The sequence below is a fragment of the Hyalella azteca genome, unplaced genomic scaffold (genome assembly GCF_000764305.2).
Source record: "Hyalella azteca isolate HAZT.00-mixed unplaced genomic scaffold, Hazt_2.0.2 contig10517, whole genome shotgun sequence".
In the NCBI taxonomy this organism is placed as follows: domain Eukaryota; kingdom Metazoa; phylum Arthropoda; class Malacostraca; order Amphipoda; family Hyalellidae; genus Hyalella; species Hyalella azteca.
This window is the reverse complement of record NW_025940552.1, coordinates 191,677-335,855: the sequence shown is the minus strand read 5'-3', so window position 1 is coordinate 335,855 and position 144,179 is coordinate 191,677. Positions and strand designations below refer to the sequence as shown.

General features: G+C 38.8%; 2 protein-coding genes across 4 annotated transcripts; both read right to left on the bottom strand.

Annotated features, from left to right (window-relative positions):
* Window positions 1–51,855: 51,855 nt before the first annotated feature.
* On the bottom strand, window positions 51,856–61,278 carry LOC108671360. 3 transcript variants are annotated; one of them, XM_047882474.1, is made up of 4 exons: window positions 60,892–61,278; window positions 57,585–58,733; window positions 57,109–57,461; window positions 51,856–52,834 (listed from the first exon to the last, which is right to left on the bottom strand). In XM_047882474.1, exons 3-4 carry the CDS (start codon window positions 57,188–57,190, stop codon window positions 52,131–52,133), a joined length of 786 nt encoding a protein of 261 aa, XP_047738430.1. In that variant the 5' UTR covers window positions 57,191–57,461; window positions 57,585–58,733; window positions 60,892–61,278; the 3' UTR covers window positions 51,856–52,130. The 3 variants fall into 3 exon arrangements, with proteins under 3 accessions (XP_047738430.1, XP_047738429.1, XP_047738428.1); XM_047882473.1 differs by having other exon boundaries at window positions 57,109–58,733; XM_047882472.1 differs by lacking the exons at window positions 57,109–57,461; window positions 57,585–58,733; window positions 60,892–61,278 and adding an exon at window positions 54,896–57,102.
* A 6,241-nt stretch (window positions 61,279–67,519) lies between these two features.
* On the bottom strand, window positions 67,520–135,701 carry LOC108671367 (high mobility group protein 20A). The gene is made up of 7 exons (XM_018158898.2): window positions 135,662–135,701; window positions 133,046–133,148; window positions 131,297–131,351; window positions 107,157–107,213; window positions 73,005–73,123; window positions 70,035–71,251; window positions 67,520–68,422 (listed from the first exon to the last, which is right to left on the bottom strand). Exons 5-7 carry the CDS (start codon window positions 73,022–73,024, stop codon window positions 68,385–68,387), a joined length of 1,275 nt encoding a protein of 424 aa, XP_018014387.1. The 5' UTR covers window positions 73,025–73,123; window positions 107,157–107,213; window positions 131,297–131,351; window positions 133,046–133,148; window positions 135,662–135,701; the 3' UTR covers window positions 67,520–68,384.
* Window positions 135,702–144,179: the final 8,478 nt, after the last annotated feature.

Sequence of the window (144,179 nt, the reverse complement as noted above, 5' to 3'; positions counted from 1 at the left end):
TGGGGAAGTGCCAAAGAGAAAAGTGGGGTCTGGGAGACCCAAAAAGACTTCAGAAATGACTGACAAGCTTTTAAAGCATGAAGTTACCATTAATCCAAAAATTACTGCAGTCCATCTGAAAAAAAATCATCCAATGTTGCTTCAGCAGATTTCTGTCCGTACTGTACAGCATCGCCTGCAAAAAGACCTAGGCCTACCTTGCAGGGGAGAGGCACAAAAACCCCTTCTCAATGCCCATGGCAGCAAAGTAAACACTGAAGGTAAGGAAAATGCAATGTGCCATACTAATCAACTGTTATTCTTCAAAGAAGGTACTGAGGTTATGTCAATTTATTTTATTAAATTTTCATCTATAGTGATTTCTTTGGAGTTTCAATACAAGATTTGATAACTATGTAGGTATGTTAATTTGTTACCTCATGAGTCTCACTCATCTGAGTGATATCAACTTTTTTCTAAGGCTCAAATGACTCATTAATTTGATGAGCATTACATTTACCATGAGATATCTTGCTCATCAACCAATTACTGCCAGTATATCAATATGCCTACCTATATATTTTACAGCCTTTGGAAAGGTTGACCCTCCACCAGTCCTTGAAGTTCCTGCCATCTACATCAAGGAGGAGCCTGATGATGAAACTGAGGAAATATCTATCAAAGAGGAACCATTCGTAAATGAAAACGAGGTAGGTGGAGTTGATATGCAAAAAAATTACATCAAAACTATGAGAGGCAGGAGCCAGCAATTTATGGTGAGTAAAGCTAGAGTATAGACCTGTATTTTGCATTTTTCAATTTAAGTTTAACTTATCTAGTAAAAAATGGCATTGTTTCAAAATAAAATAGTGGTCAAAGTTACCCCATTTTACGGTACCTCATGAGTCTCACTCATCTGAGTGTTATCAACTTTTTTCAAAGGCTCAAATGACTCATTAATTTGATGAGCATTACATTTACCATGAGATATCTTGCTCATCAACCAATTACTACCAGTATATCAATATACCTATATATTTTACAGCCTTTGGAAAGGTTGACCCTCCACCAGTCCTTGAAGTTCCTGCTATCTTCATCAAGGAGGAGCCTGATGATGAAACTGAGGAAATATCTATCAAAGAGGAACCATTTGTAAATGAAAACGAGGTAGGTGGAGTTGATATGCAAATATAAATGTTTAGCAGAGCATTTAAAATTCTTGCAGAATGCTATTTCCAATGCAGAATGCCATTTCCATGCTCAAATCTTCAAGTTAGCATGAGGAGACAAATCTTAACCCAGTATTACGTCTGAAATATTGAGCAGTAATTATTGTAGGTACAAAGCAGCCACATCTTCATTCAATAATTGGTTAGAAGTTGCGGAAATTTAATTCCTAATTACTTGCATTAGGTTTGCTATTCTAAATCCCCATCCACCATTTTCCCCCATATTTGTTTATAGTGAAATCAAAATGAAATGTGATGACCCAAATTGACAGGAATCCTGAAAAATTTCCAAATTTACTTGTTCTAATGCTACTTCCTTGTTTGTCAATGAATAAATAAGAATAGAGCAGAGAATTGCAAGGAATAGTACTGAGAACATTCCTGTCAATGGAAACACATTTTTAACCCAAGTGATGCAACGTCAATACATTACAGATAAAGAAATGACTAATACATTTATGATGCCAATTTTATTGAACAAAAACATGCTAAAAGTGTGCCTTTCTTCCTGAAATTGACTCTTATGTCTATGTATCTATAGGAATTTGAAAAAAGCCAATAAAATATTTGCAGTGTGAAGCATTGATATGAGAAGACATTTTATAACCAGAGATTTGTGATGCCAGCACATTCATATGCTGCTGTGAAACTAGAAACTTGCAGAGAATTCTATGAGAGTTCCTATATTATATCATTCCTCATAAAATGCACACATCACTACAGCCACATTAACATTGTCCTCCACTTTTCTCTAGAAAGTCACAAGAGTCATATACTGTAAATATATATGACTAGAAGATATGACTGTGGACAGCTGGGTCTCACCAAACGATGTTATTGTTGATTCTATTTTAACAACGGTTTAATGGAATGCAGTGACCAGTATCTTGTAAAATGCACACATCACTGCCAGTCACACCAACATTGTCATTCATATCTCCCCAGGCTTGTTCAACTGCACATCTCAGCCCTGCACCTGCACTCTCCTCTTGTGTGCCGTGCAAGATGGAAGCTCAAGTTGAGGCTTGCAATGTGCACCAAAACTCCTCACAGAACATTTCTGCTCTGTTGTCAGATCAGGTAGGTATTTTGAATAATTTCACCTTTCTCTAATTTACACTGAACAATAAATTTTTGAGAGATTTTCACAAATCTTTTAAATTGCCATTGTTTCATTTTATTATTGGCAGTTAAGTATAAAATAGGCGGCTTTACAAGTACTGGTAGTGATACTGGGAACACATGTCATTTTACCACTACATTTAATCCTGCAAGTGAAATCTAATTATTTTTATCTTTAGAAATAGATGTCAATAACTTTGATTCCCCATGTGAAAAGATCAAATCCTTTACAATACATCTAGTTAATGTAGTGTATGAAGATGAGGTAATGCGCTTGAAACAGTTGTATTCAAAGTAACATCCTCACCCTTTTCTCATGTATCTGGGATCACCTTCAAGAAAGGATGGGATTGTTAATATTACCACACAGCATGGGACAAAAATGGATTGCTTGGGTTCCCATCAGTAGCTTTTTTATCTTGAGGCTGTCCATGACCTGCTTGGGTGAATATAATATCCATACATATAGCAGAGCTGGCCCAACTTACTGGCATCTCTGACCCAGCCTAGGCTGCAACCAATACGCGGTCACAGCTGGGTCTCTCCAAATGATATTATTGTTGATTCTCTTTTAATAACGGTTTAATGGAATGCATTGACCAGTAAAAAATTGCGCCAGGGCCCATCTTGTTGATCTGTGGAGTGATAGTTCAGATTTGTCTATATTTGGTAGTAGAAGAGTCCCGCAGTTGAGTAGTTCTGGTGAGTGATATGAGTCAATGGCTTCAGTGTGGAGGTTGTTACTGGCTTTTTTAAAGGGTAGCACTGGTGGCATTGGTGGTACTGGTTGAATTACACGGGTGTTACATTGCTGGTAGCAGTCAGTTAAGCTGCTGATCTAGACTGGCGTACTAGTTCCTCTCTCATAGGATTTTAACTCCAATGCCAGGGTGAGTTGTTACATGCGATTGTGTTGAAATTCTAATGCATTGTGAAATGCCGTGATGTTGGTGACCATAAAATAGATTTGTCACTTAAGTATTTATTCTCTGTTTTCTGTTTTTAGGATCAGTTGCTTAATCTCAATACTCCTAGCTCAAGCTCTCTCTTTTTGCATTAGATTTGTCATAGCTCTCTCATGTCCAATTTGCTAATATTTCTTTCAGACTAACCAATTTGTTAATTTGTTTGCTTTCTTATTCCATATTCGTTACCCGTTCTGATTCGTCACTGCAGAAGTCAGCAGTTTACCTTTAATACAATAACTTTACCTTGTCTTTGGCGTTTCAAAATCCCGTTTGTGTGGCAGTAACAATAGTTTGTCACATTTCATAGATAGTTTGTCATATTTCAGATACAACAACATGTGGCAAATTTAAAACCTATGTATCTGGAATGATATGAAATTAATGTGTCTAACTTTACACGAGTAAAAATTTGCATTGCATTTTATTTGTGTTTATATATGCAAAGCCAGAATTTATTGCCTTAATATTATTAAGGCAATATATATTATATTATTTATTGGCAATATTAATTAACTCACTTATTTCTCTGACCAAGTACTGAGGCAGAGGAATCATTGTACGAACCAGAACTGACTAGGCAAAAATTCCCAAACTTTTGTCAATTTTAATAACGGTTTAATGGAATGCATTGACCAGTAAAAAATTGTGCCAGGGCCCATCTTGTTGATCTGTGGAGTGATAGTTCAGATTTGTCTATGTTTGGTAGTGGAGGAGTCCCGCAGTTGAGCAGTTCTGGTGTGTGATATGAGTCAATGGCTTCGGTGTGGAGGTTGTTACTGGCTTTTTTTAAAGGGTAGCACTGGTGGCATTGGTAGTACTGGTTAAATTACACGGGTGTTACATTGCTGGTAGCAGTCAGTTAAGCTGCTGATCTAGACTGGCGTACTAGTTCCTCTCTCATAGGATTTTAACTCCAATGCCAGGGTGAGTTGTTACATGCGATTTTTTTGAAATTCTAATGCATTGTGAAATGCCATGATTTTGGTGACCATAAAATAGATTTGTCACTTAAGTATTTATTCTCTGTTTTCTGTTTTTAGAATCAGTCGCTTAATCTCAAAACTCCTAGCTCAAGCTCTCTCTTTTTGCATTAGCTCTCTCATTTATCATAGCTCTCTCATGTCCAATTTGCTAATATTTCTTTCAGACTAGCCAATTTGTTAATTTGTTTACTTTCTTATTCCATATTCGTTACCTGTTCTGATTTGTCACTGCAGAAGTTAGCAGTTTACCTTTAATACAATAACTTTACCTTGTCTTTGGCGTTTCAAAATCCCATTTGTGTGGCAATAACAATAGTTTGTCACATTTCATAGATAGTTTGTCATATTTCAGATACAACAACATGTGGCAAATTTAAAATCTATGTATCTGGAATGATATGAAATTAATGTGTCTAACTTTACACGAGTAAAAATTTGCATTGCATTTTAATTGTGTTTATATATGCAAAGCCAGAATTTATTGCCTTAAGTTTAGACCAGGCAATATTAATTAACTCGCTTATTTCTCTGACCAAGTACTGAGGCAGAGGAATCATTGTACAAACCAGAACTGACTAGGTAAAAATTCCCACACATTTGTCCAAATTTTCATTTCTTTGGCAACAACTTGAGTTTTTTCCTGAAGACCAAACTTGAAAGTCAACTGTTTAATGTGGCTGTTATTAATACGAGAGATTGTTTACTCTGCTTTTCTTTCATTAGTTTGGCGAAGGTGGGTCAGCACCGGCATCAGGAGATGCTGCTGGTGACGTTGACGACTCTAGGGCGCCCAGCTCCAAGCAACACATGGAAAAATCATTTAGGTTCCCTGACAATGAACAATTAGGCACCACAAGAAAATCAATGCAAGAGCGCATGAACTACAAAAATTTGTGCCAAAGTAAACACCAATGCCAATTCTGTTTTAGTTTGTGTGCCACTGAAGCTGATCTCAAACAACATATTATCTCGCAGCATCCTAAAAGAAATGCACAGAAATACTGTGGAAGTAAATATGCTAATGATTGCAAAGAAGTCTTGCACAAGCGTTGCCTCTCTAAGCGTTCATCAGTGAAGAAGTTTTGTTGCTCTGAGTGAGCATACTTGCCCCACAAACTGGGAGTTTAAAAAACATTTTCTTTGCAAACATTCATCAGAAAAACCTCTTCAGTGTCCTGAGTGTGATTATGCTTGCATCACGAAAGGGCACTTGAAAAGGCATTTCCTTTACAAACATTCAACAGAAAAACCCCTTCAGTGCTCCAAGTGTGATTATGTTTGTATCGAAAAAGGAACTTGAAAACACATTTTCTGTTTAAACATTCAGCTAAAAAGTCCATTAAGTGCTCTGAGTGTGATTATGCTTGCACCAGATAAAGGGACTTGACAATACATTTACTTCGCAGACATTCAACAGAAAAACCTTTTAAGTGTTCCATGTGCAATTATGCTTGCACCAGATAAAGGGACTTGACAATACAGTTACTTCACAGACATTCAACAGAAAAACCTTTTAAGTACTCCATGTGCAATTATGCTTGCACCACAAAAGGGGAGTTGAAAAGTCATTTTATACACAGACATTCAACAGAAAAACTTTTTAAGTGCTCCGACTGTAATTATTCTTGCACCACAAATGGAAACTTGAAAAGACATTGTCTCTACAAGCATTCAACAGAAACACCTTTTCAGTGCACTGAGTGTGATTATGCTTTCGCCACAAAAGGAAACTTGAAAATGCAATTTCTTCAGAAGCATTCTACAGAAAAACCTTTTCAGTGTGCCGAGTGCGATTATGCTTGCACCACAACAGGGGCCTTGAAAAAACATTTTCGTTACAAACATTCAACAGATAAACTTCTTCAGTGCTCCAAGTGTGATTATGTTTGTATCGAAAAAGGGAACTTGAAAAAACATTTTCTTTGCAAGCATTCAACAGAAAAATCCTTCAGTGCTCCGAGTGTGATTATGCCTGTACCAACAAATGGAACTTGAAAATACATTTTCCACACAAACATTCAACTGAAAAACCCCATCGGTGCTCCGAGTGTGATTATGCCTGTGCCATCAAACGGAACTTGAACATACATTTTCTTTGCAAGCATTCAGCTAAAAAATCCATAAAGTGCTCAGAGTGCGATTATGCCTGCACCATAACAAGGGGCTTGAAACGACATTTTCTTCAGAAGCATTCAACAAATAAACCTATTCAGTGCTCAAAGTGTCATTATGCTTGCATCACAAAGTGGGAATTGGAAAGACATTTTCTTCGCAAGCATTCCACTGGAATAGCCCGTGGTGTACTTCAAGTGTGATGACGTGTGTGTCAAAAATGCATGTTTGAGCAGCATCTACTCAGGCTCCATCATAAACTGCTTCAGTTACCTAAGTGTAGAGATTCATGTGGATGTAATGAGCTCGACACAGGAATCAAGTTCGGAACATTTGCACTTACGAGACAACAGGAGCAAGCCTAACCCAAAGCACCTGCTGCCACCAAGGAAGAGGGGCTGAGCGGTTAAATGTTCCTCAGAGGTGGCCGTCGCTTGGAACGGCGTGGATATTGAAGAGAACAACGAAGCCTCTCACTTGTTGGGGATTGAATGCTACTTCATTGGAATATCAGCAACCATTTCTCTTGAAGCCTTTTTTGAGGAGCTGGAAGATATCGCTTAGTGTGACAGTCGGAGTCACGCTCCTAGAGGTAACTGTGTTGCAGTTACCCCCAGGTTTACTGACTGACGGTTACTAACTTTACTGACGGTTTTCTGACAGCAGAATACACTTTTATATTGTTGCACCATAGTTAGTCTCTACCAGTTGTTCAGTGCCCGTGCATAACTTGTGATGGCATCGGTTCATTGAATTCCATATTTTTTATTGGTGTCGACGTTTGTTTTACATTTTTTTGATAGATTTTTCTGAATGCCCGGGCATAATGATGTCATAATTTTAAGATAAGCAATTCTATTTTTACAACACTTCTCTTTAACTTCACTTCTTGTTGTTTCTTTGTTTGTCTGCCAAAAAACTTATAATCGATATCTAATACAATTCTACCTGTCCAATCGATCTGTAATTTTGCACACTTGGGTAAAGTTGGAGACAATGAATGAATCAATTAACAGAATAAATAATTTTGAAAATTTATTTTTTATTCATGAAAATAAAACTTGAAATTCCTTGTACATGTGTAACATCGGAGACTCTCAATCCCTTAGAAGTGCTGTCTTCAAAAAGTAATTCATAAATGCAATTAATGCATATATTTATTTAAGCTGGTTATTTCCAGAGAAAGCCTTGTTCGTAAATATAGGTCACTCTGAGCTTAATTTTGGTGCTATAGGACCGATTTATTTATTTCGGTTGCTAGAAGTTGAAACAAAATATACTCCATACCTAAGACGGCTGTTATTCCACCCCTAAAACTGGGCGGCACCATCGTTGTCAACCACCAGATGGCCAGGAATGAGGTGGCCAACCTCACAACCGAGCGGTTGTCCTCCTGCTGCTCTTGCAACCAACACATTTGTTGCTGTCGGGATGCCTGCTTCTTATACAGGCTCCTCGTTTCTGGATTTCATTTGGTCACATCGTCTTTTAGCTCAGCCAGGCCTTAACACGTTCCCCGCGTATCCAGATTTCCCCAGTATTCCCTTATTGCGGAAGGCTTTCAGTGGTTGCTGCTTCAGTTAGGTGCCATTGGCCGTGACAAAAGAAGGTGTGTGCAGCTCTATGGCATCATAGCTTTGCATAGATGCAATAAAAATGTTGGGACACATGTGGTACATTACGCAAGCAAATAATAACCACATGTTGTTCTTGCGTATTGTACCACCGGTGTACCAAGTATTTATTGAGCCATATATGTAACATAACAGAGTAGAAGGGAATAGAACGGAATAGAAGTAAATAGAAGGGAATAGGAGGGAACAGAAGGAAATAGAAGGGAATAGAAGGGGATAGAATGGAATAGAAGGAAATAGAACTGAATAGAAGGGAATAGAAGGGAACAGAAGGGAACAGAAGGGAACAGAAGGGAATAGAAGGGAATAAAAGAGAATAAAAGGGAATAAAAGGGAATTTATAAAAGCGACGAACAAAACAGGTCCAAGAACGCTTCCTTGCGGTACGCCACTGCGCACAGTTACCCAGTCTGATACGGTTCCGTTAATGCTGACACGTTGTCTTCTGCCTACTAGGAAATTCCTGATCCATTGGAGTACATTTCCCTATATTCCCAAAGAATTCACTTTACGCAACAGTCGCTCATGCGGAACACTATCAAATGCCTTGGCAAAATCGAGGTACAGTACAATGCATCCACTGGCACCCCTTCGTCCAGCAGGCGAGTCCAATTATTCAAGGTAGACTAATGTAGGTAGACCTAATATAAGATATTTTATAATGTGTTATTTGACTTCAAATTTCCATACTAACGCAACGGTCCAGAGAGGAATGCAGCCGCGTGCGCTGCGTACAAATTATCGGACTAAAGTGTATATTATATATATATAGCACGTATATGATATATACAGCGTGTATATGCGATCGGAATAGCGTGTATCATTAAAAAAATTGTTGTATCAGTGACCACGTTGACTACGTATTGGTACATATGCGTACCACGAAATGTATTTCTGCTGGAGGTAGTGGTACATAGTTCAGGGTGCCTAAAATCGGCCAAATCCGAGAACAAAAAAGGACAAAAAGGCCGATAATTCAATGTATACTAGTTTATTTGTAGGTTCCGCTATAAAAATTCATTTTATTTTCTTTTTGCAGTATTTAAAATTTAATTAGGGTGTACCCCTATCATAAATTTTAGCCGGCCAACGCAATTGAGAAAAACTAATTCACGGAATTTGTCCGGAAAAAATGACCGTCTGGCAACCCTGCTTAAAAAATGTACAAAAAATGAAATAATAGTACAAGATGAAGCAAACGTAGTCAACATGTTATACGAGTTGCATCGGACAGGCTCTTCTGGGAGTCGCAGTCTAAATGTTGTGAGATAAATATAGGACCAACAGCCACACTCACAACACAGCTTCCACTGAAAACAACTCTTCCGCACCAGGCGTACGCAAGTCCGGATATTGTAGCGGTTCAAATCATGCTAATGTGGTTTCAACGTTCGTTCTTCCAAGTTTTAAATCCATGTTAACATCTGTCCGAGAAAATATTCTGTGCATGAATTATTCAGAATTATTAGCATTTTATTTTGCATCCATATTTTATTTATTTGATTAAAATTTAATCTATCATGCATTTAGCCAAAAAAAGCTTCGTAAATGGCGTTCTTTCTCATTGAGGTTTCCTTAACCGCCGTAGCTGCTCACTCAGGCCTCCCTGGCCGCCGACACCCAAGCCCTCGTCAGCAGTCATGAAGTTAACCTGACAACCGCACGTCGCGGTCCTGACGAAGGCGCAGAAGGTGCTGATGCTGCGCGTCCTCTGTCGCTGTCCTGCAACTCTCGTCGGGACTTCTGGCCTGCAACACCGCGCTGTCCTGCAACTCTCGTCGGGACTTCTGGCCTGCAACACCTCGCTGTCCTGCAACTCTCGTCAGGACTTCTGGCCTGCAACACCTCGCTGTCCTGCAACTCTCGTCGGGACTTCTTGACTGCAACACCTCGCTGTCCTGCAACTCTCGTCGGGACTTCTGGCCTGTAACACCTCGCTGTCCTGCTACTCTCGTCGGGACTTCTGGCCTGCAACCCCTCGCTGTCCTGTAACTATCGTCATGGATTGTTCTCCTGCTAATCTTCGAACACATTCTAGTTTGAAGATTGTTCTGCGGCTTATCTTTGAATTTACTCAAGTCTGAAAATTAGTAACGGGATTCTGGGGATTTGATGTAGCGGGATTTGGAATAGCCAGATTCTCAAACTCCTGAGAATGTCTATACCAGGTAACGCCAGGTTAACCTGCTACAATTGAAAAATCAAGATTTCAGTGAGAAAGCACAAACAAGAAACGATGACCCTGTATTAGCACAAGGCTTTGGTTACAGCAGGCATCCAGACGGCGAAAAATGTGTTGGTCGTGAGCGCAGCAACCTTGCTTTGGTTGGCAGCAACCTTGTGTTGGTCGTTGTCCTTGCAACCTTGCAGGAGGACAACCTTGAGTTAATATGCTCTTGCATTGTGATGTTGGACACAACCTCGTTCCCGACCATCTGGCGGTTGAGAACGATAGTGGCAACTAGTTTCGCTGGTGGAATAACAGCCGTCATAGGCATGGGATATATTTTTTCAACTCCAAGATAACAAAATCAAGTAATCAGTCTTAAAGCAGCGAAATTCAGCTCAAATTGACCCAGATTTATAAACAAGTCATTTTATGGAAATAGGTAAGCAACTTATAAAAAGAGAAGCACTAATCTCAAAACTTATGATATCATTACATTGGGGTAGCGTTTACTAATCTTATTCAGGAAAGTCTACCAAATAGAACGTAAAATAAATATCGGCACCAAAGAAAGATACGAAATTCAGTGAACCAAAGCCATCGCGAGCTTTGAACCATTACTGAACTACTGATAAAGTAAATCTATACAACGATACGAGTATTCTGTTGTCAGAAAACCGTCAGCAGAGATAGAAACCGCCAGTTAGCAAACCTGGGAATAACTGCAACACTGTTATCCCTAGGAGCATGACTGCCTCTCTCACAACACTGACGCCTGACAGCCCCTCAAGAAGGCTTCAAGATAAATTACTGCTGATATTACAATAAAGTAGCATTCAATAACCAGCGAGCAAAAGGCACTTGCTCTCCATCATCGTTAAAAGTTTGCTTCTTTTATGCAAAACGAAATCCGAGCTCACGCAACAACATTTTGAAACATTTTGTCGTGCGCTGAGATGTCTACAACAACCACTATATCTATTTAAGCTCCTATTTCTATGTACATGGCCTATCTTTTTCAAATATGTTACGACTGCTGTGACTGAGCACCTGCGGTCGGTGTCATCTTGGCTTCGTTGTTCTATTTCATATCCACAATGCAACAAGCGACGGCCAACTTCGGGAGACATTGAACAGCTATGCCGCTCTTCCTTGTTGGCAGTGGGTGCCTTGGGTTAGGTGGTACTCTACATAGCTTGGTCCTGTTGTTTCAAAAGATCAAATGTTCTGCACTGAAGCAGTTTCTGATGGCCTCTGAAGAGCAGATGCTGTTCAAACATGCATTGTCGCCACACACATCATCACACTTAGAGCACAGATGGTTTTTTTGCTGTTGAATGCCTTAGAAAATGTCTTTTCAAGTCACCTTTTCTGGGGCAAGCATAATCACACTCGGCGCACTGAAAAGGTTTTTCTGTTGAATGCTTCTGAAGAAAATGATTTTTCAAGTTTCCTTTTGTGGCGCAAGCATAATCGCAATCGGAGCAGTGAAAAGGTTTTTCTGTTGAATGTTTGAAAAGATAATGACTTTTCAAGGCCCCTTTTGTGGTGCAAGCATGATCACACTCGGCGCACTGAAAAGGTTTTTCTGCTGAATGCTTCTGAAGAAAATGAATTTTCAAATAATCTTTTCTGGTACAAGCATAATCACACTTAGAGCACTGGAAAGGTTCTTCTGTTGAATGTTTGTAAAGAAAATGTTTTTTCAATTGACCTTTTGTGGTGCAAGCATAAACACATTCAGAGCACTGAAAGGATTTTTCTGTTGAATGCTTCCGAAGAAAATGAATTTTCAAGGCTTCTTTTTTGGTGCAAGCATAATCACACTCAGAGCACTGGAAAGGTTTTTCTGTTGAATGCTTGCAGAGAAAATGTTTTTTCAAGTCACATTTTGTGGCGCAAGCATAATCACACTCGTAGCACTGAAAAGGTTTTTCTGTTGAATGTCTGTAAAGAAAATGTCTTTTCAAGAGACTTTTTGCTGTGCATGTATAATTACACATGGAGCACCGAAAAAGTTTTTCTGTTGAATGCATCTGAAGAAAATGTTTTTTCAAGTACAATTTTGCGGTGCAAGCATAATCACATTCAGGACACTGAAAATTTTTTCCTGATGAATGCTTGAAAAGATAATGACTTTTCAAAGCTTGTTTTGTGGTGCAAGCATAGTCACACTCAGAGCAACGAAACTTCTTTATTGATGAACGTTTAGAAAGGCAACGCTTGTGCAAGATTTCTTTGCAGCCTTCAGCACATTTAATTCGAGAGCATTTCTGTGCACTTCTCTGAGGATGACGTAGGAAAATATGTTGTTTGAGATCAGTTTCAGTGGCACACAAATTCGAACAGAACTGGCAACGGTGTTTACTGATGCACAAATTTTTGAAGTTAATATGCTCTTGCATTGATTTTTTTGTGGTACTCGATTGTTCACAGTCAAGGATTTTGAATGATTTTTCTGTGTGTTGCTTGGGGCTGGACGCCCCAGAGACGCCAGCGCTGCCAGTTGCGTCTGCTGATGCCGGTGCTGACCCACCTTCGCCTAACTAATGACAAAAATACAAAGTAAACAATCTCTCTTATTATTAAAAGCCGCAGTAAAGTGTTGACTCTCAAGTTTGATCCTCAGTAAAATGCTTAAAATGTTGCAAAAGTCTGTTCTGGTTCATGCAAAGATTACTCAGCGTTATTAGTTGGCCAGAGCAAATAAGTGAGTTAATATTTCCTGGTCTAAACTTAGGGCAGAGATTCTGACTTGGCAAATCTAAACACAAATAAAAATACAATGCAAGTTACTACTCCCATAATATTAGATACATTAATTTCACGTTATTACATTTACATTCATTTTTTAATTGAAACCTGGATTCTTAACCACCAAATCAACACTCACCCTCACAACACCAGTACCCAACTTATTCTGAAGGAACACAACCCAAAAATCCTTGGCCTAAACTTTGATGTCATGCTTACTTTCACCACCCAACACAAAACCACAACAGTAATATCCTCAAAAGCAAAACGTAATAAAATTCCTCTTGGGGACATCATATGGACAAGACTAAGAAACTTTACTACAAACCTATAAAACCATCTGTAATCCAATAATTGCATACGCCAGTCAGAACTGGACGTTCATTCCTCCAATTTTCCACCACTTACAAACAGTTCAAAATGCGGCACTTTGCACACAATAACAAGTTGCCAAAGCACAACAGCCAATCCCAATCAACATTTTCACTCTGAAGAACACGCTGACCTCCTCAGGTCAGTGTTGGAATCAAGAAATTTTTTCCATAAATTGTCATGGTAAAAGTTGAGGGAAGCTATAATTGTGTAAATTTACCTGATTTAACAACGAAGCAGGAATGTTCTGTGGCGAGTTTGGGAGGGCGTTGTGAGCCTCAACTTGAGCTTCCATCTTGCACGGCACACAAGAGGACAGTGCAGGTGCAGGGCTGAGATGTGCAGTTGAACAAGCCTGGGGAGATATGAATGACAATGTTGATGTGACTGGCAGTGATGTGAGCATACAATGAAAAAGGATATAATATAGGACTCCTCACAGAATTCTCATCAAGTTCCTAATTTCTTAACAGCACTTTAATGTAGTAGTAACACAAATTAATTGTTTTAAAATGTCTTCTCATGTCAATACTAAGTAATGCAAATATTTCACTTGTCAGTTTTCAAAATTAACTGGACATATTAACATAAATGGCAATTTCAGGACCAATTACCCGCTATTAGTAAGTTTTATTGAATCAAATTGGCATTCATAAATGGGTTAAGAACTTCTTTATTTACATTGACATTGCATGGCTTGAGTTAAGAACTTTTATCAATGACATGAACGTCTCCAGTGCTATTCTTTGCAATTGTCTGCTCTTTGCTTATTTTTAAATTGACAAGAAATAAGAAAAAGTAAGATGATAAGAATAAGAGTTTTTTGACAATAAAAAAAAAGTCAAAATAGAAAAAAAAATACTTTTTTTTAATAAGAAAAAGTTGTAGTTTTGCATGGTTGGGTCATCACATTTCATTTTTTACAACAGATAACTACAGTGAAAATGGTGAAATTGGAAATAAAATAGTGATCCATAAGCAAGTACCCTAATTATAGATCAAATCCTCCATAACTTCTAACCAATTATTGAATCAATATGAGGGTACTTCATACCTAATTATAATTGCTCAATATTTCAGACTTGATACTGAGATTTGTTTCCTTATGCTTAACTTGGATATTTGATTATGGAAATAGCATTGTGCCAATTTTTCCATGAAAATATTTGTTGTAATTTCAAATTATTTGCTAAACATTCATTTGCACATCAACTCCACCCACCTCATTTCCATATATGAATGGTTCCTCTTTGATGGATACTTCTTCAGTTTCATCCTCTGGCTCCTCTTTGATGGAAACTTCTTCAGTTTCATCCTCGGGCTCCTCTTTGATGGATACTTCTTCAGTTTCATCCTCAGGTTCCTCCTTGATGAAGATAGCAGGAACTTTGAGGACTGGTGGGAGGTCTACTTTTTCCAAGGCTGGAAAATATGTACATTGGTGTACTGGTACCACTGGGCTATGGAGCAAGATATCTCACAGTAAATACAATGCTCACTAAATTAATGAGTCATGTGAGCTTTAGGCAAAAAATTAACATCACTCAGATGAGTGAGACTCATGAGATGGCATATTATCACACCATGTTATCAAATCTTGTATTGAAACTTCTAAAAAATAAATACAGTTGAAAATGTAATCAAATAAATTGACATAACCTCAATTCTCCCCTGTATAATAGCAGTTAATTAGTATGGCACATGGCATTTTCCTTACCTTCAGACTTTACTTTGCTGCCACCAGGAGACGCTTGAGTGGGGCTCTGCTCAGGAGATCTGCCACTCCTGACTGCAGCATTGGAGAGTTGGTGCAGCGCAACACTGCATTCTTTGGTAATGGGCGCCATAACCAAATGTGATGCTAGTTATAAATCACTGAAGCTGAAGTTTTCAATCTATATGGTTGGCATTGAATGAGGAGATTTGAGTGAGGATTAATAATTGAATGAGGATTTTTACAGTACCCCAAAATATCTTCCTTTTTTGCCATTTGCTATGAATTTCAAATTTTTTCATTCTTTTAAAAAAAGTACATTAACAAAACAGTTTCCAATTTCTGTTTTACTCATGTGTACCAAGTTTCAAAATGATCTGCCCATAAATGAAAGTTTTTAGGCAAATGCTCCCCTTAAAGGAACAAATTCAGCCAACCAATACTAACATAGAAATAAATACATTGCCAAATTGAGGTGCTACATCAAAGGTGTTAAAATATCTGAGCTCTTTTTTTATCTTCATCATTACATTAGTTATTAGAACCTAATCAACTAATCTTCAAGCAACACTTATTGGTCATTTTAGAATAGATATGGTATATTTGCTTAATTGACCATAACACATTAATGTATATTCAATAGTGATAGAATCATCCTTATCTGTATACATTTATGAACATACTAAGACTGTGTCATAACTGAGAAAAGAATGTTGTTATTGCATTGTAGTATAACAACCATAGAGAATATATCAAGTCAATTTATAGTGAATTTTTATTTCTTTAGAATTACAACAATTATATATTATTTGACTGAAATGTTATACTTTGAATTTCAAATTTGATTTTCATCTCAGTGGACATTAAAGGTACCGTAAACTGGGGTAACTTTGACTCCCGGAGTAACTTTGACCACTTTTGGTTTTTTTAACAAAAACCCCAAAAACTCAAAAACTATTTGACATAGAAAAATTTTGTCAATAGGCATTAAAGGCCTAACACTGAGGCTACGTAACACAATAGAAAGATTTAAAAAGTTTGCATATCTAATAGGTTAAAAAATTTCAAATGTGACCCACAAAAAAAAGCTATTATTTAAAGGCTGTCAGAGTACCCCCTCCAATTTTTTTATTTTTTGGCAAAATAACTCCAGGTTTTGATGCACTGTAGTAGAACCCTTCTAGTTACATATGCGAATGAAAAATTTTAGGAAAGTGTCATAGTTTGCAAATGGGGGGTGCCGCCCCCCAATGGGGGAACTTTGACCACCTAATGTCAGCCCTGATGGGGTAACATTGACTGGCTTGATAATTGATTTAAAATGACCATGTATAACATTTTATGTTTGATACACCTATTAATGTATTTTCTTTATGTTTCAGACTCTAATTATTGTTAGATATAGAGTTTAAACTTATTAGTATTGACCTTAGTTCAAGATGCCTAGGACCTACATACATCCGAAGGGGGCTCATACCTACCGGAATTAAAGTGGAGATCTTGTTGATCAAGTAGTGCAGAAGATCAAAGACAAGGAAATAAGTTTGACAAAAGCTGCAAAGCAGTATGGCATCGGCAAGTGTGTTCTTTTCAACAGAGTGCATGGAAAAACTGTGCTTAGTCCTGGACGACAGACTCTTCTCTCACAGGTAGAGGAGGCCCTTATAGTGAAGAGGGCACTTCAGCGCAGTGACTATGGCTTCTCTCTCCAACCAATGGCCTTATGCATCATAGTCAAAAGCTACCTTGATTCACAAGGGCACACCATTCCCATGTTTTCTATGAATTTGCCAGGCCCAGACTGGGCCCAGTCCTTCATTAAGCGGAATAGTGAGATCAGAAAGAGAGTAGCCAAATATACAGGTAATACAGGAACAGTTGGCTATTATGTTTATTTCTTTGAAATATGTTCAAAAAATGAAAATTTTTCTACTAGTTGTGTGTTCATTGCTAAGAAGTTAATATTTTATTCCCTGTACAGGTACACCAGCAGGCACACCATCAAAGGTGCAGAAAGAAATACCCTCTCCTAATTCTGAGACCCCTAAAGCAGGTAATACATCTAACAAAGTAAAACCCACCCCTACCAAGTAACTAAAAGCAACTGCTCCTATCAATGCCACTGATGAAAGATCCTGTACCTTGACAATAACTAAAAGCACTTAAAGTCAGGGTTGGCGATTTTTTTGATTTTTTTTTTTAAATCAAAAAAATCAAAAATCAATGATTTATTTGACTTTTTCAGGATTTTTTTTATTTATTTGATTTTTTTCATTTTTTCAGCTTTTTTGTCTTTTTTGAGGTGTTATTTTTTATGTTGCAATTGGCCTACTAACAATAACAGTATATGGATCATAATGGATGGCTAAAATGGGCACTTATTGCCTTCAATAATGGCCAACAGGCCAAGGTGGTGTTTACCACATGATTACCAAAGTCTATGTCAACAACAGCAGTGACAAACATCAAAAATATTTAGCCACTGTTGATCAGTTTGATGAGACTGAGGTGTCTGTCACATTCCTCCATGCAAGTGAATCCAAGACCGTATTTACAGTGGCTAAAGATGACACAGCCTCAGTGGAGATGAAGGACATTTGTGAGATAATTGACGTACCTTATAAGTTTAATAGTAGAGAGCAGTATGTGTTCCATGCTGCTCTTGATGTAAGTCTGTAGGCATTAGCTTAGGTTAGTGACTCGGTCTTTATTTATGTAAGGAACATTTTTTATGTTTATGAAAAAAGTTATTACATTCATGGAAGGAAGTTATCATGTTTATTAACAAAAGGAAGTTAGTGCATATATTTACAGAAGGAACAGTTAGCTATTATGTTTATTTCTTTGAAATATGTTCAAAAAATGGAAATTTTTTTGCCACTTGTGTGTATTTTGATCAAAAGTTAATATTGTAGGTATTCCCTGTAAGTGAAGATAAATAAAGTGTTTTGTTAAATACTTGCGAAATTATTAACATTGGGGGCAACTTTAACCAAGATGGGATGACTAAGAACACCCAATGGGGTTACTAAGACCACCCAGTCAAAGATACCCCCAGAGCTGGGGGTAAAAAATACCAGCGATTTTTTTTAATTACATCAAAACTATGAGAGGCAGGAGCCAGCAATTTATGGTGAGTGAAGCTAGAGTATAGACCTGTATTTTGCATGTTTCAATTTAAGTTTAACTTATCTAGTTAAAAAATGGCATCATTTTGAAAAAAAGTGGTCAAAGTTACCCCAGTTTACGGTAGTCGCCTCTTCTATTCTTATTGGTGGGACAAAACAGATACCGTCAAACGGGTTAATAAGGGATGGTTTTTAGTGTTTTCTGTAAATAACTTTTACCATGAAACATTTCATAGTCAAGTTTGAGCTCATTTCAAAGCTCTTTGCAAGGGCTATCATATGGCATCTGTGAAAAAGTTTCAAATGCCATTTGTAAGATGCCAGATGCAAAATAAAAGTGCCCAAATTACCCTTGGGAATGGGGTACCTAATCCAGGACACTTGAAATAAAACTTAATTTTAAAACGTTTAAAGCATGCAGAGTGTACTCATCCATTACTAACAGTACTCTGAAGCCCTCCTCTTCCTTTGTAGGCAATGTAGAATAAAGGGCATTTTCTTTTATTTTTACTTTTTTCAACATTCTTGTTCTATGACATTCTAAGCACAATTTTGTGGTGGCTGATGATGAATAAATTTTTCATTAAGTGAATTTTTTTTGATGAGCGAGGTAAATGTAATTAAATTTCTTTGTTGTTCATTAACTTTTTGTTGACTGGAGCCCTTGCTAACAAAGGTTTTACTGTAAATACGCATTTAGGGCTGTCCCTTATTACCCCGGGGGTTGTAACTTATTGCCCATCATGTGGAAATGGCTGCCATTTTTTGGAAAGAGATATGCATATTTGGTCAATCACGTTTTCAAGCCAACACCTGTGTGCAACCGTTATGTATGAAAATTTTTTAATACGGTGAATATTTTTTCTGGTTACCGTACAGACCTTAACAGAGGTACTTTTCAAAATCTACCTTTTCACACTTTTTTCAGGGATTTTCCAGAGGTAGTAAATGTATGATTTCTTAACTTGCTTTATGCTAAATAGATAGAAAAAATGTTGACCTTAACACATAGTTTTAACATAGTTAACACATAGTGTTAACATAGTTTTTTCCAATGTTTTGATCAGTTTAGCTGCTACAACATTTCTACAAAATGTGGGATGACTGTCCTGATTTACCCTGCCCATCCCTTATTACCTGTTTGATGGTAGTGTTTATTAAGGCAACATGACATGGTGGGGTAAATTGGTGCAAGATCTTGTATTGATTTCACCAAACAATAATATATTTCTTAAACATGGCATAAAGTTGATTTGACATAGGCATAGAGTGATTCTTCATTTTATGTTTGGTACAAAAGGACATGACTGTTGTAATCATTGCCTACCCTGGTAGTGGCAACTAGGTAAGGGAGGGGTGATAGGTCAGTTTTTCAGGGTACTAAGATGACATCTAGTTGCATGGCCATAACTTGCAAACCCGCCACAACCATTTTATTGCATTATGCAACACTTTGGACAAATCATCACATGCTCCATTGCCTCTAAAATGAAGAAAAACATTTGTATATCAATTTCTAGGATAAAATGAAAGATTTTGCATAATATATGTGCACTTCGAGTGCACACATATTATGCATCTATCATACTTTGATAGATTTCGAGTTTGTGGCCCAAAATGACTTTTCACAGCCTGAAAAGGCTTGAAATTCCAGGAATTTGTGACTTCAATAATCCACTTGCTACTTGGTAAGATAACCTGGAAAAATGGATAGATTTCAAAAACTTGGTGGCAAAAACAATCATTTCACATGATATTTTTGAAAGCAATGGGCAGAATTTTGATTTTTTATTATTTTACATTGCAGATGTGAAAGGTTCATTATAACAGGTAAAATAGATCACATTCCTGGGCGTTTTTGCCTCATTTACCTCACAGTTGGTTTCAACATCAAAGACTGAGTGGAAATTGGGCAGAAACCATCCATTACCAGTAATTTAAGGAAACTTCTGCCTGATATTTTAAATTAGCATCACAGTATTATATACTAATAAAATGGATAAAAAATTCCACCACATTACACCTTCCACCGCAATGACACTCATGACATAAAGCTAATTAGAAACTGCTGCAGTTCTAACATCACACAATCTCTGGATCAGCGATACCTTACTTGATCAAATTCATTAGTTGCTTATACATAGCTGATCAATTTTTGCAATGAATATGTTCTAAAATAGAAAAGTTATGCCAACGTCTGCAGAAAACTCTCATGATTTTACCAATACCACCTATGGTTTTTGATGAGATAAACTGCAATTCTTTCATAGCACATAGCATAGTGGCAAATCAGTGATTTTTTTATCCATTTTTTTAATGCGTTCTTTTTCAATTTTCTCATTTACTTAAGATTTTAAAGTCATAACTTATGTATGATAATCCTGGTATCCATGCCATTTTGCTGGCCAACTTATAGGACTTAAAATTGAACTTGAAGGAGCCCAGTCAAATGCCAATGTGGGCAATGATGTCAATTAGTGTGGGTTAGTGCAGAACTCAGAAGATCCGACCACTCGATGATTTGGAAGTCGAATTTCACTAAGCAATCTATACAGATGCATGGCAAGCTATCAACTGAGGGTTCATCGTGGCAGATCGAAGTATATGAGTGTAGACAACTTTTCAAAGCAAACCAAAAAAAATCATGTGCAAACTTGTCGGTTGGCTAATCAATCTAATAGAATAATGGCTCGGAAATTGATATACCCTTTAATTTATGATCAAAGGCAATCATGATCGTGTGATGACCACATATTAACTGATTAAATGTCAATTAGATATTATTCGTTATTCACGCAGTTTAAAAAATGAATGGTCCTTCAATCATTCTCTTTCAGTTCACTTTTATAGTTTTATCAAGTTCCCAAAAGTTATATAGCAGTTTGTTATTGCCACTATCCCATTTCAAAATTGCGTTAAAATAATGTTTTTATTAAATAATTCAGGACGATTTATTTATTGGATGAAATATCAGTTCTCTATCATAAACTCAAATCACCTGATTTAAACAAGAAATATATAAACCAATTCGTTTTGGCTTGAGATCGTTTTAGCTTGAGCTTCAGAATGAAAATTACATTCTTGATCTTCTGTGTGGCAATATCTCACTGTTACTAATAACTTGAAATTTGAGCAACTTATCTGCTTGTCCGTCATTAGTTTTTAAGATTAATAATTCAGCCTGCTGCGAAAGTGAATGGTACTAAAATAAATACAATGTAAAATTCGATCGCACCATCAGTTGAAAGGAACTATCCTTATGCCTTGGATAGCATTAGTCATCAAAAGTTGACCAGGTCATTGTCGGTTTTCAGCCATTGGCATCATCGGTTGGCAGCCATGTCTGTTGGTCGGCAGCTATTCGATTTCAATAACAATGGAACTTGGGTAGTTGGGTTCTCAATCATTGCTGTGAATGCGTCGGTTCTTTTGTGTGTGTGTGAAATCACCAACATGTGCCTTAAGTTAGTGATGTTTTGAGTAATTGAAATGATAAAATTGTCAGCTGTCAGTAATAAAATCTATTAGCCTGCCACTCATATAACATTCAAATTGAATCACTGCATGTTACATGCCAAGACAGCCAAGTTAAGAAAAATTTTGTTACATTTTAAAAAGCTTGGAAATGTCCTTGTTCAATTTAATTAAATTTTATTAGTTATAATTCTGACCAGTTTTGTATGGTTATAGTGTATTTTTTAGGAAAATGTTTTACAAGCAGCAGCTTCAGCCTTCACTGGCTTTGTGTGCGGACAGTGTAGGCCACTCAAGGCTGTGTGTGAGGCTCTAGAGTGGAATTCTAACAATGGCAATACTGTAGCGTGTGGACTGTATATGGATGGCGACTCTGCATCACTGTTTAATGTTTGTTTAATGATATAAATTGATAATTATTTTAATAATTGATTTATGTACTGATGTGTAAGAACACCTTTCCAGTTGTTGACAACCAATTTGTTTTCTTATCTAAACGTTGAAGTTCACTTCAGCAGCTAGGCTACAACTAGTATAGCATAGTAGTGTCAGTGCTGGAGAATAGGCCAAGTTTTGACCAAGTCTTGTAATTTTAACTTGTAAGTCACCAAGTCTTGTAATTTTAGAAACTTATTAACAGGAGAATCAAAAACTTTCATCTCTGAGCAGCTCTATTCAAAATTGAATTGAACCTACTGGATTCATGTCAGGTCAGTGATGTGGAATGGACTTCTGGTAACTTATTTTGATTGTCTGACTTTTTTAACTTGAAAATTTAATTTTTATAGCACCAATTGAGTTTAAAAATCTATTAATGCTCTGAAATTGGTAAATGATGTGAAATACTTGTCTCAATAAACATAAATAATTCAAGATGATTAAATTGTTAATTTATTTTTTACTTTAATTAATTTTTGTGGGAGCTAGCATGCAACAGAGTTGAAATGTTAGGATTAGGAAAGGGATTATCATGTTGATATGGTAATAAGCAGAGATTTAAAGTAATTGTTACTTTTAAATCATCTCATAAAAAATTATGCAGCATGTATTGACTCTATTGACTGCCAACATATCACTGCTTTATAGCAACTTGAAATAAATTTGCATGTCATACTGCCACTCATGTGTGCAGGTATGGATAATTTTTGCAGTTCTTATCAAGAACTGTGCATTGAAGATTTGTGTTTAATGCTATTGCTCGCAGTCTAGAATTTAGAGGACTACTATTTGAACACTAACAAATTTCATATTGCAAACTATTGACTGAAACTGAATTTTCACGAACTAGCTGATATTTTTTGATAAACTGAGTGATCCAGCAGGATTGATGTTGAAATAATCATAACTTCACTTCAAGACACTAGGAAGAATTTTTGAGCTGTGAATCATTTTCAGAGATATGAAACTAAATTCTTATCTGCTACTCGGTTTTGTCTTGTAGATATTGTGCCAAACTTGATAATATTACTGTTGCATGGATTTTTCTTCATTACAAGGTAAATTATAGGCTAATATAATATTATTTTTGTTGATCATTGAGCCACATGATTGTTTGATTACTACTGAAATGACTGAAATATTTAAGTCAATGATCGAATTGATATGCCATGTCAATATGAATTCAGTTACAATTTTTGCAGATACATTTCAGATTCAACAATTATCAATACTAACTATTATATATATATTAATATAATGATTCCATAACTTCTTATATGTGGCACCTAATTCCCATATTAATTGAAAAAAAAACTTTTTTGCAGGTTACCAAAAACCTTAAATAGGTGTGAACGGGAATTGACCAACCTTAAATCCTAATCTGGCCTTTAATCTCTAAATATATCTAATCATATCAAGTTTCTTTAGAAGTTGAAACCAATAACCTTATTTTTCTTCATGTAGAAAGTTTACATCATCCCAAGTGCTCATCAAATAGCTATAAGCCTCACGAAGTGTTTCACCACCTGACTTTTCTCATGATTTCATTTACTGTACTCCATTACTGATCTGAATCACATGACTAAAATCCGATTTTTGAGATGTCGTGAAGAATGCATTTTATATTTAGGCAACAACAATAAAATGTTACAATGTTCCTAAGGAACATGAATTGCTTCACAGTAGCTAAATGCATGACAAATACCATAATTCCTCTCAAAAATAGCTTCTGTTCTGGTCTGCTACTTGTTATAACAGCTATTCTTGCGAGTTGCTCCAACCTCGATGCTGACGATGGATTGAGCTGTTCAGCTATTGGTCCTACCTGTCTCGACTTTAACTCCTGTGGGAGCAGCCGGACCAAGGAAATACCTTGACAAGCAGTAAGTTAATTGTGAATTTGATGTACAATGTAATCTGTGCAACACATTATCAATTATTAATTCGCATTTGTCATTACCATTATGTTATCAAAAATATGTCAACCAAAATTCAATGCTCCTTTCAATAATCACCTAGTCATAGCAGCCTTGCTGACATTTGTTAGCAAGGCCTAATTGTCCTTAGGTGAAGCTGCACAACTCCAAGGAGTATATCAGCTATTTCAAAGATGCCGTAAACTGGAGTAACTTTTAGCATAAATTGACATGAGTTCATCTAGCAAAAAGATGGGTTTTGCATCAGTGAGTGAACATTGATCAGCATCGAGTTATGTCTGGCCATGTTGTTGTAATGTTGTTGTAATTGCCCATCCTGGCAGTGGCGACTAGGGAGGGGGGTGATAGGTCAGTTTTTCCGGGCACTTGGTGCCACTGGTAGTTCCACGACCATCACTGGCTCGCTGACCCGCCAGAACCATTTGGTTGCATTACACAACACCCTGGACAAGCCAGGTACTCATTTATCAACCAGAGTTGGATGAATGGCTGAGTTGACCATGAGCTGAGCTTCCCGGTAGAACTTGTCCTCAGTGGGACTCGAACCCGGGAGCTGGGTGCGAGAGACAGAGTCTCTCACCACTGCACCACACAGCCATCGCCAAGACTGGAAAATGGACACGGGAATGATTTTGACTGACATTTGAGTGGCTGTGGTCAACAATGTATGGCATACAAACAAATCCTTGGTCGCCTATGGTGAATGTCTTCTGGCTTGTAACATGAAAGTTTATCAGCACCAACAAAGACAAATTCTTCTATAAGATATTTTGTTCGTCTTGATGAAATAACAGATAATCAGCAAACAACCATGGAACTCTTTCTTCAGTGCCGACACAACTATACAGATACAAATTAGGCGCAGCATTACAAATAGTGATAAGATATCTAATTATTTAGCTATGTGCTCTTAGTAAGATTAGTAAGATCGTACCGTCAACCGGGGCTACTCGGGACAGTTTTGAGCATTTTTTTGTTAATAACTGTTAATAACTTCTTACGATGAAACATTTCATAAACAAAATTAGGCTCATTTTATAGCTCTTTGCAAGGACTATCGAATGGCATTGTCAAAAAAATTCCATATGCTATTCCTAACGTGCCAGAAGCAAAAAAAAGAGTGTCCCAAGTAGCCCAGTCGAATGGGGCTACTCGGGACACTTGCAATAAAACTTCATTTTAAAATATTTGAAGCATGCAGAGTGTACTCATACATTACTAACAGTACTCTGAAGTCCTCCTCTTTCATTGTAGGTGATGTAGAGGTAGAATACATGACATTTTCTGTGATTTCTACTTGTTTTTCCTTTATTGATGATATTACCATAAACATTAATTACTGTCAAGTGGGGTGACTTTGGCCGCGTTTTTGATTTTGTTTTGCAAACAAAAACGGGGTCGTAAACGCCGGGGTCATAAACGCCAGGGTCGTAAACAAGGTCATAAACGCCGGAGTGACTTTGGCCATTGTTTATGACCCCGCTTTTGTTTGCAAAACAAAATAAAAAACGCAGCCGAAGTCACACCAGTTGACGGTACCATATTATTGATGTGATATTACTGTATTATTGATGTGATATTACCATATCCATGAACATGCCATTGAGCATTTCCAACAACCTTGTCCACTGCAAGCTTCATATCAGCAGCCTTATAGCATTTTTTCTGCATCTGCAAGCTCACAGGACGGCTTGTAATTTCACACCATTTTAATTGGGTTGAGTGAATTTACTATAAAAAATATAACTCAGTACTCACTGCAGTGAGTGACAGAGAGCGCATTTTCTCGTCAACGAAAACTTGAGGTCACAGACAAACGGACAGACAGACAGACGGACATGGCAAGCACAATAGTGCTCATTTATGCACCATGCGCTAATTTATGCACCATTTTAATTGGGTTAAGTGAATTTACTATAAAAAAAATATTGTGAAAAACATACCTGAAACAGAAAGGAATGTTTTAGTGACAACCATCATATATTTTGGAGAAATAAATCATAGTTTAGGTCAATTACTTTTCATTCTATGATGCCCGGTGCACAATTATATATAGCATTCTATGTACAATTTTGTGACGACCGATGATGTACTAATTTTTCGATAAGTGAAATTTTTTTGCCGAGCGAGGTAAATGTAATCAATATTCTGTGTTTTTAATCCATTTTATTCTTAACTGGAGCCTTTGCTTACTGAGGTTCTACTGTAAATGCGTTTTTAGAGGTGTCCCAAATAGCCCCGGGGGGGTGTCCCGAGTAGCCCCGCCGTGCGGAAATGCCGCCATTTTTCTTAATGAGATAGGACAATTCTGTCAATTACATTTTCAAGCTGACACCTGGGTGCATATTTTATGTAAGTAAAATTTTTTAATATGGCGAATATTTTTTTGGCTACAGACCTTAACAGAAGTAACTTTTCAAAATAGCATTTTTCACCATTTTTTTTGAGGAATTTTTCAAAGCTAATAAATGTAGTATTTTTCGACTTCCTTTATACTACATAGATAGGAAAAATGTTGATGTTTATGTCACTATATTTAGTTTTGCAATATTCCAATTAGTTTTTCTACTGTAACAGTTTTACGCTGTGTCGGAGGACTGTCCCGAGTAGCCCCGCCCGTCCCGAGTTGCCCCGGTTGACGGTATTGAATTAAATTATCAGAAGTTTACTATGGCTCCATTAATTCATAAAATATTTCATGCAACTGCAACGTTTGCTCATATGTCAATGTATATTATAGATTGAAAAATTTATATATTTTCTGCCATTCTGAAGAACTCCAACAGGCTAAGTGTTGACATAGTAAACTTCATTTCGGCACAAACCATCTCCCTTGTGTGCGAGTAATATAGTAAGGTTCGTTCAATGTTACAATAGAATATTTTCAGATTATGTTGAACAAAGTGGCTACTAAAAAAAGTTGACTCATAATTCACAGCAATCCCAGTAAAGTTTTCAGCTGAAATCCAATCATGCGCCTTACATACAATAGCTTTAATAGTGACCTGTAAAGTGATTTAACCATTTAAAAATATTTTCAGGTGAAGGTGCAACGTTGAAGATGACTGACTGAGGCTTGGCCTGGTATACCTGGTAGCCAGGGTTCATCCTACCGCCCCATTTTCCTCGTATGTCCAGCAGTCAAGTTCCTGGACTCACACGTGGACAACCTCACGATCTTCGTGTCTTCCTCGATTCTTGACACTGCGGAGGCTAACCTTGCTGGGCTTCTTCGGGGCGCATCCAACTGATCTGCCTCCAAGAAACTGGCAGTAGCACCGTGCAAGTCATCCGTCACTGTCATCCCCACAGAAACCCACCAATCCCGCACAACCCCTTCTGCCACTATCTGCAATGGCAGTATCCCTCTAGAGAGTCTAGATAAAACTCCTGAAATTCTAGGCGCACCTCATATACCCACTATACGTTTTCACCACGTCAGAGCCACAGCCACTAGAGCAGTGGGCTCTCTACGTATCCTAAAAGCCCTGAATGGTACCAACGGAGGTTTATCCAAGGAGGACCTCATCGCCACCTACTGGACAATCAAGCGCCAGATCCATGACTGCGCTGCCTCACCACCGATTGCATCAGATGAGGCCTTGCTTCCTCGCCCCCGCCGCACTGCGCTATCCCAGCTCCGCTCGGGATACTACACCTTAATTCAGGGTCGGACGCTCCCTCGGCTGTGCCTGCCCAGAAAGCGGGGACCCACTCCAGTCCATCCAGCATGGCATTACCTGCCCCCTCCTTCCCACGTCCCCCATGGTCTCCTCATTGTGGGACAGTCCCAGAGAGGCGGCGGCGTTCCTGGCCACCATAACTGCCTTTGCCCATCTCCCTCCTCTTCCGGTACCTCTCTCTCAGCCACCGAGGGAGAGGTACCTCCTTCCTCTTCCGCCTCCACCCCTGCTAGCATGACGCTGGTGCCAGAAACAACAACTGGGGCTTGGGAGCTTCGTGAGCTACATTCAAGCCATATCCCATGGTGCGCATGATTTTGGATGGTGGGAGAAAATAGCGGCATGACGCTCCTGCAGCATCTGTTCCCTATACTGGTTCATCTTTCCTTGGTGTGGAAGCTGTGAATTATATAACTGCTACCGCGTTGCAGTCTTCTGTACAGCGGGTGTGATTACCGCCCACCGGTGAGCTCGCTGTACTTGCTACAGCTGGGTCATATAAAGTGTCATGCAGTCCTTCTGTCCTACAATCTGGAAAATGGTTTCTGACATTCAGCGCATTCATTCATGAAGTGGGACTGATCAGTGCGCCAAAAGTGAACCTTGCCAACACAACAATTCATTCTTGATAAACATCAAATGCTTTCAGTGAAGCCTAGAAAATACTAAAAAATGATATTGGTTAATATTTAGAAAACTCTTTTCACTGTTGAGTTTAATTGACAAGTGCCTGGAAAAATATTAAATATCAAGATTATGATGATTGAGGTTAAAATATAATTTAGCCATACGGCCCTAGTTAAATAAGAACTTTATTTTAATAAGTTATACATCATACTCGCTCCTGCTGTGTAAATAAATTTCATATGTTACAAATAACTGTGATTGATTAGTTAGGAAGAAATTTGATATTGAATTGAAGAAAATAAGTTGATCAGAAAGAATTTGACACTTGTCACTATTTTTTAGTGGTCAAGTTTCTTAAATATTTCTGCAATTTTACAGGCATTTCTTCAATAATCGGAATTTTTTTACGCAAACGTAACATTTTTATTTTTTGAGTTTACTGGACATCTCCCTAATGAGTTAATACAGTTTGTGTTGATAAAGTTTGTATACGAGTTTATAAAGTTTGTTGACGAGTTTATGAAGTTTGTTGACGAGTTTATGAAGTTTGTTGACGAGTTGATGAAGTTTGTTGATGAGTTGAGAAAGTTTGTTATTAATTTCATTGTGATACAGTTTGAAACTTGATCCTTCATGCCATACTTTGAAACCTAAATCAAATCAAATTGTATTACAAACACGAGCCACAAGTTTTCACGGTCAGAGTTATTATTGGTGTTAAATTTTTAAGACTGCAAAAACCTATTTTTTGATAAAACCTATTATTATTTTCTATTTGTTTGTCATCTTCATTTCATGTCATAGTTTGCTTCTATGTTTCAACTTTTTAAAGAATAACGCTTGGAGTAACAACCATGATTAACCTGTTGAATTGTATTCAGAAGAATGATACAGGTTAATAATTTGTGAAGTCTTGACAGCGTGTATAGTATGTTTCTTGTGCACATGTGGATTTGATTTCTGCATCATATGTAATGTGAATTTTATAAAAATAAATCAATTTATATTGATCTGATTTTATTTCAACTTTTGTTCAGTTATAGAAAATTTATTATATTCGTACAGTAGGATTTAAAAACTGCTAATATTCAGCAATCGATTTATAGAGATTCAGCATTGATTAATATAGATTCGACATAGATTAATGCAGATTTGGCTTCAGCTACTAGATTCGACATCGTTTGATGCAGATTATTTGACTCAACAAATTATTGGGAGCAGAAACTTTGAAGATCTTCACAGAATCGGCATAGAATGCTCCTCTTTAATCGGTGGTGCGCCCTGCAACATTGCCCCCCTAAAGTCCCCATCCAAATTGGTTTTTGCCTTCGTTGATCAAGCCGGAATCTGCATCAATATTCTTGATCGAACCACATAAATCTTCATCGATCGATCAAGACCTGATTGACTGGGAGGGTCTAAACTCTAAAAAAGTCTCTGTTCTCCCACATGACTGAGCCACGACTGGATTTTTGGAGCCGTGGTTTTATGGATTTGCCAGCTGTGAATTCTATACCTCAGCCATGAAGAGCCATTTATGAGCCTCAAACTTATTTACTAAGTTGAAGCTCTCTAATTTTACCCTAAAAACAGTAAAACAGCAACAATAACATTTGTCTTTACTTTAGTGGCAACTGGCACCTAAACACATGACAATGCAGTCTGACCTCTCTGATGTCACTGCAACTATGCGCCTAAATTTTTGGTTACCTCATTAACATTACGTTCTGCAGGATATTTTGGAGGTGCCTTGAAGTACTGTGGATTGTGGAAGTTGAAAAATTATATGAATTTTTTTCAATCAAACAAAAATATATGGCATTAGAGCCATGCAATTTCATTCCTACTAAAATTACATAATATTAGAGCCACGATATTTCAGAAAAAAAGTAGAGCTTTTTCCGACCTGAACCAACATGCATCAATTATGATCAACAGAGACTCAGGGTTTCTATGTCAGATTTGTGTGAAACTTTCTTAGACAAAAACGGCAGACTATCGTCCATCTCGCTGTCATGGCTTCAACTAAAGTGATTCAAGATATAATGAGTCGCATCAGAAAAATAAAGGCCATTTTGGATGTTGCGGTCTTGTTTAAATTTGTGACCAACGGCCGCGCTAACACCACAACTTCCGGTGAAAACAACTCTTCCGAACCATGCATATGCAAGTCTGAAAATTGTAGTGGATCAAATTGGACTCATTTACCTGAGTTAGTATAGCAGCGCCATGTTTGATTAGATATGCGTGACCCAACACAAATTCCTGCAATTTTCTTGATTTGCTCAGAAGATTTCTTACAACTGATCATTTAATCCAATCTACCCAAGCTTACTATGATGCTATATAGTTTTTTTGATGACTTAAATGTCCTGATGAAATTTGTCTTGAACTCAATTGCAATTATTGTAAAAATCAAGAAAATTGGCAACAAATAAAACTTGAGATGTGAGAATCGACTCTTAAAATAATTCACGTGGAGTAATTGAAGCTCTAAAAACTGTGTTGACAGGTGGTCTAGTGTAAACACTGAGGTGTGTTGCACACGCGTTCTATCGGGCGTGCACATTTTTCCAATCCAATGTTGTGCAAATTTGCCATCAAATTATGTGTAAATTCATCCAATTTACCTCCAATCGATTTACCATCCAATGTTGTGTGAACTGATGCACTTATCGTGGATGGTCGACGTGATGGCTAGGTTGACTTTTTGTTTTTGTGATCTAGGCAAGTACTTTATGAAATGAAAAATATACCGTTTCCAGATGTCAAATTCTGAATCACTTTATCCAGTAGATTTTGATGCTTGTACCTATTCAATCGACATGTGCATCATGATTAGTAAATGTTCTAATGCAAAACTGCTCTAACTTCTTCACGTTTTATTACGATGCATTAAACTCTATGCAATTCAACATATGAAATCGTGACCATATTAGTCATCCCCGTCAAGAATTATTCCTATTGGCTACAGTAAAAAATCCTTTTAGAAATATGGAGAACAAGAATGAAACTTTTAAAAATTTCAAGTCACAATGTGAACACTTAAGAGGGGGGATTCTTTTAATAATTCTATATTAATGGTCTGAAATGTTTTGGCTAAAGCAGGTCAATTTCTGCGGAGCCTGCAACAGCCTTCAGCCCGCAGTCCTGACGAAGGCATCAGCAGTCATGAAGTGAACCAGGCAACCGCACGTCGCGGTCCTGACGACGGCGTCAGCAGTCATTAAGTGAATCTGGCAACCGCACATCGCAGTCCTGACGAAGCGGCACCTCTTTGTCACCAGTCAAGTGGCAACTCTGTCACCTATCAAGCGGCAACTCTCCCTTACCTCTCAAGCGGCAATTCACCATCACCTGTCAAGCAGAAACTCTCCCACGCCTGTCTAGCGGCACCTCTCCGTCACCTGTCAAGCGGCACTTCTTCGTCACCTGGCAAGTGGCACTTCTCCATTGTCAGTGAATGACTTTTTGCTCTGTGTATTTTGTTTTACCATTCCTTTTCTCATACATTTCTCCCTAATCCCTTGCATCTTTTATCATTCCAGAACATCAATTACTATATATAGCCTGTGCACAAACTGTTTGCTAGATTGTACTCTCAATAGTTTGACAGAGCACATTGAATTATGATTCATAATTGGGACTAGCATTGTGTTTTCACCTGTTGTGATGTTTTGTGTAACCCACTGCTCTAACTGTGGTGCTTGAGGACCAGTGATTTCTTGGGCTGCGTTTCCCAGTGGTTCCTTGGTAATCCAGCATGATAAACCTAAGGCTGGAATCATAAGTGATATTTCTGATGGTTCTCAATGTTGCTGATAATTTACATCTTTACCAAGAGCTACCATCGCTAGGGTTTTCTGAGTGTTTCGCCCAAGCAAATGTTCAGTCTCAGTGCCATGTCAGTAATTCACAAGTTACATGAGCCGTGAACTGGTGGAGTCAGATCCCTACCTGTTCTTCAGCCATGAGGACGGACAGGAGACCAAGGAGAGAAGAGTCTTTCACTCAAGGACTGGCCGAGGATCCTGGTAGTCTCAAGAACATGTGAACAATTTTGTGAGTCTTTTGTTTAATAGCCTTTTAACTGTTCCCTTTATAACGTTTTACTGATCATCAATATATTATAGGATTTTAGTGATCTTGAAATTTCTTTATTTATTGTGTTTCATCCATTCTCATTCCAGTGTATGTATCACCCATTAAACTAAACTCCACTTCACCATGTGTACCATTCAATTGTAAATAATATGTGACACCTTGTTTTAGAGTTCATCTGGTTGATTGGTCTCAAGTTTGATTTTTCCTGTTAGGTTGTTTGACTAATTCTCTGAGTGACAAAGCTGATACTATATTGACCATACTGGGTCTTTGGAGCAAGAAGGTTAGGAGTGCCCCTACCAATTCGGATACGTGGTAGCAACTCAGATATGTGGCAGCAACTCGGGAGCACCTGTACCATGAGTAATTGTGTCACAACAACTTGAACACTAGGGATGATACTTGGGAGACTGAAATTAAATCTACTGTTTCAAGCTACTATTAGCTAGTAAAAATGTCCAGCAGTCAGAGAAGGCTGTCCAATTATGCATGCAAAATAAATTTAACAACATTATCTACAATACAAAGCACAGTTATGAAAGCTGTGAAATTTTGAGAGCATTTTTAGACCAAAAATTTATCATCTGGTGTTTAGTAATGCATGAGACTTTCTAGAATAACAATTATTCAGTAGGTTGCCAGTTTACAGCAACAAGAATAGCCATAGTTACAAAAAGAACAGTATGAGCAATATTTTGCATCCGAGTAGTCACCCCTGCCCATTTCAGCTTCATTGTATTCTTTCTTTCCAGTCCAGTTCCATTGATCTGATTAAAAACACCGAATCCCTTCAGCCAAATTTTATTCTCAAACCTAAATTAAAAATGCTTTCAATTGCAAAACTATATTTTTTCAGGAACTTAATGTGAAATTTCAGCTTTATGTCTGCAATCAGATCTTCCCACTCTATGAGTGATACACAGCAAGCACATTTTGTTTTCCAAGAGACAAAGTTCATTTCATTCATTCTCCTGATACTGTCAACCTTTTCCACAACTCTTCAAATTTTTTCCAAATTTTCATATTTTTAATTACATTGCAAATTTACAATAGTACAGGCCATGTGGCCTATTTCTTCAACGCCGACACTTCTATTCTATTCTAATAGTGACCTAGTAGTGAATCTGATTGTTCTTATATATTAATCATAACTTCGGGTCTGTTTACATCAGCAAAGAGACCATTCTTTTTGATGTGAAGAACAGCATGTGAGCAGCATTGACAAAAAAGAGATCTATTAGAGAAAGCAACTATCCTACAAACAGGTAGTGACTGCAGTTTAGGGAGTCCTATTTTCAATCACTCTCTAAGTAAGTGGGAGCTTCTTTTTAAAGGGCCCTGCCAAGCCACCAATTCTTGAAAAGCAACTTGCTTAGGTGAACATGCACTGTTAGATTTGGCAACTAAGTTTAAGACTGTGTAATCAACATTTGGGTATTGAAAGATCACTTGAATATTGAAGAAGTGTATGTCTTAGGCTAATTTTGTAATAAATTAATTTGGTACTTTACCAGACTGGGATGAAGCAGGCAAACTATTGAAGTACGGTAATGAGTTAATAAATTATAGTTAAATTCTACGCCTCAGATCTTACACCAGAATTGGTTCTCTAAGCATAATTACTATCCTTTCCTCTTGTAATTGCTTTCATACTTCAATCAATGAATACACATAAAACAATCCATGAAAAATGTACTAATTGTTTTTGATGGTTGTAGGGGAGGCCAAGAGCATCACTCAGACCAGTGTTTGGAAAACCTTGACTCAACAAACAAGCTCTATTACACAAAGTGGCCATCCATGTTATTATACTGCTAAAAATTTAGACCTACCATAAAATGGGTTAATAAGGTTTGGGAGGGGTAATATGAGACAGTCCTCCAACATTTTGTAGAAATGTTGTAGCAGCTAAACTAATTGAAATATTGCTAAACAAAAACAGCGGTGTAAAGTTCAACATTTTTCCTATTTATGTAGCATAAAGCAAGTTAAGAATTCTCACATTTACTACATCTAAAAAATCCCTGAATGAAAGTGTGAAAAGTGAAATTTTGGAAATTTGCTACAGAGCTGCTAAGGTCTGTAGCAAAAATAATACTTGCCATATTACAAAATTTCACTCACATAAAAGTTGCCTAAAGTGTTGGCTTCAAAATGAGATGGACAGAATTTGCATAACTCATTAAAAAAGGTGGCCATTTCTGCACAACAGGGCAATAAGGGACAGCCCCCATGGTAATATGGGACACCCCTAAAAACGCATTTACAGTAGAACCACAGTTAGCAAAGGCTCCTTTCAACCAAAAAATCAATTAACAACAAACAATTTTGATTACATTTACCTGGCTCAAGAGAAAAAAATTTCACTTAATGAAAAATTAATGCATCATTGGTTATCACAAAATTGTGCATAGATAGAATTGTGCTCTGGGCAACATAGAATGAAAAGTAGTTGATCTAGAGTATGATTTATTTCTCCAAAAAATATGCTTGTTGTCACTAAAATATTCTTTTCTGTTTCAGGTATGTTTTTTACAGTCTTTTCTTGTTATAGTGAATTCATTTGACTCAATTAAAATGGTGCAAAATTACAAGATGTTCTGTAAGCTTACAGACAGAAGAAATGCTATATGGCTGCTGATGTGAAGCTTGCAGTAGACAAGGTCGTTGCCAATGCTCAATGGCATTGTTGCCGGGAGGCATCTACCCATATTTTTCACCCAACCATCTAACTAGATAGAAGGGTTGTTGCCAAATCAAACTCAAAGTAGGTAACACGGTTACCTCACCCGCAACGTGAGACATCCACCCGGCAACAGCATGTTCATGGATACAGTAATGTCACGTCAATGATACAGTAATGTATGGATTTGGTAATATCATACCAATAAAGGAAAAACAAGTAAAAATCACAGAAAATGTTATTTATTCTACATTTACATCATCTATAAAGGAAAAGGAGGACTTTAGAGTACTGTTAGATAGATGAGTACACTCTGCATGCTTGAAATGTTTTAAAATTGTTTTATTTCAAGAGTCCCATAATACCGCGTTCCCAGGGGTAATTTAGGAGGCTTTTATTTTGCATATGGCACCTTACAAATAGCATATGGAATTTTCGGAGATGCCATACAATAGCCCCTGCAAAGACCTTTAAAATGAGCTTTAACTCGTTCATGAAATGTTTCAAGGTAAGAAGTAATAAGTAAAAATAATCAAAACCGTCCCTTATTACCCCGTTTGATGTTATAAATTCACGGTGAATAGCATAGTGTTACATCGCTTCCTATCTCCCCAGAATTTAAATAAATATTCATTATTTGTCTAAGAAATTGAAGAATGATTTGCTGTGAATGTCAATGAAGTAGGATAGGAATGTCATAAGAGGAAATGCAGCCATGAGCCAATAAGTTTCAATATGTAATCGTATAGCCAGTCATTTATAACTTATAACTAGATATTATTACAACTAGATATAACTTCAAATCTTACAACTAGATATAACTTCAAATTTCAATTTACAGTTCCTTCCGGTTTGCTAGGTAAACTGGAAAAATTGTGAAATCTCTTTTTATGTATATCTCCAAACAGTGTCACAATTTGTTGCCTCAGTTGTAACAAATGTGCATTGTTTAGTTTTTTCCACATTTTAATAATTACTGAATATGGATTCATGCAAATAATTCATACTGCAAAATGATTAGCAAAATTTGTCCCGCCACGGCATCCTATGGATCATTTGTTATCCATTTCAGCATCTTCAGCTTTTAAGGGGAGCATCTGGCCAAAATTTTATCTCGGCTATTTACAGACGAATAACTTTGAAACTTGGTGCACATATGTGGAACCAAAAAATAGACAGCTTTTGTTCATGTCAACTTTTACAAAAAAAGAATGAATGAAAATGTGAAATTCTTAGAAAATGGCCAAAAAAGGGGGTACTGTAGAAAACTATTGCCTCCTAGGATTTCCAAGATACAACATTGAGATGCATATCATTCAATGTGTAAAGAGCTTATCTATTGATTCTTTGTAGCTTTTTTTGAAATTCAAATTTTTGTGGCTGGGGAGGGCATTTTTCATAAAATTTTCAAAAATTCCCAATTTTTCCATTTCCCCCCTTTTTTTCAAAATATTTTCAAAACTATAACAAATCAAACCAATTGCTAGATATTTTATTTGCAAACCGAATGGTATATCTTTCATTTCTGTAGCTTCAAAACTGTAGGAGGAGATAGTTTTCCAGTGACAAAAAGTTGACTTTTCCGCAAAGCCCAACTAAGTCGCACCTGCCTTGAAATAGACATTCAAGGGTGCAAGGATGCAAGGCTAGAAGATGCAAGGCTACTGGAGCTCAATCTCTGTCATGGATGGTGTGAATGACGGCACGCAAACCATCCCATACGACTGCAGAAGCACATGGTGTTTGGACCAGCTAGTTAAGTGTGCTACCGGGAATTTCCGCCTATCTTGAATGTGAAAGAACTCAGCCACCCCTAACCCTTTCGGGATCTGTCGTGAACGCATAATTCAACGTACAGAGATGATTTTGTTACCGTTGGATAGGTCAGAATGTCAGCTTTAAGATGAGACTAAAATCCAGAAAAGCCAAAATCCAAAAATTTTGGCCAGACGCTCCCCTCAGGTATTACCCCTAATAAATTGACCATCAACTCTAGCTGCTCCAAAGATATGTAAAAAATTACAACCAAAAATCTTTGGGGTAAATTTGCCAACCAAGAAAAAGCCAGTTGAGTAGATGGATCGATAATAGATTTGGTTTGGGATAATATCAACAACATATTCGAATGTGAATACTAAGAACAGAAATATAAATTACACTGCTATCCCTTTTGTGGACAAGCCTTGAAATGTGCAAAATTTTAACTTTCTCAATCCATTACATACAAGAAAGTATGAATCAGTCTAAAATCCTATTCACTCATATAGATTTTATGAAATTCCACATAATGAAAGAGTAAATTGCAGTTTATGCTATTTGAATTCAAAAATTCAAATCTAGAGAGTAACTCCTTAACTTAGATAAAGTTCAATTTACTACTATTTCATCAAATTACTGTAGTTAATTGAATAGAAATTGCTACTTACATCTTTTGAAAAAACGTGGAGAGCATCAATTTTGCTTTCTAGGTCAGAAATTTCTCTTAAATGTCCATATTTTATTTCTTGAGCATGGTAGGGGATGATGTATGGAACGATGGTGGGACGATGTATGGAACGATGGTGAGATGATTGGTGTCTGGTGATTGATCGTTAGAAGCATAGTAAGGTACTGCGTAGCAGAGAACAAAAACTGCGGGCTGTTGTGGGTCTTTTTAGAAGGAGATTCTAAGTGGCCATCCATAGTAAATTGGTTGCTAAAGGACTAGAGAATGTGATTATAACAGGAGTTTCCACAGTGAAACCAACACACTTTTTCCAGCTCCAGCTATGAGCAAATGCAAAAAAAATTGTTTCATTTTGAGATATGTGGGAGCCTAGGAATACTAGTTCAATGTGTTCCCACAACAGGGTTGTGAGTTCTAGTTGCCACAGTTGCTCTCAATTGGCACTTTACAGGATTCACAGTTACTTGCAATCGGTACAGCTCTTTGCCTAAATGGGGTCTAGTTGGTGCCCATAGTGACAAACATGAGATTTTTAAAAATCAGTTCATTTTAATTTCATCTTTTACTCAAGATTTAATCTAATACCTGATGTATGGTAATGTTGATATCCATTATGTATGTGCACAAACGATGAGCGGACCACATGAAAACAGCTAAAACAACAGGCAGTTTTTGCTTCATTACACGGAAGTATTTGGTTTAGAAAGTCCCATCTCATCGGCAGCTCCATTTGAGTGACTCATTTTTAGAAATGAACAAAAAATTTCAATTATGATTACATCATCATGTTTTTCAAGAAATTTTTGTTGTTTATTTGCTTGGCTGCAATTCTTAATGGGTTTCACATTAAGTTAAAAAACCTTGATACTGATAGCATATTGGGCCACTAATGCAAGATGGGAAATCAAGCTAACAGTTCTTTGAGCATGCTTTCTAAATTTAAAAGCTCTGTTGATAGTCCCTAAGTACTAAAAAGACGATTTTTGAGTTAAGATTTCACTTGTGAATGAGCCAAAATGGCATTGGTGATGCAGTATTATAGTATGCTAGACAGCAGCCAAAATGGCATTCAGTGATGCAATACTACATAGGAGGTAGGTGCAAGTAAAAAATTTCATGTAACGAAGCCTTTGTAACAGTTAAATCATCCTGTTATGATCCTGTGAAATTAGGTAGGCACACAATAACTTTTTCTTCCTTTGATCGCACTGAAAATTACACCATTGAAAGTGAAAAAAGAAAAATAAACAAGAAAAATTTTAGATAAGTATGAGTGCAGTAGGTCATAAGTGTAAAAGCTATGAATTTCTATCTTTATTCAATTTTGCCCCATAAATGGACTCACTTTTGTCACTTTTTTGGAAAAACTAGCATTTCTAGGCTTTCTATGAGCAAATTTCGAAGATTTGTGCACCATTATAAAGCTCTTGTTGTAGGCTATCTATTCTAACTAGAATAAAACATTTCGGTTGAAACTTTGACTGGAGGTGGGAAGGGGAAAGGGTGTTTCTGATACAGCCTGACGCAAAAGGTTAGCCACCCCTTTAAAACATCATAACACATCGAGTTTTGCCAGTTTTAACATGCAAACGGTGACAAATGATTTGTCTCGCGCTCTGCAATCTATAGCAGGTGAAATTTGGAGAAAAAGTTAATTACTGGCGGAAAAATCAAGCAGTCCGTGTTTTTGCACCGATGCAAAAGGTAATCCCCACTTTGCAAGTTTGGCGCTCTTCCGGACAGGTCGCTGAATAGACTCACTGCAAAGGGTGCGTTCATAGTGTAGTGGTTTTGCATGGATCTTATGCTCACCTAGGCAAGAATTAGGCGTGGGAAAGCCTTTAACTGAGTTTCAGAAAGGTGTCATTCAAGCCCTGATGGCGCTGCCTGAGGGCGAGCATCCTAGCCTGGGTCAAATGGAGACACAAGTGGGGTGTAGCCGCAAAGCCGTCTCCAACTATCTCAAGGACCCCATGAACTATGGAAAGCGGCACACCAAAGGCCGCCCCAAGCAGATGTCGGCCCGTGACACGCGTCGCCTCTTCCAAGTTGCGGTGCCCAAGTCCACCGTCTCTCTAGTCTCCAAGTCCACCATCTCTTGCACCCTCGCGTCCTCCGGCATCTTCCAATACGTTGTGAGGGAATGGCTTTTTGCTCCATGTATTTTGTGTTGCCATTCCTTCTCTCATGCATTTCTCCCTAATCCCTTGTGTCTCTTCTCATTCCAGATAATCAATTATGAAAAATAGCCTATGCACAGATTGTTTTCTGGATTGTTGCATGGTTTTGTGATTTCAGCATGTTATATGGATCACCAGTTTGGTTGATCTCAGTTGCCTAACAGTGCACAAATGAGTAGTGATTTGCAATTGGCAATAGTAATTGTTCTTCCGACTGCATTGATGTCTTGTGCACTCACTGCTTTGACTGTGATGCTAGAGGACCAGTGATCTCTTGTGCAGTGTATTTCAGTGGTTCCCTGTTAAGCCAGAATTGGAAATCTGAGGTCGGGGGCATAAGCAACCTTTGTGATTGTTCTCAACTGTGCTGAAAATTCACCTCTTTGCCGAGTGCAACTGATTACTATTTTTATCTTGCTAAGTGTTTAGTCCAAGCAGGTGCAAGTGCCTATTCTTGGCGCGGTGTCAGTTAATCACAAGTTATCACAAGTGTCAGTTAATCACAAGCTGTGAACTGGTGGACCCAGAACCTTACCATTGCTTCAGCCGTGAGAACGGATAGGATACCAAGAAGAGAACAGTCCTTTGCTCAAGGACTGGCCGTGGATCCTGGAAGTCTCTGGAACATGTGAACTGTTTAGTGAGCCTTTTGTTGTATAGGATTTTCACTGTTCCCTTTATAACGTTTTACTGATCATCAATGTGTTATAGGGTTTTAGGGTTCTTGCAATTTCTTTATTTATTGTGTTTCATCCATTCTCATTCCCGTGTATCACCCATTACACTAACCCCTCATCATCATGTATCTCATTCATTTGTAAAATATGTGTGCACTTGTTTTAGAGTTTATTTAGCTAGATTGGTATTGTGTTTTTTTGTCCTGCTGTTAGGTTGGTTCAACTAGTTTTCCGCAAGATAAAAGCCAATACTATATTGGTCTTACCAGACCTTTAGAGCTCGAGTGTTAGGAGTGCCCCTAACAACGTGAAGATGAACAAGGCCCCCCAATTGACCGAGGCTCACAAGCATGCCAGGGTTGCCTGGGGCACAAAGTACCTACGCAAGTACTAGTGATGACACCTGGGCCAAAACCATCTTCTCTGATGAGAAGAAATGTAATTTTGATGGCCCAGATGGTCTGAAGTACTACTGGCATTGCGGCAGGAATGATCCAAAGGCAGTTTTTAGCCGCCAAAATGGCAAGGGCAGTTTAATTGCGTAGGGGGCCTTTTATGCAAATGGGATGAGCGAGCTTGTCTTACTCGAAGGCAACCAGTGCACGGGCGACTATGTCCAAATGCTCGAGGACCATCTACTTCCCGCCATCCGCTACCACATTCGCCGCGGCGCCATCTTCCAACAAGATAACAGATAATGCCTCAATCCATTTGGCGCGCACGACCAAGGCCTTCTTCTAGCATGCCAAAATCCGGGTTATGGACTGGCCAGCCAAGTCCCCTGATCTGAATCCCATTGAGAATGTTTGGGGGTACATGGCTGGGATCGTCTACGCCTGCGGGAAGCAGTATGACACAAAGGAAGAACTCGAGCTGGCCATTCAAGCCGCCTGGTCCAATCTGGACCCCAACTACCTACAGTAGATTGTCTCAGGGCATGAAAAAGCAGTGCTTGGATGTCTACAAAGCCAACTTGGATGTCTACAATAACCTCTAGTTTTGCAGCTGACATATGTTTTGTTTTGCCTAAAATGTCAAAGTGTACAAGGTGGGGCTAACCTTTTGTGTTGGTGCAAAAACATGCGTTTTTCATTTTCTCTGTTACTAATTACATTTTTACTACAGTCTATTGTATTTTGATTACTGAAACCAAGAAGATTCATTTGCCACCATTTGCACAATAAAACTCACAAAACTCAATGTGTTATGATGTTTTAAAGGGGTGGGGCTAACCTTTTGCATCGGGCTGTAGATATGAATGTTATAATTTCACCTTAAGGCAGAATTGGACAGAATAAATTTCAGTTTCATGATTTTGGCACCATAGGTGAGCTTGAAAATGTGAAATTAAATAAAATAAACAAATAAAATATACTCTAATAATAATATTTTTTTAATATTATATTCATTAATACAGATATTGAATATCAACTAATAATACTAAATATTAGCAAATATTTCATTATTTGATATTTAATAATATCATAATTAATTCAATTGATAAATAAGAATAATTAATATTAATAATAATATTATATACGGTACTGATATGCCAGGCATTGTCTCATCTTATGTCTAGTCTTGTGTCTTGACAGTCTCGTCTCATGTCTCACGTCACACATCACTTATCCTTGTTGCACCTCCAAGGTGCCTCCTTGTGCTTGTAATAGTACCTGCAGTATGGGGTAGGCGCAACTGCAAGTAAACAATTTAATGTAACGATGTCCTTGTAACAATGAAATCATCCTGGACAGTCAAATATATGCAAAAAGTCCTCAAATTTGACACTTGAACATAAACACTAACAGGAAGACAATGCCACTGTCACATCACTAAGTAAATGTTGAATCACTTAGTATACTACTGCATCACTAAACTGCTGATCACCATTGAACCTCATTCTCGTGCACTGGACTCTCATACATCATAATTTTTTTTACTTCTACCATCACTGTGTGACTACAGGCAAAACTCTGAAATTTGGAGAGAATGTTAAAAAGCTGCTAAAATGATTGCATATTAAATTTAAAAAAACTGCCCAATACAATACCTATCACAGTTTATTTTTAGCACAAAGTGGTACCTTTTGCGAATCCCAACCAAGCAAACAGACAATGCAAAGTTCTCAAAAAATAAGATGGTCTTGTCATTGTTTAACATTTTTTGTTCATTGCCAAGCACGAGCCAGGCAAATTTTGCTGCCAGTCAGGCAGGATTTCAAAAACTAAATGTCTTCTGCCCTCGCAAACAAAAACTGCTGGTCCACCATTTTGGTTAATTTTTTGTGGTCCATGCATTGTTTGTGCACCTACCTAGTAAGATCAACTTATGGTGCCACAACCATGAAACTGTAATTTATTATTTTTAATTATGCCTTTCAGTGAATGTATAACATTCATATCCATCAGTAATACTAGATTTCCCCACCCACCTGCAGTCAAAGTCTCAACCAAAATGTTTCATTTTGGTTAGATTAGATAGCCGACAACAAAAGCTTACTGATTGTGTCAAAATTATCAAAATTGGCTTATGGGAAACTCAGAAATGATAGTTTTACCAAAAAAATGGTACATTGGGACCTAATTGAATAAAGGTAAAATTAGTATCTTATTCACTTTTAATTGTACACCACTCACATGGTGCAAATCAACAGTCACTAAAAATGACCAATATCTTATGGAGTCTATGAAAGCAAAGCCCAAAATTATACTATTCATATTTACATGTATTTTTATTCTTTTCCTCCTTTCAAACTTCTTATTTTCATTACAATCAGAAAAAAATTTTCATGCACATACCTATAACTATCCATGATAGACTGATACTTAGCTCAATTGGCTGCCTAGTTGGGAAAAATCCTGCTTTTTTTGTGTAATATTGCAGCTCTAATGCAATCTAATTTCAGTATGTATGAAATCTTGTGACTCTAATCTTGTGTACTTTTGATTGAAAAACTTGTGGCAAACGTGTCATTTCATAAAATTTGTAACCTCCGCAATCTGCAATACTTCAACCCTCTTGCCAAATTATCCTGCACAACATCATGAAAACAACCCAAAACGTTTCATTGAAGATCCCACAGTTATGGTCATGTCAGAGAGGTCAGACTGCATTATTGTGGGTTCAGTTGCCACTAAAGTAAAGACAAATGTTATTGTTACTGTTTGACTGTTTTTAGGGTAAAATTGGAGATATGGAGTAACATGTGCATAGGACTTTGTAAACAAAATTGCAGCTCATAAATGGCTCTTCATGGCCAATGATGGCCGAGATATAGAATTCACTTCTCAAAAAAATGGGATCATGGCTTGCAAATCCCTACAACCACGGCTCAAAAAATCCAGTCACAGTTCAAAACTTCAAAGAGTAGATATTTTCCTAACTAGTTTGCTGGTCTACTTATAGGACTCAGAATTAAACTTGAGGAAGAGTTGATAAAATTCTCTTATTCGCCACTATCGCTATGGTCACAGTATGCCCTAACAGACTAACAGTCATAAAACAATCTGAAAATCTGCAACATATATAAAAAAAAACAAGAAAAATATTAATATTACAAAAAGAAAAGAAAGAAAAAGGCCATAAATAAAAAAAATATTAGGAGAGGAATAGAAAAGATAAAAAGATTCCAAGCCTAACAACTGAGCCCAGTTAGCTGCCTTGAGCAACTCAGTATGAGTTGCTCAAGGTCCAGCCCCTATAGGGGGAGAGTCTAGCACCCAAATAAAATGCCCATATTGGAGTGCTGGAGCATTCTAATGTACTCGTCCAGCAGGTAGGCAGCACGCTTGTGCTACCGTCTTGCTGGGCAAGACGTATAGTATAGTATCCACTTGTATAATAGTATAAGAAGCTCAGAGAGCAGCCAGTACGCTCATATTGAAGCGCGTGAGCATGCTGTTGGCCCATTCCCATTGGGGCAAGTGCACGTGTGGGATCTCCCGCGTGCAATTGCAGTGCCTCTGTGCGTGGCGTCCACCACTCATCTTGAGATGTGTGTGACCTTCACTGGTCATATATTTTTTTCTAGCCTCAAAGTTCATGAACACATTCTAAAAGGACACCCACAAACTTTAAAGGTATCAGGAGGGTGTTTCAAACAAGGAGAGATGCTTTTCAATTTTCTTTCTTAGATCTTGACATTTGAGGGAGGCCACTAGAAGAGTAGCTTAGACCAAATACCTGCCAACGTTACATAAATCAGTACACAGAACACATATATATCATAGGTCATATCAGCTGACAACATGACTAGGTATTACATTTTAAATCTCACAGGAATATTTATTACCAACTTCAGATTTTACTCACACAACTACCACATGGCAGATCTTGTTTGATATGAGACAATACGGTAGTATACATATTTATCCTTACAATAGCAACACCTCACAACACAAATTGGATACAAAAATAAATCAATCTTATTATTATTAGATTTTTACCCCAGTATAATGTGCTCTAGTTAACAAAGAAATGCCAAGTGAATAAATCGGCTATAATCCGCATCTCAGTTTAGTGTTGCACTTTGAGAAAAGTCTAGATTATTATTTGACAAACATTGTTGATCTTTTTCAGATTATGAAATTCTATTTTATTTTAATATTGCCATCATACGTATGTGCAGGCTAACTAGGTACATTTATAATTGTCCTGAACATGCCTTATTTTATAATTCATGATGTTGCCGGGGTACTGTCTCCTGCCATGGGCCAGGCAAACTCGTCACCTACTTTTTAGGTTTCTTTGGCAACAACCCAGTATGAATTGGAGAATGAAAGAGTAACTCTAATTAAAGTAATTATTTAAAGCAGGATTTTACATTACAAATCTTCTATTGCAAACAAGGGCAGAAGACCCGGAGGTAAAATAGTTCAGGCTAACGATAAAGAAAGGGAGAAAGAGCATGAGTGCCCACCACTTGCAAGACCCGGTGTAAAGACAGTGTGTAATGAGATACCATGAGCAAGAGGTGAGCAGGGTACATATGTGAAGTAAAAATGAATTCATAGGGATTCAGTTAAAATATGGGTCAAGGAGCATGGACAGGCAAGGAGTTGCTGAAGAATAACTGAATGGAAAAATGAAAATGTTCATCAGCAAACAGCTACTCAAGCCCATTACTGTAAGAAAATTATTAAGCTAAAACAGTTGCCATGCAAGTGGACAGATGCAGCTTAAGGTAAAAAGTGTACCGCAAACCACCAACCAGGCCAAACATAAACCAAGTCTTCCCTCAATCTCTAAAGAGTTGTGGGAAGCAAAAGGATAGACTAAATAAGAATTATAACATTCATGAATATAACTTCAAAATCATCAGGTCAATTAATGGTAAACAATTAAAGGCTAAATGAATGCAGAATAAAAATCAATAATTGAAAACAAAACTGAGGTGACTATGGAACAGCAGCATTGAGTTAATTTTTAGAGAATCCATAGTAAAATTAATTGAGAATAATAAGTAATTCAGCTCAAGACATACCGGTATTTAGCAATTAAATAGTTACTGGGACATGTTTAAAGCGCATTAACCAAAAAATATTGCATACATCCCTACTAATACTCACTCTTCAGAGCCATGCAGGAAAGCCTGTTAGTTCTGGCAGCATACTCCTTGATGAAGTTAAATGAGGAATTCACTTGGAGAATTGATAACTATAGTAATGGAATTTACTTTAGCATATTGTCACCACTTAGTGCAGCTGAAACAAATGAAACAAAAAGACAAAAGTGAATGCATGTAAAAATAAATAGGTGACAATAATTACTATGCAATAAAAGGCATGAGGGTTGAGTGACAAGGGATCAGAAGCCTCACGGCAACAATGACAAAATAAAATAATACATTTTCGAGACGTTCACTACACATGCTCCTATTTTTGGCCAACGCACTCAGCAATAGCAATTACATGAGCCATGGTGCAGAGCGTGGATGCAGCGTCGCCAATATATGGGTTTTCAAGCCCTAAGCGTTGCCGGGTAATTTTAAATGAATTACCTATTAAATTGTTGAGAGAAGTGCATGATCTGGCCTCAAGATTCCAATTGTATTAAAAATTTGTCATGTTGGAGCTGCAAGATTTCAGAAACAAGTAGGAAAATTCCAATCCTGAGCACCTGTTAATAATATGAGGCAGAAGTTTCCTAAAATCTGGGGCAAAAATGATTGTTTAAGGAGTAATTTTCTAAAATTTAGGTGAAAAAAAGCTATTTTACTAATTTTTTTATCTAAACTCAGGATGGCACCGTCTTTCATAATCATGGATTCATCAGGCTGCTTCAGGCATAGTAGGAGTAGCATACATGTTAAGTTAATCGTTAAGGGGGGTATGTAGACCCGCCCGAACTCCGAAGCGAGGGTGATCGCGGACACTGCCGTGACTACTAGTATCTTACGTCTGGCTGTGTGGTGTCAAAGGAATGTCATGCGAGCGCAGGCCTGCGTCTGGCTGCTCTACACTCATAGACTTGGGCAGACGCGTCACGAAGNTTAACATCGAGGTACAAAATTATCATCTATCATAACTGGTGTTATACAAAGCTTACATATTTTTTGTTCCTTTACACGGATTGTAAATAAATACCTAGATAAGTATGGAAAATTTCAGATCGTCATCTCATTTACGAGTGGAGTAAAGTTCACCCTAATTAGTGAAGAACTGCTTAGGAACCTGTCCGGGACCTCGCGGCTCTCAAGCACCACCTTAATGTAACATCATAAACATGGTTAGCTTACTGTAGAGTGTAGTAACTGTACAGAAAAGAAAACATAACTCATCTGGGCTTTTCTCTGAAGCAGAAGGAAGAAAAATTTAAGACTGATTCACAAACAACCAGTGACAGTCTTTACTAACGCAATCCTGGTACATTAAATTGAGATGCATACTGATCCTAATATTACACCTACTTTTACAGTTTTACTTACTGGTCCAAGCAAATGCAAACAATTACAACAGCTTCTTCTTCTTCTTCTTTTTGGGGTGTCTACACTGGGTAGACTTAAAGCCACAGGTCAACCTCGAGGACGGCCGTTGGGCCTGAGAGCCTGTATTGTGTTTAAATTCTTCTAAGTAGGTAACCACTGAATTCTTGTTTATAGTAGGTCAGTGGTGGCTGGAAAAACAGCTGAGCTGCAGCTGGCGAGGGAAACACAGAGGTGTGGTGGAGGAATCAAGGTATCATTGGTCCGTGTTCTCTACCGCCGGTCGATTGTTCCACTGGGATGAAGTGTACGGATTTGCTAAGAGTTTGCGTACTCAAGTTATTTGTGAATATCTGTTTTAGCCCAGATAAAAGTTTTTTTGCTGCTAAATAAAACTGTTTTCGATTACTGTAGATGAAGCTTTTGAAATTACTGTGAATAATATTTTGAAAGTAACATTTATAGCGTTTAAGTAAGTAACATTATGTCTAGCGTTTGCTCGATGTATGCTGACGACACAAAAATTTATAATACAGTGAAGAATACGTCGCAAGAATAAACTTAAATACAGAAATTAGGAAGGAATGGCTTAATACACTCCTACGGAGCAAAATTAAACGGATGTTTCCATCAACAAGTCTTTCAGCCAACTCTTACTATTTACAAATTCATACCCAACAAAAGGTATGAAGAAGAAGAACAAATTTATATCCTAAGGAATGTGGAAATTTCTAACAATTTTTATTGTTTCGCTCCTAAAGTAATCCAATTAGTTCGGGAGCTTTGTGACGCACGATTTAATAAGGGGGAAATGAAGTTCGCAGACTTGATCCGTGTTTCCTTATATTTCGGCGTCGAAACCTGCACGTACAGGATTCTATAAGAGTGTGAACATTCAAGAAACCGTGATCATATAATAATTAGTTTAATGAACGCAGTTCCAGAAGGAAGCTGCTTTAAATCGAACATACAAAACACCATGATCATCTAGGATGATAATTAGTTTTATGAACACAGTTCCAGAAGGGAGCTGCCTAATTTCAAGCAAGGGCAACATTCAAGACACGAGGTCAATCGTACTCTACTTAATCTAATTAATCTCATCGGTCTGTCTCATGACCCAAACTGATTTCATAGCTTATAGCATCATTATAAGGCACATAGAATGGAGCGGGCAATAATGAACGGTAGAGGAATTACATCTAGCCGACCACAAATGATTCCGACAGATTTAATTATTCAATATTAGCAATAACAAGGTGACCTTTTGGGATCTGACAGAGGCAGGCTACTGCTAGAGTACTAGGTTACTGGCACCTTTTACATACAGGCCGACTGCTAATGGTAATTAACTACTGCTGGGTTACTGGCCTAATTTTCCAATCTGGCTGACCACGGTAATTAATATGACACAGGGTAAATTCGCAGGTTCTTTAACTTACGGTCTTTGAGACTCTAGAAAGACGAACGTGAACTTCAATTCTTCAATGCTTTTCTAACGAATAGCTTTTACTACTAGGAAAACCGCACGATACCGGCAAACATGGAATAAAGTATTTTGACTGGAACTATAGACCATTTCACTTCACAGCACGGCAGCTTTTCTGACAATCCCATTCATTCTCAAATCGACGATATTCCCATACAACCAAAGCACACTTGACACGCATTAGCTTAAAAAAGAAGCTAAATCAATTTGCGATGATTTAATGATCATCTGTAGCAACTAGCAATTACAAAGCATTTTACACAAGAATTCTATTTTTAGGGCAGAACAGAAACTACTAGATCTAGCTCACGACAATTATTGCTGTGAGATGACGCTGCATTAGTTGATTTACTTAGTTAATTCAAATCAAACACTAATGGATTGAACAAATAATTCAAATATAACGGACATTCTGTGACATGCCGCTGGCTTAGAGGCGCCCATCTCGACTAACTGACGTACAACTTCACACAACAACTTCAGGAATAAAAAGTAATCACTGATATTCTCACAAACAGTTTCTGCTCGTTCATAAAACCTCAATCACCCATTAAATGCACATATTCCACATTTGACACATAGAAACACAGAAATAAATTTGGCAGAGCTTCCCTCGTTGAGGATCCAAACTTCAACTGCGCTCGCATCGGGTGCGTCGGTGCCGCCGGACTTGAATTTTCCGGAATTAGCAGGTAATTGGATAATTTGCATGCTGCGATACGCATTTAACGTTATATTTACTCTACAGTTTGAAGTTACTATCTCGAGCTCCTCGGTCAACGATATATTGATACTTTTTTTACATGTTGAAATGAACGTGACATTTATGTCAATGAAATATTTTTCTCCACGTCAGTGATAAATTTTTTTAGCCAAGAGTATATTTTTTTCAAGGTAAGGAGTTAATAAATGAATGAATGTCATATTTTTTATTACATTTTACTGAAATTCTATTCTACTGAAATTTTACTGAATTACCTGAAATTCTACGCCGCCTGTTGAACGACTTGCCTACAATAGCAGTCTTGCTTCTACTTCACTACATAAAGTGAATATTATAATTTCTCAATAGAAGAATGTCAACATTCGTTTCAAGGACAGATATCGATGCCAATTGCGTTAAATATAGATAACTTACTTATATCAATATGTTATTTTTAATATCGAATACAACAATAACGCGATCACTCTCTTGACTTATTACTAAATTTTTATCAACATTTAATGTACTCGTATATATAATAAATTGTCCAATAACTACTACTTTCGATCTCGAACATAAGTAAGCGGGAATTAACTAAAGATTTTTCAATGTAAAACCTTTTCTTCTCCGCCTCATAGATTACCAATTATTGTTCATTGAAACTTTTGACTGTGCAATAAATTGTGCAGCTCCCAGCTTCAAATTTACTATACAATCATTGTTATATTTTGAACAATATTCACTATACCAATTGTAATCGATGTTGCAATGACAAGATGAATATCTTAAAATACATTAAAATCAGCTGGTGTCGTACAGGCTGGAGGAGGCAAACGCCATTCCTTTTAAAACTGAGGTGACAGATGTACAGCTGCGTCATGCAATATATTTTAAGGTAAATATATTGCTCCGTCATGTAATATATCTTAAGGTGAATATATTGCTCGGTCATGTGATATATTTTGAGGTGAATATATTGCTCCTTCATGTGATATGTTTTAAGGTAAATATATTGCTCGGTCATGTAATATATTTTGAGGTAAATATATTGCTCCGTCCTGTAATATATCTTAAGGTAAATATATTGCTCGGTCATGTAAGAAGCGCCGCCCAGTGCCCACCACTACAGACTCGTCGCAACGGTCACAAGTGTTAAGCGCCGCCTATATATAATCATAAATCTATGATTTACGTTTGAGCTAACAGTGTGTCAGTAAAATTTAAGGCAGTAATTTTATGATATTTTTATGAATTTCCATGAAATATCATGATAGGAAAACAAAACGCAAAGTTTGATTAATATTTTGTTAAAAAGTGTCAAATAACAAAGTAATCATCCGGATGATATACTTAAATACTGGTTTCTGTTACCGTAGAGTTGTGCTCATTCATATGTGGAGGATACATAGCGCAATTTGTATTTCATAATGTTCGAAATTTCCACATTCCTTAGGATCTAAATTGGTTCTTTTTCTCCATGCTTATCGTTAGGCATGGGTTTGTAAATAGTAAGAGTTGGCTGTAAGACTTGGTGGTGAAAAAATTATGTTAGGCTTGATACAAAAAACAGTAAACAAAATGGAACTTTTATTCCGGAGATGACTGGTCCAAATCTTGAGAAAGCAGACGTATTCACAAAAATCTAGAATTGAACCAAGTCGCGAAAAGTGACGCTTGGCAGCGGTTCCAATACAGTTTATCGCCGTTGTGCCGACGAATAAACCCGGCCCAACATAACTGTAGAAGCAAGAAATATCTCATAAATTTTACAATTCTGCAATCCAGTAGTAGTATTCCAGTGTCGCAATGAGTTTCAATCTAATACAATCATATAAGCAAATCATTACAAGTTTTACACACCGTGATGTACGAAAGGCTCTTTCTATCGCAAACAGTGACGCTGAAAGTCACCCAAAATAGAATGAATGTTGTTCCCCATCGGATACGCAGTTATTCTATCGAATAGAAAGAATAAATAGCAGTTAGATAGTTGGTAATCAAATCATAAGTTTTATGAACATAAATGTAAGACGGAATATGTCACTATAACAGCCATGGACCCACCTTAAAATCTTTAGCCACCAAGCGGTTAAGCTGCAACTTTAAGAGGCATGTAAATAGGCCATGTAAAGGGAAATTATGACAGTAGAAAGGGAGGACAGACTCCAATAATTAACTAGCAAGTTGAGCTTAGGAAAACATTAAGCCTTCCCAAAAGATTAGGAACAAATATTTATCTTAAGTAAAAAGCCGAAGCTCAAAAGTTAAAGTGGTCATACCACAAGAAAAGGCAAAGCCCAAATTCAACACTGGAGTCGGTCCTATCCTAATCAAAGAAAGCACGAACATGCATAATAAACGAAAATAAATAAAACGAAAAACAAAGAGTGATCACTCAAAATAATAAATAGCAATTAGGAAGAAATGGCTTTATACACTCCTAACGGAGCAACATTAATGTGATATTTACACCACGAAGTCTTACAGCCAACTCTTACTATTTACAAACCCATGCCTAACGATAAGCATGGAGAAAAAGAACCAATTTAGATCCTAAGGAATGTGGAAATTTCGAACACACTCCGGGCGGCAAGAAAGTGCAATTTTAATTGCACAGCTTTAATTTTCTACCACATTCAACAGCAGCCGCTCTCTTAGGGCGCTCGTTAGAGGCGGTAGGTGCACGAGCTGGACTTGGTCCAGTCCCAGACGCCGAAGCTACGACATCCGCGGAGAGTTCCAGCGGATAAAGAAGGTTAATGGAAAAGACGTCAACCGATCGGTCAGGTTTCATGACTTTGACGCAGCGGGTCTTCTGATCACGACCAGTCAACAGCTCCACAACTCGTCCCATCGACCAAAAAGGACGACTTTTACCAGGAGCAGAAATTAAGACAACGTCTCCAACTTTGATGTTATCGCTCCACGAGGCTTCGAAGCGGTCACGATCAGCCTCCCTTAGAGACAGGATGTACTCGCTGTACCACTGCTCTTTGAAGGTATCAAACAGCTCTTCTCTGCCTTCGAGTGAAGCCACCAAGACTCTACGGTCGCTTCCCAGAGACGCATCTCCAGGTGGCAATACCAGACTCCGCCCGGTCTCCAGTTTAAGGAATGAATTGGGGGTGAGAGCATGGAACCCAGCGTCTTCACTGTCTACGTAGGTTAGGGGCCGGGAGTTGACTGAGTTGGTGACATCACTCAACAGCGTCAATACTTGAAAATACTCCAGCTTACGCCTCCCAACCGTCTTGTAGAAGCAGCTCTTGACGACTCTAATGAGACGCTCCCACGCGGCACCAACCCAAGCTGAGTAAAGAGGAATTTTGATGTGTTTAATGCAATGTTTATACAGGAATTGGTTAAATTCATTATCTATGGATGATCCACCCAGCAACTCTCCAGCCTGCAAGAAAGTGCTTGCGTTATCTGAATACAAATTATTAGGGATACAATGCAGATTAGTGAAGCGCACAAAAGCCATCAGAAAATCAGAAGTGGACATGCTGGGCAACAGCTCCAAATGGATAGCTCGAACATTCAGGCAGGTGAAAATAAGAATGTACATTTTGACAATAGTATCACCATATTTGACATAAATGTGACCTGTGTAGTCAACACCAGTATGCTGAAATGGCTTGGCAAAGTTTACTCTATCGCCAACAAAGTCTGTTACTTTCGGATATTTGAATGACAAACTATTTAGTTTCTTACATAAGATACACTTTGAAATGATGCTCTTGACAGTGGCTCTTCCCTTGGGAATCCAGAACCCAGCATTACGTATAGCGTTAAGAGTTGAACTGACCCCCAAGTTTCACACTGAAGTTTACGTAATTTACGCACAAAAGTTAGCACAAGGGCAGTTACTGATACAAGTTTGTTGAATGATGAGAAGCGATTCAAAGGAAATAATGGTTCTTTACAATTAGCTTTTCCAAGGTTAGTCAAAATTTTACTTTGAGAAGACAAACACCCAAGCTCAGCGTCAGGCCAAAGCAAAGGTTTCAAGTTAAGGAAAGAAGGACTGAATTTCCAAAAATTCAAGTTGCTGGTCCAATCCTTCAAAGTTAATCCCCTAGTGAGCAAATCACTAGGATTCATGCCAGTGGGCACATACTTAAATTTACACTCAAATCCTCTTTCAGATTTCAAGCTTTGAAGTACAGACAACACGTCATTTACTCTATTTCTAGCGAACAGATTTTTAGTTTTAACTTTACCGGAAGTGACCCATGAAAGAACAATTTGTGCGTCTACACCAATAGTGATACTTTTAATTTTGAGATCAGAAAAGGCAGTAAGCAAAGTATCAAGACATTTAAGACAAAGTAACACGGCCATCAATTCAAGTGTAGGCAAAGACTTGCTCTTAGAAGGTGCATTCTTAACTTTAGCAAATGCCAGCTTTGCACGAGGCTCGGTTTCACTTTCAGAAACAACGTAGGCATTGAAGCCATAAAATTGTTTGGAAGCATCGGTGAACAACACCAGTGAAACCTCTTCACCTTTTCGCGCCAGCTTGCAATCAAATTGCACCTCTGGCAGAGTCTGCAAGTCATGCTTTAGTTGAAGCCAATCAGAGATTATCTCCTCGGAAAGAGGCTCGTCCCAGCTAACCTTGCTCTCCCAAATGCGCTTCATCAGAAGCTTACCTCTCACAGTGACAGGAGAACATAGGCCCAAGGGATCGAAAATTTTAGATATCTCCGACAAGATGATTCTCTTTGAGAATTGAGGGTTTTCGCTAAAGGCAGCACCAGCCACAGCGATAGCGTCACTCTTTGGGAAATAGTTGTACCCGAGCAACTTCTCAGCAGTAGCCTGGTGGTCAGCCCCGACACCCTCACGTCGGAATACCTCAGAAAGCTCAGAGTTATTTGAGGCCTAAGATCTCAATTGGAAACCACCCTCAGCCATGCAAGAGAGCGACTCCTTGTACAGGTTAATCAACTTACTGAGGTCATTGCCGGTTAGGAACAAGTTGTCGACATAGAAGTTAGAGTAAAGAATTGAGGAGACCTCGTCCTGCGGGTACTGTTTTACATGATGCTTTATTACATAGTTAAGAATGAATGGTGACGAAATGAACCCAAAAACAAGTGAAGAATACCTGTAAGCTTTAAGTTTACCAGATTCGTCAACCCACAAGATTGAAAACCGATTGCGATCAATTTCTTGTTTAAGTTTGATCATCAGGAATGCTTTACGGATGTCACTCATGACGAGATAATCATCCAACCGTACCTTCAACAAAAGATCGGCAAGTTTGGTAAGGAGATTCACTCCGGGATAAGCAGACTCGTTAAGAGAAGGAGTCTGATCAACTTTCAGACTGCAATTGAGAACAGGCCTTACTTTTGTAGTCACCTGCTCCCCGGTACGAATGACCGCTCTATGAGGGATCCATACATGCTGTGAAGGATCAACAGCATCTAGGTCAATCTCTTCAAGAATACCCTCCTGCAGCTGCTGGAGGAAAACGTCATTATATGCATGGAACGTACCTGAGGAATGCAACTTCTTAAGGACTCTATCTAGAACAGCCTTAGCTAAACTGAAATTAGACCTAACGGCACTAACCTTGTCCTCAATCCAGGGCAAATCTACGAAATATTCGCCATTGCGATTTTCAATTGAAGATTCAAATTTAGCAATTTGCTGGGCATCGTAATCTGAATATTCGTCTTCCTTCAGACCTAAAGCCTCAACAGAAAACAATCTGTCTAAGCGACCTTCGACTGAACTATCCTGTACTACGCTGTGGACAGGATCGAACTGATCTCCTAAAGGATTCAGCACAAAATTTACGACGGAAGAGTTTGGGATACCTTCAGCTTTATCCTTGGAAGGTCGAAGCTGGTCTGAGCGACACTTTACATCTTTGGGCAAGAGACTATCTATGCTACCAAATGGAATAATGCCCCCAGAATAAGCAAAAGCAGAACCTTTATTGTTGACTTGCACTAACCTAAACTCTCTAAAGAATCGGATGGCATCAACACCCAAAAGTCCTTCTAGCTTTACTACATTACTAGGGTTTTGAAATGCAACGTCAGCTAGAGTGGCTGACTTCTTGAGGTGATTAACTGCCACATCTAACAAATCTACTCTAAACTCTATAGCAAAGTTCCTATCTATCAAAAATGGAAGTTGAAATTCGCCCAACCCATCATTCAAATTCAGACACAAGCTAGCTTCAGCAAATTTACGTACCCCACTATCAAGGAAAGAACTAACTACAAAATCCTTCTCACCCGCACCCTTAGGAAATCCTATCCTATCTAAACAAGCAGCACTAACATAAGATCTCTGGGACCCTGTGTCTATCAAACACCTCACGGGAGTAGACAGTTTGCCACGAGAAAGGGTGACGGTAATGGTAGGCAAAAGATGATCATCCTTACCAGAAGACGAGTTTAAACACCAGTTCTTCTGAAGGCTAACCTGATACTTGGGGCACAAAGCAGAAATGTGATTCTTACTTTTGCAAATGACACAATCATAATCTAGCTTGGTTTTACATTCCAGACTCTGATGTTTGGAGCTGGAGCAATTGGTGCAAAGATGCAACTCCCTACACCTATCTAACCTACTCTGTAAGGTTGGAAATTTGGTACACTTCATCATGGAATGGTCAGGAGCAGAGCAAAACTTACAAACTTTACGTGTGAAATCTTTAGACTGCGAGGCAATACCTGCGTTTTGATACGTAGGCTTAGGTGGAAATGATTTGGGTTTAACAGCATTTGAATCTGGTTTAGGTTTATCTCTAGATTTATCTTTCAGAGTCAAGGTTCTAATAACTTCAGGATAGTTATCAAAAATTATATCACAAGAGGGGAAGTTATCAAACCTGCGTCCGAATTCCTGTTTCACAGGATGGGGCAATTTACTGAACATGAGAACGGACAGCATAGTGTTACCGCTCCCTTCCATCAAATCACAGCCCCACTTTTTAAGGTCACTAACGGTGCTTCGAATCTCATTAATATAAATCTTGGTACCCAAATAGTCAGGATGGAACTTGGGAGTAAGATCAAAGAGTTTCTGAATTAAATCGTTAACAAGGGCTTTGCGGTCAATGAACTCTCTCTCAAGCATTTGCAGAGCAACGGAATAGTTTTCATCGTTAATTGAGAGATTATCAATAATTTAGAGGGCGTACCCTTTCAAATAGGTTTTAAGATAAGTTAATTTGGCCGCATCAGCAAGTGATTGACGGCAATCAATGACGTTACTGAATTGCTGGAGAAAGTTTGAATACTCAAGACTAGTAGTGCCTTCGCCAGAAAAAGTGGAACATTGAAGAGCAGGCAATTTGACTTCAGCTACCTTCTCAACAACACGTTGACCATCGTGAGGGGCAGGTTCGTCATACAATGCAAGCTTCCGTCTAACGTCAACTGCGTAATCCAATTGCTCTTCAAGTACATCAATGGCAGGCTCAGAAATTTCATTAATCAAGTTATCTAAAGCATCAATTTCAGAAAGATAGGCCCTGATCTGCGCAACTAGAATGCCTTTAGTCTCACGGTCAACAGATGCAACCACCAACTTCTTTAGAGCTAAGGTTATCTTACCCTTATACGCAGCGCGCTTCCTCACATAAGAGGCGCTGGACTCAGAAGTGGGGTCGCTGTCAGACATTTCGACCTGCGACATTCTAATGGAGACTCAGGAATGAACAGTTAAATATTACAATGATTAGCAAAAAGATTAGTAACACAGATTTTAAGAATAATTATGTTAGGCTTGATACAAAAAACAGTAAACAAAATGGAACTTATTTCGGAGATGACTGGTCCAAATCTTGAGAAAGCAGACATATTCACAAAAATCTAGAATTGAACCAAGTCGCGAAAAGTGACGCTTGGCAGCGGTTCCAATACAGTTTATCGCCGTTGTGCCGACGAATAAACCCGGCCCAACATAACTGTAGAAGCAAGAAATATCTCATAAATTTTACAATTCTGCAATCCAGTAGTAGTATTCCAGTGTCGCAATGAGTTTCAATCTAATACATTCATATAAGCAAATCATTACAAGTTTTACACACCGTGATGTACGAAAGGCTCTTTCAATCGCAAACAGTGACGCTGAAAGTCACCCAAAATAGAATGAATGTTGTTCCCCATCGGATACGCAGTTATTCTATCGAATAGAAAGAATAAATAGCCGTTAGATAGTTGGTAATCAAATCATAAGTTTTATGAACATAAATGTAAGACGAAATAAGTCACTATAACAGCCACGGACCCACCTTAGAATCTTTAGCCACCAAGCGGTTAAGCTGCAACTTTAAGAGGCATGTAAATAGGCCATGTAAAGGGAAATTATGACAGTAGAAAGGGAGGACAGACTCCAATAATTAACTAGCAAGTTGAGCTTAGGAAAGCATTAAGCCTTCCCAAAAGATTAGGAACAAATATTTATCTTAAGTAAAAAGCCAAAGCTCAAAAGTTAAAGTGGTCATACCACAAGAAAAGGCAAAGCCCAAATACAACACTGGAGTCGGTCCTATCCTAATCAAAGAAAGCACGAACATGCATAATAAACAAAAATAAATAAAACGAAAAACAAAGAGTGATCACTCAAACTTAAATACAGAAATTAGGAAGGAATGGCTTAATACACTCCTACGGAGCAAAATTAAACGGATGTTTCCATCAACAAGTCTTTCAGCCAACTCTTACTATTTACAAACCCAAGCCTAACGATAGGCATGGAGAAAAAAAACAAATTTAGATCCTAAGGAATGTGGAAATTTCTAACAGTTCCCTCATCATGTCCCCTTCACCAGCTTACTTCAGAGGTTGCAGATGGGCCAAACCTTGAGCTTGATGCATTAAGGCAACCAGAGGCAGCCATTCTGAACTATCAGGTACCAATGATAACTTGCCCCCTACAGTGGGAGAAAAAAAAAAGATGACACATAAAAAGATGACCAACACTAAAAGAACAAACAACCAGAACCAGCAAAACCCAGAGGAAGAAAGCAGCTGTATCTTAAATGAATTCTAATTATCAGTATGTTTTGATTATGAAACTTACGTCATGAATACCAAAGAAAAAATACTTAAATTCTCTGAGAGCATTACCCACAAACGTACTTTTGCCACAAATGCAAGTGACTTTCTCCGGTGCTGTGCTGCGCAAAACCAATCCAGGTCTGGGGTTTCATCAGGTAACTGGAAAAGTGCTTGTGCTGTGAGCAAGAAAACCTTGTCTTAAAAACATTACAAGAAAGTTTCAAATCAGGTGCTTAGGGCACACCATTTTGATGCATAACAAAATTACAAATGAATATATTATCAAATAAATCAGATAAATGCAGTGTCAAATCAAATGAATGTGGTACCAAATGGATATACAGTATGATTCCGCGTTTTTAGTTGTGGGAACTTCAGTTATTGTTGGCAAAAGATACGCAGTAAAACCCAGGGAGTTGACCCCAATTTTACTTTCCAACTGCAACAAGGTTTTTAGACGTGTTAAAGTAAGCATCTGGTTTTTTACTGGTTAAAAAAAACTTTTTATTTATGGGTGGATCATTATGAAACTTGGTGCAAATTTGTAAAACAGAAATCTTAGACTTTTGTGTTGGTGCACATTTCTGAAAAAATGAAAGAAAACATGAAATTCATAAAAAACTACAAAAAGGTGGTACTGTAGAAATCTATCTCCTTCTAGGATTTTCACGCTACAACATCAAGACACATATCATCTGATTCATAAAGACCATATCTAGCAATTGGTCATAGCTTTATTTGAAATTCTCATTTTGGAGGGTGGGGGGTATTTTTTGTCAATTTTTTATTCCCACCTTCCTATTTTTGCAAAATATAATCCAAACTATAATGAAATGACAAAAAAGGTACAACCATTCTCTAGATCTCTTCTCTGCAAATCAAATGGTATATCTCAATGCTGTAGCTTGAAAATCATAGGAGGAAATAGGTTTGCAAATTAGAAAAGTCAAAGTTTTCAGGAGAGACCAAATAGAAAAAATTGTTACAATTTTTTTTATTATGATCCATTGCAAGGCTCTGGATCCCCGGCTCTGTAATTTAAAATTACAAAGCCTATTACTCATAAACGAGGGTATCATCATGCGCCCAACATGACTCATTGTAGTCCAGTTTTGCGTCATGAATAATAATAAAGAAAAGGGAAGGAGGAAGAAATTTAGAATTTCTGTGCGCCGTATGAAGTGCTTGGAGTTGCCAAGCGCTTCTTTGTTGGCTTACGACTTGGAGTTGCTAATTTTGAATCCTTTTCCTTGAGTGCGGTCAGGAAGTCAGTTGTTTGCAAGCCAAGAGCTAGAAGGAGGTTTCCATTCACATATCCAAAATTATGGTCCATGACAGTGCCCTGAGCAACAAAGAGAACACGCTCCATTGAAACAAATTTCTCCTGGCAGCACCTCAACCAGATCTTAGAATGGATGCTCCTCATGACTTGCTTCCCGGCCATTGTCGAATCTTCCTTCACAACAGGGACATCATAGGGGCCTTTACAGTCATTCAACTCACAGACAGCCTTGAATGCCGATGAGTCCCCATCGCTCAGGAAGGTGACATAGCGAAGGCCAAGCTGAGTCGACCTGCTCCAAAGCCTCACTGCAGCCTCATTATCAAAAGCATCAGACTTGCCATCAAAGTTCTTCTTACACCTTGCATGATGTTGTTGCTTCCATTTGGCTAACTCATCAGGTGGTAGAGAAGCTTCTTTCCCTTGGCAGCTTTGGCAGAAGTTGGAAATGACTTCGAGGTCAATCACGAAGCCTGTGTTGCTCTCAACAACAATACCAATGCCAACATGCGACATGGGACCTTTCGTCATCCACGTGCCATCAAAGCTGACATCAATGTCAAGAAGTCCATTGCCATCTCTACCTTCCAAAGTCTGGTAGTAGCGTCGCACAGCTTCAATAGCTTCACGCTGCTTTGAAACGAAAAGCGCTCTCATTTGCCTATACAGGAATGAAGCATGGTTGTAGAATGATGTGTTGCAAAAGCCTTTCAGCGAAAATGAAGCACAGGTTTTCTGGCACCCAGCAAAGCCATCGCCGTTCATCAAGGAATGGAATACACAACTCAGGTTATCCATAGTGAAACCCGAAACCTTGCCATCAATGCCAGTGACCTTCTTTGGAGTGAAAACTGTTGCCTTAGCATCACACTGGAAACATTCCCTTGTAAGAGTGGGCACAGTATGATTTCTGACAACAGATAGACTGCTAGGCCCATCACATTCAGAGCAAGGAATGGCTGTAATGAGATCCTCAAGCAGGGAAAAAGGGACAAGACAATTAAAATCATTAGGGGAATTAGTAGCAGCATTTAGAGGAGTCAATGGCTCACCCATACCACCGGCTTCAATCTGCAAGAGGTGATGGCGGTGACCATGACCTGTCATGATGGGAGGAATCACAACTTCCTTTTCTCCACATCCTTCTTTTCCTTTCTCTCTCTTGGCTTTCCTGGCCAAGAGCAAGTTGACAATACGTTTCTTGCGTTTAGGCATTCTAGTCACTATATTCACAGTTCACTTGCAGTAGCTAGTATCAAATGGATGGGGAGAGCTAAAGCTTTGGACTTTGGGATCTTTGATACTGAAGTGTTTTGGTACTGGAGTTAAATGAGGCAGTTTGGACAATTTCTGATTGACGGATCTCTAACTCTGATATCAGGATCAGGTTAATCAGGAGATTGATGCACTCAGCTTGATGATTTATTAATTCAAGTGTTTCTTCTTCATGTACAGACTACAGTACTAAGACCTGAGAACAAGGGTGAGCATTAGAACATGAATATGACATTTGTTACTTTTAAACTTCTCAGAGTAAAATAAAACACTACTGAGTTGTGAGTTCCCAATGCTCAAATTCATTATTCATATGCATAATTCATATCCAAGCTCAAATTCAAATTCCACAATTAAGTTCAATCACAATTCAAAATTTCAATTCAATAAATAGTAACAATGATAATCTGATAATGGTGGTGCTCTCTAAATCTAGTGCTGCCACTGGGCCACTGGCCACACAATGGTTTTATGCATCTGCAATTTGATTTGTCTTGTTAATCCACTCAGTTAACTCTCTCTCATTAGTCTCATAAGTTATATTCAATGTCACACTGATCTTTACTCTAGCCAAGGACCAAAGGTTCCAAGCCTCCAAGCTCCAAGGATATACCTAGTCTGCTAGTCATGTGCCCCGTTGTGGTTATAATCATACTGATTATGATCTTTGAGGAATGACAAATTTGACAATATGACTAAAGAGCTGTTTAAGAGCATCATGAACTAATATGATATGACTAATTAGTCTAATATGGTAATAAGAAAAGATAATATTAATTGGCTGATATGATAATAGGGATTAGGGAATGATAATATCATTTGTCAGAACAGACTAGCCTACCTCCTTAGTTGGAGTTTACGGAACACAAGTCCTAAGCCCTAAGGTCACTCCTAACTAAACAATAGCTACATGAAAATGCCAAAATCAACTCCAAAGAATGATTACCTAAAACAATGTTTCACAATTGTTAATTTACACTTAGGCTACCCATGTACAATTACTTATAATAAAACACGAGCGAAAGAATCGAACAGCGCGTTGCAGCTGAATCCAGTGCAAACTGCAAAGTGAGCGGGAAATAAGTCAAATAACGGGATTGTGGAAGTGTTGCCGTCTACTTGCCGAGGCGGCTTGGGATGAATTCTCGTTTTGTTGTATTAAATATTTAACAAAAATACAGTTTTGAACCTAATAATCTCGTCAATCCCTATAAAGCACAACAGCTTCACTCACGACAACAATCATTGCACTGACCGCTGACGAGTGATAGATGAATGTATCAATATTATCAACGAGCTGCTTCATTAATGGCTGGAAAGTGTTTTCCTTCGATTTCTGACAACTCTGTATTAATAGCTTAAGAGTTATGAACACAAAAATATTCTATTTTGTAGCTAAGAATGAGGTAAGCAGCTGTACTTTAAATTATTTAGTTCTAAATGCATTTGATATATGTAAAAAAACACGTTAATTTATGAGTCAAACTAATCGTTTTAGCTCGGCGTGACGCGCTAAATTTGAATCTGTCGATATAATTTCACACGACATTTAGTTTCATTACAACACTTCTTTTTAGCTTCACTTCTTATCTGTCTGTCTATCTGTCTGTCTGCTACAAATCTTATAATCAAAATTTAACACACTTCTACTTATCCTACCGATCTGAAATTTTGCACACTTGCGTAAAGTTGGAGACAATGCATGAATCAAATGACAAAATAAATGATTAAAAAATAACAATTTTTTTCCTCAATATTAAAAAATTGAAAAAATAATTTTGTCAGCTACAAATCTTATAACTGATATTTGACACACTTTTACCCAACCATGCTTTTCTTTTATCTTTCCAATTGATCTTTTTGCACACTTGCGTGAAGTCGGAGGCAATGCATGAATCAACTAACATAACATAACATAACATAGTGATGTCGGCTCTGAAGTGTAGGCCTGATGTGGCCTGTCGCCGATTCTTTTCCATTTCGTGCCTTGTTCATAGATCTAAACTCGTGTCATTTGACCGGATCTTTTTATGACTGACGATTGTTTGAAGTAGCTACTAGACTTCCACCGGGTTCGATAAGGAGCTAGGCATTTCAAATCTGAACATATATTTTTCCATAGCTTTATCTAGTCTGTTCTTGAACGCGTTCATACTTGGTTAACTGAGGCTTGGAAGCTTCATAATCTTCAATCTTTCTTCATAGGACTTGCCCTTCAAGCCTGGAATTATCCTTGTTGCACGTCTTTGAACATTGAATCTTTGAACATTGAATTGACAGAATAAATAGTTTTTAAATAAATTTTGTGCATTAAAAATATAAAAAAATAATTTTTTAATATTCGAAAATAAAATGAGAAATTCATTGTACATCTGTAACATTGGAGACACTGGATTCTTTAGAATTGTTGTCTTTAAAACGTAATTTTTAAACGTATAATATTTTTAGGTAAAAACTGTAAACGCGAATGGCCGGACGTGTGCAAAATATAGTCTATATAGATGGTATCTTTTTGGATAATTTACATTTAAGATATACAAAAACTTACAAAATCATCTAAAGAAATCCTGGAATTTCCTTTTCAAACGTACTATCTATAGTCTAAGCCAAGAATAGCAATAATTACTTATTTTACTAAGAAACCAGTAAATAGGACTCAGGCACCAGCTAAAAACTTTAGTATTGTTGTAATTTGACAAGTGAGAAAATTTTCATACAATGATGTAAGTAATTAGATTTTCTCTATGGCATTTTATTCTTGTAGCCATATCTTTTTTACTACGCGCAATGACACGATTTGCCATTGACATTGTAATTCGCATCTCATAAAATTAAAGATCCGAAGACTGGAGGTACCGGAGACGCTTAGGGCTTATTTTAGTGAATTATTAGCATATAAAATAAAAAATAGTGAACATATTAATGAAATGAGTGAATTTTTGGGAATTGAGTTTAAACTCTAAACACTAAAGGTTCGGGCAACTCTGCTCCCTACCAACCAGAGGACGAACTTTCTACGGCAATTGCCGTAGAAGGTGACTCACCTAGCGCCTGCAGGTGGGTGTAGTTCTCTAGTTGCCGTAGAAGGTGACTCATAGAACTACACCCACCTGCAGGCGCTAGGTGAGTCACCTTCTACGGCAACTAGAGAACTACACCCACCTGCAGGCGCTAGGTGAGTTACCTTCTACGGCAACTTGAGAACTACACCCACCTGCAGGCGCTAGGTGAGTCACCTTCTACGGCAAATAGAGAACTGCACCCACCCGTCACACCTTCCCACACAATACGTCACATTTGAAATTTCTTCAAAGCTGCAAAAGACTCTTCCTACTATTTGCAAGCTTCTACACTCAGGCTAAATTCGTCAAATTAATATTCATGCAGTATTAATATTAGAGCTGAGACGATAATACGCAGCAAGCTTTTTTTCAAATGTAAGATAAAAGGCAATTATGTATTTTAGATTCGAAAGTAAAATATATAAATTTCGACTTCAAGATTTTTGCGATCGCAAAAATGAAAACAATTTGCAGATTCCGATTAAACCGACGTTTCCATCGTTTTCACTGATTTTTTTAATGAAAAACCTAATGAAATAAAATATATATCTTCGGTGTATTTACTCAATATTGAGGATAATCAAACTCAAGTTCAGAAAAAAATTCATTACAAAAGCACAGCAATTTTATCATTCGTTTATTTAACACAACGAACGAATCAAACATTATGAAATTAAAAGGAAATTTTACAATTGCTGACATCGCTCCTAGCAAAATAAAGTACCATAAAGATACGGAGAGAAAACTTCTCGTCCTCTCTAAATCAACACGCTCGTTGTTAGCATGCAAATAAGGATCATGGATATAAACTGTTGTTACTCACTCTCATCGCATATTTTGGACGTAAACAAACATTCTCTAAACGTGTCTGAAATTCATCATGAACGTGTCTGATGCAACATATTGAAAGTAGGTAATTATTCTACAAGACAGTTGAAAACGATTCTAAGTCATGAGCTCAGTTTGTAATCGATATACGAAAGCGAACATACTGATTATGGGGACAGTACCGAATGAGACCGGATTCGTGACTTGTTATTTCCTGATGACAATTTAGCATAAAACAAGTTCATCGATTACTTTAAATCAGAAGAAGAATTAGCATACAAAGTATCGGGAAATTGTAGGAACTACGGAAAATTGAACTAACATATCGCAGGTTGAGAAGAAATAACATAAAAGTAAAATTAATGCCCCAAGCTCAAAAGCTGAAAGCTGGACTGTGAAAATCAAGACTCGATAAAAATTTAATTTTGAATTCATCGGTCACGGTCAAATAGATTCAAAGATATGCCGCGTTACTGAGAGAGTATACTTGAACTTCTTTCTACTATAGAAAAGAGAATAATTGTGTCATCTACATCCAACGAACACAATAGAGACAACAAAATAATACAAGATGAAAGTCGCAACTTACAACGCGAAATATGGAACTAACTAGCTATGGAAACTGTGAAATTGAGGCAAACATTACCCTTCGATTCAAACATATTGGCGACTCAACAAATTAAGGTCGCATTGCTCTCGAAAACTGACGAAAAATCAAAGGGTGCGTTAAATTCTTGCCCTATGATAAATCAAGAAACAAAAGCAGTCTTGATAAGAAACAAAACAGGAACTACGGCCGTACTCTCTCCCAACAAACTCCCTATAACTTTTGTCGGTGAGAACATAAAAAAACATCATACAAAACGTTTTCAATGAGACGTATTGGGAAATGCTTTAGATATAGACGGGGAAACAGGAGGTGGTGACCTAGTAGGGGAGGAGGAGGGCAAACCATGGCATATGACAAGCACCATCTAAGTACGTCAGTCATACATCATCTATATATACAAAGCCCATTTAACTAATATATTTATTTAAACCTAGGAATCACTAACTAACTCTCATCTAACTTCTTACACTTTCATTGTCAACAGTAACCTAAAATCACTATAAATTTCTGGTACAAATTCATCAGCTACGGCGAGAACACGAATGCCAGCCTTGATTTCATAACATCGGTGATGTAACATAATCGTTATCTTGGCAATGTATAAATTTCCAGAACAAAGTATTTGACAAGTGCAGTAAATACTTACACCTCAGGCACATTACAACTAATGTGCTAGGGTATAACGAAGTTCAGAAGACAACACGAGTCTAACAAACTGTTGCTCCAAATTTGAGCATGAAAGACGAGAGTTATGTCATCGGTGAGGAACTTGTTCAAAATAATATCAATTGGTATCTCCCTATATTAGATCGTAAACTCAAGTTTACCTAAAATGATGATTTAAGGTTCCAATAGAATTGGCAAAAATGTTATTATATATTGTAATACGAGCAAGCGATACGAGATAACCATGACTTAAATCATGTAAATTCAGTACCAGATTCATGATATCGTGATGGGCGGATCTTCAATTAGTACTCAGTTAGAAGATAAGTTTTATCTTTCTTGTACGTTACAATTAGATTACTCCGGATGACGATCATTGGCAGAGATATTAAAATTGAACAATGGTGATTGCAAAACTTAGATTTTTACTTTTGCGGGAATCTAAATGATTGAATTAAATAGAATGGATAATACGAGATATTGCACCTGGTAAAATTTTCAGGATACTTTCAGCAATCTGTCTAGAAACAGTGATTGTTGATTTGTCTGAAAGCAGGTGACAAGTGGATCCACAGTTCTCGCCTCAATATTATTATTATATATTAGCGGTTTCAGCGTTTATTAGGCCGTAGGCCTGTCGCCGATTCTTAACATCGCAGAACAATCGCAGCATTTTGAGGTCACGAAACTCGCAACGCACTGCTACAATTCTGCTGTGCTTAACCGCCCGGCCTCCTTGCCGATTCTGACCAGAAACTGTCGCACGTACAGAGCTGGGATCGAACCCACGCCTCTCTAGTGCGTCAATCTTGGTACTCTGAACTTTAACCACTGGGCCACCCTGCCCTATAATATTGAAGGTTGTAAGTGCATAGCAACATACAGACAACAAAGTCAGCCATAAACTTCTGCACTAAGATAGCTAATTACAAAGCTAGTTATGTACAGTTTCCTGGAAGGAGTTGGCATAAATACAATTCATTGGGAGAACAACTTCAGCATAACCTAGGATATATACAAAATTTCTTAAAGCGACCTACAAAGCAGGTGAATTTTAACCTTTGTCGATACTTAGCACTCAGCAGAGTGTAAAATAAAGTAAATTGTTAACTAAAAATTGATCATTAAGTAAACCATAATTCATACTTAGCAAATGCTTAACACACATGATGAAATGATTCACGGAGACAACATACAACCCAGATCAGAGAGTGTGTGAGGAGAAATATAGAGAAAAAATACGAGCTGAATTTATTTAATGGAATGAGCCACTTGCGTTCTTTGGCATTTAACACAAGGTAATAAGAAAAAATAAGAAAATTTAATTAAAACGATAGACACATAGATGATACCGGTACTCTGTGCCTTCTAATAACTGATAGAAAAGTTTTATTGACTCATGCTAATCTTTGCAACAAAGTCTTTTCAACATGGTCGAGCAGTAGTGGAACCTCAGGAATATCAAGACTGAGTAATACCGGGAATTTTAATCTTGATTGCAAACGGCCGGCACAAGAAGAAGCCATTTCCTGGCAGTTACCTCTTAAGAGTGATGATGTCAACATATGATCAGGCACTCCAGGTCGGGCTGACAACGCCGCTACCAGAGTGCCCTGCTCACCTGCCTCAGTTCCCACCCAAATATAAGCACTATTGCTCATCTTCAGAACATGGTAGTAAATTACTGATGATTCCCACTCACTTGTAAACTCGGTTAATTTAAATTGCGATTGGCACTCAGATTCCGAAGACATTTTTTCAATAGTACCCAAGATTAGCATTAAAGAAATAACCAATGACAGATAGTGCAAGCAGATATCAGAATATAGACAATAGAGACAAATTTCATGTGGAAGAGGCACTCAAGATGTCAATATTTATTAACGGCAGGTCAATGCCAAAATATTGAATTTTAAACCAAACAATTGATCCAGGTTTGATACACTAAACATCTTAGCAAGTCAGCCTAGAGGTGCACTTGGAAGGTGAGACCAGAGGCCACAGAGCAGTAGTGAGTAGTGCTTGAAGAGGTCCAGGCTTGGAATCAGCTGGATCTAGAAGCTCATCTAAAGTCCACTGCAAATGCTCCTTATTGGCGGTGTAGTTAAGCTTCAATTTCACAGTCGTCCTGATTGATCAGCTCTGAAAAGAAAAAAAAATTGTAATTTCCTTTGGAAATTTTTAAATGATTCAACAAGAATCTCTTACTGGAAGTGAATTGTAAACATAAATGGTAATTATAAATCTTAGCAAATTATTTTTAAGAGGAGTCACAACTAACTGGTGAGTAACAGCCTATAACAAAGCTACCATCAATGACACAACTTGACAAAGTAGGTAGCTATTCACTTCAGCAGATATATACTACTGCACTTGTCTTGCAGGTCATTAAATAAAAAGAACGTAAATAAAACATACATTGTCATTTGTCAGAACTATCACTTTAGGGCTTAATTTCTTCATTATAATTACAGAGATGCTTCAATATTGCTATAATACGGCTCTGTTTTACTAATAACGGAGTAAGTTTCTATGTAGGTAAGTCGTTGGCAGTAATGCCGGGGCGGCTCAATTCAGAAGTCAGTGGCATTGAGTGGTAGACGCTGAAATTTGAATTACGGCTAACTCTACCATCGTGGATGAAAATGTCAATACATAATTGATGCTAATAGACCAGTATTAGTAATTTTCGCTCACAAGTCTTTGTAAACGTGAGACAGGTAATTTAAATTTTGCTCGAGATACTAGCGGCGACTGCCTCCTACTGTTGCCTTTCCTAAGTCCACACTCCACACGTGTTGAAAAAGCTTACGTTGAATCCAATCTATCACTGGACATCGGATCGAAATAGTCATAAGCATTTTCCATCCATGTCATCTTTATACTTTTGAGTAATCTTAAAAACTATATCCAAGTTAAAGATGATCCACAGTGAAACGTACAGCGAAATGCCTTTGTCACTGGAGCCACTCAACTTCACGGAGCTCTGTCGATGACTGGCTCGCTTTACAGTATTATTCTCTTTGGTTTCTGTAGAGACAAGCTAAATTTTCTTTTTGGCCCTTAGAAAACCTTTTGAGGTAGTACTGCTTTTTTTTATCGATGTGAGAGCGCACAATCGTCACAAATTCACGTCAGGATTCGGGAGTCAGGGCGATCAATAAGCAAGAAACCATTTCGAGTTTAAACCTACTACAACGATAAACATTATATTCTGTGTTTACGTTCTACAATAAAGAAAATATTTGGCAGGAAAATATAAAAAAGCGAATCTCGTTATAACTGGGTTACTAAATTACAGCTTAATTTATTAAATTTTGACTAAGCAGACTTCGCGTTCTTATGAATACTGGAGTAAAGCGTTACGACTTTAGGGTGGCCAGTAATTATCACTACGGTAGGTCAAACCATTGTGTTAGTTAAATCATATTTTAATTAGGTTAAAACTTGTGTTTGTTATAAGCTAAACAAAAACTTAGCATAAAACAAATTTGCGAATACAAAATGCATTGCATCGAATTTATAATGTTTTTAATTAAAATTTCCTACATGCAAAAGGATTCATTTCTCATGGGGCTTCAATCCAATCTGATACAAAGAGAAACATAAAATGTTGAAAACGGAAAACCGACAGGAATTAAAGAGTATTTATTTATTAATATATTTTCTCGACTAAATTTCTCATTTAATTACAACTCAAACTTTTTTCATGAAAATCTCGAAGGCTAGCAACAGTGATCGTTGCATTAATTACCTTCATCGCTGGTGCATCCTCCCCTTTCTAATCGCGCGGAGGACAAGTCAAGCGCTGCTGATGCCATGTTATTTGGTGTGCCGATGGGCGACGACCCAGAAACTTTGGTCAGTGTTGGAGACTTGCCAGCCGGAGGACTAACATTGCCATTAGTAGCCGACATAGACTGACTGCTTAGTTGGCCAGAGTTTATCAGTGAGAGGAGATTGAGGTTCATGTTCATCGAACCCAACGGGTTTGTACTCAAGGGAGAATGCATGTCCGTGGGAGGAGAGTAGGTCAGCGTGGTACAACCTGATGTGCTTACAGAGGTGCTGCAGCCGTTTGACTGGGGTAATGGAGAATTTTGATAATAGTTCTTCAGGGATTCAAGATAATAGTTTTTAGCTGCCTCTGAGTACATTGTCTTAAAAAGTTCAGGATTTGTAATCATGGTTTGCATTAAGGACTGATTCAAGGCAGCCATCATGAGTGGGTTCAGCGGACTGAGCGGGTTGAGCATATTCATGAGAGCGGCGTTCGAGTGAGTTGGAGACGCAGCTTGAGGCTGGTGGGCCTGTGTCTGTTCCATCTGCTGCTTGTGGTGCTCCATTTGCTTCTGTTGGTGCTCCAACTGCTCATGCCGTTGTTTTTGCAATCTCTCCATTTCCTTTTCTCTCAGCACATGAAGCTCTTTGTCGCGTTGTTGCTGAAGTTCCTGTTCCCTCTCCTTTTCGGCCAATTTACGTTCTTCGTATTCCTTCATGTCTTTAATATATCGCTGACGATCTTTCTCGGACAATTCATTGAACTGAACTTTCTCTGTGTCAGCCATATTTCGCCAGAGCTCCCCTGCTCTCTTGCCGAAGTCAGCAAACTGTGGAAACTCTTTGCCCTCTTCCATCAACTTCTTCTTGAAGTAAGAACAGAAATGCATGAAAGGAGTACATGCTTTTTTAGGCATGTCAGGTTGACGCCTCCTCTTCTTCTTGCGTCTGCGCGTTGGCCCTGGAATACTCGGCACTGCAGCTTGTGGTGGAAGTCTCGCAGAATTCTGGAGTAAAGCCTCATATGATCTCATGAGGGCACTGCCATTTTGTCTGGCGTGTGGGGAAGCTGCAAGACCTCCAATGCTGCCCAGGGCTCCAATGCTTGCACTCGAGAGCTGATTGGCATTGTTCGATGAAAGGAGCTTGAGCAAATCAGCCTGTGAATGTCCAGTAGAGCCGTTCTCTCCACTGCAACAACAAGGTCATCACAAGTTACCCAATGTTCGTGATTGATTACCCACGAAGCCATGATTGGCTATTAACTGGTTTGGATTATTTCGTAAGAAATGGTCTCTGATGAACGAAACTATAAAAATATTAAGTTCAACAGAATCATAATTAGCGCGTGAAACCCACAGTGAAATTCGAGTTTCAACTTTAGTATTTTAAAACTGAGTTTAAATTGTCTCCGTCCCTTACCTTACACAAATCCAAACGACAGCCTTTCATATTTATACTTACCTAACTGCACCATTAGACAAATAAAAGAATGTGCATAAAAATGGAGTATACAGAAGTGCATAAAATGGATAAAAAGAGTGGCAGACATGAAAATTCATGATGCGAAGCAGGTCACATTCGTGACTGAACCGATTAAATATTACGTAGAAAGAGGGAAGGAAACTGGAGCGATGATAAAAATGAGAAAATATGGACATGACAAAATTTTGAAGCAGAGATAATCATAATTAATAAAGCACAGCAAGATAAAAAGGCAGATCAAAGAGAATAAAATGGAATTAGAAATGGATTAAAATTCACGACAAGAAAAGTTTGCACGAGCCTCACTGCGACGAGTATATTTTTGCACTTGTATCAAACGTTACCGAAATATGTCTTGTAACAGGAAAAAGATAAAAGCTACAAATCCTTATTGAAAGAACACACCGTGCATCAATATGATAAAAAAAATAATAAAAGATGGACCGAATGGTAAGAAAAAGTAGAGGGAACCGAGCAAATCTCTTCAAGTTGCTTCGAAATTTTTGGATGAACTCGTCACCATTCTTTGGATGTACGAGATATCTTGGGGCAAGAAGAAGCCACGCGAAAAGTCACATCAAAGGCTCGATTATTTTACTCGGTTCTCTCGGAGGAAAGAGAAATTCCCATCCATAGTGCAAAAGAATACGAAACTGTTGGACCGAGCCAACGAACTGCGACTGAATTTATACTGGTTGACGGCATGTTACGTACCACAACCACGTAACTCGTTCCTTGAGCGTACAAGAGGAATAACAAAAGAGGCTGTAGTATGAAATTCAAAGATTTTAGCTTGTTTCTAGGTACCACAACAGCTACAGGACCGCCAAACTTTGACCACGCAGTCATAGGTTCAAAAACCAACTCAGTTGACTCAACATATTTATTCCTAACTTGAGATTTGTCGTTAGGAGACGAACTGAATTTAGCCTTCTGAACTAAATCCCCAACGCATGAAATGAATGTGAAGAGCTATGTTGAATTTTTTTTTCAGATATATTGCAACACAACTGATGAAAATGAAATTAATTCCAATTCCTTTACGGAAGAGCCATCCTACGAAGTCGGAAAAAATATATTTTTAAAATCCGATGGCTACTGTTAACAGGTCACTTGATGCTCAGGACACTTAGTGGCCAACAAATTCCTGAACAAAGTGGAATCAAACCGAAAGTGTCGTCATCGACTTGAGAAAGTTCTCTTTCTAACTTTTTAAATTCCATCATAATGACCCACCACTCAGCAGGCACAGCTGGAGATCAACTGATACTTATTATTGTAATTGGTGTGTATAATTCGGCAATGGGTTTCCACTAGTTCGTTTACAGCCAGATTATCAATTACATGCATACGTTAATTGAAGCCAAAATGAGCACCCATCTAAATCAAACTCATATTCATCAATTATCTTGATTAGTTGACTTTTGGCATCGGTGAAGAGAATATGAAGAGCATTTACCTGTTTCCAACTTTAGCCATGCTTTCCAGGAGCAGGCGCTGCTGTTGCTGCTCACTGGACGACGAGTAGTTCGCGTAGATCTCCAGCGGGACGGTCTGGTGTCCGTTGGGGAGGAAAATCTGAAATAAAATAAAATTTTTCATCAATGCGTTGGTTTCCAATTGGAGAATGCATAATACTTTATTTTTTTTTTACATTTTGAGAGTGGATTTAACTGCTTCCCTTCAAAGTTCCACATTGTAAAAAAGCTGTCGCGTTTGATTTTTTTTTCGACTGCGATAGGGGAAGTTAATTTTTGTCATTTAAAATCATATTCCATAAGAATGAGCTAAAAATTGAGGATACACGTATATAATTTTCATTCACGTCCAAAATTGTCACAATTTTTTCTGTACTTCAAGACTTTATAACCTCAAATTCTGGAGTCTTCGGAAGCCAAGCCTAAGCCTCTAACACCGGCCGCCATTAAAAGAGGTCTCCATTATCCTCTTGAGGCAATTATAACCGCGTATTAAAAGTGCGGCAAAAGAGGCAAATACTCTGAGGCAGTAACTACAGGAAGAGTTAATTGCTGCTAGTGAACATGAGTGGTTTTTCAGTGTCTTTTTAGGAGCATCGCATTAGCAGCAGCCAAGACGCGAGCTGTAACGCTGCTAAAGAGGGGGACGCTTGACTGGATACCTTCATGTCTCTGATCGCTCAGTCGATTGTCATGCATGTGAAAACCTGTCATCGTCAAACCGATTCTGAACGATTGATTGGCAAATGAGGAAAGGTTTGTCGTTTGCGTCTATTTCGGGAATAGAGAAGTTTTTGTTTCAAATTTGGAAGGAATAAAAAAGTGTGATAAAGATTACTTGAAAGATGAATCAAATTGTAATTTTTACCTTACATTGTTATTAGGAATAGTTAACACAAATGCTAAATAAGACCGTTTAATAATAATCTAAATAAGACCGAATATACTATTTTACGTATTCTAGTTCAGTGCATTTATCAAGACAAGACCAACTGGATAGCCAGCATAGAATAAAACAATAAACTAATGATCAAAATAAAACGATAAGACATTATTCAGCATAAAGTCGTAAAATTGTAATTGAGTCAAATCAAAGGCGCTGTATATAGGACGTGAAAGAAACTCGTTTGGTAGCAGCGTGAGGCTGACGCGCGAGAGGCTCGTCGTTGTGAGCAAGTCGATCGAATTAGGGGCGGCAGATCGCAGATAAAGAACTTCTGCTCGCCGTGCAGCGGCTATGGGCTACCAGAATTGCAATTGGTAAGTTCGTGTTCAGAGTCGCGTTCGGTATTTTTGAGAAGAATAATGAGCATCGATGCATTGGAATATTTTCTAACTTTGTATATTTACACTTTCGAATAACAGCGTTTATTATTTTGCTGGTATTCATCTAATTTATGTCACGAAGACCAAGTGTAACCAAGTGTAAGCTGTTAGGCTATCGGAAAAAAAAAATATTAGGAAAACGAGCAGAAAGCTTCATCAGCAAGAGAAGCAAGGCTCTGCATTCAATTTGTTAGTTGTGAGAGATTGAACGTTCCTTGCATGTACGGAGAAGCAAATTAGTGAATTGTTTGCAGGCGGTGGATTAGACTAATCAATGTAGATTATTTTGAAGATATCGTAATATTTATTCAATTTTTTGTTTTCTAAGTATAACTGACATAATAATTCCTGTAATATTCGAGCAATAGAATGTGTAATAACGTCTGAGTGTTTCAGCCATGAAGGCCGTCAAATTTAGCAGGAAAGCGAGTCATTCAAGCTTAGGCTGCATTGCTCGTAAAGCGTCAAGAATGAACGTCGTCCTTTTTGAAATGATCACCCAAGTCCTTTCACACCTACGCCGCCTCAAAGAAGTGACAATTACAAAGAATCTCTCCCTGAAGAAGTGTCCGAAAAAAGCCCGTCCGAGCCAACTCATATGAGCGAACTGCAGACAAAGCGTCTAAAGAGAGAAGCAACTGCTGCTGCCACTGGAAGACTGCCGTCGCCAAGTGTCGCCTGGCAAAAACAAAATCCCTCGTCGACATTTCCTGCAGTTTTTCCCTCTCGAGATTTCTTGCACTCCATGCTATTTCCAGTTGAAGCGCTCTTGTCCCTCTCTCTTTCTCTTGGACGAAGCATCGCCGCCCTCTCACCCACTCCCTCACTCGTGTGACCGTCCGCCCTCCTACCCTCGGTCATACTCCCTATAACCACCAATTACACAACCTAGCTAACGCTCGCCTACTCAACAGTTATGACATAAAACTGCTCATCTCTCAGGCAATCGACGAATTATAATTTAATACAGAGCATGCGCTCACAAAGAATATAGGAAAATAATTGATCGAAAACGATGATAAGCAAATATCAATAAAATTAAACAAGGAAAGTTTTTCAGCTTCAGACTATTATTTCATGAAATTCAGGGCAAGTCATAGTTTTCTAGTGATCGCCCTGTATATTGTCAGTGCAACTAAGGTCGAGTTCTAATTTCCATGGAATATTCGAGTCAAAAATGTTCTGTTCAGTTTGAGTATCACTAATATTGGGACCAGGACTTTGATATGCACAAAGAATGTTATTTGGCGTTACATGGCATGGTGATCATTAATAATTTAAAAGTTACAAGGCTAATGACAAATAGCACCCAAATACAGCACCTTCGCGTGCACATAGTTCTTTCACGCACCACAACACTTTCATGCAGCACAACATCATCACAGCACGCACCACCATATCATAGCATACAGTACTCTCACACAGCACACAACACCACATTACAGGATGCATCACTCTGACACAGCATGCATCACTCTAACACAGCACGCAGTACCATATCACAGCATACAACACCATAACACAGCACACATCAAACTCACACAGTAAGCAGCACCCTAACACAGCACTCAGCACACAACACCATATCACAGCATGCATCACTCTCACATAGCATGCAGCACCCTTACACAGCACGCAGCACCCTCGGAGCTCTCATGCTGCGCGGCCTCTATGGCACGCTCGCCTCTCCAGTTCCAATGAAAAGCTCACGAGTGGCAGTGACAATGGCCAGCATCAGTCTCGTCTGGTAAGCTCCAGCAGTCCCCTCTGCTGACGCTACTTCAATTTCCTAGTGGTGGGTGAACGCTCGAGGGGAACTGCGATCGAGCACGGACCCAGGGTATGCCTGCTCATTCTCGGACAAAGAACTCCGAGCTGATCGGCAGCATGTGCAATTGTGCATGTTCGCTCGACCCTCATTTGATGACAACCTCATCATTAAATTTTGGTGAAAGTTCACAAGGATATAAATTTGGACTAAAAATAGACAACTTATCTTTACTCACCTTACAGTGCGAGTGAGTTTTTTAACGAAAACTGCTACGAAATTACAATTATTGTTGCCAAATCTTACGCAAGTAACTTTTTTGACGCAAATCCATAGCAAATAAAAACAAAAAAGATTTTTACTCGTCAAAAATGTACGAAACTACCACATCTATGATCGCCACTACAAGTAGCAAGCTGTACATCTCATTGAAGCTGCAGCAAAACATCTCAGTTGCGCCAGCAGCGCTCACAAGAACTCGGCAGGCGTGTTAATTAAGTCGCCATTTTCTCGACCGTGCCGGTCCTGATCAGGCGTTTCTTTCCGCAGAGTTCTAGCTCATCTTCTCCCCTCATTTCGCTGTCTTATGCCCCTTGAGCCAGCAGCATCAGAGGCAGCAGTAGCAACGACAGCATAAAACCTTCCTCTGCTCCCTCTCCAAAACCCCTCGTGTGAGAGCCATCGCAGCGCTACTCCAGAGCGTCGTCGTCGCCTACGTTCTTCTTCTCCTTGTGCCACCCTTGAGGCCTCTGCCTCCCGCCTGTGCCATCCCCTGGCCGCTTTTTGTGTGGCGAAACAAAGACAGCAAGACGCGTAGACTGGGACTGTGGGGCTGCAATATTGATCACGCTGATGCTTAATCACTCGCACTACACAGGAGTCCGCGACACCGCTGCTTCTAGACGCCACATGAACGCCGGAGAGCCACAGGGGTGGCTGGCTGCTCACGACTACTCCAGCCTTGTGATAGAACGCTCCTATCGTATGCGTAAGACGCTCTTTGCTTTGTACATTAAAACTCCGAAACAATTATAATATAAAATTGACATATTCATAAGTTCAACACATAAGTGTGTATTCAAAGCTCGCCTATAGGCTATATGACAGGAGTATATAGACGAGAGATGCCAAACAATATTTGATCTGAATCGAAAATCTTGCAGCGACTGTGCATCAAGTTATTTTGAGATAATTTTTTAAGAATGAACTACGCGTTTATGCCGCTGTGATGAGAATTGAATCAATCGACGCCTGTGACAGACCAAGTATGAACTAACTATGCTAAACATTACAAAACATTCAATATTCACAAAAAATATATATTTATTTGAAACAAGTGTTAAGTAAATAAAATTTAAAAATGTAAAATTAAATAAAAACGATAAATTAAACGGATAGAAATCTTCAAAAATTTATCACAATAGAAGATATACTAATCAAGAGCAGAAGACGAATCCAAATAAATATATTACCGAACTTGAAAATTTTGACAGCAGCATTTATTCCAAGTCAATGGGAACGAACAATCTAAGATGAATTGCAGTAACCAGATTTCGTGTATCTCGACGAGGCTAAGATTTTACTTGACTATGAGCCGAAGTTCCATCCAATAATTGCGACGGAGGTATTTGCAGTCAGTTAAGTAAGCTGTCGGCCGAAGTTTAGAGGAGCTGCAAATTGAATTGAGAGCAAAACGCCCAGCAGCACTTCAAAATCCGGCACGGCAAAAAAATAGTCAAGACAAAGAATTTTTGGTAGAACAAGAGAGTTAAATCTCTGATGAGATTCGTCCAAAGGAGACAAAGGCTCTAAAACTCCCATACTAAAAAAATGAGTTGATAACTCGTAGGCAAATGGAAACAAAGTTTCTACGAGGAGGAAGAGTGCGCTGAGCTCGAAGCAGCAAATAGGTGACTTATACATGAAAAAAATATACATAATATTAAATTTTTGAGCATCCTGCAAGAAATTTAGGCTCAAGTCTATATAAATCACAAACAACTGAGGGAAAGCCGCCCGCGTTCTAAAAAGCACACTTTTACGAAACGTCAAATAAAGTTTTAAATTTCATTCAAAAATGATCGGCATATAGACAACCAATTGAGAAATTGAAAAAATGCTGTGAAATATTTGTTCAACAGATCATATCCGACTAATAATATGTATAAATCTTTTTTTTTTTTATTCGGCGTCCTTTATTATAAGAGCGTTACTATGCGTGTGGAGATGCGTGATCTTTGCAACTACTTACCACTTTCAAGACGCAATATATTGTCACTGAGATTTTTTCTCTAATTTTAAGGTTCGTAGAAGCAATCATCCCTGGTCATGCGCAAGGTAAGAACTTTTTTTCGTTAATTTCCATTATTTTCAGTTACTGTCTTATTTCATCATAGGAATTGTTCTGATCCCAGAGACTTACCTCCCAACATAGACAGCCTCGTGTTCGCGTAAAGCGGATTTCCGAGCGAGCGAGCAAGGGGCGGATCGTAGATCGTCAAAACAGCAGATCCTGATGAGACGCACTCCTAAAAATTCATCACGAGATCAGCCGTGCAATGAGAAGCCAATCCTTTCATTCAGAACTTTGATTGCATTGCAGGGTTTTTGAAGCGGTCCTAAACAATGGGAAGTTTTCAGGGTGGGATAAGCTGACGTAAAAACTACTACCGTTTTAAATGTGAACCACTGCACAATTCAATTATCCAGTGCATTTCAAATTACGAGAGATCGAGCATGGAGGCTACTTTTGTGGGACGGTAAATACGATCGAGGTTGTTCACAAGGCAAAATTACGACGAGTATATCCAGTATAGCAATTGATTCTAATAAATTCTGTATTAGAAACAAGCTCAAACAGCTGCGAGTGACCAATTAAGTAACTCAAGATAAATCACCTTAAGTTTTCATAAATGCAAAAGACCGTAAAATGCAAAATAAATAAGACCATAAAATGCAAAATAATCTGTGCAGCAAGTGAGTAACGGAATCAAATTAAGAGCAAAATAATTACATTTTTTTAACCATTCTATCATCTGAATAACTCAGCGGTAAATATTCTAATAAAAACCTTACATTTAAAATGTATTGATGGATCGTCCAAGAAGAGTAGACGGCTTGCATGATTAAGTAAGCACGCTAGGCAAGTTACTCAACAACGCCCATTACGTAAGTTTATCTAGCAGAGCTCCTATGGTCTGCTACACGGATACCTAAAGCATGCCTGGCATTTCCTACAGAGTGACTCAGAGACCACGAGTGATGGCTGCACTTATTCGACTAAAATGCCTCTCCGCGTGAGATTGATTAGCTACTGGCAGTCCTTCCAGAGTCGAAGGATATTATAGGCATTGCATTCACGCGCATTTCACTCATAAACCTAATGAAAACGCTAATGTTTAATCCCACACAGAGTAAACGTAATCTAAATTTAGCAGCACTTCCACGATCTAAAGCGTTTTTTTTAATTAACAATACAATTACTAAATTTAAACCGTTTATTAGGAAAATTATCATGTGGTTTTGATCTATCATATTAGGATATAATATATCACCACGCACCGAAAGCATGTAATGAATATACCAAAAGAAAAATCAAACGAATTCATGTTTGTAATACACATAAAAGGTTATGTTATTCAATATTGCCTGCCGAGAACAATCCTTTAAGTGCTCTTGAAAAATTGGAGTTGCTCTACAAATTGGGACTACGAAAAATATTATTAAACTTAGAGTAGAAACGGTGAGCATTGCGTGCATGATCACTGCCAGGCTGGTCTGTTCATATGAATTGATGGTAGAAACACCATTCTGTGAACGGCAATATATACGATGTTAGTTTGGAAGAACCAACGTTAAGCCCTGATGAGAAGGCTATCTACATCGAAATTTCTATTATTTCCATTGATCAGTAATACTCTCATAAGAGTGAATTGTTGGGGCATTAACGTTTGTCGATATCCTTTCTAAAAGCGTACTTGGGGGACTCAGAAGTGAATGGATCACCGGACCCAACAGTACTCATTAGCGAATGAGTGCGCGATGCACAAGCTGTTTTACTACAATGGATTTGTACATCAGAAACCAACAAAACATAAAGATGACGAGTGTCATCACAATAAATACAAAGATAAGAAAAGCTATTGTTTGCTAGCAAATAAAATCGAAACAAAAGTCGTTCATTCTCGAAACGTTGAGCACATTAGATCGGGTATTATTTATTTTTCTAATATACACAATAAAGACTCTGTCAAAGTCCCATGTTGCCACAATTAAGATGATACCCTGTTGTGATGGATTTAAAGTTTGAAGCTTACGTATCTATATAAAAATTAGAAAACGGTTTCAAACTAAGAGTCCATTGGTAATAAATATTGTTTTACTGGAAAACTGTGACTATTTACTTGTGTATAAAACCATTACATAATGCAAAATGAAGTTCAATGAATAATTAATAGCCTGAGAAACCTACGTGAAGTGAGATGTGTCAGCAGTACCTCATAAATTATTTTAAGAATTATCACCGAGTTCACTGGACACAAAATATAAGCTCACAGCAACAAAATTGTCGTAAAAAATACGCATAATATGGCAGTGGATGCCGACAAAGACGCTTATTAAAATGATGAGTAAATATCAACGTACTAGGAGGACATAATATATACTAGGTAGACAATACCGACACGCTATATTTATTTACAAATGTGAGCGGTCGCTGCGAGGAAATTAAAAAAAAAAACAATTGCATATAGAGTGACTTGAAATACTGCAGAGAAGATGAATTTCTTCAGACGGTTGAAAAAAACGTGCAAACATCAGGCCTTGTAGCCTTGTTTCAAGTCATCTCCATCAGCATTGCATCGGTACAAATTAACACTTTGAAAAAAAATGAGTGGTGGTGTTGTTAGATTATAGCTTATGGACAGTTATGGTCATACTACAAGATGGCGCTGGAATGAGACGATCTAGTTTACATTGTCGCAACGAATCCTCAATTTTCAAACGCACCCCGACAGATGGGAGCCTCCAGCCTAAATTATAAGAACAATACGAGTTCTATAGATCGAAAATCTGTGGTAATTTTATAAAACAATATTGAAATTTTACTAGAATTGAGATAATAATTCGAAGCCGAAAGCGATTACTTTCGAAAATAAATAAGTCTGGAAGTTCAATTCAAGTTAGTAATCGAATCAGGAAGATATAACTCAATTACAAAAATGAAAACAAACATTCTGATGTAAGAAATGTTAGCAAACAATAAATTCGCGATTTATAAATTTATAACACTAAACAGGCACAACATGCAAAAAAAATACTTTTCATGCAAAGATAAAGCATATACTTTAAGTATAATGCGAGACACGTGAGCTGCGAAACACGAAACTCGATGACAAACTATTCAAGCTTTCATTCCTCGCGCCGAAAAAAAATCAAATTGCATGCAAAAACAGGGATCGATCAAGAGCATAAAAAGTTAGGCCCAGCATATTATCCGAATCGGAGGATTTTTTAGCTTCGTCATTTTTTTGACGGAATTGGTAGTCACACGCGGCGCACGCACAGCTGCGTATTTATCTATATACGCAGCTGCGTATTTATCTATATACGCAGCTGCGTATTTATCTATATACAGCAGCGTTATGCCCGTAAAAAGCTGCTTCCATTGGAGGCCTACGAGGGGACGTCATTCATACGAGCTGCGCCTGCGTACGCGTGCCCTGCTGCCCGTAATTATATAATCTCAACAAAGAAATACACTTTGAAATCACCGGTGCTTCAGATACAATTATTATTAGTATACTGAAAATATCTACAAATGATAACTTACATCGTAGAATGAAAGTTATTTGATACTTACAACAAAATAACAACAGATGATTTAGTATTAATTAATTTAATACAATTAATTTGTTTCCATTCAAGAGAGAAATGAGAGGTGAAAAGTTAACCTACGAACTTGAACATAATAAACCGCCGAAGCAACGAAATAGCAGAGCCTACTAAAGATTACGATCTGATATGCAACTTATAACAACGATACAAAAGAATGTAGAGACCGATACTGCTGCAATCTAACGATCGTTTATGGTAAGAAACCTCAAGTGGTTAGGCCCTTGAGAAAATTCATGTTCAGTACCAGCAAAAAAATGCACTAAAATTAGAACAAAAGAAAAATATATTGGCAAATATTCTCAAGGGAACTCAGTGGAATAAACTGTTGCTTATTCAAAAATGCGTGAAGATTGTGAAGCAATTTTCGTTCGTAATAAAAAACTGTAACTCAGTACTCACTGCAGTGAGTGGCAGAGAGCGCATTTTCTCGTCGACGAAAACGTGAAGTTACGGACGGACAGACAGACAGACGGACGGACATGGCGAGCACAATAGCGCCTTTTTTCCATAAATGAGAAAATGCGCTAAAAAATTCAAACAAATGACCATCGGTTACCAATTCGACTTGTTTCGAATCAAGTAGGCTGAGGTTAAGCAGGTATAAAATCAAGAAAGCTGCGGTCCTCGATCGTGAATAGGCGTATACGGAATTTCAAACTAAGTCCGGCGTAGCCGACTTCAATTGTGCTTGGTTTTAATTCAATTTTGTATGAGTGCGATGGAGTGTGTGGGTGGGACCAAGGCTACCTGTACACGATCGACCACTAAAGCTCTTTCCGGTACTTCAGGTATACGCTCGTCATGATGAATTGGGCTTCGGCACACAACCTTCTTCTTTCCCGACCAAAAATTAATTGCACACAATCCCGCTCCTTGATCCTTCTACTCCATGATCCAAGTCCTTCGATGCTCAGCTTAATACATGAACATTAATAAGACTTGCCCGATAGATGTGTACTGTTTCTTCCATCAGATGCGAAACGATTGAGCGTCTGATCGCGGTACGAAACACGTATACCAGAAGATGAACAAGATTCCCGCTTACATTCTCTTATCGAATGACAATAATTATTTGAATTACATAATGCCTTTTCAATGCAAAAAAACACGCTTCGTAGAAGTGCTTTCATCTTTTGGAAAAGTATGTGCATGCATGTCGTTAAAAATTGTTTAATGAAAATAAATCTAGAGTTCGTACACAACTGACAAAAGTCATGTAAGCTATACAGCTCCATTCAAACCACTTTTTCAAAACGGATTCCAAAAGAATGTAAGAATAAACGTAAATTTGTAATTATTAGGACCACCTGATTGCTAGAAACGCACTTCTAGAATTTTCCTAGAGTAATTTATTGTTCTTGTATTCTGCGCTATTTGGAGTTACGATGAACTGGACTCCGAAATGTTCTCTATGAAAATGTGATTAGTTTTGATATTTTCTTCTCTTTAAAATTTTTAGGTCAAACATAATCTTTTATTTATAAAGACTGGCATCTTAGTCAGGAAAAAGTGGCTTTGTCATGGTAACAGGAGAAGAATTCGAAATATAACAATTACAACTCTTACTTAAACAAATATTTATTCGAAATATAATATGTGAGCTGCTCTCGAGAATGCAAGACCTAATAAAGAAATATACGGCAAGCCAAGAAGTAAAGTAATAGGCAAGCCGTCGTCTGCCAAGGCCAGTAATGACTTTCCAAAAGCTGACGTTAGGCTGGCTTCCTCCTAAGCCTATGGACTACAAAAAATGGCCCACTTTTGAATGAGAAGCACATTTTGTTGCGCAGGAGGCACAACTGCCGCCCTAATCCCCTCTTTCCGCACCAGCGTAGCTTTTTCTTTTGTTGTTTATCCTGGTCGTTGTCTTCTGCTAGCAATTACTGAAGAGATCGCGTCTTCCGCCGGTAGGCTTAGGCTCGTCACGCTTAAGAATTGGTGCAACGGACGGACATGCGCAGTCACAGCGTCACCTTTTTCACCATCAGCGCTCTCGCATTCGCTCAAAAACTGCAAAGCTTATTACGTTTTTGCTCCCAGATCAAGATTTCAATCGCGCTTTGCACAACTCTCTCGCGGGTTACGTTGTACCCGTTATTCCTGTTGTATGCGATCGTATAACTAGCAGGATGGCAATTTCGTGTTCGTCGCTTTGCACAAAAAAACTCAGTTCGGTTAGGAACAATTATTGACGGGGCTGCAGGAACAGCTAATTCATTGCCCAGGCTCGATAATTTTTTATCAGCAAGATGGATAGACTGAGTGTCAGCCTAGGCGGCAGGAGTGCAATTATCATTAAACGTATGAGCTTCTGTTCCCTCAGCAGGCCTAGCAAAACAAAAAGCCAGCCGCTTTTCTTTGGTAAATAATCATAATCATATCAGGAAGCCGATAAGACCACTCTTAAAAAATACGAATAGCTTTAGCACAGCGTTTAAATTTACCGCAAGCGAGACGGAAACAAATGATCGGGTGCTTCAAAGTTTCCTAGTAGAATAAAGCGCAATTGCCCAAATACGTAAACATATATGCTAATATACTAGGACATCAATTTATTTCAATTATAATCAACAAAATGCATACAAACTTAAAACTCACATAGGAACAACAATATCTATCCGAAAAACGGTATCAAAACTATAAAACTCCGACGACCATTTAATGCGAGTGATTTAGTTCGTCTATGCAAGCCAAATTGAAGAAATGGAAAAATGAAACAATTAAATGGGTAAGCAAAACATGAAGTTCAAATTGGCGAAAGGTGGTCGTCTTCATTTGAACCGCTTCCAATTATGCGTTGATGTTGAAAAACTGAATAAATCAAATAACTAGGATAACAATTCGTACAAGACGCAGAAAAGAGAAAATAATTGTTTTATGACATTTATTAATCATTATTTTGCAAGCGTAATCTAAAACGGATATGATCGAGCCTTTTCGAAATGAAGGATACTATACAATTGTGAATTCCAATTACGACCATGAATTTTACTAAAAATTTAACTAAAATTTTGTCTTCCGGATCCCAATAATCAATCTTGAGTGTTCATTCTTGAGGGTTTGATTCTCGAGAGAGAATCAAATTCAAATTCTGACCTCTATCAATCTAGATTTGAGCTCTATTTCTGCCTCCATAGAGCAGACATCTACTATGAGCCCAAGCTTCGTACGGCCAGAGATGCTCGCGTAATCCTAATGCTAAAAACTGCGGAGGGAGTCTAGGACTCGCCTCGCCGGGGCCCACGTTCTCGATCATGCAGGACCAAGCGAGGGGCGAAGCGGCACACAATGTGAAAAGAGACTAAGACTGGCAGTCGTGTCGACGCTACATCACTGCAGATCACTCCGCATCTTGTCACAAACTCATGGTCATGGGAAAACACGCGGACTAATGAATAACGCTAGATATACTTTTACTCAAGCCATGAGGTAGAAAAATAAGGGATTGATTTAAAAATGGGATTGCAAATAGAGGATCTACTTAAAAAGTGTAAGTTGAATTAGGAGACTTTACTTAAAATATTAGGTTTAACAGGCAAATTAATTCCAGATCTAAATTCGAAATCTTGTCTTCATCTTCCGTCAATATATTTAGTGCGATGCAAAGGTCCCTTCTATCGCTTGAACATTTACTATTTAGGCATCGTTCGTACAAAATTAACGAAACACTCGTAGTCTTTACTGGTTATAGTGAGTAATTTCTCAGTTTTGATCACAAATTATCATCAACAATCCACTAATTACACTAATAATATTTAAATACACGTTAATTTACAGGAAATACAAGCGGGAAATGTTAGAAATAAATAGGAGTCATAATGGGCTTGTAATGCGAGTGCGGTCTTATAATAGCGAGTAGAGGTAGTAGAGCAGCTGTTATAAGTGTACTGTAGAGGAGGCTTTAGAAGCCGGTACGTGAGTGCAGTGCCGCAAGGCATTGTTAAGTGTAGTACTGGGGCTGAACAATGGTCTCCTTTCAGGACTATGGGGTAAACTAGCGTCAGGGCTACAGCAGCGCTGGCCGTGAGGTCTATAGATGAATCAAGAGCAGGCAGGCTCGGTTTGCAGTTGGCTTGCTACTGCACCACATCACTCGCAAGATGGGAGAACGCGCGCTAGGACTTCATGTAAACTGTTGAAAATAAATCAAATAAGTTTGTCGTAAATCAGCCATCATTTGAGTTGGTTATTCTATAAAGCTTCCGGTAAATGAAAATAAGGTAGTCAAGTACAAAGAATATCGATAGCGATTATAGCGTTTTTTCACTTATGACAGGACAAATAAAATAAAAAAAGGCGCAAAAATCAGGGAAGTGCGCTTCTCAATCGAAATTTTTTTCTTTTTAAGCATCTTGGGATGCGGATCTAAGACCACCAAGAGAAGCGATGGGACATCCTGTTGTGCAAGCAAATATAGCGTTCTGCACGACACTCTTTACTCGATATAACTGAACAGACGTGCACCAACAGAACGTCTTTTGATACATGGCTGCTAACTGATACGTTTAATTAAGGTACGGCATTTCCTACACGTTCACTCATGGCTAATTAATGCAAGGCTCAACGACCATCATGAGCAGATCAACAATTCTTCAGCATAATTTGATGAGGTAGAATATGATCAACAAATTATTATTAATGAACTAAATTATTACTCCCGCAGTGAATGCGGGAGTGGAATTAAATTCTGGAGCGCATGTTCACCGACCCCTTATGAATGAAGCTTGTTAAATGGTACACACTTTTCATTAATCGTTTATACATCATATTCAAAATATTTCTTCTCATACCATAGTTTGTGCGGGCTGTGAGATTTTTTTTAAAGTCAGAATAGTGAATTACGGCTAATATTTTTACTATACGTAAGATTTAGGAGGTATTAGTGGTGGTCACGACGTGAAAAGCTTGCATAACCAAAGAATATTGCGAGATCATTGGCACAGAAGAAATATCGTTGTCGCAGCACCATTATTGCCTCGTTGCTGCAGAAATTTAATGCTTTGAGCATGGCGTGATTCGTGAAAGTTACACACATTGAACTTAAAATGACTCACAGGCCAGGAAAGAGTCTTAAGTAACTTTCCGTACGGCAGGCTGTTATTTTTGCATTATCGACAGTTCACATGAAGTCCACGTAGAGAATACGTGAGCAGGGTTCTAAATTTTTACGAGAGTGAGAGCGCTAGTTCGCGCGAGTAGTACGTGTGCACAGTTTAATATAATGTAGTACCCGAGGCACGTGTGACCTAGTCGTCCAAACTTAGAAGTAATTGAACCTCAATGATTTGCTGAATTTGATAGAGAAATCGATTGGGAGAGAAATTTCTATTGAAATTGCGCTACATAGTTGCGGTCGAACAGCTGTTGCTTATGTAACGATAAATGCGTGTGGCAATAGAATAATGCTGAAATTACTGCGAGTGAATATACATTTTCCAAGCGTCAATCACCTTTGACTCTTAAAGGTGTGTGCAAACAAGAATTTTTTTACCGGAAAATTTTCTAAATTTGAAGACAATCCAGTGATGGTGATTGTCAATAATTGCGATCCAAAATTCGAAAAATTCTAAATTTAGCCTAATCATATTTATACCTGATAAATCCGATCACCTAGTAGAAAAAGGTACAATACGTGAGTCACGACCGGTTTACAGGAATGAGAGATGCCGAAATTTCATGAAATGAAAAAGGACTTGAAAGTCATATAAATATGTTACCCTAGTTACCTCATTTACGTGCACTCGATAATTTCCTCGTTTTAAGCATTAACGAAAATCAATTAGGCGACAGTCGCCATGCATGGTACTATTAACCTGTTCCAAAAAACATTCAACATAATACATTTTTGCACAGAACAAGTCACTAGGCTGCACTAGCTTAGAGGGTCGCCTGATTTTAGGAGGCGTCGCTCGTATAACCAGCATATTTTTTGCGTGCAAGTGTAGCGTGGTGAGGGTTGCGCCTGCACGAGCTGATAGCGCTGCCGTGGTCGCCTGCTGAGGGAAGACCTCTTCTTTCACTCACTTCATTTGCCCTCAAGCTCGCGAAAAAATTCACTACATGACTCGACCATTGTATGACCTGATGAGCGTGCATTGAAGAAAGGTGTATTGGTTTAACTGTTGCACCATGTATTTTGCACGTTTTTTCAAATTAACTAATAAGAATCTATGTTTGATTGAACAAACTAAAAAACAAGTGTTGACAAAAAAAAAACACTGTGAAAAAATGCACAAACCTAGGCAGCTTGGGTCTCATGAGTAACAGGCTACTTAGTGCAGGAAGTATATTTCAAATACAATACACAAAAAGAAACGCAAATTCAACAAGATACATGAAAATAATATACTGGTCGGAAGAATACATTTTCCGGTAACTTTGGATATCATTTTTTTTTCACTCGTTATAGAGGCTGAAAATTCAGACAAAACAAGAAATACGTTTTCGTGATTAATTGTCTCAGACAGAGCATGGGAATCCAATAACCATTAAAACATTTGCATATATTACTTTTCAAAGACTCATAGCAGATAGGGACACACGAATTGATCACGCATTATATAACAGAAGCTTCACAGTTGCGACCACGTCTTTTTTCTAATCCTGAGGTTGGTTGGCTATTCTTTCCCAGCCTGACGGTTTTTTATGGTCGATACGCGTTTTTTAGGGAGAAGACCCGGGAGCAGGACGTCTAGCGATGAGTTGAATGGCGTGTCCTTTTTCAGAGGTTCTCAGCGCCTACGATTACCGTCATTAGTTTTAGAACCTCAGCAGCCGACGACGTTCTCCTCTCATCACCGACACATACGAGAAAGAACTCGAGGTAGTTGGTGAGTTTTACGGTACAGTCAAGTATACTCAAATAAGCAGTCGATTTTAGCTGAAAAAAAAAAATGATATTCGCGAGACAATATTTTCAATACATCAGTGAAGGAATCATAGGAAATTAATTCGCTCGATTTCTCATTCGCGAACGTATCAATCATAAGCATACGTGTGAGCATCATATTCTGCTTGGATAGTACATAATTACTAATAAGATAAACCCAACTGCAATTGCAAGCCCATTGCGCGCGCGTAGCAGGGAGGGCAACTCGATGGAAACTCGAGAGCATGACACTGTGAATTGTACTGCACAGCGGAATATCCCTAGAACTAAATTTCTAATAGAGCATTTTCTAGTTCTTTGCACATTAACATTACTGAATGCTGTGTTTCTAGTCAAAGCTGATCCGAAATTATACGTACAAGAGGAACTTCAACATAAATCGAGATAACGATTTAGGAAGCTTTGTACTTGTGCTCCGGTGACGCCTGGCTCTATGATTCTCTGCAATGAAGGAATAATGGCTTGCCCCTCTGAGTGCCGCTGCTGTGACCATTGCCTGCCTCACTCTCCCTGTTCCGATTCACGATATAGAATGCATCACACGCGGCCCTACTCTGGCCACCGTTAGGCCGTCTCAGATTCGCTGCAAGGTTTCTTGTAGGGTCTCCAGACGCGATCGACCATCAGTCTCGCTCCCGTAGCCGTCGTTCATTAACGATCGTGATCTCGCGTATCTTTAACCCTCGCCGCCTCATCAATCAGCATCTTCCTCGTCGTCATAATCAGGACCCGCCTCCTCAAAATCGCTTCAGAAATGAAGTCGTCTCGAAAAGTCTTAAGTCCACGTCATAAAAATTTCTTGATTGCTTTATTTTGGATGTGAAATTTAGAAAAATATACGACAGCCGGCAAATAACGGGATTGTGGTCAAAAATTAACCTTCCAGGACTGTGAAATTTCAGATGCACAAATAGAGAGATCAATAACAAAAAAGCGATAACCTGAAACCTTGAAAATTAATGCAATAACTTATTTTTTCATATTATTTCTATACTGACTCGTTGCACGATGCATGGAATTGCATATAAGGGGTCTGGACGACAGCAAGTGAAAATTCAATCTTGGCTACACGAGTCCACCTCGCGATAAAATTCCCGGAGAATCAACCTTCAGTTTCCGCATTGCTGTGCTCTCTTTTTCTCGCTTTTCAATCTGTTACTTTCAATTTCAGCGCCATCACCGCAGGGCTGAAGCTTTCTCTCGGGCAGCCCCGGCAACTCATCGGGATCACACGTACGCGATGTTCCCGGTATCGGTACATTGGAAGAAGTTGACAACTATAATATTTCAATGTTAGATGACAATGATTATAAAGTGTATGCAGCGCACAATATTCACCTAATTCACCACCTGCCCTGAAGTTTTATGTGGATACAATTAGAACATATTTAGCACATATTTTTAATATTGCGTCACGAAAATATTCCAAAGTGTACTTATATAGTCGGACTGCATTCGAATTGTTCAACAGAATATACTAATCTTTACGATGTCTCTGACGAAACAAACTCATTGATCAACTACTGAAGTACAACTGAGTCAAAGACAATATCATCTTTCATAACGAAGAGAATATCATCGTTATAACAAAGACAAGATCATCGTTCATCACAGAGGCAATATCATCGTTCATCACAAAGGCAATATCATTGATCATCACAAAGGCAATATCATCGTTCATCACAAAATAATATCATCGTTCATCACAAAGTTAATATCATCGTTCATCACAAAAGAATAACATCGTTATCACAAAGAGAATAACATCGTTATCACAAAGAAAATATCATCGTTCATCACAAAGACAATATCATCGTTCATCACGAAAGAATAACATCGTTATCACAAAGAGGATATCATCGTTCATTACAAAGACAATATCATCGTTCCTGAATGCGTCTCCGACGTAGGTTGTATTAACGCAATCACGCGCGATTGCACTCTCAAATTAGTTCTCTTACACCGCGGATGTGACATTTAATCCTTATCATTCTGGTGATAAATAACCAAGCACTAGAACAAACGATCGAGAAAATATCGAACTTTGATGTCGCCTAGCCCGTACTTCCGCCGATGTGTAATTATAAAGGGGGAAACCAGTTGGCCTGGCTACGGGTAGGCGGCTATGTACGGTGGGCCTACACTTATGTAGGCCTTCTAGGTATCCGGCGACACTGTCGTCCGACCGACGAACAATCTATCGCCGGTGGTTCTCATTTTTTGCGGCTACAGTCACCATCCATCTTATCCGTACATTTTTATAGTATAATGACCCACTTCTGGTGGGTGCGATACAAGCCAGAGAAAAATGTAACGTGATGCATGGCCGAACATTGTTTTATGGAAATGCCTATAAGGGACTCTACAGAGAACTGAGCGCACAGAACTCATTTAGTATTGACAGAAAATTGAGAGGCCTCGATATAGAATCGCGCGCTGGAGTAGTTCGAATTAATGACGTTGAATAGAAAATAAAATGCCAACTAAAGCTTGACAATTTATAAGCGAATGTGTTTCTGCGGGACACTTTTTTCATTCACTTTTTTCACTGAACAATGAAGAATGGACCAGAGGCCTTACACCGGAAAGGTGTTTTATTGAATTTGCGCGACGAGGGAGACGGAACCTCGCTCCAGTTCCGTTTGTTAAGCTTAAGATCTGTTCACGAGCGCGGTTATTCTGTCTCTAAATGACAAGGGCAAGGGCTTCGAGCAAGCATGACGGCTCCTACAACATGATTCACGCTAAATGTGCCTGCACAATGCACCCTCTCGATGATGGTGTTCACGTTTACACAAGTCGTGTACGTTCTCTTGAACAAGACGTGACAGGCATGGCAAGCTTGCTTGTAAACCCAAAGTATACCATACTTCATTGTTCATGGAGAGGCAAATAAGTGAATAGAAATATCATGAGCTCTCTGCTCTGGCCTCATGAGGATTTATTTGCTCACGAGGCTGCACCATAATCAGCAAGAGCATAATTTGATCACAATAATTCAATAGGAACATGATTCGAAAAAAGAATTATTACATGAAAAGTTTACAGTACATGAAAAGTTTAGTACATGAAAAGTTTACATAGCATACAAGTCAAAGATAATAAAAGGTTAATGTTGGACCAAATTAAGCGTTCTCTCTGTTCAATGTTATGTTCGTTGTGTTCTTGGATTATTTTTGAATTTAGAAGCTGCAAATAATAACAATTATTTAGTTATCCTGGTTTATTTTAAATTCATCATTACGAGTACCCATTTGGAACCAATTCTAGACTGTTAGTGACATCCGGGTTCTCTCTGTCCCAAAACTCCCACCAGTAAATTTTCGCTCCTTTTCAAACGCCAAGGAAAACCCGAGAATTTGTTTGCAATGGGATCGCTAGTAAGACCTTGAGCGTGAAGCTAGCGCATGGAAGCACGATGAACAGTAATGCAGGAGGCGACTCATGCAAGATAGGAAATTACAGGCGAGAAGCAGAGAGAAGCTCCCTAGACAGGCCTCATTCGAGGACTTATATCCTTCAGGTGCCTCAGTTCGTCCCGTCTCATGCGATTGTAAGACAGCAACGAACACGCTGCTCAGCCCGGTAACATGAGCACCGTAGTCGCTATTTGCCGCCCTCACGGAACAACGATATTATGAGACTCTTTCTGTTCGACGTCATCAGAGCTTCTGTTAAATACAATTTGAACCTTGCGCTTTGTGAATACACGCCACAAGAATAAATTTTAATATTTTGTAAAATAATTACATTGTTTTCAACATACAACCTGTTGCAAAGCTGTAGGTCAAGTGTAATGCCTCGTTAAAATTAAATTAGAATTTCTTAGGAGAATCGAAATCTTAGTTGTTGACTTACATAGAATCAATAATGTAAAATAACAGCATGTGCTTTTATAAGATGGAAAATTTTCAATAGGAATAGAAGTAGTAAAGATCTCACATTTTTAAACAATTAAATATATAACTATATTTGAACGAACCAGATGAATGAACGATAGGGTTAAGAGGTATATATGAGGTTGGAAAGTTCATTATTAGAATGACAAAAGTAATTATAACCCTACTGCTATCCCACATAATTATCGGTAAATTGATGTCATTGCATCGAGCAAAGGAAGTTCAAGAAACGCGTTGAGGCAGAGGGAGTTTATCGCTTGCATGCAAGCGATGAACATACGTATACGTCGGTGAGACCTTGATGTACTTGCAGCACGGAGGGACAAACTTAATTTGACGCGCCTCTTGGTAGGTAATCATCATGCGAAGCAGCCAGTCACAATTGCACAACGGATCCAAAACCGGGACATTGGATTGCACTCGCAAGACGAATTGCGATGAAATATAGGCCCAAAGCCCAACATTCTGTGACGTAGCAGACCAGATCCTCATTTGTGTGCTACCTTTCATTGGCGATGCTTCCTCTACAATCGAAGCTCGCACTTGAATGCGGCCGAGGTACCCACATGATCACTGCTCGTCTGCGCTTTGCTCTAATGTCCAGCCATTTGGTTCATCGAGCTGCTCTAATTGAAGCCTACGCGGAGGACAACTTCCTCCTTGCGTAGCTTTCAAAAGCCCTTCAAGCGGGTCTACAGAACACGGCTTGCCAGGCGAGACGTGCCTTCCTACAAGCACATGTTCTTTCTTCATGTGGCGATTAAAACGTAATAATATAAACCCTGCAGGAAAGTACGTGCATCCAAACGTAGGAACTTGTAAACCTACTGCAGGGATTGAAGGCGATGATTCGACAATACAGGAGGCTTTGGAAATTAGAATCGTAGATAAAGAGGTCCTGCTTTATTTATTTTTATCACATGTTATTCTCAGATTGAGTGCATACATTATTTTAAATTTATCGTAAATCATGTGAATCAAGTAACTATGTAAGATAACCCTACCAAATATGGTTTGTCAAACGCGCGCACATGTGCTACGGTTTTTGCAAGAAACATCGTAGCACCTTCTTCTTCACGCTTCAGCGATCAGTGATAACAAATGGCACTGGCCAAATTATACAAATTTACGGCCGCTGAGGTGACTGTGATAAAAGCTTCTAATTAAATAATAAAGATAAGAGCCCAGTGGTTCATAAGCGTCATCCGTTCAAACAGCGACATGAAGTTTAATAACATCCGGCGTGGGTGGCACAAAAAATAGGCCTCGCCGGCAATTACGAGGCTGAGCTAAATTTTGAAACGCGTCAATAACAAACAAATGATAAGTTAACCTAGCCTATGGTGCATTAAAACTGCTTGCACTCGTGAATGACAAGTTAGGAATAGGTGTTAACCTAAATTTACAATCGGTTTCCGCTAATAGCATTTTCTAGTGGGCAAATGACGGGGTTGCGGAAAGGCAAGCGCAAGAAAAAATGTAACAGGAAGAGCCTACCGCGCACTACACGCAATGGCTGGGACGATACACAAGGCATCATCGCGACGCGTAATCAGCGGTGGTGCGATCAGACGTCGCAGTCACAAACTCGGCTATTCTGAGGTCAACTAAAAAGGTGAGGTAGGAGGGGCCTGAATCCCTCTACGTGGGACCGAGGTAATCTTACATCCTCACCATCATCCATTCCATGACTCAGTGACGCTCATAAACAAAAGCAGCGTGTGACATTTTTAGGAGCGTAAGTTGCTGACGGATTTATACGCAACCAACTCGCAACCCCAGAAATTGACGACGAATAGAAAGAGTCATCGAGTCAGGTCGATTGAAATGGCAAATAATTTCAACTCAAGGGACTGATCAAACCCTAATTCCAATGACAATCTGGTCTGCGTTCATAATGACGGAATTCCATAGAAGCAGCTAGTGCATCATCAGCAGGCTTCAGTGAGCGCTCGTCGAATAAGCTTGCATGACACCTCGATTACTGCGCGCGGTGACTCCAGCCGATGTTCGAGTTGCTGGGATATCGCAAAGTGTGATAAGCACGGTACAAAGCGAGGAAGAGAGTCATTAATGAAGATACATCATGCATTCACTAAAACCCCTCATGAGCACATAAACGTAAAAAAAATCTGTATGGTTCAGGCACACATCGGGGTCTGCTTGGAGGTTCATCCTACGAGCTTATTTCTAAAACCTAATATTGATAACAGAAAGAAAACACTTCTAGGCAACCAGTGAACTCATTTTTTCCTTAATATATAAAACCTAATTCCAAATAATTAGGGTGGTATTTAGTAAATAAGGTAAATTAGAGAAAATTTCAAAATAATTATTACGCGAATAGTTGGTTGCATCAGTTAATTCCCTCATGAAGATAAAATAATCACAGCAATGTTGAAACTAATTACGATTAGAATAATCATTTCGGTACGTAGAGAGTCGAGAAATAAACTCGTGATTCAGCCCGATCTGCTCTATATACATAGTCTAGCTCAGCCATGAGTAAGATGGTGGCAGCGCACGACGAAGCTCATACTGCGAAGTCACTGCTCGTCTTTGCAAGAAGAAGCTCCTGGAATTATGGATGCTCCCCTGGAGGCGGTGAGAGGCTTTCGCAGCTACTGGTCTTGCCGACCGACACTCCAGCACAGCACAAATTACTGTTCCTTGCTACCGGTCTTGCGAGGCATTGCGCGCTCATGACTTGCCTGGCTCTGTCTGCGAATTTGCGACGTGTCTTACAAAAGCAAGTTGACGTATTTCGAAAGCTATGATGAGAAGTAGAATTTCATGGAAAAAATATTTCGCTTTATTTACTCCGTATAGAGATAATATTGAAACGAAATTTTTCGGAAAGTATAAATAGTTATGCGTGAAATTTGTAGGAAAGTTTCTCGTTGTGGTGTTCTCGATGGACTGAATTCCGTGAGTATTGTTAAGACGACCAATACCTACTAAATAAATTAATACGTACACACGAGTTAACGTTCGAAAAATGTTAAATTCCGAAAAAAACATGCTCGCGCAGTGTGCAGCCGTGTCATCAGCTACGAAGTTCGAGACACAACTCGTTGTGTCTCGAACCCCAACTAATGACAAGAAGACGCGGAAAAATCTTTCGGGTATGTAAAAGCATGAGATATGAGCGATACTTTTTCACCAATTAAAATTGATGCAACAACGGGAAGATTTCACGCCAATTCTTCTAAGCGTATCAATATAACTCTTTGTAATGCTTCTCCTTAGACAGCATTTCTAGATCCACGTAACAGAAGCTCTATGCAAGTGTAGCCTTCATGGTGGAGTCTGCGCAAAAAGTCACGACAAAGGCCTCATCAGAGCGAGACGAACACAAGGCAATGTCGCAATGGACTACCGGGTACATAACGCCTATTTGCAGTCTCTTACTCGCACAGCCACAAGAGACATCATAAACTTGTTTCAGATGGGACTCAAGTCGATAGAAATAATTCACCTTTACCGAGACTCGCATAATATTCGGACTATCTGTGATGCAGTAAAAATTTTTAGCGAAGCTTAACTTGATGCATTATGCCGGTGAAAACACATCACCAGGAAGCATTTAAAATCAGGAGAAATAGCGGTTTTTTAGTTTCGAAACCGTTTCAGACTACGCGTAATTTGTCCAAAAGTTGAGTTTTATTTGGAATGACAAACAGTAAAACTATAACCACAATGAGGTATGCATTTCATTGGGGCCACAAAAAATTACTTTATCAATTTTGTACACGTAACTTATTGCACGAGTGAGCTTGGGGAGACAAGAACGAAGAAATTTGGATCATGATTACGGAAACACTACAGAGAGTAAGCAGTGAGCAACTGAGTGCATTTTGGAAGTTATTTGGTTTAAAAATGAAGTTGGAAAAAGAATTAAAATTTCTTTGGTGCGTGTTTGATATTCTAGTTACTCAAGGAATTCTCGTCTGGTTTCAAACGTCCTTCGAGCTACGATCTAATGACAATCAAAGAGCCAATTAACGCTAAAGTGACTAGCTCCAATGTAAACTAAATCGAAGTTGACTATTCTTAACAGTGCTTGCATGCCTTCACGTTTTTTTTCAGTTGAAACCATGATTAAATGATGCAGTATAACTAATTTACAAATCTCGGTATCTTATTTTCACTCACAACCTATAAACTCAAAGGGTTATCATTCCATTAATTCTAATTCTGAAATTAAACTTCTAGTAGTCGATGCTTGCAATCGAGAAAATCGGCAAATAATCCTTTATTTATAATTTCTTATGGATAAGATTGAGAAGTGGAGACCCGTGCATTTAACATTGGTTAAAGCAGACCCTTTGTTAACGCAGACACTTTATGAAGGAATTAGATCTATGTAATGCTAGCCACTCATTGCAAAATATTCGAAAAAGATAAACTGTTTCTCTATTTCAGGCAATCATCTATCCTTGGATTCAAGTTTTAGATAAAAAAAAAAACATTAAAAAAGGTAAAATGTTTATCCATTTCAGGCAATCATCAATCCTTGGATTCAAGTTTTAGATAAATTAAAAAAAAACATTCCAGTAATGTAAATCTCACAAACGCGCTATATCTGGTTAAAAAATCACATAAAACAACAACGTTCGAGGATTATTTGAGCTCAACAGCATCTCGAGGATGGGGCAAGCATGAAGTGGCACTCAGACAGCTAGAGATAAAACTTCGAGTCTAATGCATAATAAGATCACGCACGGCGTCTGATGAGGTGCGCGCCACACCAGAAAAAAAATTCACACTCAAGAGAATTGCCATTGTCGACTGGCAGTATGAAAAATGAGGGTAGTTTGAGATGTTATTATCTGGAGCGATGCTGATAAACTCGCCGCACGACTACCAGTCAAAAAAAAAAAAAAAACTCAAATCTGATGAAAGATTTTGACAGTGGAATGGACTAGACATTGCTTCTTACTATTATTACTCATACTATTACTATTACTTACTATTACTTACTACTATTACTTACTATTACTCATACTATTATTACTCATACTATTACTATTACTTACTATTACTTACTATTACTCATACTATTATTACTCATACTGTGACGTATGAATTAGCACGTGATCCTGCAAACACATGAAATTTGACTATGGGTAACAATAATGTAGAGAAGAACGACATTCGTCAAAAAATGGCCAACCTTGACATAAACATAATTATGGTTTCATGCCATCAAGAAAAATTAAATAAAGATTATAACATAACATTAATTAATAAAACAATGTGACCTGAATGAAAACAACTATTAATTATCATTATTCAATCATCATCAATCATTAATCAGGTAAAATGACAAACGAAAAATTGTGAGTATATTATTGAAAGCGTTCCTTTGATAGATTGCCTTCGCTTAGTTATGAACAAGTTTGAGGGAGAATAAAATCGAATATCGAGCGTTGGAACGCGACAAATTGTGCCCGCAGGTCAAATAGGGCCAGGCTATTCATTACAATAACTTATATAACAAAAGCAGCGACAGAGCACACCTTTCCATGACCATTGTAACGGGCGTCATTAGTTTTTTATAGCATTTTATTGCCATTGCTTGACAACACTGGAAATTACAGGGTGCCGTTGAGTCAAATAATGATATTGTGAAAGCGAAATCTTTTCAATCATTTCGACAAATGTAAAACTTTTCACGAGTATCAACAAGCTATCGCATTGTAAGAAATCTCTTTAGTATAAAGGGAAGAAAACCGTGTCACTGTACATGACAGATTAATTTCAAACATGACTTTTAATGTTACACAAATTTTCTCCCTGCAGATTATAAGACTGAGGAGTTTGTGGAACTATGAGAGACGGCAAACCAACACAAATCATTTCACAGGATACAGTGTGCAAACGCACAAATAAATTTAAAACTTTTCTTCAGTCTTACTGATGCTGCACACATAATTTCATTTTCAATAGTTTGTAAAGATTTCGCAAGTGATGAAAAACAAGTTTACTACTGAGCAAGAGCCTTCGTTAGAATATACAGTTTCAAGCTAGAAGATTCTTCGCAAGAACCAAGATCTTTGCTTGCATAGATTCTTAGCGTGAAACAACAAATATGATTGTTTTCGGTAAACTAATACAACAAATTTCATAATGACTATTTATAATAAGTACATTCCAATAGACCCCAACTAGACCCAAATAAATAAATAAGAAATACCGAAGGAAAGCTTCGCAATTCTGTTACATTATGCACAAAACCGCAGCCATTAAAATAGTTTTAGGCATTGCAACGCTTCGTCAAAAGCAGTACAGCTTGGAGGCAGTTGGACAGCTTGCTACTGCGGTGTAACGAGCGTGATGTCGCACAATGGTGCTGAGATAGCTGGAACTGAGCTGGTGTGGCGACAATTTTAAGCGTGTCTGTATTGTTCGGCACAGGACAAGCTTCTGCCGAGGAACAAAACCTAACAACAGGGTTCGTCATCGATCTACACATCGAGGGACAAGTAACCGGATCACAGCCAATACTTTACTCAACTTTTCTACACAGAGATAGCTCAGGATATCAAGAATTAAGTATAGCTTTGGAAAAACTGCGCTCAACAGCTACTGCAATTTTTTTCGACCTTCCATCACAAGAAGGTTGTGAATTGGACAGAGAGTTCCACTATTTTGATAGGAATTTCCGGAAATAAAAAGATGGACCAAAATAGATGTAAAAACAATCTTGTAATTGTAAAGCTGTCATTGTAAATGAAATTCATCGAAACGACTGCGGTAAGGTGGGCTTACCTACAATGAATTCTGCGGTATGTTGGGCTCGCTACCAATAATGCATGGCCAAACGCTCATTATTGTAGGAGCTCGACTCCCTAAGAATCCGCCATTCTTTCAAATTTAGCATGGATCTCTTATATAATTATTGGGGTATTTAACGCAAGAATTTTTCAATTAAAACTCTTAGAATAGAATAGAAGTGTAGACGCTTAAGAAGTAGGCCCATGGCCTGTTCTTAATCATTGAACCATCATTTATATCAGATTTTCACACGAGGTTTACGACCTGGTATCATATATTGGGCATTTTATTAAAAATCTATCAATACATAACCTTAACCTCAGGGATTGGGATACACGCGTGAACAAGTGAAGCGTAATCTTGCACTGGGGAACAACATAGGTCTGGTAGTGAGTGTGCGGCGTCACAGAGCGTGACTTCCATCAGTCACGCCTGAGCGAGCACTCACAGACGCTAGGCCTCGACGCCGTGCCTCGGCCGTGGTCAGTGTAGTATACCGCCACCAATATCCCCAGTGGTGACGTCATATCTCTACACTGTCCTTGCTTGCTGGAGAAATGAGATCTGATTACCTCTTATGATGCAAGTTTATAAGGAAAGAATTAATATTTCGGATGATCAGTTTTGGGACCGAGGCATTCCAGAAAGGTTATTACCAAGTTTTTTTTTTTTTTTAACTGACATTCAAATTAGTTTCGTTTGGCCTTGAATTCGTGATAGTATACCAGTGCCTGGTGATAAGGGAGATATGAACGAATTTAAGCAGATTTCATGTTATCATAAATTACCAACAGGTTCTCACTTAAGCATACAATTTTCAACGTACTATTCGGAATCATAGCGAGCTCAAATAGAGTCAGACCGGACGAACAAAGACCGTGGAGCCGGCATGTGCGTTCATGGCTTGTGTTCCGGAGAGCGCACGCAGCGTCTCCTCCAAAACGTGATTTGCACAATCGATGTAATGGCCTGAGCTACAATGCCAGAACGTTTGGTCAATACAGCAGTCGCAGACTATTCCATTTTGTATGTACTGTACTTAAACTAAGCTTTACTCGATCTCATACATTACAATAGTAGCAACGTCGCAAAAAAACTCTGTGGAGGCCAAGCAGGTGCATTCGGAGTAAATACAAGATGGGGAGAGGTTTCAGATCAACTTTGTGATCAAGGAATAACTTATAGTAATCTGCTAATTGTAGAATAAAGCAATAAAAATAAAATTTCATTTATTGACAAGAAATGTGAACTTATAAAATTACTGAGTTGCTGGAGAAACTGTACAAAATCTGTTCACTTTAAAATAGTTGTAAATAGGCATTGGCTTTTTACTTTGTAAAGAGTACGACAATAGAATACATGATTTAATTGATAAAGCTCTTCATATTTTTTATTTATTAGATTTGAAAAATTGCAAGGTCTGGATCTAGTATAATCGTTAATCGGTAAATTCATTTCAAAGTAGATAGCATATTGCACGACCAGTACAACATTGCAAAAAAAAATATAACTCGGTACTCACTGCAGTGAGTGACAGAGAGCGCATTTTCTCAAAACCGACGAAAACGTGAAGTCACGGACAGACGGACATGACGAGCACAATAGGGCATATTTTTCATAAATGAGAAAATGCGCTAAAAAGAAACGGCACAACAATTTATCCTTTTTTGTAGTGCAGAAAACTCTGATCCGTGATGAAATAATATTAATAGCGTTAAAAAAATTAAAAACATGCCAGCAGATACAGGCTAAATTTATACTCTCTAAAACTTGAAAATGCGCTGCATTTGGTGCAAGGAACACGATCTTTACAAGTATTAGATCTTCCTTGGAAGTAACAAGCCTATTTGGATCTTGACTGGTGCTCGACGTTTGGTAGAGCTGGAGGGCAGCAAGTTTCTCACTTGAAGTCTATAGGAAGAGCCGGCACAAGTGTGGGCTCCATCTCTCGAGGGGCAACAGCAGTGGCACTCTTCAAGCAACGGTCGGCGCTAGCAATGCATGTCTGCCCCAACAGAGAAACTGACAGACGGTCAATCTGAACCATCTGTCACGTCCTCGTTCTAAGTCGTCTTCTTTTATTACAGGTGCTGGAATTATATGCATTTTGCTTCATTTCAGTTCGCTAGTCCTGGTTTTGATATTCTGAGTTGTCAACTTGCTCTGATTGCTCTGAAAATTTTTTTCTACAATTGTGTCTCCTACATTTTTCTTTGGAAAACCTGATGTTGATAGAATTTTGCATCGATTGGAATTAAAAAAAAACCGTAAATAAGATGTTGTCAATTTATAAAGATTATATTATTTATTGATGTTTTGTACATTTTCAACAATAGTTGTTCAGAAACAATGGGGATTTTACTTTCACTCGCTAAATTGAGTTGATCTGAATCTCGCTCTAAAAAAGAAGACTATTGGAAAATTCGCTCAAAAGTCAAAATTAACTAAAAACTTTAATTCCTAGAACAAACGAGCAGGCGAGGGAAATGTTTTCTGTGTTTAGTGAGCACGGTCTGCAAATAAGCAACGACCGGATAGAGCTTACCATCTTCATCACGGAATAGTTTGATCAAGACGGCTCCATTTGGCCATTATGACTTAAGGCCATTTCTTCCAGCGAGTTCCCAAGTAACTTGTTAAATTTATCCTCAAGAATGATCCAGTTTCCTCCTGACTTTGGAGAATTTCACCAATAGCAAGAGTCATCAAAAATGGATGGCTACTTTACAAGTCATTTTTAGAGGTGTAATTCCAAGTTTTCTGTATAGCATTGGCCAGCATCCAAGGTTGGTTTAATAGAACGGAAGCTCCACGAGTATATACGAGCATATGGCGCTCTAAACTGGAATCTTCACGACAGACATGCTTTACCTTGGGCCAGGCATCGCGACTTTTGGATGGTTTCCTTTGGGTCGCCTGATTGACAGTGTTCATTGAGTGCAGGCGTGAGGCTGTCCCTCTCTCTCTCTCTCTCTCAGATCATCAATAGAAGGAAGCTACAAGGCGCGATGACGGCAGTGCGCGACTCCGCAGCTCACATGAGCAATGTATCATACCACAAGCACCAATGCATTTCCACGGGAGCAGCTCTCTTTTGAATACTAGCACTGCTTCCATCACCTCCAAGCTGAGCTTTTATATCCGAGCACCTCCATATAACACTTGATTTATCGGAGACGGCGGCTCCACACGGCTTCCTTAGCCTCGACATGACAGCGGGTTTCTTTCCTCTCCGATTCAGCGGGTAGAACATAAAAATCCGGCCAGTTTCTTCGGACATTTCGCCTTCTTGTGGAGGCTGCCACCAGCGACGACGGTATGAGAGGATCCTGCCTCATAAGCTGCTTCTTTTTATGTGAACTCGTCGAGGAGCTTCTGCCTCAAAACACTCTTAGGACCGAGGCTCTGTCCTTGGCGTGCTTCAATACGTTCAGGACCGAGGCTCTGTCCGCGGTGTGCTTCAACACTCTCGAGACCGAGGCTCTGTCCCTGATGTGATGTGATATCCTCGGTCCTCAGGACCGAGGGCCAGGACTCTTTTCCTTTTATGCTTCAACACTCTTAGGACCGAGGATCTGTTCCTGGTATGCTTCAACACTCAAGACCGAGGTTCTGTCTTTGGTGTGCTTCAACAGTCGCCAAATCAAGGTTCTGTCCTTAATTGGTGGGCTTCAACAGTCTTAGGACCGAGACTCTGTCCTTAGAGTGCTTCAACACTTTCACGACCGCGGCTTTGTCTTGGTGTACTCCAACACAATCAAATCAAGGATCTGTCTTTGGTGTGCTTTAACACTCTTAGGACCGAGGCTCTGTCTTTGGTGTGCTTCAACGCTCTTAGGACCGAGGCTCTGTCTTTGGTGTGCTTTAACACTCTTAGGACCGAGGCTCTGTCTTTGGTGTGGTTTAACACTCTTAGGACCGAGGCTCTGTCCTTGGAGTGCTCCAACGCTCTCGAGACCGAGGAGCTGTCGATGTGAGGTTCTACACCAAAAAAGAAGCAGACTAAAATTAAAGCTGCATCAATTGAAGGACGTGATATATTTTCCATTGCTCCTACTTCATTTATGCTAGCCACGGTGATCACCGCCATCTCAGAGCGTATTGATCGGCCTGCATGGAGCGTTCCATTACGTGACAGAGCATGGTAACGCTCCCAGTAAGTACGGCTTAATAGTAATTTCAAACATCATCGTCAACAGTTATAATAAACGTACATTATATGCATCATAATCTGAATTGAAGCCAGTATTAGACATCGCAATTTAGTACTGGTGTTATAGATAGCAAGAAGCAAGGGTGCATTAACAATTTCAACTATTTAAAAGCGATACAGCGCAACTTACTCATTAAAAATATCATTAAACAGTTCCCAAATTTCTAGATATATCGAGGAACATCAAATGATTTAATTTCGCATATACCACGAAAGAAAACTTTTTTATATAAGAAGACATGTGATTGGAGATCACCAATCATAAACATAAAGTTTTCACAAACAATACTACATCTGACACACATCAGAGGCGACCAACATATCACGCTTCATCCCTCCCGCACTGTCCGCCAGGCTATCACCCAAGTCTGCTGCTCTCCCGCGCCTGCATCCATCTTGCATTTTTGAAACCAAACTTGGGTAGCGCTTCATTTTTCTCGAGTTGAGATGCAAGCTTGTCTTTCTTTGCAAGGATGAGTTTTATTTCAAACAGATCTTTTGTAATCTAGTTTGGGCTTTTGTATTCACTCTACGCGCGTTCATGTGTTTACGCATGTAACAACGAGTATATATATACGCAAAAACAGAAAAGACGCATTTGCATAGCACGGAACCGACGCGGAGTTGACAAAGAAAAAATTTCTTAGAGCTACTTTGAACAAAAGTTGTGTTGCAGAGACAAAGAAATTATTGAACTCTATAGCAATGAAAGCTGTTGCACAGTGTTTTTTCTAGAATAAGCCAAGCATTTGACGTTTTCTTGTAATTAATACTTTAAAGCACGGAAGAGTGAGAAAGACGCCATATGAAGTTAAGAGTTAGCCATTGCATGAGTATAAGCCAGAAATCTCGAACTTTTCGTCATTGAATGCTAATAGAAAACCTCGTAAATTCAACGCATTCCGGGGGAGGGGGGGTATGGCAGCAGCAGCAGCACATCTTTGCCAGATTGTCTTATGTTTGGCAATAAACATCTTTGTGCAGCATAAATTATCAAACTAGAATTACGAGTATAGAAGATCAAACTATAGGATCACTAGTGTTTGCGTGGCTTCTGTGTACTAGTTATGGTGTGGTACGCTTAACGCTATAAGTAAACATTTTTGCGAAAAAGGGGGCATCTGCAGATTTTTCAAGTGAATATTTTTCTGCAGTAGCGCATAGAAACCGTGGTAGCAAAATTTCTGGATTAATAATTCAGAATCAATTTACTCGACTGTTTTCAGGTTGAACGGAACTCAATTTACCGGCTGCATAATCATTAATTATCGGTGTTTTTTGTAGGAGCAATTATTTCTTCCACAAGCCCACGGTACTTCGAGTGCTTCACGACGTTATTTCAAGTCGTGAACGTTCCTCTATTCTCGGTAATTCAGCCCACGGCTCGAGAACAGCAAGCGCTAGTTATGCGCACTTTCTGCAATCTCCTCAGTTAAATCGCCGGCAGCTCGGCGCACTCGCACCTCAGCTCCGGCCGCCGTATTCTGGCCGTCTTTGCCGGCTCTGAGTATCCTTAATTCTCCGACCGCCGTCATCTGGCCGTCTCTGCCGGCCCTGAGTATCCTTAATTCTCCGGCCGCCGTATTCTGGCCGTCTTTGCCGGCTCTGAGCATCCTTCGCCGGCCGGGGCCGTTCTTTTGAGTCGGCAGCTCCGAGCGTGAAGGTCCGGGCCAATCTTTAGAACAGCTTCCAACACTCGCCTTCCAGAGGTAATTACACGGATGAAAAATTTCTCCGGATTTGCCTAGACAAAGACCAAGTCCCTAGGAATTGGCCGTTCGATAACAATAAGGAATACGAGACGCTAAAAAAGACGCAGGCGAATGAGTCTACGATTTTCAGCATGAAAGTGGGCCAGTTTAAGTCGAGTAATTAAATCAGTCATAGTAAAGGTTCTCCCTTGACGTTAATTCCTTCGAAATTGCAGAAAGATTCTTTAGAGTGCAGCTGTAGGATTACTTTAAATATCTATATATCTATACATGGGAAAGGACCTCGGCGATTACTAGAGTTTCAGAGAGAACATTCAGGTCGGGAGCTTCTTCATCCGTGGACTTGGATTAAAGATACGACATGAGTCGTCGAGAAGAGAAACTAGAGGCTACTGGCATAAAATTCTACAAAATAGGTAGAGCGCTGCTCGATCTAAGGATTGGATTCACATGCGCAGTTAATGGACATTTCTTGAATGAAAATTCACACGTGGATGACGCCATAATTTTCGCATGAATGTCGCGATAAACGGCCGGGAAATTTTTTCAGCTGTATTTGGCTCGTTTTAATTCAATCGGTTTAGGAGGGAAGTGTCACATTGCAACAGTTTGTAACCATTTTTATGCCGATTAGGGGACATTAAACTCATAATTGGAACAGCACTCGACCCGGATAGTTGTGAAAGATTAGTCAAACCAAGCCAGAGCGACAATCACACGATCGCTGGGGCTGGCATTCGAACAATGAGGGAAGCTGCTGCACAGACTTAGTAATTGCACCGACTGCCATCCTCAAGTGCCACACTAATCATGGGAATCTCGACATTAAAGACGAAGAAATATGCATTGAGTATTTACCTTGCCGGATCGAAATTATTAAAACAGCTAGTCGAACGATGGGAAAGCGACTGATAGGTGGATGAGCTGCACGCATGGGATCAACCTCAGGGCAACTTTTGCGGAATTTTCGCACACACTCAAAACTTATCTTGAATTAATGCACACGATGAATGATAACTTTGCCAATACACACAAAATAACTAACATTATAAACCGTTTCTGTGTGCTCATAGTAGAATAAAGATTTGTCACATTAAAACTTGCTACGACACCTATAATGCTGAAGCGTGTACAGAAGGATAGAATGTATAATGACATTGGACGGCAAACGTTCAAGGAACGTAAATCGTTATGACATCATAGCCCTTGCTTTCATGGGCTGAAGTCAAGTGTTGACGAATTAGCTCTAAAAACAAGATTATGACGCGGCTCTTACCAGAGATGATGCAGCAGCTTCTTCAGTGATGTGTATTAGAAGAGTAATAAAGTTTTATTTAAAATAAAATACAACGAAAAGGGCAAAACCATGTTATGAATGAGCAGCAATTATGTTAAAATGAAAGTTTTTGACAGATAGTTAACTTGCAAGTCGTTTAAAATAAAATAATAAACGACGTTTATAAACGTTTATATAAATAATAAATGACGTTTATAATAAAATAATAAACGTTTAAAATAAATAATATACGACTTCGCGACCCCGCGAAGTCGTTTAAAATAAAATTTATTTGATGAATTTAAGGACAGTTCAGAAGAGATATTTTTATCTAAAATCTTTTTTCATAATAATCGGTGGGATTGAAACACTCACAGTCAGCAGCAGAAGCAGCCGACAACGGAGGAATGGCAGTCAAAAGGAGAAGATAGCCTGCAAAAAATCGAAAAGTCCAAATTTAACCATCGATGACCAACTGGTTCAATATATCTAAAGAAAATCATTCAAAAAAATACATATTACCTTTGGCTGAAGAGAAACATTCGAAGGCATTTGATAATCGAGACGAGTACATTTCAATAATTAATAATCACCTCGAACATAGCTCTGTTTTTAATTAGAATATTGCATGAAAAATTTAATAAGTTTAGATTTCATAGCCTTTTGATGAACGGATTTCACGAGATGAATAATGGTTGCCTAAATATAATTGATGCCTAAAATTTTTTTATAATTTTTACATCATAATTGCCTAAAAATTGATGCAAATTCAACAGAGCATAAAAAAGTTAATTTTTTCTGGCTCATGCAACCAACGTTCAATAGGGATGAGTAATATTGAACATTGAACGAAGGGTTCGCAGTGGTGGGTTCGTAACTCACGTAAAATGCAACAAAAGTACGAACAATGCAGTAGTTTTGCCCATAACATGTAAGTTGGTGGTCTGTTTACACCATCCACCGTCATGCAGCTCATTATAAAGCATTTTTTGAACACCCGCTGTTCAGAAAAGGTAGTACACATTCCCATTATTCCTAATTTACAAACGCAAGCAATTCCGCAGCAATTATAAGCTACTTATTACAAGTGCAAGGGTTTTCATGTAAGCAAAAGAAATCGTACATGGAGATTTTTTATTCAGGAGAATAACCGGCAGTCTGTATATTCAACTAGAGGATGCACAGCGTTCAGGATATCCAGCAATCGTTACGAAATTCAACAAAAAATTATCTGATGAAAAGTTTGATTAAAGTTTCGGAATATCGGAATGAGATTGAGAATTTTTCAAAATGCAAAAAATAGTCGATAATGAAGTTAAGAAACGATTACAGCTGCGCAGCAGGGTAAAATCTAACAATAAAAACATTTAAATAATGATTTATATATATGATTACTACTGCAAAAAAGAAGGACGGCACAAGGCTTAAATAACTCGTAGTCTCTGATAAGTACACAATATTGGTACCCCAAACAAGTTCGGTCAGCGACAGCTGTTTAAAAGTCAAGAACAATTTCCGTATCGATATCATTTATCACAATCAATGCTGGCCGCAGAATCGTCTTCAAACGCTTCATTAAATGAATGCAGCGTCCAGCTGCCATCTTTACCAACTGTTCCGTCAGACAATCTTCATTAGCTGCTACCTATAAAAACGCGAAGACACCCTCTAATATAAGTGATAACTGCGTTTTTGCTCATTTTGGTCAAGCATGGGCTAAAAAGTGTCGCAAAGCGCACCCACCGGTTGACTTTTAGCTGTAATTTATGTGCCTTATCTTGTGTTTTGTGCGGCACAGAAGCTAACAGCACGGCGGCGCTTTATCGCAAAGCAGGTGTTACTGTGACCGCCAGCCATGCAGATGCTTGGTCGATACCTGACTTTTCTTATCTTTTTATTGCACAGCAGCAGACACTTAACAGCACACTCCAATCAACCCCCGCAAGAAGACTTCATTCAGGATCGTTTGATATACCGCGTCTGATGCTCAAAGAGACTCTTTATTCCACAGGCAAATTTTTCTTTTCCTAATTACATGATTTTTCTGACTGGAAAGGATGCCTGAAGTAAAAGTTCTTGAAGAAAAGGGAAGCCAAGTTCCCTGAGCTCGAGGCAAGTCGACGACCGTGACTGCAAGCGCCATTTCAAGCTCTCCCCGAGGAACACCATTTTAATGACATCTCTTCGGCGCAAGAAACGCGATAAGGCCGCGGAAAAAGTGTACTTTATTCGCGTCGGTTTCCGGCGACTACTGAGCGAGTGAGAGCGCACATAATGTGTTCCATTGTCATTATTGTCGAGGATCACGAAACTTGGGCGAGTCGACTTCATGCGAGTCGGTGAAGACGGGAGAAATACGTTTCCTGCGATCGACTGAACTCCAAGCTTGTAAAACTGCTGCTTGGAGACAAACGGCGATATTCGACGACATCGACAGGAAAATACGACTTTTATGCGATACTGACGACAAAAGTATGTCATGATGGTTGGGGCAAGGAAGCATCATGCAGGAAGTAGAATAAAACTCGTTCTGTATGATACGTATAAAGAACAGGCACTCAATATATAGCGAACTGGAACGCGGTGCCTCCGTGCTAACCTTCAGTGATCGTTTCATTGCTCAACTGCTTAAGGTGACAGCATGACAGAGCTTTCCTTGCTGCCATGAAGGTCAGGTACTCTAAATACATTACGATCCGTGGAACAGTCTCGACATCACCAGCCATTACCAAAGGCAGAGGTCACGTCTTGGATCGTTGTTTGGTCGAGCCCTAGCATGAGGTGACAAAAATTTGAGGCCGCTTACTTTTGTCAGAGGTTTGTACGGACCATCTAGTTGCCGGATCTGAACATGTAAATATCTTCAAAGAGCCATAAATAATCCCCAAAAACTATATAGACGAGCACACATACATAGCAGAAAGTCATCCTCCAAAGATGTAAGCATCTGACAACCCGAAATTCCTTTGATGTAATAAAATGAGACTCCCAGTGAATCCTATGAAGAAGTCTAAAATCAAACCAAGTGCTTGTCATAGCTCTCGTCAAAGCTCAGCTATATTGTACAGATACCGACAAGTACAAGGATGAGCAAATGAGAGCGGGAGGAGGAGGAGGAGGAGGAGGAGGTGGCAATATAACTATGGTCCGAGGAGGGGAGAGATCAATGAGTGTTCCTCTCTCTCTCAGCCAGCAGGTCAGGCGTGCTCATTAAGAAGCTATCGAGTATTGTTGCGAAGAACGAACGGACGTCGTTCATCCGTAGTCTTCAAAACATTGATGATTGCGCACACACAAAGAGACCAAATCAGAGACTCGCTAGAGGACGTGCTTGCTCGCATCTGTCAAGTCTCTATTTTCTCTCCCGATAATTATCAAAGGCATAGCAAGAGCGCGGGCGGACACTCCAACACTCACGCTTGTGTTCCTAATGAGGAACGCAACGGCGCCAAAAGTTGCGAAGCCTCACAGGAAGGTGAGTGCATAGAGGCTCCGATGATCGACGTTCATGAATATTGGAGGCGTGTTATTGGCAGCCGCCTCGTGGTGCACAGGTAGTAATTGATCGGCGGAAAATAGGGATGATTTACCTTTGAAAATCGAGATTTGCATTTGAGGTTTCAATTAAACGATTGCGGTCTACAGTAACGGTGTTGTTGAATACAGAACAAACTACTGATCGAGTATTCCTGCACTTAATTAGTACAGAAGAAAAATAACTCATCCCAATAAAATTACAACCAAGACTTGAAAAAAGTACACTAAGGCCCTCAAGGAATTAATATTCATTTCAGAAATGATGAATGACTTTTGATGCAGATTACCTTTTATTTGTCATTAATCGTAAATTTTTGGGAAGCGTAATGTCAGTAAAAGTAATGATATCTTCATAAAATATATATTCTCGCTTCAGTTGGCATGAAATTAAAATTCATGCAGTAAATATATAAATGCAAATAATTTCGAATCAAATTCGTTTGAGAAAAGAATTACATCCCGTCTAAAAGTAATGCAACAATAACTTCTGTAGAAGCGTTAAATATCGGCAGCTTTTAGTGAAGGGAGCGCGTCGCTGACAAGCAGAGAGTGCCTTTCAGGCTGAAGTTGGTACGGCGGGCGGCGTGGGCTCACCCTAAGCTAACATTACCTTCAGCAGCTCATAATGAGATTCATATTGTGGGCAAAATGAGTGGGTATCGCGCGTCCATGATCGACACGAACAATCATAGGTAGTCAGGACGCTAATGTGATATGCCTAGACAGATAGACGCTAGTTACTGACGCTGCCACACTTTTACCGAACATAATTGCGCAGGAGGTAAAACAATTGTTTTATATTATAATTGTTGTTCAGATCTTGCACGTGCATGCTAGGCCTCAAACTAGAGATAATGTGTGCACACCTAATTTTTTAACTTAACTCAAGCTTAAATATTTAGCTCTCTTTGTCTCGCATATTTAGCATTTACTTTGCCTAACTTTTAAAAAGCATTACATGTATAAGAGTCAAGCACCTAGAAGTACGTTGAAGGAGCAAGAAATGGTTAACAGAGTGATTTTTAGTTGCTCGCTTTGCTGATGTACAAAGGATCTATAATGGGATCCAAGTGAGGGCTAGCGGATGACAGAGGACGTTATCTTGCATGCAAGCATTCTCTGAGCTGAAGCTGATAAGGCTGGTAGATGAGACGGCTTTTATAAGCCCCTGCAACATGATTAGCGCTGGGGCGCCGACAGCTATAGGCGACATGAGTCCCTTACTCACTCCCTCAAATCATATTAAATTGTTTCGTGCGAAGACAGGAAAAAATTAGTAGAAACGGTAAAATTCAAATCATAGATCTGAAATAAATGTAAGTGTTCAGTTTCTGATCTTATTTCAGTAGGATCTAAAAAATACGTACAGTTTTGAAAATAATTTAAACTAAACTTTCAAGTGAATCAATTTTCAATTTAAAATTAGACATAAAATGCCAATGACGTTAAAATTAAACGGGAAATTCATCGATAATACTTCAGTCAACTTCCGATTTTTTTAGAACAAGATATATAACTGAAACACGTTATCCACATTTCATTTATGATGAAAAAGTTCACACCATAAGAAAAGTAGATGATCATTTACAAATTGAAAAACGGTCTAAATTCTGAACGAAAGACACTTCAGAATATTTGGTGTTGGGCATTTTTAAAGTTCGTAAATTACATTTGAACTTACCCATGGTAGATATGAAGGACAAAGGCATCGCCCAGAGGATAAAATCAGTACTAATTCAAAATGTCAACCCACGGTTCTTCCAGTCCGTTGGCTCTGAAGTAACCCAGGACTGAAGATCAGGCTACAGTCAGTTCAATTTAACAGTCTAGCAAGCTCCTCAACACAATTAACCATTCGAAAATACGACTCACTTAAAAAACAGCTCAATGGGGCTAGCACTTGAGCTTAGAACAATAGAAGGTAGAGTCAGTCCTATTCTGTCATGGAAATGGTGGAAAAGATCAGCAGTGCCAGCCAAAAATACGACTTTGCCTCAATGAGAAGGAGCTCGGACGGGCGTTCAATGCGCTCAAAGTTGGTTAAAGTGAAACCATGCGCGTCAAAATTAACAACAACTGCAGGAATATATAATTCATTTAAGTTTAGAATATTGACAGTTAATTTAATATGGAACTGGTAAAAATTATACATCATATCATTTAGGCTTATTTTAATTTCATGATATCACTGGAAAGTAAAATAGCTGTAGCAAGAGCATAGAAATTTGTTTTATGAGGGTTACTCGATAGAATTTTCTGCTTATGAACTCAAGGAACGCCTAGTCGCTTCCAAATAAATAATCAAAATCTGAATGTTGAGCATTATTTGCCATCACAATATTTTAGAACCCATATATAGAGATCAATCAACACAGTGAAGCCTGAGTTAGCGTTAGTGAAATAAATTACTGCCATATGAACGGAATTATTTTAATTACTTATGATCATCAATCGTAACTCATTTGCACACCATCTAATTTTTCTAGATTATAGAATCTATACTTTCAGAATAAATTACATACATAGCACAGTTTCAAAAATATTTTACTTGAATTTTCGATAAAGAAATGATCAATCACAAGCCCTCGTTAAAGAAATTGATATTCATGGAACGCTGATGGACAAGATATCGTCAAGAGCATTGCCGCGTTAAGAACAGATTAGCTAAGCAAGGCATCGACAAGTTAAGTGAAGAAAATTGTATCCCAGTGGGTGCCTGCATGGGCGGTCTTGAGACTATCAACGAAGTGCCCATCAATTGGGGCATGAGACCAGCACTCCAGATGCCCCGTTCGAACTAAGGCATCTTCCCTGCCACTCTCCCTATTGTACGGACCCAATCATCAAAGCATACCTTGACAGGACAACACGAACAACTGGGATGAGGAAACTATGATTTCGTGTGGATAAAATTTCCAGGCAGGTAAGTTAGACACTATAAAAAACAAATGAACACGAGAATAATAACAAAATCAATGAGTAATGACAAAAACATTGTTCTCATCTTTTCCTGTTCGCACTTTGGTGCAGCAGGATGGAGTTCATTAAAGAGTATTGTAAGCATTATTTAACGTGATGCACATTCCACAGAATAGTTCAGCTCAGACCTAAGCTTGCTGACACGAGATCCTTGATCAATGCAATAGTTCCATTGATGAGATCATCTTAAGACTAACCCAAGCGAAGCTGTTTAAGCGACTGTCGTCCGCAAATAAATGTAATGTAAACGTGTGAGGCCTCGGAGCTAAGCATGCAGGCCAAGGACTTAACCTGAAGGAGAATCACCGTTTAATCTTCGTCTTTCGAGTGTCTGCCTCCTGGAACTTGGACAGGAATCTTAGGGTCTGCTTTTGACCAGTCGCTAATGGAAGGACTCGTCCGACAGAGAAATATGGAACTACGAAATAACAAGACCAAGCGATAACGAACAAAGGATGCCGTGCTGGAATACAAAGCAATTTTCTAACGGCCACCAGATACTTATATCACCCAGAGTATTTTATCATCTTACCGCTTTATGCTTGATCTCTTAACAACACTATTAATTGAACAGGAAAGAGCGTCCCCTTCAGATCTCTGGGCTTGATCAGGAGCACGATAAGTTACACTAGCAATTGGAAGGTGATAGGTTCCCCAGTTCCACCTTTATAGCTTTAACGCTCACATGATTCTCAATGCCGTCATCAACAGAGGTTATTACCTTGGCAAATTGTTCGTGCGAAATAACTTAACATTCAATAATACAATTTTTACAGCAATTTTAGGGCTGAACTTAATTCAGAAAAGTTGGACTCGTTAGCACGAAAGCACAAAGTTATTTCATGAAACTACGAGTATATTGATTGTACTGTCTCACTCTTCTTAATTGGAATTGCAGAACGAGACTCCAAAAAAATTATGCTGCTTTACGTGATTAACATTTTTGTGGAAAATAAAGTTGCGGCGAAAATAAACCCTGACACACGGAATTCAAATCTTGAGTAAAATGCCGAGCTGAGAAAAATTTCCTATCTGGCAAAGCAACTCGTTAGGGCAAGAAATTTCGACCACGAAATTCATCGCACATCGTTGAGGCAGCAACGGGACAAAATGTACAGTCGAAAAGTTCGAACTCTCACTTGTAAGAAAAGCCACCCTGCTATTTCGCTTGATTAGATCATTTAGACGTGAAATCGAAGTCTGGCACCTCCGCACAGGACCTCCTTCAATATTTTTCTCCTATAGGCAAGTCTTCCATGCGAGTCCCATGTTTGCCATAGGACCGGTAATGCGACGGAGGCCGGCGTCTGGAATCTTGGAACGCAAGGGAATCATTCCAGTGGTGTTAGCACCCTTGCGGCTCCGCAGAGGGATGGAATTCAGAAATGCGAAGGACACATGATACGCATGGCCTGCCTACTTCCATGGGATCAGTTGCGACGGTCAGTTCGATTTATAAAAAAAAATCCATGATCTCGAAATGATATCAAGTCCTGGAAATATGAATAGAAAAATCATCCTACTTACTCTGACTACATAAGACACCAAAATGCCGAGCATTCAATAGAAATATTTTGCAACAGATATGCGAACGTTGAGCTTTAATACTATTAAATAATAAACAACTGATATAAGAATTAAGTTTAATATGAATCCTGGAAATCACCACAAAGGTCAAACCGTCATGTCTCGAGAGGATAACTTATTATGTCACAAAAAAAAGAAGACTAAGTAACACGAAAGTTCTTTCAAGCCCGTCCTTTTTTCGGAGGTTACGATGGCTCGGCTTTCCACCGGCAGTCCAAGCTTCCTCGTCCTATTGCAGCAATCTAATTTGGGGGATTTTTACCAGAGGCAGAGCGAGTGCTATCAAGTTACATTCTTATCATGCGGAGGTGAGAGCCAAGTCCAAACGGAGCCGACCAACCCTTATACAGTTATTCTTACAGTTATTCTATCAAAGAAAGCTGAACATATCAGTATCTGTTGAACCTTGACGAACGGTTACTGTGAATATTACAAATTTGTACGCAAGATATTTACATCAATTACTAGACTAAGAAATAAAATAATGATTTAGATGCACTACAACTTTTTACATCGAGCGTACAACTTTAAATAAATCTAATGGCCGATCAACAATATCTGTGAATCCATCAATTACTGTGAGTCCTACTATAGTATCAATTAAAAGCGACACTAAATTTCAGTTTATTTTATTTTGAACGATAGCTTTGAACTTTACAAAGTAGTTATATCATGGTAGTAATAGTTCATCCATTAAAAACACCTTGTAGCTACAGGCGACGAAGACGTGGTCTCAAGACCTGAAAACGAACAGATACACAATCAATTTCGGACAAATTCGAGATTGACCACCAGGAATCCAGTTCGCGTTGGATGACGCAGAGGATTTGAAAGGCATGAATTAAAAATTGGCACTCTCGGCTAATTGAGACAGTAAGTTGAGGAAGGACCAAGACAAAGAAAGGGAATTTACTGACTGCCAATACCACGAAGAACGTTGTCCATGAGACTGACAAAGGCTGCAGTATCGAGCGACAAAGGACAAAGCAAGGCGCACACGTGTGGCTACAATCAATCCAAACACCCTAACCCAATTACAATGTCCCTGCAACTCCCCTCAAAACCCTCTTCCTTTTTCTTCGTCGAGTCGCCTTTCCTTCCACACCTCCAAATAAGAAAAAGAGCCTCTCCCCACTTTTATTTGAGGCCCACAAGAAAGCGTCGTCCACTAACTCCAATTCGACCAAGCTTCTAGTTCGAGCTTAGCTGTCCCTGCCCGCCCTCGGCTCCCGCCACAGCCCCTCCAGTCTCTGGATTCCCTCAATCTCGCGCCCTCTCTCACCCGAGTGCTCGGCAGCATCTCTATATGCTGGAGACCTTCAGCTTCCCGCGACGTGGTCGGTTTTCATCTCAACGACGACTAAGTAATGACCAGTTGACAGTCCAAGGCATAAACCGGAACTAAAGTCTAGTATATTTTAGATTTATTTTGTTCTGCAAGACATTAAACAATTTAAATGGTATCAAAATCTTATATTGATTGAATAATCGAAGATTAGACTATCCATGCGAAGACATTCGCATAGATTTAATTCTGAACAATTTAAATGTTGTACAATATGATGCTGCGTTGAAAACATTTCTGGCTATTACTGGAGTTTTGGAGTAGGTAGATATCATTAAGAATTATTCCTAAATATCTTTGAGATTTAGATTTCAATTTAAAAAGAACATCTAGAGTGCTAGCCTAAGGCTGACTGATTAAAATCGACACACCTCAATTTTTCGCAACGCACGAGTACATGTGTACTCTTGCACTGCGAAACTCTTCATACTCGTCTTATTTCATATTCTTCACTCGTTCTGAAATAAATATTTTCTGCTAAAATCGCTCCAGCAAATCTTGCAGTCAAACAGTAAGCATTACAGCACCGTAATTGAATATAATCGACATTAATATATTATCACATACGCGTGGAAATACCAAGATGCACACTGCAGTCAGACGCAAAAAAAGCACGAAGGAGCGAGTGTGCTCGTGAGGGAGCTTGAGCAGATTGAGCGTCACTTCCCTCGCTCGCAATCATGCCGTGCCTTTCGTATCAGCGGACGGATGTTTTCCAGCCGCTACGGCAGATGAAGTTGAGAGTGGATATGTTTTCGCAACGCGGGTATTTATAAGGCTGCTGCTGTCCTATAGAATTGGAAAGTTTCTCGCCTCCTGTGAAGACTGAACTGAAGCACCAAAGTGAGAGGCTTGGCGACGGCGATTTTTTAAAAGCCCGAAGACATGAGGATGGTATTACTGAGCCCTGGCAGAAGGAAAGCACTGGGAGAAATTCTATGGGGACCGTGGAACAGCACAAGTACTCGCAAATAAATGCTGTTTTCTCAGGCATTTATAGAAAATATAGGCTTAGATTAAAATAAAAACTAAAAAAATAAAAAATAAAATTTAGCCCTAGATTTTAAATCAGTGCCAGGTTTTAAAGATGTTAAATTTCTAATCAATTATTTCCAGAAATGTAAGAAAACTAAAGTCGTCATCGATATACATGATGAAATTATGTTTCCTAACCAACATTGCACTTCCCGAGAAATATTGGTTATATCCTAAAGCATGGCGCAACATGTTACGATTTTATACCATTGATGGAAAATACGAGAGACGCATCAAGATGAATTAGTCATTTTAAATGAAAACATCTATGTGCTTATATATTTCAAGGGGCTGGCTTGATAACGTGTTTTACGTGGTCTCTCGTGTGGAGAAGCGAGTCGTACCATTCACTATTCGCAGAGCAAACATCGGCAAGTTAGTGCTAGTTCAAATAAATTAATCTAACGGTGAACTAGGCCTAGATGAATTATTACAAAGAAGTTTCTTCGAAAAAGTGCAGGCTTGGAATGACGTTATGTGTCGATTCAGAGGTTCACTCACTCACTCACAAGCTGTCCATCGTCGTCGCCACCACAGCGCCAACAATCCCCAGCGGAATCAATCAATACCAGATGGCAGTTGCTCAAAGTGAGGCTTAAACACAGCCATGCACCCCCGTCAATACATTCTATGTGGGCTCTGGACCGTGATTTAGGAGCTTTCCGCAGATATTCTCCACGGTGCCTCCTACCGAGTTCTAAACTCGCTACACGCATGCGCATGAGCTACAAGCAGGAACACTTTCAATTCGGAGAGGAAATAAATCAAATAATACCGCCTTTTAAATTTGGCAATAAGTACAGGAGATTAAATCTTGAAAAAATGGAAGTGTCGTAAGTCGTAAGATAACTAGTGTAATTTCTTACCCAAGTTTGAAAAAATGCCGTTTTATTAACTTTAGCCATAAAAAGCATCAAGCCAGTTTGTATCTACACCAATTTCAGCGGATTATCTCAAAGCAGATACAAAATATTTCGTAACTGGAAGCTGAATGCTATCACAAACTTGCAATTAGCAGGACCATTGAAGAAACTAAGCGCCATATATGTGACTATCTATTACGATTATCATCCCCTCCAAAATTGTGTTTAATCGTTATTGATTGCTTTCTCGGTTATATAAATTGGAATAAACACAAAGGTTTTAATTTTTCAAAGCATTGACAAAGCATTAGATGTTTCCAGCCATAAAGAAACACGAATTTTTTTCGCGTGTGCAGAATAAAAAAAATATAACTCAGTACTCACAGCAGTGAGTGACAGAGAGCGCATTTTCTTGTCGACGAAAACGTAAAGTCACGGACGGACAGACAGACAGACGGGCGGACGGACGGAGATGGCGAGCACAATAACGCCTTTTTTCTATAAATAAGAAAATGCGCTAAAAAAACATGATTTTGTGTACAGGTCCTAAATTCAGGTTTGCCTGATGAAAGCGTGTGAAATGACAAATAATATGAATTCAACAAACATAGTATTTTCTAACGTCTATTAGGCGTTGACACAAAAGCGAATTAGGGTAAGGAGCTAAAGGGAGGAGGATGGTCGGGTAGAGAGGACAGCCAAACCAGGCTGCCTGTGAAGAAGACCAAGGAAAGCTCCTAATGAGGAACCATCACGCAGCCCTGCCAAATGCTGCTGATGCGGCGCCGCCACTTTCGGCAAGGGATTTATTGTTAGTTGCAGAGGTTCCAGTCTCTTCTGGAGATCTGGAACAGCCACCTCAGATACCGGCCAGCCCGTGCAAGAAGAGATCACCGCATTTCGTAATATCCACCATCCGCAGTCGTCGTGTTTTATGACATCGATTGGGCGATAGCAATCGCATGTCAGAGAACTATGGCCTGCTGATCAAATTAAACGGGCGAGCATAAAACAGATGCGATCTGTGTCCAAACATCTACGAACGTAGTTTGCAAGTAGGCTAGCGGGAGCAGGTCCCACACATCTACGAACGCAGTTAGCAAGTGATTTAGTGAAAGCAGTGCCCACACATCTACGAACGTATAGTTTGCAAGTGAGTTAGCGAAAGCAGGTCCCACCCATACACGAACGTAGTTTGCAAGTGGGCTAGCGAAAGCATTGCATACACCTCTACGAACGAAGTTTGCAAGTGAGTTAGCGAAAGCAGTGCCCACACATCTACGAACATAGTTTGCGAGGGGGCTGACGAAACCTGTGCCCACACATCCACAACCATAGTTTGCAATTTGGCTAAGGAAACTTGTGTCCACACATTCACGAACGTAGTTTGCAAGTGGGCTAACGAAATGTTAGTGCAGTCACTGTGAGAAACAAACGAGTAAATTTAAAAGTTTTTCAAGCCGTGAAAAATAAATTTCTGAAATATATATTTACTGAATTCACCTCATTGAACTCTTTGAAAACAAAACTGAGTATATTCTTCGCTCATATATGTAGATCTAGGGATATAAAATGAATCATGAGCCACTAAAATCGATTTGTGCAAAGAATTTTAACCGATTTGCGACAAGCAGTCGAGATTTGAGGCAAGAAAATCACGCAAAAACAGCGACTCGGAAACCAAGCTAGAAGTATTATCGGAACACAAAAAGGTGCGAGCGCAAGCTTTGCACCATTCAATTTGCCAGCAGCACCGCATTGTCACAACGAGTCGACCACCTCATTTCGTTCATGCAAAGAAGGCATGTGTCGCATGCGTATGCTATACACTTGGTCGACCAAGTCTATCCACATTTTCTGTTTCTGAGGAAAAAAGCACAACTAGGCTTGCATTTTCTTTGAAGATGCTTCTAAATCAAGATTCGAAACCTGGATACTAGTCTTATGTTTCTTTTTTAAAATTCGTAAATTTTGGCAACGAACCAAGAGCGGGCAACGGTGTGAGGAACTGCGGTTGATGACCGCAGTTGAGTTCACTTGAGGCGACGTCCGTAACCCAGAGTTGTTTTAATCAGCGTAAATGCGTCTTTTCATCAGGCTCGAGCAATATTGCCGTATCTGGTGCCGACAACCACTCCTCTTAAAATCATGCCCGCTGAGCAGCACGCAGACACGGACAAGAAAGAAAAGTGTCACCAAGGAAGCAGCGCAGATGCAATGGCGGCAGCTAAGTAAGTCTTGCAGTCTGCGCCACGGTAAGAGTCGTTTGGCTTCGAGCGGTGGCTGCCAATTGGTGATTCAATTAAGCAGAGATAGTGAGAGAAACATCGGCGATCCATTTCAGAGATTGATCTCGTTGCCGCAGCTCAGGATCTCCTGATAGGACCGTCATGCGTACGAGAGAAGCGCTCGCACAGACAAGTGCTTCAGCTTATATATGGCAGATGAATCAAGGGAAATAAGATGCGTACAGAGATGACGATGCACAGTCTTTTCGAGAAGTTGCAAATAAAAGTTTATCAATATAATATATATTTTACATATGATTATACAATTAACATATTCTCTTTATATATTTTCCAGAAAAAAACGTAATGATCCGACATTGCTCCAACCGGATTTTCAGATCTTTTTTGAGGATTTAAGATGACGTAAATTCTTTGTTTGCAGTCGCAGTCGCTTCCTTCAAGCTAAGCATTCCATGAGCTGAAGAGGAGGGACTAATCTTAGGCGTGAAAGGAAACCGTCTAAAAATATCCAAAGGAGAGCCCGAGAAGAGTAACGAGATGTGCTTCACAAAGTTCCATTCTGGCACTTTTACCTGCTCAAGGCAAGATCCTCAAGCAAGGCTGCGGGTAGCAAACGTCAAAAGAAATAAAAGACGCAAGACATTCCAGCACTTTGTGTTAAAGTTCACTGCCGCCTGCAGTGGTCATCTTTTCTAGTGCGCTACAGATTTAAGCTACAGAAATTCAATGGAAATCGACCAAAGCTTTCCGTTTGAGTAGAAATAGGGGGCCAATGTTCGATCTATGTCGCCTCGACTTCCACGTACAAATCACCTTTGAAATTGGGAAATAGGAAACGTTAACCTATTCGCAGTAAGGCATTGAACTGCCAACGAAATTAGTACAACCTTTATGGCATGCTCACGTTTCTAATTGCAATAAGAGGAAAAAAATATCGAAAGAGAGCGATGAATACTTAGCAAATCAGAAAATAAGGATCACTGGTAAATGAAGATTAGAGATCAAACTTGCCGTCAATTAAATACGAGTAATTCATTATTCATTATTGATATGCGACGAATTGAGTGTATAGGCGCATCTAGTTTTATTGACGACCGTTCCATCAACAAACAGCTTATTGACAACATATAAAATTCTGGTATTAAAAAAACTTCGACATACGAAAAGGAATTTCTCTATGTACAGTGTATGTACTGTACAGTGTATTTCTCTCGGTATACGTGCTATTATTAATATTCCTGAATGGTGATAATTCTCAAAGAGAATGAATAAAAAAATCCATTGTTTTTTTAGTGCCATTTTCAGATCACGCGAAAATTTTATAGGGATAGAGATGATCAAAGCAACCGAAAAAATGATTGACTGCTCCAGGATTGTGTAATTATTAGGGATTCGATTATTTATTCTATAATCTTAGAGCATTACACTTCCTGATATGCTTCAAGAAGGCTAGAGCATCCTATGCTGATTCGGTTGTTCTTCGTCTCATTAGCCGTCATTCTTAATGCTACAAGAATTCCATTAGATTGGAATGCTGCCCATCGTTACCAAGAGATTTTAAGACATCCTTAAAACGTCAACTGCCGAATGTGATTAAAACATACATTGAGAGGTAAATCAAAGACACGCTATCAAATTAAGTCTTAGCCAGGAAAATAAGCACATATTTTTACCCGCCAACAGTGAACAAATAATTACAAACAACTTTGACAAGTGAGGCTTATAGTTTTTGGCGCCTGATATGAAGGGTGAAATTTTCAGTAAACTCAATTCTTAAACAATCAGATTCTCAAATTTTTTAAAAATTTCAATTAATTTAGGTTTAAACTGACAGATTTTAGGGATGCTGATGTTAAATCAAGTTACTTCTTCCTCTTTAACAGAACATTGCATAAAAGATAAATGTTAGTAGAGTTTTGATTCCGATTATCTACCGCAATCACTTCAATACTTCAAAACTTTGCTCGCAGTATATAAGGTGGTTCTAAGAGTTATGAAAACTGCTGATTATATATACTGTCATATTTGACCGTGATCATAAGTCTTTGTTGAAAAAATTAACGACAAATTATTTCAGCGAGAGAGGTGACCTAACTGCCATCCGTGACGGGCACTGCGTTCGTAAGTTATGGTTCACCCCCATAGACGTCTTAAAAAAGTTCACAAGCCCCGTGCTTCCCGCAGTTGCGAATAAGATAATTCCGCGACCATGAATGCGAGACCCGGAATTCCAGAGCGTGTTCTAAGATAAGCTCATGATGCGACTCACTCACAAGCTTGGAATTTTGTTATTCCCGGACGAATTTTTTGAGCTTGCGGACGGAGAAGGAACAAATGTGACCATCAGCCGTGACGAACAGAGTTTGCTTAACTATTTAAACAAGGTAGCAATGTTTCTTTTTTGCTTTTCTCTCGAGCGAGAGCGTCAAGGTGAATCTCTAATGTGGACTTCACAAAACACCGCCCTACTTTGCCTGTTTCATTCCTGCTAAGCGCGTACGGAGTTTGATCAACGATGCAACAAAACAGGAGACCTCGGAAAAATCTAACCAAGAAGCACGAATCCTTACAATAGCCGTGGATGTAGGCATGAAACTTATGGCCGACACATGTGATAACATTTATCATCTAGTTACGGATGTACTGACTCCATCCAAGCAGACATTGTGAATACAGTTTGCATGCATGGTAAATACTAAATCGATGTATTGACAGACTTACAGGAAAAATTACAGTTTAAGAAAAATTTGCGTGTAGTATACACTAGGACACTAAACGATAGTCCGCTAAAATCAAAATCCAAATTATCAAACTTTTTAATATTTTCTGAAGAAATAATCTTGAGCATGAGTAGAAAAATATTACGATATACTAATAAGCACGAGCTATGAGAAAAGGACTTGCAACATTATGTGTGCTCTATTAATTTTGACTTATCTTAACCAATAATTTAAGCTTCAGGGCAAACTTTTGGATATAAAAAGTCGGATAAAAACACACTCCAACTAACTACAAGACAGAGCAATTGCTGATGAGGTACGTCTTATTCCCATTTAGGTATTCCGCTCGTCCGTCCGATACACGAGGTCAGCCAAGCATGGCCGGCCGCCGCGGTCAATCGCGCTTCAGGTTCTGGCGGCAACCACCGGCCGCTTAAGAGTTGCCCTGTATTTTAGATGCGTCTGCGCTTAAAAAGAACCATGCATGATGCTCAGTCGTGTCCTTGATACCAGCGATCGGAATCCACCAGGACATCCCCGGTTATTCTAACATTCTCGAGGATCTGGCCTCATTAGAAACAGTTCAGTAAGCTTGGGCGCTCTTCTAAATACATACGTGATGAGACTCCTAAAGCCTGTTTGGCTATGAACACAAAGGGCGAGATCGACGCACTCTCAGGTACAGCCACTCGAGATGAGTGGTCACTGGCAAACCGTAAAGTCGAGTTTACTTCTAGAACTAACGCGAAGAACTCCTCAATTCCTCCCGAGTAGCATTTCTAAGAAAGTTGTAGTTTAATGCAAGGAAGAGAGTCTTCTTGAATCACGTTTAATACATCATGATGAATATCAAAGTTTGCAATGATGTACGTTTGATGTTTGCAATGACCGCTGTATTATAAATGCTTTTCATATCAGTTTTTAAACAAGTGAGCAGTCTCACACGCCTCTTCTAGAATGCTCGCTATAAGATTGTAATCAGGTCCAAGTTTTTCAGTAAAATCTTCCCTATATGTTTTCGAAAAATTCATGTAATACAAACTGATCAACTGCCAAAACAAAATCCCGGGTTTTCCAGCATGAATTTTTCAGTGTAGCCCATCGCTCTCACGCAATAGGCAGATGAAGATGAGCAATCAGTTATCAGGAAATGAAGGAAGCTGTCACCAGAGGCGGCAAGATAAGATCTGTGACGCGTCATGTAGTGCGTCACTGTACGACGATCACGTCGTAAAGTGTGCGCAGTTGACGCCGCGTTTCCAAAGCCCGCAGCGACCGAGGACTTGAAAGAAAATAAGGGCGATTAATCGGTGGCCGTTCACTATTCGTCTTTGATATCTAACAAGGTGAGAGTTGGCTAGGTCGTGTTCCGGGTGCACATGAGTAATAAGGAAATGAGTCGTATCCTTATGAGCTGATTAAGCTCGTCCTTAAAATGTAATTATTTCAGCTCATTCTTCTTTCTGACTCCATGCAATATTTAATTGAAGGTTGGCAGTGCCGATTAGTCGTGGATCAAATTACTAAATAGTTAAAATTTTTATATTTTGGTTTAATGAAAATAAGTTAAGATGGTAGCTTAGAATGTTGAAAAAATGTACTTAATCTCGAAAATTAAGAAGTTGCCTTTCATATCCATTTAAAACAAATAATCTCACAATTCATTAGCTTCAGACAAGCAGATAAAATAAAAATAAAAGATCGATAATGGGCATGGAATACGAATAAAAATGTTTTCATAAGCGCTCGTTAGAATTTTAATATTAACTACTAAACGCTATTCTTCGCAATGCAGTAATGCAGCATTTATGTTTTTTACATAAACATGAACAATTTTGGATAATTCCATTACCATCTGAATTATGAAATGATCATTTTACGGGTTGTGACATAATACACTATATATGTGCCATTAAGTGATACAATTAAGTAATTCAGCGCCTCAATCAATCGCTAGCTAATATACAGTAAGCTTAAAAAAATATTTAACATCTAGTTGAATATTTACGAGTTAGCACTCGTAAAAAATCGCCAACGTTAGCACTCTTAACAAAACACCAACGTTAGCACCCGTATCAAAATACCAACGTTAGCACCCGTATCAAAACACCAACGTTAGCATTCGTATCAAAACACCAACGTTAGCATCCGTATCAAAACACCAACGTTAGCATTCGTATCAAAACACCAACGTTAGCATTCGTATCAAAACACCAACGTTAGCACTCGTATCAAAACACCAACGTTAGCATTCGTATCAAAACACCAACGTTAGCACTTGTATCAATACACCAACGTTAGCACTCGTAACAATACACCAACGTTAGCATTCGTATCAAAACACCAACGTTAGCACTCGTAACAATACGCCAACGCCAACACGCTCAGATCCAAACATAATGGCCTAATCACTGCATCAGAAGCGCTCCACGACCCTCAGTAACATCGATGACGTTTTTCTGACTACAAAGGTCGATGAATTGAAAACTAGCGTGAAATATAAGCATGGAGGTAAAAAAGTGAACAAGGGCCATGCCCGCATAATAAATAGGGCTCATAATGAGGGCTCGAGCGCTATCTTTATAGAGTTAGCGTTTCATTAGACGTCGCGTTCCGCCACTCGATGCACTGGAGCATGTAATGAATTTATGGCCTCAGAAGACAGAGCTCAGCAGGTTCCTCAGCATCGCTGGATTTCAGTTACTCAAAGTATGCAGATGAGACGCTGTTCTGCGTTTATCACACACATGATACCATTAAAATTTCTTTCGTATTGGTTTTTTACACTATAAAAGCGGTATTTTTTTAGCCCACATACAGAAGCTTTGTCATGCTGAGATAGCTCAAGTTTGTTTCACAGGTCCTGAGAAATATGAATCAACGCAAGCAGGCATCGTGGTATTCATTAATTCATTAGCACCCGTTCCCGTCAGGCTAATTGATAAATAAAAAAAAAAGAATAGATCTTATCGCGTTCTCAAATCTCAAATTATTCAATAATAAAAATTCGGAAATACGTCGATTTAAAGGAAATACGTTGAGATTCGGTATCTCAGGTGAAAATAATTTCGATCGAATGGTTCAGTACTTGAACGAAGGTGCATGAATTTTGCAGATAATGGCACGAGTAAGGATCCTACGAAATTACACCGTGGCTACCCTTTGCAAGTGTGAAGCGCACAGTCGATTTCGGTAGCCCACAAGAAATTGATGTCTTCCTCTGTGCAGTCGCTAATGAATGGGCTTGAAAAGAAATCTAAGAGCGAGTTCGAGGGTCACTTTTGACGACCGGATCTCTAATCCTAAATCAATAGCCAAATTAGCTTTGTATCACACCTAATGGCATCCTGGGCAGGAGAAATGGCTTCCCTGACATGGTAACCGCTCCCATCTATAAGAGTCTCGCCCATGCCGCAAGAGGTCATTGATTAGGCTCATATTTTGCCCCAGTACAACCGTGACAATCCGCTTCCACATCAATGATATTCAAGAAAAAATTTCCCTGGTGTCACAGCGTTCGTGGCAAAAGTTTTGTCTTCGTTCTGAATTTCGTTCTGTCAGAAAAGATGATGGAACCCCAAACTAACTTTTACAACGGAAAAGCAACAAGTATACTTTCAATATGAGGGATTTAACAGTAAAACATAACTTCGCATCGTAACAATTAGTTCACAAAATCCAAGCAAGTTTTCTCTGACGCACCTTCTCTGTGGAGCAAGACTATATTCTCAGTTACAGCAGCTCGAATCATTTCACTCAGCACTTGGCGAAAGAATGAACCAATGTATGCTCAAGCGAATAAGAAAGTAATAGAAGTAGCTGCGCAAACAATTAGGGAACAGAGACTAACTCCTGGAATGAGCTTTATGCGTACAGTATTGGCCTACTCTGTGGCTGGAGCCTATACACCAAGCCATTTTCTTTCTTCCTCTAAGGCCTGTATTTAAATAAGACGAAGCGCTTGACTTTATGGCGCGCCAAGTGCAGTCATTTGCTCTTCGCCATGCCGAGATGAGACCATGTGCGCGCCTCACGAAGTTTGTTCCAGGTAATCATCAGTCAGCAAGAGCACCAGATCACCTTCCAGGACTGACATTGAAAGACTCAAGGCGGCCTCTTCCAAAGAAGTAGTAAGGCTTTAATGATGGCACAAGAGGCACAGTGTGTCTTCCAGGTGAAACAGATGGACTTGGCTGGAGCATGTGAGCGCTGCGAACATACGCTGCCACAAGGAAATAGTGTGGCGATAATATAGGTACGAGCAGGCGTGGCCTTCAGGAGGCGAATTGCAGCACAGGCCCCCAGACCACCAATAGTAATGTGATCAGCCGTCTCTGTTATTAGGGTCGGTATCATGAGAGTGTAGAGGCCAAGCTACATGCCAGCACGACGACCAAACATGAAAGATCCTCTTGAAAATGTCAACATCTCTACATTGCGACAGCAACCTCGAGGCAGCAATAACTTTAGTTTTCTTACCGAAACATAAGTTCTCCTGTTATTAGGCACTTTCATTCAACATTTCATTCATGGTTATCTTGAGGTTCGTTTAAACATGTAAAAATTACATATATCATGAATTTTTCTCTTAAATCAGTCACAATAACGACTGAATTGCAGGAGACCTTTACTAACTAAATGAAAGCGCACGTTACGATCTGCAAGACAACTATGAAATCGGCATCTAAATTCTATACAATGGAAAGTTCGTTTGAGAAACGTGCTCGACAATTGGTTGCTTCAAACTGCTCATCCCCCGACACATAACTGCTGCAAATTTTTCCTTTTTACGAGGTTTTTGATTCCATTTAAGACGTTGCAGCGGATTGCGTACATGCTGTTCCTACCACGAAAATTACGCACCCAGGTCCTATAAAAGTACAAGTAACACGTTTATGAGAGACGTCGCTAGCTGGCGTCTTTTATTCCCTTACATTCTCCTCAAATTATTGCGTTGAATTTTTTAGAAAGAAGAGGTCCGGAACTTTACGATCCGTTCGTTAAAAACAACAAGCAAGTACGAAAAGCCTGGAAGATATCTTCGAGGCCGATTATATTTACTAAAATACGAGTATATCAACCATGTCCGCTTCGGCATTTTACGAGAATGGAAAGCATAAAATTAGTTCGAAAAAAATTAGAAAGAGAAAATTTTAAATACTGAGCATAGAGTTATTATTTATTGTTTAATGTAATGACCTATTTGGAAATAGGTACAGACAAATAGGGATAAAATAGTAAAACAGCGTTCACTAATTAAAACACTCTAATTAAACAACTCATGATTTATGTCAGGCCGCGTCATTAATCCAACTGCTGATGACCACATTGTCCAGGAAATTTACGAAAGAACTCGCAGGAAATACGCTAGACGATCAAATAACACAGGAGCCTCAGCATGCTTGGCATTCTGGAATGAAGATAAAACTTCTTGCTAATTGCGCGTGAACGCATGGCTTGGCGAGCGTCGGAAACACCTGCGAAGGATAATTTGAAACTTGTTGAGTTTCATCTCGCGTACTTGAGAGCACTGTGAGAACCGCCTGAGATGGTCCGTTTCCTGACATGTTTTGATTGCAGCCAAATAAGATGAAGCAAATGAGATGAATAGAAAAATTTCAAACTGCATGAGCGGAAACACAATTGGCGGGTAAGTAATTTATGTATTTAATGATAAATGATAAGTATCTTTGCGAACCAGTAAAAGTTTAAGAATATTAAATTTAGGGAAGATAGTCTTCTCTAAGTACTGTGTGGCTGTTCCATATGCTAGCGAGGCAGAGCGGCCAGAAAAAAAATTAATTACACGTTTTGTAGCATTCATCTTTGCCCTTCTCGCATGAAATAAAGTATGAGCTGTTAAATTTTTTAATCCTGCCAATCAAGATCTTAACACTCAACTTTGATGAACGCCCTGATTAGTAATTCTTTAACTATTTCATTTATCTTCTCTTATACATTCGTCGTAGCACAGCCGCTTAAAATAAGCATTACCACTTAGAGCATCAACAATAATGAAATAATAATAAAAGCGATTCGTCAACGATTTTTAACTATTTTTTGCATTATCCAATACCATCGGTACAGTGAAAATTAGTCATAATATTCATAGAATCGACGAATTGAAAGTCCGAACATGCTTTTTATTTGAGTGCGTCAAAATGAATGATGAATATGCGACTTAAATCAAGTGAACAAAAAAAAAATTTTTTTAATCACTGAACAAGACGCTCGTTGATTTGCACTCTTCTTAAAAAAAATTCTGAAAACCCATGATACAACACTGGACATTTTAAAAGCACCTAAAATCGCAGATTCAAGTCTTCGATACTAGCTCGGTTGAAACTAATACTCGCACCTTGTATGTTCACTAGAACATCTTATTTTGGACGAAACGATGCTACAGAGTTCGCGCATTGACTGCAATATGACAAGATGAAGCCATAGCGATGGCGTCAAGCATCTATCATAGACCAATCTTTCAATTTGTCGTCCTCATGCTTAAGCTCATCTAAATTCTGGGAGCTTGTTTAGAACCATTAAGGGCACCAGGCCCGCACTTCCACGACAACAATACATTCTACTTCTGGCCTCGCCATCTTGCTGTATATATGAATGAATCACCAGTCATATTACAGTAAGACAACGTCTGCTCTGGTGAGACATGGTATTAACCAGAGATTTCATATGACAATTATGTAAATTAATGGCCAATTGTATTCGCTTTTAAGAAAAATATTAGAGTTTATGAAAATTGCCCTTTTTTGACATATATTTATCTATTACTAGTACAATGGACAAATCGTTGTGTCATCTGAAATAAATATTCGATACTCAAATCCCTAAAGAAATGTCAATCTATCCAATTAGACGGAAGAATACGTTGTCACAAGTCGGAATGTAAATGGAGAGAATTGCAGGGGCAAAGACCCCATGCACAGCGGCCTGCGTAGAGAAGACAGGCAAGGTACGTACGTTATACCGTCGCCATGCATGCCTGCGTCAGGGCAATTAAGAAGGTTTGGGCGGCAGTGCCCGATATGCTTGATGACTCCCTCGCTGCTGCATCACCACAACAGTCAGGAGCTATGATATGTACAGCAGCGCATGACTGAACATCCCAAGCGTTAAACACGACCACAACTCTATGGTGTTCCATACAAGAAAACAAAGTTTTCTTTGTGAACCAGTCGAGTATCAATTTCAAACATATCAAAATATTTCTATAAGGTGTATTTAATCATCTAGTTAGTTCTGAAAACTTCGCATTGCAAACACAAAATTAAACTTCTCCTATCTTACGGCATAAATAAATATCACCCGCGTTAAAATACAGTTACAACAACAAAATCACACATTACTTTGAGAGTTTACCGTAGTTAAATGTGATGTCGAAGATAATTTATTCTCATATTTGACGTGCTTTTGATTTATTAGTTCCACTTCAATGCTTTATCCACGATTAGGTACAAGTAAATGTTCAAAATGCAAAACGCCAAAGTTTAAAAACTGAGCCTTTATTTTCGACCCGCATCGCAAGCAGTGTCGTCTGTTTTGTTTCTCCAGCTGAAGTTTGTACTAAGCAGGGAATCAAGGAAGCAAGGCAGAGGTCGAGCAGTTGGGGGAGCTTTGCGGCGTCTCGCGATCTTTGTAGGGCGCTATAAAGACACGGCCACAAAGGACACGCCACACACACAAGCTCTGAGTTGCCCTCACGCCAACTTTTTATTCTGGAGCCTTCATAGGTTCACACCTAAACAAAGAAGCGCCGGGTTCACGAAAAGTATATAGCCGAATCGTCATTATCAGTCTGCGCATGATTCCGACGAAAAACAAAATAGGCGATTGGACCGAACTGAGATTTCGGAGACAGATACGAATTATGGTTCAGAATTCATTACCCATGCAATTCATTATCATAAATATAAGATTGAAATTTCTGTTATAATCCAAATTCAGTTACATTCTTTACACTTTGGTAAAGAATAGAAATTTTATCAAAGATTTAAAAAATTTTCCCAACGAGTCGCAACGTCCACAAGAATAAAAACTAAAAGCCGAAAATTGTTTATTCCTATGAATAAATTTCACGAAAATTAATAATTTTTAACTTATTAGGTGAGCTTAACGTGTTAATAAACAAACCTAGACCAGCAAAAAAATTGATAATAATTAAGGTTAAAGACTTTGAAAAACTCACCCGCTTCTGGAGATGCAGAAATCAATCCTGGTAAAGACCGACCAGAGAAGGACTCCTGTAGGAGAAGAATAAGGTAGAATGTGATAATTGCTATGAAAGTTATAGACTCGTCTTCAAACTCACAGTTAGGGCCTGAAAAATATAAATTTTTCCAAGTTTACTTTTTATTGCACATTTTTAATTTATCTAAATAAATTCTTTTAAAATATCGTAAAATACATTGAGTAAGATTTATAATATTGCAATCACTGGAACTCTGAAACGATCAAAATAAAGGGGGAAAATAAGGACATCATTATCATCATACCCACAGCTAACTATCAATAAAGAAAGCAAAAAAGAAAAAAAAATTCCCCATATACACGAACTCACAATAACGAGTCCACGTGTTGGTTTAAACTCTTAGTACATCAAAATGTTCTAGACTAATGATTTAAACTGTTCGAAGCATTAACATGATAAGGTTGGAAGAAGTATGAAGCCGAACATTGACAGTCCTCGTAAACGAGTGTTGTGAAATTCAGGTGTCACACAATTTTTGGTTCGTGAATGTGTAAGGTTATCAGACTAGCAAAGAACTCAAGCTATTATTCTTCAGATAATCGCATTATGTAAATCACCTGCTGGAAAAATGCAGTGAAATGGCCACGATCGACACCGTGGATTTTTGTAAGCTTTTCACAGTAGAACGAGGTTATAAATACTGTCATATAGTTTATTCTGATCCAAATAATTTCTGTCGATAATTACTCGCCAGTTAGTTTTGAAAATAAATAAATAGAAGAAACTTATGGATAAAGCGACGTAAATGAAACTATCAGCATTAATAAACTCGATAATGATGTTCAAAATAACGTACGTCTCCCTTTGAGCCTACTTATTTAGTAAGCTGAATTCGTGGGCACTCTCTCGGTTTAGGCGCGACCCTAAAACAATTAGCACGTATTTACTATAGCCTCTAAAACTAAATGGTTTAATGGCTTCAATCATTTCAGGCCAATACAAGGGCACAAAATAGGCCTCGGTTTGTTATTTCTCAAGTAACGAGTCCATTAATTGGAGCCATGCCCTAAACTTTTCTCCTATGAAAGATAAAGTGCTCCAACGTTTGAAAAAAAATATATTCTTCAAGCGACTTGGTCTTAGGAAACTGGCGTTAGCTCGACAAATATGTACAGTCTGAATTTGGCCTCAAATGCTTATATAAATCCAGAATAATAAATCCGATCAAGAATTACAGCAGTATTTTGAATACAAATTAACTTGAATTAAGCTGAAGCTCGCACGCCTTTATTAAAATGTATTGCCTAAATGTATTTTGCTTTCATAGATTGAGGGTAAAAACCACATCACTAATTTCTATTACTTCAATATTAATGAGATTTATACAGATCAAGATTCCCTTCGACAAAACTTAATACTTTTAATCTGTAAACGAAAATTTTTACACGGGTTCATTGCAGTGATAATATGAGTTCAATAAATAAACATGGTAAGTAACTTGCGTTTCTAAACAATTTAAATCCAAGACAACAATTAACCTAACAAAACATTGGACAACGTTAAATTTCGACAGCTAAAAATCAATGAAAGAGGCGAGCTGGTATTATACATTGTAGCATTAGAATAAATAAATAAATTGTGCAATACCTATTATGCAAAAAACAATTGGTCAAAGAAAATTGGGCAATGGAATGAGAGAAAAGACTTCATGCAGAGACAATGAAAAAAAATATCCGAAATATTTACCTTCGAGACGAATGACTTTCAGTCTTAATAAGATGTCGTTGTCTTCACTGGGTTTTCTAATTTGGTTGGTTAGATACTAGGTGCATCAAATTTCCCGTACAACCTGCAGCATGAAATCAAAGAGGGGAAAAAACAAATGAATTATTCATTTCAGTTCATAAATCTGGGAAGGGTTAGCGACTGACTAATAGAGACCTAATGCTCGGTAGCTGAAGAGAAGTACGCGAGTTATGCGTTGCCACGAGCCCCATTTGCATCTCTATAGGCCTACGAGCTAAATGGCCATAAAAAAGGGCATCTTGGTCAGCGCATCGCTCATAGGGGAGTTTATCAGCTTGCTTTTATATTCAGTTGCGCTCAGTTGTTCGTCTTGCTTGATATTGTCAGGATTAATGAATGGCTTGACCGGTCAAGCTCTATTTCTTTCTCGGTCCTTGGCTCTGCAACAGCCATACACGGATGAATATCGTGATTTATTTCGATTTATTCTCGACAGAATTGCTGAAGTTAATTTTAGAAGATATTACAAGAAAAATTTAATGGTACAAGTTATTCGTGATGTCATTAAGAATTGCCTTATTGTATTTTGAATAATGTGTATACGTATCATCATGTTACTTCGAGAATATTATACTGTAAAACGTGTTTTAAATTTACAAAGTCCAAAGAAAAGAACTCAAAATAATCAACGGCCTTTGCCGATCATTACGTTACAAATGATATCCAAACATCAAAATAAAATCTTTTCATCTTCTGGTTATTAAATAGGACCATCAGAGAAGGAATTGTTGACAGAACGATAAGAATAATGTATAAAAAAGTACACAAACGTAGATTCTACAAATGTACATGAGCATCTCAGATAATTATGATAAAAAATTTTACATACAAGATTGTTTCCTGGAGTTTACTTCGTAATCCTATATTTCTTCAGAGAACAGATCTAATTTTTAGTCCCTGAACCAGGAAAAAAGTGTAAATAAAACCTTGAAAATGCAGTATTGCATGACAGAAATCGATTCAATATAGGTATAAGAAAGCGTCCCCGATCAGCGATTCAAACACTTACAATGTTAGTCTTCACTGACTAAGCATCCATCTCCCAAGACATCTCTAAAGTTCGGTTAAGCGCAGTCATGCGCAAGTCTTGAACGAGCTACGACCGAGGCAGGAAATGATTTGAACATACAATCATGGCAGGTCATCTCGTAAATTAATATAAGTATAGACAAGTTTAAGGAAGTCGCTGAGTCATGAACATTGGTTAAGAGGCAAGAATAAAGGAAACGAATGTGCTTGAGTGCATCATACGAACCATGCATCATTACGCGCAGGATGATTCGTCATCTAATTGCATCGAGATCGATTTATGAAGAAAAAACACCTGAACGAAGCATCTTACGCCTTTCAAAACGACCACTGCATGGGCATGTGCAGTGTGCACTAGTTTGAAAACGTATAGTCCAAATTTTTTACGATCTACTGAGAAACAGCATCAGACTTACTTGGCAGCTTCAAAGTGAAAGGGTCTGAATAATATTACATATTATTTCAGCATCCCGACACTGGAATGAACTTGGTTACGTTATTGATATTGCATAGATTACCGTGAAAAAAACATGCTGGCAGTCCTAGTGACATCATTATCAAATTATTCATTTTGAAAGTGACATAAACTTGGTCCACCAACAGTTCAAAACATTCAATACCCATGAGAAGAATCAACCCACACGAGATGACTTGCAAAAAAAAAAATTAATATAAAAGTAAGCAATTCGCCTGACAATCATCGATTGCCGTGAAACAATCGTATTGTAGAATGAAAAAACTTTCAAAATAATTTATATTCTCGAAAAAACCTGTCACTTGGAAGGCTAGGTAACGGCTTGCCTATTTTGGCGCATGAATAAATGATGCTGACATTGTTTACCGCGAGCGCGCAGGCATCGTAAGCAACGTAAGCAAGAACATAACAAGAGTCACGCGGTGCAAGACAAGAGTTCGCTGCAGTCGTCGCGTAATGCTTCTTTGAAGGTTAACTGCTGCCGCATGTTGAGATGCCTGCTCGTTCTGAGGACATCGCCAGCGCGGAAGTAAATCATATTTATTACTACTCGTACTCAGTAAAATGACTATGAGATTAGATATTCAACAGAAACGTATTTGTAAGCAGAAATGTTTACGTCATGTGCCAACTGTTAATCAATATGTCATAAAACCTGCATTGTAAGATACGAGCGCGAAATCAGGTCAGAAAGATTATATTTTGAGCTGAAATTATTTTGTTATGATAATGAAATGACAAATATCCAAGACTAGGCTGATACAATGTATATAACATGAATAACTGTAATTCTTCTAGTGTAAGCCGTGGATTTTTATGAACTTTCAATTGTGTGGCCCATTCATACTGAAACTTTAATCATCATTAAAATTCAAATCACCTCAATTACAGCATTAGTACAAGTCAATTATCTACATAATGGCAAAAATTGGGAGTAGATAGACATTCAAATTTCAAATCAAGACATGGTAAACTGTACAATTAATACTCCAATTCACGGAAAAACACTAAAAATTTGCATCCTTGAAAAGCATTGAGGTTAAAATACATACGTAGTTGAACTTGAATATTACTAGAAGAGAAACGTCTCCAAGAATCCGGTGCTTCAAGAACCACACTACGGCACTATCACCAGGTTATTGTCACTCAAGTCAGAACTTCAGAAGTGTATTTGGACGCACGCGCCAGCTTTAGTCACAACTTGAATGTCACATAAGTCGTCCAACACAAGCGGTTCTACTTTCGTAGTGACGGAATCAGATAGGTACACTCGTACTTAGTCGTGCACTTGCGAAGTTCTGTTCATTGTTAATGGAACACACAAGAGCTGTTCATGGAAATCACCTTGTGAACTTCACCACTCACGGGAGGCAAAAGATCGCGACACGCACAGGAAGACTGCAGAAGAGCACGTGATTAGGACGCCTCAACATGAGTCAGGCACGTCCTGTCTGGGTCGAGCGCGTTTGCAACGATATCAACGAGTCGGTTTTCCAGGACCTCGTCGTCCGTGCAAATAGAATCTTGTCACGTCAAAGAATAAGTATAGTACGATGATGATGGTGAAGTGCGACAAAAATAATGTGGTCAGTCGAGGACAGCGGCACGAGCGCTCTCCGAACTCAGCCTGCCGGCACCAGTGCTCCGCTGGCAATGACTGAAGCGCCTCCGCTAACTATTGTTACCTCAGCAGCAGTCTGCTGCCGGACACTCGCTGCTGCCGCATGCTTGCCTGCCAGCGGTAGCTTCTTGCAGCACCTCTCACGCGCTGCCACCGATGCTTTATCATGCAATGAGCACCCTGATGATTAATAGTGAGTTCGTTGCCTTGCATCCATTATTGTGTGAGCTCGTTGCCGTTGCACAAACGAAATTGTTTCTTCGAGTAGATTGCGGCTGCGAATAATGCCATCTAGAATATGGCAAGTGATTCACGGATTACTGAAAAATCAAATAAATTTTCAAATGATGGTTTCACGAGATATTAATGACAAATGATTCAATTACACCAAAATATTTGGGGAGTCGGATCAATTATCCGGATTTGATTGGTGGTGGGCGGCAGCCCGTTTCGGAGTTCAGCACTGAGTGGTGCAGTAGCACCGAATGACTTGAGCAGGAGCCTACCTACCGTGTTAATAAATAGTTGCAGCAACAGCACCTGCTTGTGCCGCTTCTTTTACTAGGAAGGATAGTTGAGACGTGAGGTGGACGCAAGAGCCAGCGTCGCTAGTGATCGCTCCTCCTCCCGCTCTTGCTGTGTGAGTGACTTGGCGTAGCTACGGGCAGCAGCAGGACACCAGAACTGAGCAAGGCTCCTCCCACTAAACTATCCATGCCATTCTCATTTGAACGTTGCTTTGTTGCCCCCCCCCCCTCATCTGGGTTACCCCTCATGCTTTGCTTCTCCCTCCCCCTCTTACGTATCTCCTTCCTATGCAACCTTCCCTCGCATGTCCTCCTTGCCAGTCAACATGCACGAGCCCCATTATCGGGTCCTAATCCACAGGCCTGTGTTCCTTGATTCGCGAAACATTTCGCCGGGGTTCAGCCTCGTCATGGGAACGCATTGTAGCGCCAGATGTGCTACTAATCGCGCGTGCCACTCACGACTCAAGATTTCCACATTAAACATAGCGTAAGTTTATCTTGATTATTATATTTGATGAGATTGAAGCAGGATTTCACAAATTATTAATGGGCTGTGGAGTAACCCATTACGGAATAAACCATTAACGAAGCTTTCAGAAAGACACTATAATTATATACAAAGAACTTCATGGGCGTAATTTTGTGGACGAATGACGTGGCCTCAGAAAGATTTCAATTCAAGAAGCTCTGGATCATGACAGCCTTTGCTCATCTCACGGTTGGACGATCCTGTCGCGTCTCTAGGCTGTAGTTAAGGCATTTTTGCCAGCGTAGCTTTTATCGCTAGAGACCATTTTTGCTCACGTGAGCTCGACCGAGCAAAGTTCGTGAGCCTGGCTTAATTATACGGCAGATGTCGCGGCATCGTCGTGGGCGAGGCGATTTTACAGCGACAAGAAATGATGGTGACAATAGATCGCAATAATGGCTGCATGCCTGCATGCTCGTATCCCTTCTTTTCAAATTCACATTTTAAATTTTAAGATCAATCGCATACAATACACATAAATGTATGATTTATAGGTTCTAATTGAAATTTGGGCATACATTATAATAAAACGCTAATTCTATAGTGAACGTTTTCAAGCCCCGTTCCATGAATAAAAATATAGACATCAATGTCTCATGGGCATTAATTAAAATCTTCGGGCAAATTAAAGTTCATACTGAAAGAACGTATGAATAAATCAGATAAATGAACACAATAATAATTGATACCTAAGCTATAACTACAAGATACACGAATCGTGTGTTCATTATAGCCGTCTCTATCACTAATAAAGCTTTCACACTGAACTTTGAATTCCGAGTCTTCAACCAACGTCGGACTCTTATACGAATTTCGAAGTAATAAAACATCAACATACTTTTGCCGATTAATTAAATAAAAAGGCAGCTGAAAGGCGCTTTCAAGCAGTACCTCTGAAGTGGAATGAAGCAACACAACGACAACGTACAAAGTATGCCCTAAAAAGGTCACCTCATATATGACATAAAACCTGAATAACAAATGGCAAATATCTAATCGGATTATAATCCTATATAATTGAAGTTCATCCCCATACATTATCATCAATGTGCAAAACACACAATTACAATAGAGTTTAGACTCTAGACTATCTAATCCACCAGAGAGGGGCGAGCAAGGTGCAAATCTCAAATGCGAATTCGCAATATAACCAATGAGGAGTAACTTCCCGAAACATTTTTACTATATCCACTTTGATTGACTCGTATAAATCTCTTTGAAACACTTGACGATTCAGTCGAACATTTTTATAGTTATGATTAAAACGCATAACATGGTATTGGTATTCACATAAACACATGCACTTGTGGAATTTTTTTTCCAGTTACAATTTACGACGGCAATTGTTACGAAGCCGAAATTCTAAAAAACCCTTTCTGCACATATTGTCTGGTCTGCAAAAACTGTTTGACACTGTTACCACTCGACCCGGCATGTACGTGTGCGACTCATAATCAGAAATTGTCACCTGAGCTACGGTCAACGTTGATGGCCACACGAGAAATCTCATGCACAGACTGAGGTTTCCCGAATCTACCGTAGAGCACACCTCACTGGCTGCCTCCCACACTCCCTTTTCCACGTATTCTACCCCGTGCGGCTCAAAACTCGAGTCGAATGAACATCTTTCACAATTGGATTGCGGCTGTCGTTCATGGTATCACGTCGGCTTTCGGGTCAAGTTAGTTGACGTGCAGTAGATATTTTGTCCTCCAACTCCCAAAGTGCATTTACTAGAACATGATCCACCAGGCGCCCTTTGTATTTTTTACACATCATTCACGTCGCCCACTGTTGCCTTTATTTACGTCATTCGCTTCATTAGCTGCCTCTTCATTATCAGTCCTCGTTGTATCAGTCCAATCAATTCAGGTGGGCGAGAAGAGAGTTGGTCGGATTTGGTTTGAGACTTAAGCAAACAGCGAAATTTGTTTGGAACAGTAGTACTTATAAATAAAAATTCGATGAAGAGACGTATAGTTGGTGTTGAGAAAGAATTAATGTTATCTGCCAGCTGTCGAGGCGCTTTCTTGAATTTTAGCCGTCTATTCTTTTCTGGGCTGTGTCTTGCCTGTCATCGGGTCACTAAATAATCTCTCTCGCTTACCCATTGTGATCTCAACCTCACGAAGAAATCTAATTTTCTTGAGGTAATTCTTACCTTGCAAATTTTTCTCTAATTATCTAATCCATGAGCGAGTCACTGTTGCCTTAAAATTTCTTGTCATTGGATTTAAAACTGCTAGAAGTACTTATCGATTCCTTGCCGTATTTCTTCAAAGCTGACAAGTGGACCCTCCTCCCATCCAATTGATCAAATGCGTCTATCCAATGTCGATGTTTCTTCCGCGATAGCTATGTGCAGCATTCCAGTTAGGTCTACTACCACCTCACATTAAATCGTCGGTTCCATCGCTCGAAGATTTGGATCATTCGTCAGTTCCATGCCTTCTTTGGACCATTCCAAGGAAAGCGCGGGCATGTGCCTTGGATACTGCTTCCGTAGTCCAGTTGACTTGTTAACCAATCATTCCAATTCGTTTTTCTTTGTTATATATCGCTGCTTGACAGGATTGTTTTGTTAAAGTACGGTTCCAGCTGAATTCTTGGCTTTATGGAACCGTTCTCCCATGCTTATAATCCGTTGCACACTGTACATATCATGGCAAAGAGAATGTTACTAAGTATGTTAGGGTGCAGAATTAGCAGAACAAATGTCAGTGTAGCAATCAGCTGTTTGGCGCTGGCTCCACTTCGGAATAACGATACATATTAAAGGTTAGTTCACCCATTTAAAGTTCAATTGAATAAGAATCATAGTAAATACGACAAAAGATGAGGGTCCGCAAACACCTGGATCTCCTTTCCTGAATTCTAACCCATTTACGGTTTCGAATGGCATTGTACACATGTTACACCAACTGGATGTTTATTTTTACTTATACACGTAATCACACTTATAAAATATTTATATCAAATTTGCCTCTTGTCTAAATTTCAGGCTCATTGCCTTTCTTACTCTAAAACCACGCGCCTCTGGTGGTACCACAGTCACACACAACGTACAAAGCATACATAAACGAGGTCACGTTTGAAGTGACTTGAAACCTAACTAAGATATGAAAAATATCTCACCGTATATATGACAAATCCATGTACTGCACTGCGTCCGTCCCTTGTAAGGTCCTACAGTTAGCATCACGAAAATCATTCATTGTACAGAACTTCAACAGGAGTCCTTTTGTTTAAATGCGTAAGCAATACTACGAAAATTTTTAACAACTTCAAGGGTGAAAACACGCATTTATAGTTTGCTTCGACCGAACCGACACGTTAGCGAACTAGCTTGCGAACCCTCCTTCGCACTCGAATGCAAAACCTAACTTCACGTTCGTTCAACTCACCCAGCTATAAACCCATCAATACTGAACGGATTTCATTCAATTTTGAAAAATAAGTAGATATTAACAATGCGCTGTGGAAGTATTTATTTCAGATTTTTACATCAATTAGTTTCATATTAATACGGAAAACCTAACTTCCCGTTCAACTCACCCAGCCTAAGTTAAAAAATGCTACCAGTTTTTTTTAAGAATTCATAGCTAAAAAACGCCAAATCGCAGGTTAGGTTAAGACAGCATAGTTCTTTTTTCTCAAATGATACAAAATACTGAAACTTGACCTGGACTGGGACACAACCTGCGAAATGTCAAGTTAGGTTTTCCGTATTAATAAAAAACTAATCGGTGTAAAAATCCGAAATAAATACCTCCACAGCGCATTGATAATATCTACTTATTTTTCAAATTTGAATGAAATCCGTTCAGTATTGATAGATTTATGGCTGGGGGAGTTGAACATAATGTTAGGTTTTCCGTAATAATAAAAAACTAATCGATGTAAAAATCTGAAATAAATACCTCCACAGCGCATTGATAATATCTACTTATTTTTCAAAATTGAATGAAATCCGTTCAGTGTTGATGGGTTTATGGCTGGGTGAGTTTAACGTCAAGTTAGGTTTGCGTTCGAGTGCTCAGGCCAGTTCGCAGGCGAGTTCGTTGAAGTGTCGATCCGGTGGCGTACTATCTGAAATCCGTACGTACTATCTAAAATACACGTATCGGCCTAATTACACGCAGCAGCTGATTTTTCGTTTGTGATTAATGGGTTTAGCTTGAATAGCCGCCGTCACTGGTTGGCTAATGCAGTAACAAACTCAATCATAATGATAATTACAACCCCGAACTTTTATTCATAACTTCCCAAAGAGCATAAAACAAGTCTCGAATTATTAATAACTGAATTGACCTTTTCAAAATTATTCAGACGTTTAACATTCACGTGTGTCAAGAGTCGTCATGTATATTATGCGTGTCATGAATAATTCGTGAGATCGCTGGAATGAACTTGTTCTAGGAATGTACAACGGAATCCTGAAACGTCTCTAGCTGCTGCTGCATGTGCAAGTCTACGAGTCCATGGCATTTACTAAGCGCATGGCAATTCGCCAGGAAGACAATATGTTGTAACTCAAGAAAACGGCTCTCAATAAATGGGTCGCTCCGCCAGACGCTCAGAGGTCATGCTTAGCCATCCAAGAAACTCGGCGTAGCTTTTTGCTGGGCCTTATCGATATTGCTAAGCTCGCTCGGCGTACCGCCGGTAACTAGATAAATAAGGTTCGCTCGTGCAAGCTATCGCAAATGGGTCTCACAAGTGTCATGCAACCACGACAGGGCGTTGAGGCGTAGAGTGAACACGTGACATGGCTGCAATCTTTTCTTATTTCGACTGATGTCAGCGTCCATAAAGCGCACCTCACGTGGCTATATGAGTAGAAATAAACGTGCAAGACTAGAGCGTGATTTACTCACCAGCCTCATTTAGGCTGACATCTGCTTTGTGGAGTCCGGTGTCCAAAATGCTACGTAAAAAATCAGAAATATATGATTACTGATAATGACATGCGCGATATTTTCTAAAACTGTAGTAAACTCGTGAGTATTGGGAAACCTAAATGCAAACCTCAAGATTCAACACATTATTTGGTTTATGAAGTGTAATCTGTGACAGCAGCACAATCGGATGGCGGAAGTAAAGAGACGCTGACCTGCGAGAGTTGCTATAGCATTCTGATGACTATCATGACTCGCACGTCCAAGTCTTGCAGCCATCCGTTTCTCGCTCTTCCATCAGATAGTGTCAGAAGTGATGCTTGGATCAGGTCTCGGCCTTCAGGGAAATAACTGGCAATGCATAAGGTCGTAAGTTGTGATCAGCTCACGTCGTAAAGGTTGGTCGACCGACGTCACTCATGCTGGACGACCACCGTAAATTATCTCGAAGAAGAGAAGAGCCAAATTTGTGGTTGTACTCTCGCCTTCACTGACGCCTAAACCGCAACAAGACGTGGGTACAAGATTTCAGTTCGACCTAACATCATCGGTAATAATTTTCAGATACAGGTCAAAGGCTAGGTCCACGAATGTTTAAAAAAAAAAAAAACAATTAACGCCCGCTGATTTAAAATGATTCTTCAGTCCATGATAGGGCTGAAGTTCATAGCAGTGATACAAGATGTTAAAATGCATTCCGAAGTAAGGAATTTGCTATCTCCAAAGTATTAAATAAAATTTATAAACAAACTAATGATAAATTATATATTCGGCGGGAACTATTTGAAGTGATGGCACAGAATTGGATTCAATGTTTCAAACGAATTTACTAATAACACTCATATAAAGAAACAAATAAACTTCAGTGTTCAATTGAATGGATGTGAATTCTAATTGAAATGCAGTCAACAAAGTGGTATAAAGCGGTAATACGGACATAATGGATAAACGAAAATTGAGAACAAGACACGAATGTGCACAGTGGCTTGATAATGAATTTATTTGTTGGGCTAATATTACAAATCAGTCATCACGCAAGCAGAAAAAATGACGCACTCATTGCATGACACTCACATCAATGCGATGTTCCACAAAAATGAACGCAAAGGATTTTCCGCAAAAGTTTTGTGAGTGTTCTTCAAAACAATTACTGCATACGAGGAAGAACAGATTAAGCGGACATAAAATTAGAAATTAGTGATAGATTAGATTGATTCTGAAGTTATCAACTGTTACGTATAAGTGCTACCCACACTTTTGTGATAAAATTGCCGCTGAGCAGCGCATCAAATCGAAAAACAGGTTTAGGTAATAATTATGACATTACAATGCCATCCATCAATTTTTTACTATAAATGTTCGTTTCAAGAAACATTTACAAGAGCGTCACTCACGCGTGTCATTTACAGCGCGCGAATGAAGTCACTCCTGTACTGCATAAAATTTTGTCTGCATGGACGGGCGATCTTAAGACCCAATGTCAACTTCACCCAGATGACCAGGAAAAAACAACAAAGATGTCAGATGTTCTGAAAAGTTTACCTAGAAATCCTGCAGGCACATTATGGCATCGTGAACACTCGTAGTGCAATAATACTTTAAGCAAGAAAATGATCCTCTTTGGAAGTTGGCTCATTCATGGCACTGACACAACTGGAGTGCGCCAATAATCATGCGATTTATTATCAGTTCTTATCAGTTCATACTAATTATCATTCAACTCGGTCCGTTTATAGGTCGGCTATCGCATACCAAACAGATTCCGTGTAAATAGAAGATAGAAAACGCTATCATGTTGAGCTTCAAGGGGTTTAATTCTTAGGTTAACGTACGGACATAATTTGAGAAACCTTATTCCTACGGCAGCACATACACGGTCAGTATCGTCAGCTATGTATAGTGACGCAGCGAGCATGAGGTTGTCAGCTGACTATGGTGCTGCGTGGCGTGACCAAGAGATTACTCAGACAGGCGTCAAAAATACGTCTCTCG

Excerpts from the sequence above, each read along its gene's own strand:
- LOC108671360 (XM_047882472.1), bottom strand. The coding sequence starts at position 56,629 with ATGCTTGAGAGAGAGTTCATTGACCGCAAAGCCCTTGTTAACGATTTA. Across the intron at positions 52,835-54,895 it reads TCATTCGTACCGGGGAGCAG|CTTGGGTTGGTGCCGCGTGG; the intron begins GTGACTACAAAA and ends CTCTTTACTCAG.
- LOC108671367 (XM_018158898.2), bottom strand. The coding sequence starts at position 73,024 with ATGGCTAAAGTTGGAAACAG. Across the intron at positions 71,252-73,004 it reads ATGGCTAAAGTTGGAAACAG|TGGAGAGAACGGCTCTACTG; the intron begins GTAAATGCTCTT and ends TTGTTGTTGCAG. Across the intron at positions 68,423-70,034 it reads AGGATGCACCAGCGATGAAG|AGCTGATCAATCAGGACGAC; the intron begins GTAATTAATGCA and ends TTTTCTTTTCAG.